Source organism: Pangasianodon hypophthalmus, chromosome 5 (assembly GCF_027358585.1).
Source record: "Pangasianodon hypophthalmus isolate fPanHyp1 chromosome 5, fPanHyp1.pri, whole genome shotgun sequence".
In the NCBI taxonomy this organism is placed as follows: domain Eukaryota; kingdom Metazoa; phylum Chordata; class Actinopteri; order Siluriformes; family Pangasiidae; genus Pangasianodon; species Pangasianodon hypophthalmus.
This window is the reverse complement of record NC_069714.1, coordinates 8,482,112-8,587,410: the sequence shown is the minus strand read 5'-3', so window position 1 is coordinate 8,587,410 and position 105,299 is coordinate 8,482,112. Positions and strand designations below refer to the sequence as shown.

Sequence of the window (105,299 nt, the reverse complement as noted above, 5' to 3'; positions counted from 1 at the left end):
CCTCACACACTACCTTATTCGACTCTTATACACTCAGCCATTCACCCAGTCTTTTGCATTAAAAACATGTTAACAGTGCTAATTTCAATGTTGAAAACAATAATGTATTGAAAAAAGTACCAAAATTTAATGTAAAATAATAACATTAATTGGATTAAAAACAAAATATATATTAGACCTCCATTATTACGCTTCCTGTTGGCTGTGTCCAGCATCCTAATGCTAGTTGGGCTGGCCCTTTATAAGAGTGCTATATATGAAAACGTGTCATCTGAACATCTAGTAAGAGGTATTGTAGTTTAGTTTAAATGTAAAGGTACACTTGAATCAGGGTCACATGTTTTTATTTTACAGTAAGTATGCACAACTGATCTAAATGTAATAGACCATTTAGTGCACTTCTGCTTATCCCAAACTGTAAAATCCATCCCAAAAATGGAACACAAAATTACATGTTCACCATAACATGGAGTAGGGGTGGCAAGGTGGTGCAAAGCTGCCTCACAGCTCTCTCTGGTTAGCTTCCACCTCCCAAAAAACATGCGAGTAGATGGATTGGCTAAGATAAATTGATCCTAGGTGAGAAAGTGTGTGAATGTGTGTGTGCATGGTGCCATGCGATGAACTGGCATCCCATCCAGGGTATTCCCGCCATATACCCAGTGTTCCTGAGATAGGCTCTGGATTCTCTGTAACCCTGACCAGTGGTTATGGTGAGTGATTAGGAATACTGTGTTATACTCACAATGTTTCCTTCAACATGAGCAAGCTTTTCTCAAACAGTTCAGTATGTCCTTGTGATTCTAAGCTCCAGGTCTATTCCAGGTAGTGGCCTCACATTCCCTGTTAAGCATTTCCTGCACATTGAGTTGCATGACAGTGGCTAACATGATAAACACAACAGTTTGCTCAGTATTGAAATAATGATTATTTTTCACAATTATTCAGTGAAATTAAGAACAAGATTTTATTGAATTTTAGCATTTATTCAACAATATCATAGACTTTTCTTTCACATTGTACATTGTAAGCCTTTACACCACAGTTCTGGTGAATTCTCGAATCTGATTGGTCAGAAGATTGATTAATATTCTCTGGCAGCAACTTACAGGTTCATATTAATGCGCTCATTCTAATATGTTATTTTTTACTTAGTAGCAACTTACATAGTAGTTACTATGACATAAGGATGTTATGGAGGTTCCACAATTAAACGTTACTATAAAAGGATAAACAGTGTGATTCCTTCATCACTACAACCACTAACACCTGCATTTGAATGTATTTGTCGTGGCACTGTCTCTTAATGTGCCTGTCGTCCTGTTTTAGTAGTTATTGTACTGTCTTGTGCTGTTTGCACACGCTTGCACGTGCACTTTATGTAGTAATGTGTAGTCTTTTGTAGTTCTGTGTTGTCTGATGTGTTGTTTGATATTCCACCATGATCCTGGAGGAACCTTGTTTCGTTTTCACTGTGTATTAACTAGCTGTATATGGTTGAAATGACAATAAAGCCACTTGACTTGAACATATTTAGTATCTTATGCCCAAAATAGCCATATCTCCAACCTGTAAATTAGATTATAAAGGTCAAGGTCCTGCTGTCAGCATTGATAGTCTACATCTATTTGGTCTTGATCTGTAGTCTCAGGTCATGGTTTCAGTTCAGTTCAGTTAGCAAATTCATAAATTTGCTTACCACAGTAAATGATATTAATGAGATAATATGTTTGAATTTATTGTGCACTGCACTATAATTTATACAGTAATGTATACATTGGGTGGATCTGTGTTGCTTGAAAACAAAGCATTCTAATAAGCCAAAAACTTTGATCCATAAACTTAATTTTATTTATACTGTAGGGTCTCTGGCCATGTAGACTATGTGGTATTCAAACATAGGTGGTTTCACAGCAGTTGATACCAGTATTTTTGATTATTTCATCAAAAGTCATCAAACAATTACAGTCATATGAAAATGTACACATTCTATGTGATACACTCACAATCCACGTTATTAGGAACACCTGTACACCTGCACATTCATACAGTTACATAATCAGCCAATAATGTGACAATGCAAAAAAAAAAATAAATCATGCAGATACAGGTCAAGAGCTTCAGTTAATTCAGTTAATTGATCATGGTATGGATATTGGTATCAGAAAGGCTAGATTGAGTATTTCATAAACTGCTGATCTCCTGGGAATTTCACGCACAACAGTCTCTAGAGTTTACACAGAATGGTGCGAAAAACAAAGAACGTCCTGTGAGTGACAGGTCTGTGGGTGGAAACGCCTTGTTGATCAACTTTTAGGTGGATGGGCTAAAGAACAGCAGAAGAGCAGATTGGTTTCCACTCCTATCAGCCAAGAACAGGAATCTGAGGCTTTCATGGGCACAGACTCACCCAAACTGGACAGTTGAAGATTAGAAGGAAAAAAAAATCACCTGGTCTCTTTCCAGTTTTGCCTTCTTCCCATAATGCATCGTGGTGCCATCTCTTCCCCAGGTAAGCGTTGCACGCACACCCAGCCATACACATGATTTAAAAGAAACTTTGATTCATCAGACCAGGCCTCCTTCTTCCATTGCTCCATGGCCCAGTTCTGATGCTCATGTGCCTACTGTAGGTGCTTTTGGTGGTGGACAGGAGTCAGCATGGGCACTCTGACCGGTCTATGGTTATGCAGCCCCATGCGCAGCAAGCTGCGATGCACTGTGTGTTCTGACACCTTTCTGTCATAGCCAGCATGAACATTTTCAGCAATTTGTGCTACAGTATACACCATTATTCAAGGTGGAAAAACAGACCCGATTGTAAAATGTAAATCCTTGTCTTTACATATTTACTTGAGTAAGAATGAAAAGCAATCATCATCAAAACTACTCTTATAAATACAATTTATTAAAGAAAAAAAGCCACTGCTGTTCGACGTGTTTTGCACTAAATGCAGAATGAGTTGGAGCTTGATTAAAAATGAAGTGCTGATAGAGATTGGATTCTACTTTTTAGTATTAAATCTTTTTCACATACATTCTCACTCACTGCAAATTTACGCAACCTTTGGCATAATAGCACTCATATCTTTCAGTACAATATCTAATGTTAAAAGTGTTTTAGACATTTAAATGTGAATGTTTTCACTCTGTGGTCCTGATGTCACCAGCACAGGCTCCCCTACACAAGTTTACAATGCGAGAGTGTGTCACCTATGTGTAGTTATACATTTTAGTAGGCAAGACATTATACAATACTTTTTAAGAGATTCTACACAATTATAACATGGCTATAGAAATGTGTTGGAGGATGGGTTTGGCCCAGAGAAAACTTGACACTTCGTCCTCCATTAGATAATCCCTGGTTTAAAGAAACTGGAATGCAGCTAAAAGAATAAACTGATTGACTTGCAGAATAAACTAGCATTCAAAATCATTATTTCTTATTAACGCTTATTTTCCAATGCAAAAAGGAATGAATTCTGTCACTGTGTGAAACCTGCGTGTATGGCTGTGTGTATCGCTGCAGAGAAACCTGTCAAAGATAGTCAGGAAATTACATTGTCAGAGTCTCTGGCTTCTCGACTCTTGTAGTGCAGACCATGATCCCCATATGCATCATAGCTGTCGAAGGTAGTATACTGGAGCCACTCAGGCTCGTAAGTGGTGGTAGTGTACACAAAGGCCTCAGTAGTACTGCCCACTTTAGGTGTTCCCTCTCCCTCTCCAACCCACTCCTCAATCTCAAGCAAGACCTGTGTTCGCTGATACATTTTTGGACAGCCTTCGAACCAATCAAGGAACTTCAGCATTGGGTCATCCACACTGTAGATTTCCCCCTGGACACGTTGTCCCTCTCCCGGCACGTTGAGGAGGAAAGGGATATTGTACTTGCCTGCTATCACCAGGGGGTATTTGTCAACAGTGCGAGCACAGCCAAGGAACTTGACATTGCCTTTGGCGGTGTCCAGCATCCTGTAGTGGTTGGGCTGGCCCTTTTTAAGAGTGCCATAGATGAAAATACGTGTCATCTGTGTAGCTGGTAGCAGAAAGCTAAGAATCCCCTTTTAGGAGAAACAAAACAATATTATGAATAACAACTTTAACTGGTCTAGTGTTGTCATACCAAAAACAACTAACAAAATGGTACTGATATATCATTTGACAAGGAGACTGTGCTTACCAGAGTTAAGCAGGAATGAACCTTCTCATCCAAGAGTAAAAGTCCTGTAACATAAAAGTCATAAACAGATGTGTGGGGGTGTTTTTGGTTTTTTTTGTGCTAAACATTTTATTTGCAAAATGAGTGTTAATAGACCAACAGAAAGTCTAGGTCAGAAAATCAAAAATTCATTAAAGGCACTCTTAAACCACCATCGATTTATTTTATTACCATATTCTACAACTACAACTAAGGGTTTATTTCCACTACTCAGGCATTAAGATCAGTTAGATCAGCTTTGCCTTTCAAGTCCGTGCAGATGAGTTGTTTATATTGAACCACTGTTATGGACTTAAATGAACTTGTAACTTGACTGCTAGCTACACTTTTAAACTACAGTAGGTTGCCCATTCAAGTTTATATTATAATGGGGACATGTTGGAGAAGAGCCATACAAGTGGTCAGCTTATGAAAAGTGATCAGTGTAATTAACCACTTTGAAAAGTTCAAAAGCCTCTGATTATGTTTTCAAATAAATATTTTGCATTAGATGGGATTCTGTGTAATCTTCATCAGGTGCAGCAAAAACAGCAATATCTACATCAACTGAAATTCAATGTCATTTTATTTAAATAGACAGTATAACATGCACTTTCTCAAATCATGCCTTGCTTTATACTACCCACCCCTTTTTTGATAGACAGTTAACTTCCTCCTGCTGTTCTGAAAGACTATGAAAGCTCACGGTTCGTTTCAACTGGCTCTCTGAAGCAGTTCAGTGTTGCCAAATTTACTGACTTTGTTGCTAGATGTGTTAACCATTAGCACGTCTCCTGCACTTTGTACAGCTCTCCAGCTCATATCACAACTGCTGGTTATATGATTTGAGAGAGCAGGTTCACATGACTCACTGCCAGTGTGTACAGCCTGACTGAGTTGTGCTTTCACAAGCTGATGTTCCCAATGACTAACCACCATGTCTGTCCTGCCTGTGCACTTCTTTCTTCTTTCTTTGAAACTCTCTTCATAATTATATTTACAAGCAATAAATGAGCTATTCCATCCAAAACCATTTTCCTTCATGTGTGTTTCCCAGCTACTCACTACTACTGTTTCTTTTTTGTCTGTGTTCCTGATAGAAATGATAGTAAATAGTTGATTGGACTTTACTTTGCAAATACATAAATAGTTATTGTGATGCCATGACCAAAGGCTTCTACATTCTATAAGAAATGATTCGAGTATTTTCTGGTAAAACTCTGATAAGACTCAGAGAATCTTCCTTCTTCATGTAACGCGTTTTGATGTGCAAATGATCATGATGGTTCACAGAATAGGCAAATTAGTATCATTTGTGACTTCTAGCCACTTTTTTGAGTGATTTATCTTAGTCATTTATCTCTGAATTTTTAGCAACATTAGTCAAATGTTGTGCTGTATTGCTGTAATTCATCAAAAGAGCTATTAATAAACTGGCACATTTTATAAACTACACTTTAACACTTTAGTGACAGAAGAGATTTGTGTAATCTTACACGTAAAAAAAAAACTCAGTGCAAATGTAATCAAATATGAGAATTTTGCCAAAAAGGCGAATATAAAATTTCGTTTTCAACATGTAAAATAGCACTGGAACAATTGTTTTAATCTTCTATTTATTACAGATAGTTACACACTGAACACAGTAACACTTCAGATCTCTTTAGATCTCACTGTTACACTGTGTTGCTTCAAGTTAAAACGGTGAAGCCCAGTTTCGATTATGCTCGTGTTGCTTTCCTCTAATGAAGGCTCGTCCCATTCACTGCCCTTCAAAGAAACACTGTCCAGCTAAAGCACACTATTTCTTTTGTAGTTTTTACAAAACCAGCCATGTCATTTTCCACACCCAGTGTTATCATGTAAAACATTATTTGACCACTAGGGGCCTCTAGTGGACAGAAATGAACACAACACTTCATGCAGCTTCATCTTTATTTTGTCATTTTAAACGTAATCTGTCTAAAGAAATTCAAGAAATTCCAAAGTCATATCCAACATTATGTTCCCAAGTTCAGTTCAACTTTTCTTAGTGCAATAAATGTGAAAAAAAAGAACATCCTGTGCAATACCTTATATACACTTACATTTACACCAGTGTACCTATAATAATTTATTTTGATATCTTTCCACAACCTCCTGTGAACTGTGAACACTTTTCTCTCTAGCGCATGCACTTTTGTACTTTGTTATTTCTACCTCATTGTACTTTATTGTCTTACTCTTTACTCTTCATGGCATCTACTGGCTTGCTCCAAACGAAATCTGATTGTACTTGTACAGTGACAATAAAAAAGTACTTTATCTTATCTATATAGTGCTCTTTGTGCTACACACGGAGATTTATCTCCAGCTGAGTTAAACACATTCTCAGCTCTCAGGTCTCTCTTCAATGTGTCCGAGTACAGCGTGTGCGCATGCGCGTTTAAGCTGAACGCGTCAACATTTCAGAGCGTACATTATTTTTCGTAACACCTGCTAAACTTCCTTGCTGCCATAGGGAAGCCTATCATCTTTTGATTTTTGTGAATCAGCTGCTATGATTGAATCCACAGTAATGCTGCCTGAGTAAACGGAGCTATCCGCTATATTACCTGTATGCGTCATGTGTATTGCATTTGTTCCTCTGAAGATAAAACCAAGAAGGCTTCAGGTTTACAGGTTTATAAATAGTAGCGGGGACAGAATGAAATCTTACCTGAATTTAAAGTTAAAGAAATCCTACGTTTCCGAAAGTACTTGGGAAGATTTGTCAGAAGGCCAAATGGCTCCGTAAATCCTACACTAGCGCATTAACGCAGGACTTCCCTAATGCTAGGAGTTTCAGTACTGCAACTGGAGTGGGCGTTTCTGGGGGTGTGGCGAACACGCCCCCTGTACAGGTCACCGCGCATGCGCAGAAGGCGCGTTTAGTCCCAGGATCAGCCATGTGTGAAGGACACAACAGTCATACCGGCAGCTGTTTTTTCTAAGCTTTATTATCTTACAGGTAAATGATTTTCTAAATCCTGAATCAACTGGTTCTTCAAACTGTTAACTTTTGCCCTTTTTGTGTAAATAAAGTTGAGTATGAAAGCGTGGATAATTATGAGGTTTTTTTTTTATTTTTATGAGGCAACAGCAGTGGAAATACTAAGGTTAAAAAGAGCTAAGTTTTCACTGCAGAGTTTTGGTCTTGCATGATAGAATTGATGTAAAGTGATTAAGACTTTGAGCTTATTTAAGTGAAACAAACATTTCATGACTGAATAGTAGACAGCGACCCGCAGCAGCAGATGGCTTTTCTTCCCAAACTGCGCATGCTCTCTGCAGAGTCTCAAATAACCTGCCTGATGACGTCACGCTGTCCTGAAACCTCTGGAAATACACCGATCAGCCATAACATTATGAGCACCTGCCTAATATTGTGTTGGTCCCCCTTTTGCTGCCAAAACAGCCCTGACCCGTCGAGGCATGGACTCCACTAGATCCCTGAAGGTGTGCTGTGGTGTCTGGCATGAAGATGTTAACAGCAGATCCTTTAAGTCCTGTAAGTTTCGAGGTGACAGGACCCAAAGTTTTCCAGCAGATCATTGCCCAGAGCATCACACTGCCTCCGCCAGCTTGCGTTCTTCCCATAGTGCATGCTGGTGCCATCTCTTCTCCAGGTAAATGATGCACACGCGCCTGGCCTTCCACATGATGTAAAAGAAAATGTGATTTATCGGACGAGGCCACCTTCTTCCATTGCTCCGTGGTCCAGTTCTGATGGTCACCTGTCCATTGTAGGCACTTTTGGCAGTGGACAGAGGTCAGCATGGGCACTCTGACAGGTCTGCGGCTATACAGCCCCATACACAGCAAGCTGCGATGCACTGTGTGTTCTGACACCTTTCTGTCATAGCCAGCTTTAACTTTTCAGCAATTTGTGCTACAATAGCTCTTCTGTGGGATCCAACCACACGGACGAGCCTTCACTCCCCATGCGCATCAGTGAGCCTTGGGCGCCCATGACCCCGTTGTCCTTCCTTGGACCACTTTGGGTAGGTACTAACCACGGCATACCGGGAACACCCCACAAGGCCTGCCGTTTTAAAGATGCTCTAGCCGTCACAATTCAGCCGTTGTCAAAGTCTCTCTAATCCTTAAGCTTGCCCATTTTTCCTGTTTCCAACACATCAACTTTGAGAACCAACTGTTCACTTGCTGCCTAATATATCTCAACCCTTGACAGGTGCTACTGTAATGAGATAATCAATATTATTCACTTCACCTGTCAGTGGTCATAATGTTATGGCTGATCGGTGTAAGTTAGAGGTAGATAGTGCCTTTCTTCTAATTCAAAAAATAAGAAAATCAGAACTTTGTTTCAAGAGAAGCTGGTTTCTGTGACATATGTAATCTCTTACTGGAATGGTTTTGTAAGTGATATTCCCTGGAGAAAAGTTTGGACTTTACCTCACAAATACTTAATAATGAACAAAGTGAAAGAAATGACTTTTAAATTGATTCATAGATTTTATCCAGATAAGTGCTCTCTCAAAAGAATTAAGAATGACATTAACACCAATTGTTCATTTTGTTTAGAAAAACCTGAAACCTCTATGCATTAATTTTGGAGTTGTTCTCACACAGTGAATTTTTGGTGTGACATTCTTGATTTTATCAAGTGTTTTGTAAATCCAAATTTTGAATTTACCTATAAAAATGTTATTTTTGGCTGTCATGACTGTGAAAGGAGAGATGATGCTTATTTTATAAACCTTATTTTTTTCTTTGGCCTGGTATTGATGTATGGTTATGACAGTGATGAATGTATTACTGTGTTTTTCTATGCATTTAATAAAAAAAATAAATAAATAAGTGCGTGCCGCATTACACGGGTTATCCACAAGTGCCTGAGTGCCCTCTGGGTATTCAGTATGGAGTAGTGATGCGGACTCCGATTCTTTTCCGCGAACCGGTTCTTTCTGAGAGTCCGATTCAATGAACCGGTTCAAAAAAATGATTCAGCAGTTCCTTTGCGTCATGACGTAATGACGTCATTCGTACATAATACTAACATCCCGGCGAATGAAAATACACTCAGGCACATTCAGATAAAGCCATGTGTAAGGGCATATAGCTGATTTACATTTATTCAATTAAATAATAATAATAATAATAATAATAATAACAATAATCTTTGTTAAGTTCCCTACATTAAAGTTTTGCAACTAAAGCATACAGGCAATGTGTAAACGCGGATATTTCACATGTCTAAAGCATATAAAGTAAATAAACTAGTCTTAATCCACTCACCTTTATACAGGAATCATGATCCAGCTCATAAAAACGTAAAATATAATCTGCATACACAGTACGCAATAGTAAAATTTATTTAGTACATGTCTTGACTGAACGGTATTTTTGCTTGTTTTAATAAAAATGCTGTTTAGTATAACTTGCTGTACTATGCATATCTCCAGTATGTTTTATTCGTTATTAAATAAACTTACATTTCGGCCCCTCGGTCGAGTCCTCGGTTCACGCATGCGCAGTGTATCAGCAGCGCACTCGGCACTGCGGCGGTGTCCGGGTGCGAGACTGTTCTCAGGTCAGTGTATTGGTGACTCCTGAACTACTGCCACCGCATCAGTGTTGCGTGATAAAGCGGTAATGAAGCCATTAATATATCTCCAGTACGTTTTATTTGTTCTACTTTCTGCTTTATCCTCACACAGTCATAAGACAGTAATTAAGTCATAAAAACATTTACAATGTGTTTTATTTGTTCTACTTTCTGCTGTTCAGCAAAATACTTTAGAAACATATATATATATAAACATATATATAACAAGATTCAGGATTTCAAGATTCAAGATTTTATTTGTCACATACACAATTATATACAGTATAGAACTGTATATATTAATGTCTCTGTTATGAATCTGTTATTAATGTCTCTAAATATTTCCATATTTCCAATATGTTTTGTTATACTTTCTGCTGTTCAGCAAAATACTTTAGAAACATTAATATTATTCAAGATTCAAGATTTTATTTCACATACACAATTATATGACTGTATATATTAATGTCTCTAAATTATAATGTCAATTATTATTGTATTTGTCTGTCATATTTGCAATATGTTAATCTGTTGTACTTTCTGCTGTTCAGCAAAATACTTTAGACACATTAATTTCGTCCCCCTGAATGAAGGCCTCGGTACACGCATGCGCAGTTTCAGCAGCTCGTCAGCTCTCAGCATGTGCGACAGAGACTGTTCTCAGTTCAGTTAGTGTACTGCTGGAGTAACTGGAGCGCTGATGAGAAGAGCTGGCAAAATCCGATATGATTATTAGGCATCACAGTATATTATCATATACTGCGGGATACTGGCTCATTTCAGGCACGTTACATGAGTAATATGTGGATCAGTGTGACGCGCGCTGCTTCAAACGATTCAGTCCCATTTGGTGAACCGGTTCAGTCAGTTCACTAAAAAAGAACCGGTTCAAAAGAATGATTCGTTCACGAACCGGACATCACAAGTATAGAGCTGGTTGAAAAGCAGGCAGTAGCACGTTAAACAGGCTTTTCATAAACATAAAGGTCCTGTCTTCTCGAGGGAGGACAGTGACCATAGTTGCTGCTCAAAAAGATGTGATTCTGCCCCAATAAAATCACTACTTAGTGCATAGGTAGCCTACTGCAACATTAATTATGACAGCCTTACATTTACAGAGAAAAGGTGAGACGCGAGGAGAGGTTAATATAGTTTATTGTTAACTGCCTAAGAGTATCTGAAGACACAAACAATGTCTGTAAGCAGATTCCTGAGCAATCTCCCTGCTCAGAGCTGATGCACACATACACACTGAACATGCTTCACACTCAGGCAACAAACACACACTGACTTAACATTTAACACGCACAGGTCATACCTTGCTACTCAGAAAGCCTTATAAACACCACACAGGCGAATATGACACCGGTTATACTTTTGAGGTGATGCCATGTCTTGTTTTTAAGGCTTACTGTTACAAACAGGAATGAAGGACTAACAATACAAATGGCAGCTTGTTTATCAGATCCTCTTCAACCTCACACAAATCTAGAGGGTCCATGTGTAAATTGTATACAATTGTTCAAATCCACGGGTCGGTGCTTCTATGTTGTATGCTTCAACATCATTCTTTAAATAAAAAAAGTCCCATGACTACCACTGTTCTCATCATCACTTTATCATCTTCTAAACTACACTCATGTCTTTCATGTTGATGTATCTATATACTCTATATCTAATTTTCTATAGAATTCACTTTAGAAACTCTAATCCAACAGAGCTGATCCAGTAAATCAAGATTTTCTAAAGACTGATTATCTAGAGCAGGGGTTTTGCAGCTGGAGACCTTTAAACTGGAAAATTAAAATTCACAGAAACCCTAGAAACATGATCTAACTTTTCAAAAAAACAGACTAATTTTAAATAATTTGTACCATAATATTTTGGCTATTTATGGGAACCACATAATGTTTTACTCCTAAACGTTTTACCAATCAAACACATTAGGTCTATTTTGAAATCACTTATTAATTGCTTGTTTTTGAGTTTTTAAGGTTTGGATTGAACCGGTTCAAGTGGCAGGTCAAATGGGATAATAACTATAAAGAACACAATAATAAATATAATGACTTTGATAATAATGGATTGTGATTTTCACCACTTTAACAAAGTTTTTAATAATAATAATAATAATAATAATAATAATAATAATAATAACAATAAGGACTCCCTTGGGGTCCTCAGACTGATCCCAGGTGTGTGGGATTAGAGCTCTAACTAAATTCTGTAGGAAAAGAGATCTTCAGGAGCAGGTAGATCCTGATACACCTGTGTATGCTGCTGTGTATGATGGTTTATCATATTATCACACACTTCTCACAACAACTATGCCATCTAGTTCACCCTGATGCTGTTCTTGCTGTTCTGTGACGTTAGTGTATACAGTGTCATTACCTGCACCATCCTGTGTATTTGTACTCTTGTACTGCACTTTTTTGCTGGAATTCCACATTTGTGCAATGATTTTGTCTTACACTTGTCGCATTATTTGTACATTATATAGTTGCGGGTTTGGAGACTGTAGAGTCTTGTATGTAGCATTTTGAATTTCAAGGCACAATATTTCATCCCATTATAGGTGTATATGAACAGGATGAAAATAATCTACCTCACTTGACCGAAGTACGTGTGTACTTTCTGCAAATGTCTCTAAAAGTCTTACACAGGAGTGTCCACATACACTCACTGTCCACTTTAATAGGAACACCTGTACATCTGCTCATTTATGTACTTATCCAATCAGCCAATCATGTGACAACAGCACAATGCACAAAATCATGCGTATACAGGTCAAAAGCTTCAGTTATTGTTCACATCAAACATCAGAATGGGGAAAATGTGTGGTCTCTGCGACTTTAACCATGGCATGGTTGCTGGTGCCAGATGGGCTGGTTTGAATATTTCAGAAACTGCTCATCTCCTGGGATTTTCACACACAACAATAGAGTTTAATCTATCTATCTAGAGTTTACTCAGAATAGTGCAAAAAAACAAAAAACGTTGAGTGAGCAGCAGTTCTGTGTGTGGAAACGCCTTGTTGATAAGAGAGGTCAGAGGAAAATGGCCAGATTGTTTAAAGCTGCCAGGAAGGATACAGTAACTCAAATAAGCCTGCTTTGACTGCACTGATTGGAGTGTTTTTGAGGCTGCAGCTACTGATCTGGATGAGCTCACTCACACCGTGACGTCCTACATCAGTTTCTGTGAGGACATGTGTGTTCCCACCAGGACTTATTTAACATTTAACAGTGACAAACCTTGGTTCAGTGCAAAACTCAAACAGCTTTGCCAGGCCAAAGAGGACGCCTACAGAAGTGGGGACAAAGCCTTGTACAAACAGGCCAAATACACTCTAAATAGGGAGATAAGAGTGGCAAAGCAAAACTACTCTGAAAAACTGGAAAAACAGCTTTCAATTAATGACTCTACATCAGTGTGGAAAGGCCTGAAAGCCATCACCAGCTACAAGACCCCATACCCCTGCACTGAGGCCAATCAACATCTGGCTAAAGACCTGAACGAGTTCTACTGTAGGTTTGAAAAGCCTGGTCTGACACCCCACACCCGCTCTGACCGTCTCACAACACAGCCATCAACACCCTCCCCATCGCTCCCCCCTACTGTTTCTCAGCCTGTACTTAAGATCTGTGAAGATGATGTATGCAAAGTCTTCAGGAAACAGAAGGTAAGGAAAGCCAAAGGCCCAGATGGTGTCTCTCCAGCCTGCCTCAAAGCTTGTGCTGTCCAGCTATCATCCATCTTCACGATGATCTTCAACAGATCACTGGAGCTGTGTGAAGTCCCGTCCTGCTTCAAATGCTCCACCATCATCCCTGTACCCAAGAAACCAAAAATCACTGGACGAAATGACTACAGACCTGTTGCTTTAACGTCTGTGGTCATGAAATCATTTGAGAGGCTGGTGTTGGCCTACTTGAAGGACATTACTGGACCCTTGCTGGACCCCCTGCAGTTTGCTTACCGAGCAAACAGGTCTGTGGATGATGCAGTCGATGTGGGATTGCACTACATCCTCCAACATCTGGACAAACCAGGGACTTATGCAAGGATCCTGTTTGTGGACTTCAGCTCCACTTTCAACACCATCATCCCAGATACCCTTCTGAATAAACTGACACAGCTCTCTGTACCCACCTCTATCTGTCAGTGGATCACCAGCTTCCTGACAGACAGGCAGCAGCTAGTGAGGCTGGGAAAATTCACATCCAACACCCGCACCATCAGCACTGGAGCTCCTCAGGGCTGCGTTCTCTCCCCACTGCTTTTCTCCCTATACACAAATGACTACACCTCTAAAGACCCCTCTGTCAAACTCCTGAAGTTTGCAGATGACACTACAGTCATCGGCCTCATTCAGGATGGCGACGAGTCTGCTTACAGACAAGAGGTTGAGCAGCTGGCTGTCTGGTGCAGTCACAACAACCTGGAGCTGAACACGCTCAAAACTGTGGAGATGATAGTGGACTTCAGGAGGAACCCCCCTGCTCTCCCCCTTCTCACCATCATGGACAGCACTGTGGCTGCAGTGGAGTCATTCAAGTTCCTGGGCACCACCATCTACAGGACCTGAAATGGGACATTCACCATTGTGAAAAAGGCCCAGCAGAGGTTGTTCTTCCTTCGTCAACTGAAAAAATTCAACCTGCCACAGGCGCAGATGACACGGTTTTACTCAGCTGTTATTGAGTCAGTTCTGTGCTCTTCTATAACTGTCTGGTTTGGGTCAGCCAGCAAATCAGATATAAGAAGACTGCAACAGACTGTTAGGCCAGCAGAAAGGATCATTGGTGTGCACCTGGCCAACCTTCAGGACTTGTACAACTTCAGAGTGAAGAAACGGGCAGCTAACATCATCACAGACCCCTCTCACCCCGGCCACAACCTGTTTGCACTCCTCCCTTCAGGCAGACCTTACAGATCTCTGTGCACTAGAACATCTAGGCATAAAACAGTTTTTTTCCCCCATGCCATCTCCAGCTTAAACAGCTAACACAGGAATCATTACCTGTGTTTTTTGTAATTCACTTCCGTAATTCCTCCTCCATCTCTAATTACTGCCTCTTTCTCAAGTATTATGTAAATACATATGCATATCTCTTTATTTATACAGCTGTATATAGAGTAAATAATGCATAAATCTGTAAATAAATCTTCTGTTCCAGATTAATACACATTATTATTTTTTATTTTTTATTGTTAAGTCTTACTATTTAAATGTTTTCTGTTCTCATGTAAGATATGTATGTATGTACCAAGAGCACCTTAAAAAACCACAACAAATTCCTTGTGTGTCTACGCACACACTTGGTGAATAAAGCTAATTCTGATTCTGATTCTGATAAGCACTCTTTACAACCAGGGTGAGGAGAAAACTATGTCAGAATGCACAACACATCGAACCTTGAGGTGGATGGGCAACAACAGCAGAAGACTACATTGGGTTCCACTCCTGTCAGCCAAGAACAGGAATCTGAGACTATCATGAGCACAGACTGGACCACCAAACTGGACAGTCGAAGACTGGAAAAAGACCAGGTGATTTTTTTTTTTTTCTAATCTTCAACTGTCGAGGTTTGATGAGTCTGTGCCCATCATAGCCTGTCTGGTCATTCTCCTCTGATCTCTCTCATCAACAAGGTGTTTCCGACTGCAGACTCTACTCACAGAATGTTTTTTTTGTTTTTCACACCATTCTGAGTAAACTCTAGAGACTGTTGTGTGTGAAAATCCCAGGAGATCAGCAGTTTCTGAAATATTCAAACCAGCATATCTGGTACCAGCAACCATGCCACGGTTAAAGTCACAGAAATCACACCTTTTATCCATTCTGATGTTTGATATGAACATTAACTGAAGCTCTTGAACTCTGTCTGCATGATTTTATGCATTTTGCTTCTGCCACATGATTGGCTGATTGGATAAGTGCATAAATGAGCAGGTGTACAGGTGTTCCTATTAAAGTGGACAGTGGGTGTACATCTTTCACTTACTCAGGTTTCAAACATTGAACAAATTAAACACTCAAGACATGATTAATTCTGGCTGGCTACCTCTGGACTAGGGCTGGGCAGTGTGACAACTTTATATACAGTGTTATTGGGATCAATTATGTCACAATACACTTTTCAGAGATATCACAGATATCATCTTTTTCTAACATTTACAACATTTTTAATAACAATTATAAAGTGATTGCAAACAGCTGATTTGATGTCACAATTTTGTACTGAATGTTTAACTTTTTTACAGAATTAAATAATTTCTCATTTTAATTTATTCATCTTCAGTAAATATTTTATCTCGGTCAGGGCCGTTGTGGATCCAGAGCCTATCCTGGGAACATGGCAAAAGGAAGGAATACAGTCTGAATGGAACCCCAGTCCATCACAAGGTACCATCCACACACACTCTCACACACTCATTCACACCTAAGTGCAATGTAGCCAATCCACCTACTGCCATATATTTGGGAAGTGGGAAACTGGAGAGCCTGGAGGGACACTGATTTAGACAAGGGGAGAACAAGCAAACAACACTTTGTCATGTGTAGACATTAAATAATAGTATCATTTAACATGTTGTTTTACTGTTTTGCTGGCAGTTTATTAGCAAATCTATATATTGATATGTGTTGTGCATTACAGAAATGTTTTTAAAGTGTTGTGTTATGATGTTTTAGTCATATCGCCCACTATTACTCTGGACACGAGGACAGCCTGAGGTAGAGCACTTCAGCTCTAATGCTCAATGAACACTGCTTCAGGCATGCACTACTGGAGAGACATGTACTGAATCATTGAGGTGTGCTTGATTTCTCATCGCTACAACCGCACTGGAAACAGACTCCTCACAACAGACTTGCACTAAAAGCAGAGTTGTCTTTTTTCTATCTATATGAGAGTGGCAGTGAATGTGCTTCGCTGTTTATAGTTTATCTAATTTGTGTGCACTTTGAAAAGAATGGTTTGTGCCATCATAAATGTGTCTTCATGTGTGTGAGCAATTTTTGTGTCTTTTAAGCCTTTGTGCTGTTTACAGCCATGACCTTGGATTAAGTTATTTGTGTTGTGATTTTGGCTATATTTGTGCACGTTTGATGCATGCTTGTGCAGTGGAGAGACACAGTGATGAAGGACGGGGTGCTCATATAGACAGGAAGACTGTATGGTCATGTTTGCAAATGTCTGGCTCTTAAAATGCAGTGATCAAGGCTAATCTCGAGGACAGTGTTTCTGTGTGTATACGTGTGTGTCTGTGTGTATCATAATGTAGCATCTATCTGTGTATGCAAAGTGCACTTTTCTATAAGGTGACAAAGAGCAGTAGCTTTTGATGAATATTGCAAGACACATATCTATCCCTCTGCACCTCTTTCTCTATGTCTTTCTCTTGGCCATGCTGGACCGCAACATCAGCGTGCACTCCTGTGGAACCTCTGGGTTGTCGATCATGCGTTGCCATAGTCGCTGCTCCTCGCCATAGGAATCATTCCAGTCCACCTCCTTCCCATAGCTCAGACCTACGGGGGAAAAAAAATCAGCACCAAGCAACTTCCTGCATGCTGAAATACTCATTTCCTCCACACTATAAACCCCTGTGCTTTAAACAGCTTGTTAATCTGAAGCAAATTAGGATCGAAAAAATTAATGAACGAAACTATTCAAGAGGGAGAGACTGGAAACCAAAGTAATCATCTTGAGTAATGAGTGTGTGTCTGGATGTAAATGAATGTGCTCTATAGATAAATACTCTATCCAGTTGTAGATGACAAATAAAAATTCTGACTTTTTATTTTATTGTCAATATTTTGAAATTTCTGAAATTTGATTACACATTTTTATACACATTCTAAAGAAATGTTTTAAAAATAACTACTCATAAGACTTAAACTGAATTAAGCTTGACTTAAAGAAAAAAAAATGATTATTTTATTTAAATAATAAACTGCAATGAAACAAATGTACAGAAAAGGCATGGTAAACAAACCATCTTGCTGCAGTGCAAAACCATCTATCTTCTTTATACCTTATTAAATGGTCCATATAAATAACTCAGAAACAATCATGGTGTAATTATGGTCTAAATCAAGGGTCTTCATTCTGCAGCTGCAGGCTTTCATTCCAACCAAACAGGTGTCACACCTGATTCTCCTTGTTTAAGCAGTTCATCTTGGTCTCCAATCCACTATCAAGTGCAGCTCCCCTTTGTGCATAAGACTGAAGACCCCTTTTATTAAAAAGTGCATTAAGGGTTATGCTATCTGACCATCACTCACTACATGTGCGCATGAACATTTTCCTCTACTTTTTGATACGCTAGCCTTAAAACAGTGTGAATGCTCACTCTCCATAACCCCATGGCCCATAAGTACAGTAGTACTTTATTTCTGCAAGAAATAACATTTTAACACAAAAACATAAGTTGCCTTTGTAGTTTTACTCACCCATGTTAGTAATAAAGATTTGCATTTTGCACATATTTCTTGGTACTACCACCATTAGCATTTATATTCTCATTAATAAGCTCCCAAGAAAAAATAACAGTGGCTTCTTGTACAGTGTCACTACAGTGCATACCTAGATGAGTGTAACAGCATAAAAGTGGCCTGCAAAATCACCTGTTCTCAATCCAAGAAAAGACTTGTGAAATTATTTGAACAACAGGTTCAAGACAGTAGTGGAATCCTTACCTGATAGGTATTATGTAAGACTCTGTTAGTAAGGTGAAGTGAGGAGTAACCAAGTATTGAGTGAAAAAATCCACATTACACTATTTTGGCTGGGATTCTGACTCTTCCACTGACTGGGTGCAATTCAGCTAGAGTTTGTGGTGTCTATTTTGTTGTTTCACCTGCTGTTTCATGTAATACCACGACCAAAACCAAGTTTTCTTTCGGATTGAGGTCTGGTGATTTTGTGGGCCAGTTCAAGTGTTCCAAATACAGAGGGGACAACTGGTTTAAAAAAAAAAAAAAGGACAACTCAAGATTCTGACTCTGAAACATGTTGAGTTCTTCCTATTTATCACCAGCTAATTGTTATGTAGTGTTTTGCTAAAATATTTATTAATTTTTGATGATTCAGATTTAGCAGTAAAAATTCCATCCAATACGATTAATGGAAGCTGTGTAATCTGTTAATGTGTTGGAATGACTAGCTCTAAATGGATAGCTAGATCTGGAATTTGGTCATTTAACTAGCAAGAGCTAACAGGCCAGTGCTATTCTGCAAATACAGCAGATCAGTTTTTTTTTTTTTTTTAATTTGTTTGTTTGGTTTTTTAAAATACACTGTTCATGTATAGATCTGTGACTAGGCTGATAGTAAATGGTCTGAATATTCTTTCTTTTAGGTGTGACAGTGATAAATGCATAGTTTCACATGATTCATTAGTTACCTAAAGTATAGGGTGAGAGAAAGAGAGAGAGAGAGACTGACCTGTCCCAGCTCCTAGTCTCACTCCCCCAAGGAAGACGTTGCTGGCGAGTGGCTCTTTGTCCCAGACAGTGAGCTCCAGACACACGCTGTCCAGGTCACTGTGCTGCAGGCCGCAGTAGGTGAAAGTGTGATTCCAGCGTGGGTTCACCGAACGCTTCACCACTGCAGTCTTGTGTTTCGTGCTCTTCTTGTCATCAGGCAGCAGGTACCTACACCACACATGAAGATTAAACTAAGATTTTAGCTATACAGTTTATGCGTATGCTTGGAAGCATGCATTTTGTGAGTTTCTGTTTTCACAAAAGAGAGAAGAGAGTCTGGTCTTACCCTTTGACAAATGGATCAGAGGAGCCTGATTTGACAGCTGTCAGGTTTTTGGCTTCTTTAACCAGCAGCTCTACCATGCCTCCTTTTGGCAGAGTGATACTCTTCTTCCCTTTCAGAAAACCCCTTTTCACTAAGAGAGAGACAGAGGGCTCATTAGCTTCATTCATTATGTCTGACAGGGTGTTAAAGTGCAAAGCACAGCAGGACATCAGTGCCAGGCTATACTGTCAAACAAAAAAAAAAGCAAGAACAGAAAATCCATGGCTTGATCCATCACTGCAGCACATTAGGAAAGTAGGTTTCCATCAGTAAGAAATTAAGTAATTGGATTTATTCAATGGCATTTCTCTGCAATACCTTGTATTTGGTCCAGTGGCAGTGAAAGGTTCCTCTCTGCAGGAATGTACTTAAGCACCACAGTCAGCTCACCTTTATACTGCATCAGAGAGTCTGTAGAGCACTCAGCCTGCAGGGAACCCACCATCAGAGAACATTATAGAACATTACACTGCACACAAGTGGTAGTTTCACTATCTTTGTGAGGTCATTTGTTTAACTTGTGTATTGCTAGGCATATAATAATACATAGCTCTATTCCTTGGCCCCAGTAACCAGAGAGATATTTTTGGCTTTTTTAATTTTTTTGGATTAAAGCTGCATTTTAAGATTCATCTTTCTTAAAAGAGTATGTACACCTATTATATAAGGAAATCTGGTTAGAAATTTGCATGTGTGTGTCTCACTCTGGGTTGCAAAGGGAACCAATCCTCTATCTGCTTGTCAAATTCCCAAGAGTCAAAGGTCAGCTCAGTCTCTCCTAAGAAGGTGTTGTGTCCGAAGCGGTCATGATGCCACACAGAAACCTGTAGAGTACGCGTCTCCAGCTGGGAATGACTCACCACATACTAGAGAGAGAGAGAGAGAGACACAGAGAGGGAGAGAGAGTATGTCATGTATGCTGTTAGAGAAACACATTCACAAGCAGACACATGTGAACACAGGCCTGTCTCACCCTCAGGTTCTCGTTGAATACTGGGTCGGTAGTGTTGCTTTTGATGCTGGTTTTTCGTTTGCTTTGACGTGATTTGTCTGGTAAAAGGTAGGTTTTGACATAACTGCAAAACACACAAATACACACAAGCATATGCAAAACTCTGCATTATAATCAAATCATTTAATTTCAATACTGATTGTAGTGAAACACACTCTTTTAAGCCATAATCAGGAATTTTATATAAAACAGCTGACACCTTGAAACACTAAAGCTGAAATATACAGTGCTATGGCTATCATGCTGATTGTCAGTATGATTGTCAGAACCAGTGCTAATGCAGCTGTAGTGCTCTTTTCATAACTCCTGTTTGGAGTTTGATGAGCTGCAGTGAATAATCTTAAAGTGGGAAAGTGTTAATTTTCTATGCTATTCTAATATGTGTGTGTAAGTTGTGCTTGCACGTGCGGGTTCTTACGGGTCTGTCCGCTGTCTCCGGTCATCTCCGGTTGCTAGGCAGCGGCACTCTCGCACTAGAACGTTGAGTGCTCCTGTTTTATAGCTGTAGGAAATGTTCAGCAGGATCTCTCCAGAAACACGTGCGTTGCCGTAGTCACCCATCTCACTGTACACGCTCATAATACTGTTCAGACTGCTCTGCATGAGTGGGGACACAACTGCTTTAAAACTCAGACTTTCTGTGTGTGATTATGTGCGTGTGTCTGTGTGCATGTTACAGACAGAGGCAGCTGTCAGGAATACACAACAAGCATACGTAGACACACGTAGAAAGAGCACTCACAGTCTCAGCATCTGAGTCGGGTACATTAAGGTAGCCCCACTTTCGCTGCGAGCCTGGAGTGGAAGACTAGGAGGAGGAACAGAGCAAAGTGAAAGAGAAGAAAGAGTGACAGGCTGAAAGCAGATAAAATAGGGAAAAAATAGAAAGAGCCAAAAAGAGTGAAAGAAAGACAGATGGCAAAAGAAATAACCTAATGCAAATGCTGTTTTATACCTAGATTCTGCTCTTTATTTCAGTTATTACAGACTCCTTTTACAAAAAAAGCTTTTACAGCAAGAGCTTACTTCTAAAACTCCTTTGTCTATTTTGTCTCCTTTAGCTCAGTACAGTTCATTGGTTGCAGCATGACTCACGTAGAATTTATGCATAAATAGTGTGCTGCAAGATGAGCCCTTCAAACAGCCCACCTGTACTTTATCAATTTTAATTATGTTCCTATGTGCATGGTGTAGGTCTATGTAAGGAAAAATTAAAAAAGCACTTGTCTGTGTGAGTGTGCACCTGTGTCCTTTTAAAAGAAGATGAAAAGTATACATGTATATGTATGTGCCTGCCAGGATAGAGCAAACAAAATGCTCTAAAACAAAACTGTCCAAAGCAGAAATGTTAACATATATAATTTACATACAAGCACATCCACATGATACAAACATAGACTCTACATATATAGTATATTTCCTGTATATCAGATGTACCTTGGGTATAAACACACAGTGATGTGTATATGTGTGTATGTGTTTGGGTATGGAGTTAATACCACAGATTGAGCACTGCTGACACTGCGGGTGGTTTTGTAGTGAGCAGACATCAGGGCATCAATGTCTTCATCTGAGTCCTATAACACAAGGACAAACATCAGCCGCACATTCTGTCACAGCCTTTCAGTTGCCATCACTCACTGACCTGATCTTCAGCCAATTATAGTGCACTGTCTGTACACACTCACCAAACATATATGTCAGTTACCAGATATCAACCGGCAAGGTAATGCTCCTTGACCAGCAGTATGCAATAATGGCTCGGGAAGCTGTCTTTTGTGGGAGTGTGAGAGTAAGAGTGCAGTTACAATGTGAACTTACGGCATCATTGAGCCCAGGAACTGAGCGGCAGCGGCCAGACAGGGACTCATTACTAAACCCGTCACCCAGATTACTGAGATCAACCTCGGAGCGACTGCGGTCTGAAAAGACAGACAAACCCAGAGAAAGTAAGACACCGAGATATACAGATCAAATTTGATCATGATTCATACCCCACATACTTGTAGCTAATTTGATGTGCATGTTTGTGTAAGTGTATTTGTGTGTATGTGAGGTGATACCTGATGAAAGGGAGGCTCTGGACACAGCGATAGAGGGTGTGCCTGAGTCTTTTCGCTTCCCTCCAGTGCTGATCTTTTCAGGAATGCTGTCACTGCTGTGTACACTGTACACACTCTCAGCCCCATCAGGCTATACACACAAAGACACAAACATCAATAAAAAGCCTGTGCTGTAAATGTTTTCACAATGTACAAAGTTTACTGTGTGTGGATATTCTGTATTACAAATATAAAAAAACTATCTGAAGCCAAAAATTTTACTTAAAGCAATGTGTCCATGTTACATACTCTAAAACTATAATGTCTAAGTAAAAGTTAGATATAAATGAATAGATATTAACACTGTCTATGAGTCTTTTCTCTACAGCCTTAAGTGGTCTAACCTCCAAATGCACTTGGCACTGATTTAGCATCCCATTAGGATCTGATACACATATATGGGGTTGTAACAGACATATGGTTACCCTTTTCCTTCCTTCAGCCTGTGACGGTGATCGGCCCGAGTGTAAGCGCATGTTATTCAGTGTCGTCGGTAACCCTGATGACTCTACAGCCACTGGTCTGGTCCTAAGCGACACAAACAGCTTCAGCTTTAGTAGATAAATGACTTTTATATATTTTTCTAATGCAGAAGAAATTGTGATTAACATAGGCCTATGTACGAAACATGGTGCTGCTCCAACACACCTAAGTGCAAAGGTTCTAATTACCAGGATCTTAATAGCTCTAAGTGAGTGTGAAAATTTATTTTGCATGTGTACTAAAGGACCAAGACTAGAAAACAGTGATATAGGTTATGCACACACAATTCACACTCCTCACCCTTTCTTCTTTCCTATGTACCGGCCAACACTCTTCTCAGATTGGGGTGAGGCTGAACGCTCAGACTGAGGCGTGGCTGGCCGGTCCAGTCCTGATGGGGAAAGCTTCTTCTGGCCAGAGCGTCCATCTCCAAACAAAAAAAAGGATATAAATTATGAAAGTTGACTAAAGCTTTTAGCGGATTTCTTCACAAATGATGTCTTCAAAATAAAGAAACACTGTAACTAAGTGTGTAACAGGCCTTTCTGTTTAGGTTATTTCAATAGCTTGCAAAATGAATGAACACGTACACAGTGTAATTAGTGTGTCATTTAAACAAGGTGTGTTGTTTACCAGGAACACTGTTGAGGATGGACTGTTTTATGACATCACTGCTAGGGACTGACATGTGTTCAAAGCGCTTGGCCCGTTCTTCCAAAAACCACTCGCCTGTGACCACCTTCAGCTCCCTAAAAAATACAAAATGATTTGAACTTGATGGGTATTTATATCTTAATCAGTTAGTTTATGTAGATAAGCTGAACTACGAGGTACTATAAAGCACTAAAAATTTGGCACTATGTTTAGAAGTTCTATTACTGAACAGCTAGATGTGTATCATAGTTTCTCTTTCACTGTTGATAGAAAACGATGATAGCAAGAACATCTGTTAGGTCTCACAAACAGGGGTGAGCAGTTAGCAAGCTTCTCCCAGCATGGTGTGTGTGTGTGTGTGTGCGCATGGCAGCTTGGAGACATGGTGATGGGATTCATGTGACATAACATTTATACAGTCCAAATTTAACAGCTATCGTGTGATGATGGAAACAATTATAGTGGCCAACGATGGGCTTTGACTACCTCTGGGAAACAAGTGGGCAAAATCAGCTGTGGCTTGTGACTCACGCAGATTTGGCACAGACAGTGCACTTGGTCGTGCTGCTGTTCGAGCTCATGGCTGTGCAATAGCTGCAGACACGTCGGTGACACTCAAAACACACACTGCCCCTCTGGAGGATCAGACCCAGAGCTCGCAGACACACGCCACACTCCCGCTGCTCTGGGTTACCACGCCGACCACGACGCTTCAGCTCCAAAAGCTCATTCTTCAGCTTTCTGCAGACAGCAAGGAACTTACATGAGAAACCACCAATCAGAAATTGGTGCTACCTGTTATTACCATTGAGAATTAATACTCTAAATCAGGGCTTCTCAACCTTTTTGCAGTCTGGGGTCACCTCAGCACAAATTCAAATATTCATCTTATTGTTTAAATGTGTACCATAAATCCATCTTTACCAGGGATGCCAATAATTCTGGACCTGGCTGTACATTAGAGAGAACTGAGATACTATTATAAAACTGCAGACCATTCTTTGCAGTCAGACAACAGCACGTGGCTCCCAAGTACCGAGCTACGCACCTGCCATTTTTAATTTGCATAAAGTTGAATCCAGCTCAACTTTTTACCATGCCACAAGTTAGGTTCTCACCGCTCAGCATCCCACAATCCCTTGTGTATTTTTTTGCCACTCCCCTAGTCAATTCACAGTAGACACTAAATAATATGCTTTAAAATGAACAGCTGAATAATAAGGGAGTTTATGGGCTTAATGACTAAAACAATAAATGATTTAACAAGGATAAGGTGAAAAAATAAATAGATCATACAATACTAAAGTGTACTTTAACATCCAATCAACTACCTGATTACTTTCAGTGCTACAAACGTAATGACAATACCCATGATATTTCAGAAGGTATTGTAATGTCCCTATATTGTCAATTCTTTTTTCCATTACTATATCTCAGAGTAAAAAGAATAAAAAGGGAGCAAATACCTGATGCGCTTCTCCTCTCGTTTGCGGAGTTTTTCGTCTTTTTGCAGAACGCTGAGGATCATCTCTCGCTCGTGTTCTTGGAGGAAGGACAGGTTCAGGATTTCTTTTGTCTTTGCCATGGCCCTTCAGTTGTCCAATCACGGTGCTTAATCACTGGGGCTCCAATAATCCAAATGGCTGGTGCACATATCCAACAGGAACAAATTTTTAATTCATGCCATGAGAGTCCTCAGTGTGAAAGGCCACTACACAGTGTGACAAGACTCTTCGGTCATGTGATTCATCATGGGTTCCAGAGTTTGAAGTCTGCTGAGAGGTGTTACTGGCTCTTTTTCACCCACGTAAGACTGCAGCCATACTGTTTGATCAAAAATAATCTGTTAGTACATAGTCATGATTCACATACACTATGTTTTGTATTAGAGATGAGTCATTACTTTCACATACTGTAATTACAGTCAGTAGTGTGAATGATACCATTTTGCATATTGCACTTACTGAAAGCGCAAACCTACACAGTATTAGTATAGTGTTCTCAATAAAGTGCTTGGTGAGTGTATATATCTAGCTTGTAACCACACAGTCAACATTTCTAGCCATACATCACTACTGTGTAATACAAACAAGCTACAAACACACATGTAGACACATATTACGTAATACAGTCTTAGTCTTGTTATTTAAATATCATTTTACATCCTGCTTGATACTTAAGGTTGAGTGGTAGTGAATAAGTGACTGATTGACCACATGGGAGCGTATATACAGAGGCAGTGAGTGATGTGGGAGTGTTTCTTCACTGACAGGAATATGGTCAGATAGATCTATTAAGGGGTTTCATTTCCTGTTTTACACTAAATTATTGCGAATCAATTTCCTAGAACTGTCTAATCTTGCTGTTCAATCTCAGAGCTGGGAAGGCAGCTCATGTAGAAGGTTGACTGCTTGTGTGTGTGTGTATGTGTGTGTGTGTTTGTGTGCTGTGTCAGGTTGTGTGTTTTGCTTGTTTTGTAAACCACGTCATTGTAATGGAGGTTGTTATTCTTGTCTCAAGAGCCACTCAACATAATGAGGATATTCTAATACTGCTGTTCCTCACCTCAAGATCACACATACACACACACACACTTCTTACCTCTAAGAGGTTTCCATTTTACTCAATCAAAAACATTGATGTGACAAACTGTGTTGGCTTTGTTGGGTGTGTGTGTTGGAGCTCCTGTCACATTTGGTTTCAAATTCGCTGGGAGGATGTGAAGCAAAATTAATAAAATTTTTCATGCTTCTGTTTTCAACACACACACACCCACACACACACACACACAGTGAGATACCACGATGTCTCTGCAGACAAACTGCGGACATAACTGGATTTGCCAGCACTAATGGCAGGACCTCTCTTCCTGCTACTGAACTATATGTGTGTGTTTGTGTGTGCGTGTGTGTATACGTGTGTGTGTGTGTTTGTTCAAGTTGCTTTGTTATCTATGACATAAAAAGGATAGAAGGAAATAACTAAATATTGATGTATGTAACTACACTTGGGCTGTCGCAATGAACATCTCCATGGTTTCACAAGGTGTGTTGTCTCACTGGCTTCCCACCTTGTGTACACACACACACACACGCACACACGCATACACACACACCTGTACGTATACACAGCGCCCTGGGCAAACACACTCACACCATCACCTTACCTCTGAGATGTTACCCACATAGGCCCACACACCAGATAGACATGTGCTAATTACAACAAAGCAATTAGCACTGTGTCTTAGCACCAGTTAACACCCTCGGTTAATTAGCACTTGTGCCTATAGTGAAGCAGAAAAAAGCAACGTGACACATGACAAACCTCCCAAGTCTTATGAGAAATGGAGTTTAGTGCAGAAAGGAGGAAAGTGAGTGACTAAAGCCTCATGAGCATAATTATATCTAACGCTGCTTCCACATTCACCGACACCAAGCTTCATGGAGATGAGCTTCATGAATTTTTAATATGTTTTGGAGCAGCTCTATTAACGTGATTAAACAACACAAGCATGAAACTGACCACTGAAATGCAGATTAGCATAACACTATTAGCTTCACCTTGCATCCTGAGCACAGTGTCCCTTTTTTATTTATATATCATACATATGGGAACAGGAGGAAATCAAAGAGAACAGGGCTGTTTGATGGAGATGAACACATAGCAAAACATGCACATAAAAGTACACAAAAAGGTGGCAGTATCAGTTCCTGCTAATGTAAACCAATCCATACTCATTCCAGCTGTGCTCCCTAACACGTGCACACACACACACACACACACACACCAAAATCAATACGAAATGTCAGGTAAGCACAGCGTACAGCCGCATGAGAATGGGCAGGAATGATAAAGAAGCTTATGGTGACCTTGCGAGCAGGCTGGCCACAGGAGCTCCAGGCAAATCATTATCAGTTAAATGCACCTCAGAGTATAGGAGAGTCCAGACCTGATAGCTCTTACAGGCTAGACACTCAGAAGACTGCATTTACAATTCTGTTTACTTAGTCCCATTGCATTACGGAAGAGAAAAATCAATAAGTCTTGAATAAAAGGCTAGGCTTTTTTTCATTGGACCACAGCTTTAATAACACTCATTTTCAAGACTGTTCAGTGTTTAAAAATACATATAAAACTTTTATGAATAAATATTTTACGGTAATTACAAATACAATGACACTTTTTGGCATTCCATAATCTACTATTTGAATTTAAACAACACAGCGCACATGTTTCCTACGAACAGAAAGACACAAAACTTCTCTTTCACAAAACTAGTGAAAAAACCCACTCATATCTACTGTTAGCTACACACACAAAGCCTGGTTATGATACACCATCGTCACCTATTCAGAGAATGACATGACTTCTCCCATTGGAATGTTAATGAGCTTTATCAGAAATGGGATAAAAGCTTCCACTCACTTACATTCATTTCTGGTATGTTTTTTCAGACCTGATCTTCTCTGGGTGTTAATATTAACATGTGGTCTCAATCTCAGTCTCGGCAGTTAGTTATTATCACACCCCTAAAAGTTACCACATAACACAGGTAGTGAGCAGTAGTGTATTTTCTCAATCCTCTAAAGGTTTATGTGGAAATGTTAAAATAATATCTTATTTAATTCCATTAAATACATCCAGAACTTACACTGATTTGAATTCAAATAACATTATATGACACACAATGTTGTCTAAGTACAAATGTCCTATTGTTACATCCACCTTCATCCTCCATGGAAATCTTTCAAAAGAAACTTTGGTCAAATAGAACAAAATGATATATTGGGGTGGATATAACTTTATTAAAGTCTTATTAGAGTCTTATTAAATTTCTGAGAAAATAGAAAATAAATGGATAATTTTCTTCTGTTTTTGAGAAATCTGTTTTTTAAAGATCAATCCAGGGCAACGTTCATGATACAAGCTTCTTTGCTAAAATCTGCTTTTTTTACTCAGATATATCTATCTTGATGGTTCACATCCGTAATTGCAAGTGACACATATCTGTCTTTAATCTGAATGTACTTGTCCCCTGCTTTCCCTGCTTGCATGTATTGATATCTTGGGTAACTGTTTCACTACACTACTCTGTATCTGTACTTTCCTTCCAATTTTTCTTGGATTGATTCCCCAAAAATCAAGTAAATCACCAATTTCCCCATCTTTCCACTGAATGTACACTATATGGCCAAACATTTGTGGACAGCAGACCATCACAAACTGTTGCCATAAAGTTGTAAGCACACAGTTGCACGTATGCTGTAGCATTAAAATTTCCCTTCACTGGAACTAAGAGGCCCAAACCTGTTCCAGCATGACAATGCCCCTGTGCACAAAGTGACCTCAATGAACACATGGTTTGTCGAGTTTGGAGTGGAAGAACTTGAGTGTCCTACGCAGGGGGGTTGAGGTGTCCCTTACCTCAACCCCACTGAACACCTTTAGGACGAACAGGAATGCCGACTGCACCTCAGGCCTCCTCACCCAACATCACTGTCTGATCTCACTAATGCTCTTGTGGCTGAATGAGCACAAATCCCCACAGCCACGCTCCAGAATCTAGTGGAAATCCTTCCCAGAATAGTGGAGGTTATTATAACAGCAAATGGGAACTAAATCTGGAATGGTGTGTTCAATAAGCTCATATGGGTTTGATGGTCAGGTATCCACAAACTTTTGGCCATATAATGTAGTTACTACATTTGCTGTCCTCTGTTGTTTTTTTGTCACACTGCCGACACTGGATGATGAGGATCACAGTGATATGCCCATGTGCACTGGGAAAAAAAGCAGCATGAATGGCCACATATTGGATATATATCCAGTCTAGAACCACATACAAGTGGCTCAAGGTCTGATTTGAAGACATGAGATTTTTGTGTCCACGGAGTCCTAAAAAAATCAGATCTGTATCCCATTAATGCTGAAAATTTGCAGATTTGTGTTACTTCAGCCTGATAAGGTGAAAATAGCTGTAATTAATTCAGTTTTCAGACAGTTGAACACTTTAGGACAGAGTGATCCACCTGACTCCCTATCATAAGTCAGAAAACACATCTGAAAAAAGTCTGATGATCTTCCTACTCTGAGAAGAAAGTCATCTTTTTGCCATATTTCTCCAGAGAACACAATTTGAGAGCACTTGAGGAAATGCCTGATCTAGAATCTAGACATGGAGCTGTGTAATAACTTAAGGCTGAGAGAAAGACCATGGTTGCCTAAATTAATTTATATAATCCCAATAGAGGTGAAGAAGTATTAAGAATGTACAGATTAATGACCAACAACAACACATATTATTAAAAAGACTTGTTGAGGTACCAGTAAAAGTGTCACTTTATACTATTAAAAAAACTACTTAATCAAATAATACATTTGTTTTGTTTTTATAATGTCCAAGAAAGTAAAAGTAAAATCTCTACATGTTATCCTGATAAAGTATTAAAGGATCTATGAATAAGCATGATCCTTATGCAATTTGTATATGAATATACAAATTGTCTTTCTGTCCTTTTACAAAAGACAAGAGGATACATGTGCACCTCAGCTTGATGGACTCCAGTGAGAAGACACTTATTCCTAAAGTCTGTGTCAATTCAGATAGCATTGTTTTTCTCATGGGGTACTCAGAAAAAGTTAATTCAAGGTAAACATAGTCGCTTGGCAAAATAAGGAACATATCTGGATAAATGTAAACATGAAGACAACATGGAAGGACATGGCAACTCATAATTGTACTAGTTTGTCAACATCACCATCTGGGCAAGTATAAATAGTGTGAATTTTTAAATTTATCTTGTTTAAAAATTTTGTCATTGGTTGTTGAGACCTCAAATTGTGACACAAAGTTATTGAAGTTTATTATTTTAAGCACAAACTGTGAATTTTAGCATCTGTGTCTATTAAATTGGGGTCTATTGGCCCCTCTCTCTCACTCACGTTTGGAAATGTTGCACTTTTTCCCATTTTGATGATAGATATATTTGACAGATATATTTTGATCATACAGATAGAAATCAAGTTTGTCTATATGTCTGTCAAATGTCATGTGGCTGGGAATAATTGTTATTAGCTGGACATTAACAGCTAGTAATTTAGCTTGCATTTCTTACTGGTAGACATGAGTGGGATTTCAGTCTGACTCTTGATTTGCATTGTCATATTCCCAGTGACTTATTTAGCAGTAGCCAAAACTGTCAATATATCATAGCAATCAAGACTTGCTTGTCACTAACATTAGCTAGCTAAGCACGCAGGTTCTGTAGTGCTGTTCCAGTAACCATTTTGTTAGTCTCAGATATGCTTCAACATAGCTGAATTATCGAATCTGCTTGGTCAGAAGGTGATTAAGTTTTTCTGATAGTGGTGCTGGCTACACAGAAATTTATATTAATAAACTTGTTCTGATCTGTTATCATTTCTATAGTAACAGCTAATTCACAAAAACATGTACAGTGGACATATGATCCACATAATCTAAGACTAATGATAAATGTTTTTTTGTTTGTTTGTTTTTGATATATTTTTTTAAATAAATCTTCCTGTAAGAAATGTATGGAAGGAGTCTCCAGTATCAGTGCTTTCTTACAGTCTGAGGTTTTCCACCATGGGAAAGTCTTCAGACAGAAAATGTTGCATTTTCTCATTAACAACCTGCATATTCTTAGTATTATTGACTTCAAGAAAACATGACAGAGTGACTGTTTCTAACTATTATAACTTTTGTGGATATCTCACCCCATTAAATGTAATGTTGTAAAACTGCATTGGTATAAGAGGAAAAAACACATTTTGAAACGTGCTGTAGAAAAATAATTAACTTTGGGGTGGTGACATCCCCGTTTAACCCTGTTGATTAATGTCCTATAACAGCATTTCCCATTGTGTTTTATTTCTCACATATCAAACTGACATGCTCACACCACTCAACTCTTTCATAAGATAAATTGTGTGCATACGTAATGCCCTCTGAATCAGTTTTGTTTTCCTATGTACTGAGAAGTCTCAGTGAATTTAGTACTGTATTAACTAATTTATCCCAAAACCAACCTAACTGCAAACAGATATCCAAGATCAGTTAACAACTTAAGTGTCATGTTTTTAGTATGGGGTACTAAACAGGATCTTAGTTTCAGTATCTTATCAGTGCAATGTGTTTGTGGTGTGTTTGTCATTTATAAGGTTGTCTAATCTGTTCTAAATATCTTGTAGCATATTGGCAAAAAACATTTCTGTATTCTGTCAATATCTCTAAAAGTATAATGTTAATGGAACCATAATGTTAATAGAACAACTTTTGGATTTCACCACACCACTTTTCTTTGTGCTCACTTCTGTTGACAAGGTTTTGAAACACCACCACATCCCTTACCCTAAGACATCCGCACCCATCTCTCAATCTTTCAAATGATAGACGCCCATCCTTCCAGAGCAAAGCAGAGCACACCCCTGACTCCAACGCAAGTTCACACAGCTTGTTTCTCTCCCATAACTCCACAATCAATCTACACAGCACACACAGCACAACCATGACCAGAAGGTGTGGTGCAAAGTGAGACCAAAAGCACACACACAAACACCTGCTAAGAACAGATACAAATTACCACTATAACACTAAAAATAACACCTTTTAAACACCAAACGGACTCACAGGTATCCTGCTGGATATGAAAGTACATCTTAAAAGCTATTTTCTAACCGTGCGTGTGTGTGAATGACTGAAATGTGACTTGCTGAGTGTTGGTCTGAGACTGGTTATGTCATCTCCCTGTAGTCCTGCTAGCTGCATGATTAAGTCAGGTCTGGGTCTTTAAATCGTTCAGATGACAAATGAATGAGCATGTAGGTCAATGTGTAAACCCACAGAGCACAGTGTAATTGTGTGTGCCTTGGATCACTAAAGAAAAGGCAATATAGACGGTTTATGCCACCTAAATGTTCATACTGTAACACTGTGATAAAATGTTTACAACACATTAAACACACGTAATGAAGTGCTCCCCAAAATCAGACACTAAATAAGGCTCGTGATATGTGTGTGTGCAGATCTTCTCCTTCATTTGATTCAAACTGATCTCTGGATGCTACTGGTACTGATTTCTAAGATGACTGGATCACTCATCTAACAGTGACATTCATTAATTTAATGTGACTCCAAAGCCTAATCCCAAACCCACTGTTGATTTACTTGTGTATTGAATGAACACAACTCACATTTACAGATGACTTGTTGTCAATCCTTAGAATATCATTAAAATCACAGGCTAAATAAGGAACATATAATATTAGCTAATATAAGCCATTTCATCTGAAACACAAAAAGGCAATTATAAACTTGTAAACCTTGTAAACAACAGGCTGTGTGCTGCATTGCACCTGTTCAAACAGCTGTTTCAGGGATGTACCTCCTCACTCCTGATGGAGAAAATCCTGCCTCATTTGCTCTACCTCAGCTTTCTGAGTCTCATTTATGGGCTTTAACAGGATTCTGAGGAAATGACAGTATTCCCATTCAAGCAGTAAAGCATTAAAGTAGCCTTTTTTAACATGTAACATTTCTGCGTTACATTTCAAACACAGCCTTTCACCTCCGGAAGAACCTTAAACGATAAAAGGATGGAGAGGGTTCGGGCTTGGTCGATTAAAAAGCCCATCTCCTTCCTCACACCTCCTCAGTCGCAGCGGCTCGCCTCACTGGGTTTCCCCCTCATTTATCACCGCTGAGGTGTATTTTACAAAATGGTAAATGAAGCAGAGCTTACCTGCCCGTGTCGCCTGTCGGTTTATGGCGTGAAGTAAGCGAGTTGAGTGTAATGAAGTCTAACGTGCATGTGTTTGTGTCTGTGTGTGCGTGTGTGCATCCAGTGCCAGCCGTTCCGGTTACTATTGGGCACGGAGAGGCAACACCGAGGCAACCCCCACCCGCCCCATCTGCCCCCGCGCGTGCCTCACACAGGGGGCGTGGCCTGGAGTCCCCACACTGCGGCCACGGCTGCACTCACACACGTCTGTTTGGTCTTTGGCGGCAAATATTCTTATAATAACATTCAGTAATATCATTCACTCCAAGAAGAGTAATAAAAAAAACTGCTGCAGTCGAATGATAAAGGCGCAAACGCTAGATGTGGTAAATTATATGATGATGATGATGATAATAATAATAATAATAATAATAATAATAATAACCATCATCATCATCATATCAAAATAGTTTTGCACTGTACATATAAGGCTTCTTGTCTTGTCTTGTAGCCTCAAAGCTGCAGCCATTTACATTCATTCATTAAGCAGACTCTTTTATCCAACTCAACTTTATCCAAGAGCAACTACACTATACTTTGCAAACACATAGATAAGCAGGTGGGGGGTGAAGTGCCTTGCTCAAGCACTCATCAGTGCCAATCTAGGGTCAACCCGAGGTTTAAACTATCAAGCTTCTGATCGCAAGCTCAGCACCCACTATTTGGCACTTCCAGACAACCCCAGCATGGTCGAAAAGCGCTGTCCAGGGTGCCAGTATGGCAGATAATATGCGATAGAAGTGCCCTCTAGGTTGCCCTTATAGTGGAGAAAACCTGATAAAGTGCCCTAATGGCTGACCTTAACATGAAAAAAAAAAGCAATGAAATGCCGTCTAGGGTGTCCCTATGTGGAGAAAACATGATAAAGTGCCCTCTAGGGTACCCTTCCAGTGATGAAAACGAGATACAGTGCCCTATAGGCTGCCCTCTGTGCAAGAGAATTAGATGAAGTGCCTTCTAGGTGTTCCTATGTGCAAGAACATGTGACCTCTAGGGTGCTTCTGGAGTAGAAAAAACATGTGTCCCCTTCACTACCATTCCCTTACTTCTGCACATCCTCTCCAAGAAAGCTCTGTCTCTAGACCGCATGTCTTTGGGGTTCTGTGTAGGTGTAGCTTTTATGACTCCACTAGAAATCTGCAGTTGAACTCTCTCTCCCTCTGACCACAGCCTTCTCATTTTGCATATCACTATGTCGCCATCTGCTGTTCACTTAAGATAATAATAATAATAATAATAATAATAATAATAATAATAATAATAGGCAATTGTTTTTCAAATTAAATTAACAAACCAGTATTAGTTGAATATAAAGAATTTATTTACAGCAAAATATTTCCAGATTCAGAAAGCTAGTTCCTAAAGATGTGTGCATGTGTAAATAATTGTGTAATCTGTGTAGTTGGTGCAGTAAACATGAAGTGTGTGTCTGTATGTTATTGATATAGAATATAATTGTGTAGAATGTGTGGTAATTGGAGAACTCTGGCTCTGTTCAGTCTTTTTTGGCCTAAGGAACGACGAATGCACAACCGGCTCATTTGTGAAAGAGACCGTGGACCTACAACATGAGACACAGGCAATAAATTAGACAATTCAGGCAATTATTAGTTTTAGTAATATAGATTTGCTGTTTAGTGCTACTGTAATAATGATTTTGTGTATGTTTTCTTGCCTGCTGTCTGCAGTAGATGCTGGATACCGTTATCTGTAGCCAGGTCCAGAGGTGTCTTGCCTTCTGAATTCCTACATTTCACATCAGCCCCATGTTCAAGCAACAGTGCCACCTCCTTGGATCCACCCACTCGAACTGCAGCATGCAGTGGTGTGTCAAGGCCACGCCCACACTGCACATCAGCACCTAAGTCAATATGATACAGTAGTCATAAATTACATATTGTAATAATAGAATACTATACTTAATTGCATAAGACAATAGCTTCCATTTTAAGACTGAGATAACTGTGTGTCTAGAACATCATTCGTACAGAAACAGTTTTATATAATCCCAGGATAAGTCTGTATTACAAATAAATTAATCAATCAAATTGCATCTGTGTTATCACGTGAAATACTTTAAAGCCATAATTTTACTCTCAAACATTTTGTGTCAGCTGTACTGTGTGTGAGGTGATACTAAGTTATGTGTTTATAAAGAAAGTGATTCTGGCTTCCAGATGGCTGCCTCTACTGGCTGCTTTTAGCTATGTTATATCCTTTTGTCCATTTTTACAGATAATATTTTCATAGAGTGTAAAAAAACTTGTAAACAAGTGTATTTAAGATTACATAACCCAAAGTTGTTCAAGGCAAATGTGTGATGATTAAGCAATGTAACAGGCTTATTATTATTTATAAGCAACATTTTCTCAAGTGCAGAACTACACCAACCAGTATTGGAAGATCAACTGTCTGATGTATCTAAATCTCAGAAAACCAAATAACGAACAATTAGGATCATAAATATAGTTAAAAGTCTGATTTTTAGTGGTTGTGTTTCCAGGGTCCGAAGAATCTATACCTGTGTGTGTGTGTGTGTGTGAGTAAATGTGTGTTTATACTGACCCAAGATCAGAAGCCTCTGTACACACTCTGTGCTCCTGGTTTCACATGCACAGTAAAGCGGTGTGCCTGCTTCATCCAGCTCCATATCAGCATCCATCCCATAAGACAGCAGCAACTCCACACAAGCTGTGTGACCTGAAATATAATCACACACTCGTTCACATGATGTACTTAAAGAAACGTTTTAGTGTAGTTAATTCCAGTCCCTGCTGTTCTATCTAGCAAGTTTGTCAGCACTGAGTTAGTCTGTCAGTCAATCATCATCCAGGATGAACTTAAAATGAATATGACATAGGCTGCCTTGACCAGTCATTATCCCCATTGTACTTACACTCTGACAGAAAAGAACAGACTTGAAACCTCACTATGGCAAGCCAGAGGAGAAACCTTTAGCTGTATATGTTTTACGTACATTACATGTGAGTAGTAGCACAATGTGCTTAATAAACTGAAGTTCTTATTGTAACCTGGGACTGAAGCTCAGCTAGTAGACTTGTAAGTTATGTTTATGTGGTTGTATATTAACATGTTAAGTATGTTCTAGTATTGTTAAATGTTTTACAATTAATTTGTATTTTAGGTCTTAGAGAATACAGTAAAAAAAATACTGAAAAGCATATCTCAAAATGTCTTTCTTTCCTATGTTTATTATCATTATTTGTTATATAATGAGATTAAGAGTTTGCTTCATAAAAAAATTACTTTCTAATTGTCTCAGAATTTCAGTAATATAAATTTGAAATAGCCTTCAAGTGTATGGCTTGTTGAATTGTAAATGTAGATTATAGCAGTTTAGAGTGTTGGTAGCTGGACTGTCGAAACTTTGATGTGCCATCTTAAAACAGACCTTCACCCACATAAGACTAACGTCACACTGTTATATGCCTGTAATTGTATTGTGGACAGTAATAGCAGTGATATGAACAATGGGAGCAGTAATAATATGTAGTTATGTGAATAAACACACCTTGCTTTGCAGCAACGTGGATGGGTGAATTACGCAGATGAGCTGGGTGATGGACAGAGCTATGCTTTAGAAGGACCTGGAGGAGGGCAGTGTTACCACTGAGGCATGAATTGAAGAGAGGCGTGGCTCCGTCGACAGACACAGCATTAGCCTGAGGGAAGATGCACGCACAGATAATAACCTACATGCACATCCTTTATTTATGACTAGGAAATATTCAGGTAGTTCAGGACATACATCAGCTCCATGTTCCAGCAGCAGTTTAGCACAGGCAAAATGGCCCCCTAGACAGGCCTCATGTAAGGGAGTGATGCCATCGAGCGTGGCCACACCAACATGCATCCCCTGTGCAAACACAAGCATTGGACCACTGTTAAATACATTACTTACAAGAGTTTTCTTGTAGAAAATTCACAGTTGACATCACTTATGTGATGTGAATTAACAGACAAATGCTTTCTGAGATTTAGAGGTTTGCTTTGTGTGCGTCATTTTCTACCTGAGATAGTAGTTTCTTAAGTGAGAGTAGCCGGCCCTGCAAAGCTGCATCATGGAGAGGAGTTCTGTCTGCACAAGAACCTTAAACACACAAACACACACTTTCGACTTACTATGTTTGTGAGAGGCTTCCATTATTAATGCAGCTAATTAATGCTATGCCTACACCTAGTCATAACCCTAACCAAAGGAAATCATTTGGCTCTTTCAGATGTTTTTTAATTAAGCTGTTGTTTTTGTGAAAGAAACCATTTTCATCATGAGAATCATCCAAAAGTCCCAAAAGACATTTGGTCTGAACCAAGATATTAACACACACCCATAAACACTATAACATTCAACTTGCTTATCCAAAGTCCCACTGTCCACAAACCAAGGGAGGAAATAAAAAACATTTAGATCTACAGATGTACAGTAAAAGATCAAACTCACCTTCCATGAGTGTGTTACACACCCATCCTCCATAGACCCGAAAAACTTGCTGCCACGGTTCATTCCAAACACACACCTCAGCATGGGCAGCAGCCATCCTTCAGACTTATTAAAAAGGCTCACAACAACTTGTGTCCTGCAGAAACAATGATCTAATATGTTCAGTTTAGTGAGACCGTGTTTGCCAGCATTATATGTCCTTGACTATATCACACACTCCCCCCTACAAAACTGTACCTCCCACCAGTTATCATGCAAATACACACATCAGCCTCCCCCAAAGGAGCACAGATCTTCTACATAATAATGTGACATAGATTCACACACACCCTCACACCTTCACACACACACACACACACACACACATATGTAAAAACATATTGAAGAATGTGATCTCTGCTTCCTGGTGAAAGAAAGGTTTTCAAACACACACACACACACAAACACACACACACACACACACATGTAAAAACACGTAGAATGTGCTCTCTGCTTCCTAGTGAAAGAAAGGTTTTCAAGCACACACACACACTCAAATCACCTACTGCACAAATGTAAATTAGATTTTTAGCAGAATAAAGCAACGGTTCACTCAAATATGAACTAGACACTTTAAGTTTTTCTTATAGACTTGGTCATTTATATGGCTTTAAATCTATTTACATAAACATTAAAACGATTCACTACCCAGACTATGGCCAAGTTTAAAGAAAATGTGTGAATTGTGTGTGTGTGTGTGTGTGTGGAAGCATTTACACAAGGTGAGAACGGTGTGTAAATGAGGCTCCTCTGTTCAGCCTTGAATGGAGAATGTCTGTATTATCAGACATGTTTGGGTTTTACTGAAGTCCTGAATGTCACACCCTGGCCATTATCTTTCAAACTAACTAACTAAACTTCTCTCTGCTAACTATATGAACATTATTTGTTTATTTTGCATGATCTTACTTGTAGTCTCCACTATCTATTATACAAATTGTTTTATGTAAATTCTGCACCACATTGCAAAATTATGACTGTGCAGTTAGAGAATTAGCATGTACCCAAAACAAAACATACACTTAAACGTCTTTGTTGGTGTCTAGATTACAAAGATAAAAGACACAATATCAAGTCACTGCATTATTTTAAATTATACTATACATAACCGCAGCCCAGTAATTTTTTTTACAGTAGTAAGTATGTGGTTCCTTTAAAACTCAAATCAAACATTTTCACAAATGTTATATTCATAAATGACCACTGTGAGCAAGTCCAGTAAAGGACAGCACCCGTTAGCTTTTACATTATGTTTAATGAATTTAAACAAAAAGAACAGGGACATTTTCAGTCATGTTTGGATCTAAACACATTGGTAGGCTAACAATCACTTAGAGGTGGTTTTGTGCACATAGCTGTACAGAAAAATACAAAAAGAACAGGATGATAAACTAAGTTTCAAATTTCATGTACCATTTAAAAAGTGGGGATAACATTAACTCCTTACTGAGTTAGCAGGTAACTGCATTCATAGAAAAAGCCTCTTAACACTTTATACATATTAAACAGGTTTGACTTATTTCAAGTTAATTAATCTTGCTTTATAAAATGCAAACTATATACATTTAATTTAAAAAAAAGAACATTTTTGCTATCATTTTATCAGTTAATGAAAATTACTACACAGTCTGGATTTAACAGTCAATACAAAGATCAAATTTTAAATTAAAACCCAATAAGTATGTCAGTGTTGCAGTTTCGTCCTATATAATCACTAAATTATAGTGGTGATTAAACTGGTGGAAATGTGAAAACAGTGTCAGTTCCTGTAGCCTGAGTGAACCACATTAATGCACTTTAATACCAAAGAATATTTACACTAATTCTGCTCTTGTGAAGAACTCTGGTGACCAGACAGTACAGTCCTGCTGTCTTCTGTGTGTGTGCATGTGTGTGTGTAAGGGTAAATGTGACTTTTCATTTTCCTAGATCAGACTGCTGCTGCTTTAACATTTCTTTTAACTAGTCACTGCCAGGGGATGTCAAAAGTCTGTGCCTCCTGCTCCTCCCACTTGTTGAAACGATGGAAACTTTGAGCAAATTTAGTAGTGATGGGGAGTCTGATTAAAATTTCCAGGCTGGTTCTTTCCAACTAAGTAATAAATATACAGTAAAATCAACAAAAGTGAGTGTGTAAGCTTGTACTGTAGGTTGTCCACAGCTTAACTGCATTCTCAGTTTTTTACCTACGATTACTAAGGGATTTGTTCAATAATTTTCCATTTTTTTGCGTTGTATCGTATTCAGTCAACTCATCCTTTACAACACACTTTCATCCTAGCCTAACACACTGTAGTGGTTTATGGGATCAGCTTGTGTTTGTTGTTTGTTGTTTTTTGAATTTTGAGAGGAACATGACAGAAACTGATTTGCAAATCAGTTCATCAAAAACTACCATTTTTGGATTAGCACATCCACCAGAAGGTTTTCAAGTTTTTGGTTCCTTTAGAAATAACCTGGATAATGTGGCTAGAAGTGACTCACTGTGGCATGGAGGAGAAACTAGTACTTATTAATGCAATACTTTTTGCTTTGCAAAAAAGTGAGAGTCAGTATTGCATTTCTTTGAAGGTGAAAGGCCTATGTCCCTTCCTGGTCCTCGGGTATTCCATTCTGTTATCTGTCTAAAATTCTGACTGATGTAATTATTGTATGATATCTGTTCATGTCTCCACATTTTCAGGATTGTCCCTAAAACTACCCATATCATTCTCTACTTTAGCTTTTCCCCTCCAGTCAGACAAATATCTCACACCTTCTTCCAAATATCCTAAAGATTACTCTGTAGTCCCATCTGACACTTCCTTCATTTATATTATTATTTTTGTATGATCGAATTAAGTAAAATCTTGTTCACTACATCACACTGCTCTCCAGTGGGCTGCATACTTAATGACATAATGAGCTTTAAAAAGAAAAAAAGAAAAGAAAAAAAGAGCATCAGTTCATCCGGCAATGGCTGGCTATGATCTTCACTGTCATTGTAGTATTGTCAGGAATCCAAGGATTTGGGTCCCTCACGCACCCAAACTTAGGAGGGCCTTGACCCCTGGGTAGGGCTATGCCCCAGCCGAGCAAGGAGTTGGGCAGACACCCTCAGCCGGGTAGGGAGGCAGGCCAACATCCAAAGTGGGGCAAGGAGGGTGGGAGACGGCTCCAGCTAGGTCTGGAGCCCCCCTCAGAAAATTCCCCGAGGAGGCACATGTTATAGTGCCAAGCCGTGAGTTGGTCCAGAAGGGCCCGCATGCACCGAAGCATATCTGCTGCATCCGTGTTTAGGCGAAGCATTCTGTCAGGAATCCAAAGAGTCAGATGCATTTACAGAATTCTTTAATAATACAACATAAGAATAAAGAAAGACTGAAAAAGAACCCGAAAAATGGAACAACTAAAACAAGGGACTAGACTATGGCAAGGCAAGGAATACAATACTGAGCATGAAAACAAAAACCACGCACAGTGCAAATACGTAATGTCATAACAGCCACATTACCAACTATACACACACAATGCTTTGCAACTAAGGAGGGAAACACAAGAAGACAACAAAAGAAGAATTTCAAAAATTGAGTATGGGTGCCCTCGGTGGTCTGGGGGCGAATTGTCCATTGTGGACATGACAGGTAGGGGTTGCTGACAGGACCTCATTGACCCCATTTATCGCAATCTCATCATCTTGCAATGGAGCCATGGAAAACTCCATTTTTATTCTCAGTGGCTCTCAGGAAGGAGCTGCAGCTTGCCTTTTTTTTGGTTTGACAAATTTCTACAACTGCTATCAATGGCTTTTAATTGGTGGTAGTTTGCAAATGAAATACTGATTCATTTTCTGCAGTAGCTTCTAAATTATTATGAGATTTAACTGCATCATTTCTTTTGTAGCACTAAGACACTAAGATAGGAGAAATTTCTTGAAGTTTTTATGGGAGTCAGGGAGTCTAGCTCACATTCTACAAAAGGTCTTTTTTATCTGCTGTGTTATTTGCTATCATTGAATGGTGTAACAAGACTACCACATTCATATCATCACACACAAATAACAGGCATCTGCATGAGACAGCTTTTGCTAGCTATTTTTCTTTTAAACTTGGTAAGGAACATCTTCATCATCACTGCTCTCACTTCTTCCATCATCTTTACTGTCAACAGTATTTTTGGGAATTTGGGCAGCTTTACCATAATAACCTTGGCTTGAGTTTGCCTTTTGGGGCCTAACAGTAGTTTTGAGCGATAGAGAGCTCTGTGCAACTGAAAAAACAACCCAATTTGGGAACCCAGTGCTGCAACCATTATAGACTAAGCCTAAGCCAGCATGGCTTGTTTTGACCGAGCTGATTTGCATTAGGGTTTTGACCCAGAAATATGAGTTGAATTTTTAACTCTACTTGTGGGTAAAATGACTACATTGCAAAGCTGGGTTGAAAAACTAAACTAGGTTTCTGGGGCATTTTATGGCCCCACATTGGGGGTCATTTTTTATTTGAGTGTAATCTTATGTAATATTTGGGGTTATTATACTTTAACTTGCCAGCCAAACAGAGGCTGCAAGAACTATTGAAAAAGTATTGAAATGTATTAGCTGTCAAGAATAACAAAAAAACACTCATGAATCTAACCAGTGTACAAGAAATAGAAAATCACCAAGACACAGTTAAAAGGAATACTCCAGCATTTTTTCTGACACATCTCTATCTAACACATTTTGACTCATTTTCCCATACCAAAAGCAGAATGAAAAGCCTGTTTAGTCCAAACTATATTGAAAGTGAAAAGGAATGTTGTAAAAATGTTATAAAAGTGATAAGTTATAAAAATGAACAGTGAACATGATTTATTTAAAGAGGAAATGCTCCTGGAACGTTCCTTTTGTTGATTGTAAAACTACATTCCTTTTAACTTTCATGGCCAATAATATCAATGTACAGTGGTGCTTGAAAGTTTGTGAACCCTTTGGAATTTTCTATATTTCTGCATAGATATGACCTAAAACATCATTAGATTTTCAGACAAGTCCTAAAAGTAGATAAAGAGAACTCAATTAAACAAATGAGACAAAATTATACTATATATATAATATTATACTTGATCATTTATTTATTGAAGAAAATGATCCAATAGTACATATCCGTGAGTGGAAAAAATTTTTGTGAACCTTTGCTTTCTGTATCTGGTGTGACCCCCTTGTGCAGCAATAACTGCACAAGGGTTATTGTCTTGCTGCATGACCCACTCTCTCTTGAGATTCAGTTCACAGACAGATGTCCTGACATTTTCCTTTAGAATTCACTGGCATAATTCAGAATTGATTGTTCCATCAGTGATGACAAGCTGTCCTGGCCCAAGATAGCCAAAACAGGCCCAAACCACGATACTACCACCACCATGTTTCATGGATGGTATAAGGTTTTTATGCTGGAATGCAGTGTTTTCCTTTCTCCAAACATAACGTTTCTCATTTAAACCAAAAAGTTATATTTTGGTATCGTCCATCCACAAAACATTTTTCCAATAGGCTTCTGGCTTGTCCACGTGATCTTTAGCAAACTGCAGATGGGAAGGAATGTTCTTTTTGGAGAGCAGTAGCTTTCTCCTTGCAACATTGCCATGCACACCAGCACATTAGTGTTCTCCTGATGGTGGACTCATGAACATTAATATTAGCCAATGTGAGAGAGGCCTTTATTTGCTTAGAAGTTACCCTGTGTTCCTTTGTGACCTCGCAGACTATTACACGTCTTGCTCTTGGAGTGATCTTTGTTGGTCAACCACTCCTGGGGAGGGGAACAATGGTCTTGAATTTCCTCTATTTGTACACAATTTGGGGATTGGTGGAGTCCAAACTCTTTAGAGATGGTCTTGTAACCTTTTCCAGTCTGATGAGCATCAACAACTCTTTTTCTGAGGACAACAGAAATCTCCTTTGTTCGTGCCATGATACACTTCCACAGACATGTGTTGTGAAGATTAGACTTTGGGAGATCCCTGTTCTTTAAATAAAACAGGGTGCTCACTCACATCTGTTTGCCATCCCATTGATTGAAAACGCCTGACTCTCATTTCACCTTCAAATGAACTGCTAATCCTAGAGCTGTACATACTTTTGCCACTCATAGATATGTAATATTGGATCATTTTCCTAAAAAATAAATGAGCAAGTATAATATTTTAGTCTCATTTATTTAATTGTGTTCTCTCTATTTATTTAATTGGGTTTCTCTTTTCTAATTTTAGGACTGAAAATCTGATGATGTTTTAGGTCATATTTATGCAGATATATGGGAAATTCTAAATATGGGAAATTCACAAACTTTCAAGCACTAGTGTATGCCTCCTAATCCTTCTATTTCCTAGCCAATAAAAAATCCCTTGAGATACATCAGCTAGTTTACAGAATTATATAGCAATGCATATGGGTTTTGATGTATTCTTTCTGCCTGCTGCTAACTCTCTGGATCTCCTGGAATATTTATTCTGTTGTTCCTTTCTGTTCAGTTTCACATTTACCTCTTGTTGTCACTTTGTTGTGGTAATATTTTTGGGTTTTTCTGGGGGCACGGTGGCTTAGTAGTTAGAATGTTTGCCTCACATCTCCAGGGTTCGAGATTCCCGACTCCGCCCTGTGTGCGTGGAGTATGCATGTTCTCTCTTCCTTGTTCTGGTTTCCTCCCCCAGTCCAAAGACATGTAGTAGGCTGATTGGCATCTCTAAATTGTTCGTAGTTAGTCAATGGGTATGTGCGTGATTGCACCCTGTGATGGATTGGCACCCCATCCAGGGTGTGCCCTGAGTCCCCTGGGATAGGCTCCATGCTCCCTGCAAACCTGTGTATGATAAGCTGGATGAAAGGGTTTGCCACCTTTGCTGGATAAGATCTGCAATTTCAGATTCACTGTGTCTTTCTTGGTTTGTAACTTTGTGAGATTTTACTTTGTGAGACTTCTCTGTGACAGTTATTGTTGATATATACACAGACCAGCTTTCCAAGTGTTACTGGACAGTGCTGCTATCCTGTCCATTCAAAGAACTAGCCAAGTGGCCACATCTGCAGTGCAGCCACTGAGCCAGAATGACAGAAATAATTAAAGAAAAAAAAAGACAAAACAAAAGAAAATTAATTTTAACATCAAAGAAAAAATATCATTCCCTGAGTGTGAAGAAAACATCTTCAAAATCACTAGATAAATTTAATAGTCATACTGTTTCTTATATAAAACCCCTCCTATTAAGGAAGTGCTGAGCCTGAGACAGCTGCTGTCCTTTGAAATATTAAGTCCTTGGACCTACGAAGCTGTGTGTTTGACATGAAACAAACCTATAACCAGGGTGACACACTCTACTAAAAATGAATGTGTAAGAATTTGGACTGCAGAGAAGCAAAAAAAAAAAAAAAAAAAAAAAAGAAAAAAAAAAAGAAAAAGAAAATGGCATCCAAGTTCTCAGAGGAGGAGTTGTCCTGTCCTGTGTGCTGTGAAATCTTTAAGGATCCTGTTTTTCTGCACTGCAGTCACAGTGTGTGTAAAGTGTGTTTGCAGCAGTTCTGGGAGACCAAAGGATCCAGAGAATGTCCTGTTTGTAGGAGGAAGTCGTCTATGGGATATCCTCCACTGAACTTGGCTTTAAAGAACTTGTGTGATAGGTTTTTACAGGAGGGAAATCAGACAACTTCATCAGCGTCTGAAACAGTCTGCAGTCTGCACAGTGAGAAACTCAAACTTTTCTGTCTGGACGATCAACAGCCGGTGTGTGTGGTGTGTCAGACTTCAAGAAAACACACCAACCACAAATTCTGCCCCATTGACGAGACCGTAACAGATTGTAAGGTAAAATGTTTAAAATGTTACATATATAATATATTGCATATGACTAGATTTTGTTTTAAATAGAAATTCAGTAGAAACCTACAAATGTGAAAATGCCTTTATTAGCCTAAGTTTATGGAAATATATGTTTCATAAACTTTAGAGCTAAATGACCATTGTACAAATTGTTGTGGTCCATACTATACAATAATTAGAAATGGAAACCCATTTAGCTAAATCTGACCATTAGAATCAGAACAAGAATTCTAATGGTCACTTATAAACTCCTCTTTTATCAGGAAAGCCTTTAAAAAATACATGGCATTTTTGAGCTGATGCTAGAAATGTTACCAAATTTTACCACTGAAAGAAAATGCCTATAATACTTCCAAACTATGAAAACAGAGACAGAGTGTAAAAGATTTCCATTTTATTAGTAATGTCGAATGCTTAGATACTTAATAAATTAAAAAAGTGGACTTGGCCCATTCAGATAGCTCCAGGTACTTTCTGGAATGAGGAAAACAACTTTTGGGCTCCTTGATAGAAAACTCTGGGGAAACCCCCTAGCCACTCACCATCACATGACAAGGAACTTGCTACTATAATTCACTCAAGATTGCAGTATATCTGTAGAATGTGATGCTAATGTTACCACTTGTATTGTTATGGGCTTTTTATCTGATTTGTGAGGCTGAGAAGATTCCTGGTGTAGATACTAATTGATGCCTTGCTTGTCCTGTCAGAGAACTGATCAAATTCCTTCATGGCAAGTTTTTTACATTTTTGTAATTCATTTTGTGACATGAATGCAAATAAATTACACAATTATAAAAGCTTTTGAATAATTTTCATTTCATTGTATTTATCAGGTATATAAAACTGTTACAAGTGCATTGTAATATAAAGTGTGGGTTTGACACCTTATATCTTTCAAATGACATAGTGAACATTGTACAGTTATATGCTCTCAGTGAGCAGAGATGTTGATCTGAGAAAACAGGGTGTAAAATAAGGGCTGAAACACAGAGTCTGCCTGCAGTATGTTGATTTGTTTCAGGAGGAGCTCAAAACTGTACTGAAGTCCCTACAGGAGAAACTGAAGATCTTTAAAGACTGTAAACTGAACTAGAGTCAGACTGCAGAACATATAAAGGTTAGAATCAGTAACATGGGTTTGATTTTCTAATCATATTTTGCATCATTGCATAATCAGTTATATTTCATTTATTTTCCTCATCACTGCAGATTCAGGCCCAACACACAGAGCGGCAGATTAAGGAGGAGTTTGAGAAGCTTCACCAGTTTCTACGAGATGAAGAGGCAGCCAGGATCACTGCACTGAGAGAGGAAGAGGAGCAGAAGAGTCAGATGATGGAGGAGAAGATTGAGAAGCTGAGCAGAGACATATCATCTCTTTCAGACACAATCAGAGCCATAGAAGAGGAGATGAGAGCTGAAGACGTCTCGTTCTTACAAGTGAGGATCATTTAGTCAGTACTTATATTGTGAGAAAGTAAAACTTCTTGCCATCAGAAACTTCACATTTCAGTCGTGTAAAAATGTAAATCATATCCACTGATATTTGATTTGTTGTTTTACAGAACTACAAGGCCACAGTGAAAAGGTGAGTGATGTGGTTCCTGTCTCTCTTTCTTATCTATTTCTCATCTCTGTTTAGGGGAAGATGCCAAGATGGTCCAAAGCTGAATCTCTGTATGGTCTCAAATTATCAGTAATATGAAAGTGATGAAAGTGAATATGAAGTTATTTTTTAATCAAAAAAAAAAAAAAAAAAGACGAATTAGATGACAGTTTTATATATATATATATATATATATATATATATATATATATATATATATATATATATATATATGTATATATATATATATATATTACTCATATTATCCTTTCCATTTATAGTTAGGAAATTGTATATAATTATAAATAAAAAAAAAAACATGATTTATATTACATAAAGCAGTCTTTCTGACTAATTAGAGTAAAACAGCAGTTGACCATCCATAGAGCCAACACCACACCCCACTGCACATGCCCGATCCAAACCCACAGCAACACTGACTCCTGAATGTTTTTGCAGAGCTCAGTGCACACTGCAGCATCCAGAGGAGCTTTCAGGAGCACTGATCCATGTGGCAAAACATCTGGCCAACCTGAAGTTCAGAGTCTGGGAGAAGATGCAGGACACTGTCCAATACAGTAAGAGTCTTCCCCTCTCTTTCTGTTTGTGTGTGTATGAGTGTATCAGTATCAGCTTGTCCATACCAACAGGTGTAAATTCTGTTGAAATACTAATTATCTATTTTGAGTGACCAAAGATTTTTAAAAAAATCTGACATATTCATGTCCAAATAGTCATTTGGTTTGCTCACGTTTCTAGATGTTGCAGGATCATCTAGAAAGCCAGCATGGTCCCTGGCCAATGTAGCATCCATAGAGTTATTATTGCAAAATGGGAACTGCAACAAGTGCTAAAAGAGGCCCACTGGGGGACAAATCACACTGTCCCATGCTCGCTGTCTGCACATTTTCAGTCAGAGAGGAGGAGCAGATGGCAGAACAGCTAATTACAGGGTTGTCAGGTCATGATTTTTACAAACTGAGCTAGTTTAAAAATATTCAGCAGCTGTCACAATCTTGTTTTATAGCAAATAATGAGAATTAAATTCTAATAAATGTCCACAAACAATCATACAGTAAGCGCATACAGTTTGTCTGTGATGGGAACCATTTCTATTGCAAGATATATTGCAAGGATTGGGAGAGGGGAAGGGGATTTATCCATACATCAGACATGTGTGTTCAACACAGGGACCTTGTTTCCCATGCAAAAGCATTTATACTAGTGGTCTCAAACTTTTGGACTCCACTGTACATATATATGCTGTATATAACTCTCTTGTGTCTTCTTTTACAGCACCCATAACTCCCCAACACTGCAGATCCTTTTCTCATTCTGTCTGATGATCTGACCAGTGTGAGACGCAGCGACAACATACAAAAGCTTCCTGATAATCCAGAGAGTTTTGATGATTGCTTGTGTATCCTGGGCTCTGAGGGCTTTAACTCAGGGAGACAGTTCTGGGATGATGAAGTTGGAGATTGCACAGTCTGGTTTGTGGGTGTGATGACAGAATCGGCTCAGAGGAAGGGAGATGTATTCTCCAGATATGGAGTCTGGTGTGTGTGGTATAAGAACAGTCAATATGCAGCATGTTCTACACCGCATCCAGACACTCGCCTCTCCGTAGCACAGAAACTCCAGAGGATCAGAGTGCAGCTGGACTGGGACAGAGGAAAGCTGTCATTCTCTGAATCTCTCACTAATACACACATACGCACTTTCACACACAGATTTACTGAGCAATTACTGCCATTTCTAGTTGTTGGTTGTAAAATACCTCCTATGAAAGTCCTCCCACTTCAGTGCTCTGTAAGAGTGAATTAATTCAGCTGAACCAGGTATTATTTTTAATTAAACCTTCTTGATTAAATGATTGATATTCATTGCAAAGGTCCTCCTTTATACTATATACAGTACAGTTCATAAACATTAGATTTAGGTCTTGCTCATTGTAGAACTGCACAGTAAGATGTATATTTGTTGATTAAAGCTTTTAATCAATTAAAGCCTTGGAGACTTGTGTAGGGTATTAGTGAGAAAACTGCAAAACTTGGATAAAGCTGGCTATGTGTTATGTGTGAAACTGTGCAGTGGAGAAGTTTCTCTGCACCAGCAGTTTCTGGTTCTGCATAGATCAAATGGACTTAAATGTCAATCCTGCATTAGATAACCATACACAGTTTAAAATACAATTTAGGGTGCAATCACTTTCTTTACACTGATAATTTAATAAAGATGTAAAATAATTATAATGGTCTCAAATTAGATTGTTTATCAAGAAGATCTCTGTTTATCAAGATGAGAGAAAAAGTTTTTTTCTCATAAAAAAAAAAAACCTGGATGGAAAAGAAAAACACTATGCTAATGCACTTCTACTGACCAGATATTTTGGTGATGTAAGTCAGTGGTGCACTCAGTGATGGGTGGAATGAACCACAGTCACATGCGTCATTATAAAAGGGTGTGCACACTTCTGCAACCAGGTTATTGTAAGTTTTTTATTTTTCTTTTTTCCCCATAAACCATTTCTATTTGTTTTTCATGTCAATTATGCTGGTTGCTATATCACATTAAAGGTGATCTTGGATTCATTTTTTTACATCACAAAAACTGGTTAACAGGTATGTGCTTTTTATATCCACTGTGTGTCATGTACACTATGTGATCTTTACCAACTATTTACATTTAAAGTGATCTGAACCAGCATATACCACTCGTGGACCAATGAGTTTCTTGAATAGGATACTTAAAATTATGATTATTACCTTCATACATAATGGTATCAGAAACTAAAATAAATTAGATTTTTTTTTTTTTTTTTTTTTGCAGCCCCAGGTCTCCACACATTGTCCAAGGTTAGTTGGGCTTCCCCAATTCATGCTTCGAATTATCATATGGGCAAAAGGCCTGCAGTGTTGGATGTAACTGAAAAAACCTGAGTAGACAGTCCAACACCAAGCAAAGAAAGTTCAACACATCCTGTACTTGCATGTAAAACTACACACCAGGGCACTTATTCTGGGAAAATTCACTCCAGGCCCACAAGAAACAGTACATACTTCCAACCAAGATAATTAGCACAGGGAGATAAGGTCCATGTATTAGTTCCCCTATTTGTATCAATATGTCAGGTGAAGCATGTAACAATCAAAAAAGGCTGAAGCTGTAATTGAAAGTTTCCATGTGGAGGCCTGTTGTACTACCAAATAATATGGTTATATGTAAGCAGTAGAAAAATCTGCAAAGTTTATCTGCCATCACAGAAAACCTGCATTTGGTAGATCAGCCTCAGTTCTACAGGAATGATTTCTGTAATTACCAGCTCAGTTACTGCAGAAGATAAGAAAGAATATTATCACTGGAATCATGGCTCACTCTCTGATTTTAGGGCAGACTAAGCACTTGCTTGCTTACTTCGGGTCCCTGGAGGACTAGTGGTTAGGCCACAGCGCTCTCACCACTACAGCCCAGGTTCGATCCCTGCCCAGGGAACCGACCCCAGCCAGTGGGGATGCAGGCAACAATACGCTCTCGGTGCCAGTCCCAAGCCCGGATAAAATTGGGGAGGGTTGCATCAGGAAGGGCATCCGGCGTAAAAACTGTGTCAAATCAAACACGCGGACCAATGATCTGCTGTGGAGACCCCTAATGGGGGCAGCTAAAAGAGGAACAACAACAACATGTTGCTTACTTCAAATTCATTAACAGTAGCCTGATACAATACTTAACAAATTCATTCATTTATATACATTCCCTGTAAACAACAGAATGAAAAATACATATATTGGCTTATGGGAGGTTAACAAATAATTATATACAAGATAAACAAAAATGTGGGCCATTGATCACTGACTGTATTTACAACAAAAGGACAACTGCATGTTACAGTGTTTCAATAAATCAGGATGGATGCAGTGAGTCTTTTTGACTAAAACCATAACTACTACAGACTTTTCGTGGAATAAAGTAGTTCATCACAGCTGCACTGATGCCCTTCACTGGAATGTAAACAGGTAAATTCAGTGCACCTGTTTAGAATCTCTGGAGGTTAAAACATGGTCCCAAATATCAGAATCCTGACTACATGTTAACACTTTAACCGTCTTGTATCCGTAACAGCATGCTATGCTGCATTCGGGTCTTTACTCTCTTCCTTCCCAAAGCCCCGTCCCCAACGACCACCTGGCCCAGACGCGTCTACAGCAATATCAATGAGGTCATTCGGGCAGAGCCACTGCAGGAATAGAAGGAAGAGGAAGTCGATGACAGCTACAAAGGAGAATATAGAGCCAGCGACAGCACCACAGTGAGAGCGCAGCCTCTGCAGTCGAGAAGGTAAGGGCAGGACTGGCTGCCTGCACGCACGGTCGTACACCTACCAACACACAGAAACATTAAAGTTTATATAGTACGACTGCCATAATGCACGATCAAAAATTCTATTCCAATAATTGTCAAGATATTCTCACAACATAGGATGCTTTACAAAATGTTTAGTTTACAGAAAGTTTACACACACCTTTTCTGTGCGCTCAGCGACGTTTCTCCAGGTGTAGAGAGTTTGGACCTGGCGGTGGATGGCTGCAGGAGAGGGCACTTTGCCTGCACGTTGCCTGGCGATGACCTTTTCCAAGCCAACACAAAGGGAGCTGACTGTCGGCTCACACAGGGTCACCAACTCATCGGGGAGAACCTCTGGTATACCTCCAACACGAGTGCTTACCACCTACACCCACACAGAAACGGTGAAGAAGAAAGCAAACTACATCGCTTTCTTCTCTCCAGGTTGACAGTCCATGCACCAAACAAGTAGTGCGTGCTGTACTTGCACTCAAAGTCTCACAAGAGTTCATCAAATAGTCATGGCAGTGGTATTTATTTTCCAATAAGTATTCCAAACTACAAGCACACACATTTAGAAGTAAACACACTGACCTGCAGGCCACAGCTGGCTCCCTCTACTATGGCCATGCAGAAAGCTTCAGTTAGTGATGTGTTCAGGAAGATATGACCTTGCACCAGCACGTCCCGTACGTCCTTGTGATCCAGAGCCCCCAGAAGACGTACCCTAGACACACAATCACATTATGCATACACGCAGAGTGTGTTTAATATTCTACTCTAATCAACTTACTAGTATGTAATATATACTATGTACAAGAACCATTACAACCATTAAATGACCAGTTATGGACTTTTTGTAATGCATAGGATACCAGTGCATACTAATTCACCGGTTGTCCTTCCTTGGACCACTTTTGGTAGGTACTAACCACTGCATACCGGGAACACCCCACAAGGCCTGCTGTTTTAAATATGCTCTCACCCAGTCATCTAGCCATCACAATTTGGCTGTTGTCAAAGTCTCTCTAATCCTTACACTTGCCCATTTCTCCTGTTTCCAACACATGAACTTCGAGAACCAACTGCTCACTTGCTGCCTAATATATCTTAACCCTTGACAGGTGCTATTGTAATGAGATAATCAATATTATTCACTTCACCTGTCAGTGGTCATAATGTTATGGCTGATCGGTGTAGTTTGCACTACACTTTTTGTGCTGCCTATGGCAAATGGATCAGAGATTTTCAAATCCAGTCCTCAGGCCCCACTGCCCTGAACCATTTCAAGTTTTCTCTTCCCTGCTAAGTAAACTTATGTTAGTTAGATAATGATCTGGGTCTATTACCTGCATGGGCGTTAGTGTGCACAGGTCTGTGTTTTTCTGCTTGCTTGCGCTCTCTCTCTCTCTCTCTCTCTCTCCCTCTCCGCCTCTCCCTCCCTCTCCCTTTCTCCGCAGATCTCTGCCCAATTGGCAGATTGAGTGTCAGTCATCATTACCACTGGGCCAATGGATTACAGGTATGCGCCTGAAATGGGAGGAGCCCCATCTTTAAAGCGCGCACGGCAGCAACGGTGAGCCAGCCCTTTGGCTCTCACACACACGCGCACGCACACGCACACACACACACACACACACACACACACACACACACACACACACACGCTGTTTATCCACTTATGCTCTGTATGCATTTCTCAGTGACAACATTTGTGTGCTTTGCTATGCTTCTGTGGTAAGTGTCTGTGCTTTGCTTTGCGCTAACTGTTTCTGTTATTTGTTCTGTCTGAGGTAAGTAGGCAGGTACCATCCCGGGTACCATAGGTAAGTAGGTGGGTAGCATCCCTTGTATTTTTGCAGAAGCTTAAGATAGAGTAGTAGCTAGTGTTATCTTGACAGTTAGGTAAGAGGGTGAATCCAGAGTAGGGTGTAGAAGCATATCTTATGTTCCTTCCTTTGGTGCTGTCTAGTTCTCTCCCTAGGGTACCATTCTACATTGGTTGTCCTTCAACTTGCCACTTGTTAAAGCTGCTTTACAAATTGTCTTCTGCTTGAATTGTGTATATTGTAATAAACACTGTAAGTGTATCTTAGTTCCAAAGTCTCTTCATTCCCCAGCAACCCAGCTGTTCATCATCTATCTCCAGCTCATGTTCCTAACTCTGTACTATTCCCCTAGGCCAGAGCCCAAACGTAGCAGGGCCATAACAGGGTTAAGTGTACCAGAGCAAGAAAAACTTGGAAATGTGAAGGGTCGTGGGGCCTGGAAATGGGAGCTAAAACACCTGATATTGGTGATTTGCACTCTCCAGTCAAGAGGAATAGTAAATACAGAGGAGAAACATAGGGCAAGACTTTCTTACCTGTCATGAAGCTGATATTTCTCTCTAACTTCTTCTAGAACAAGGCGCTTAGGACCTTCTCCACCAATCAGAAAGCAGAGATCTGGATTCTTGGCACACAGCTCTGGAATGATTCCACCCAGGAGGTCAATTCCTGAAAACAGTGATAGACCAATCAATCACTGCACACACTTCCACACCATAAAAGTCCACTATTACATCACACTCTGCCTACCTTTCCTGTAGACCAACCGGCTTACTACGACAATGGTTATCTTGCTATTGTCACGGCGACTGGGGTCAGGTGTGAAATCGGTGGGGTCGACCGCATTGGGGATGACAGAAACGATGTCGGGGTCGAGGGCGGCCCTCAGTACAGTGTTCTCTTTGCTGGTGTAGGACACACATACGATGTGGTTGGTGTCGCACAAAGACACAGTAAGCAGTTTATTGGTCAGCACAGAGCTGAGGTCAGCAAATCCAAAGAGCGAGTGGTCAGTGAACACAGTGTTGAGACCCATGGTCTTGGCATGGAACAGAGCATCATGGGCCATGGCTGAGAAGGAGCTGTGAGCATGCACCACAGTGATACGCTCACGCACAAACACACATCTGAGCAGTGGCAGGCTGTGGAAGCAGGTGGTGGCTGTGGATTGGTTATACATCACCTACGGGAAGAAGTCATCATTCTCAATTTCTGGTAGTAAATTAAAGTGAATGAAGCTGTGTAATAAATTTAAAAATGTTTTGCTCTTCAGGTGAGGGGACTTCCTTTTTTATTTTAAGGAACTTTGGTCTTTATTTCTGACATAATACTGACACACATTACACTCAGCCAAAGCTTCTTCATGCTTACTGCTACCAAGACACAGGTAACACCAGTACTTGTGTTCCAGAAGTAGGATGGTATCCTTTCATATCATGATTATGCTCCTAATTATTCTCCATGATTATTCAATATGATACTTTGATGAAGGGGCAGAAAGTGGAAAAATGCAGCTGCATATCAGCAAATTACCAGATAAGTTAGGATTGTGATAAAAATGCATGGTTATGGTGATGAAAGCAATATATCATCATAAATAGAGTACATAGGATGATCAAAACCTAAACTAGTTACTTTAATTTTCAACCTAGTGAGGTCGTTTTTAACTCACAGACCTGAAGTGGGAGGTAGTACACCTTCAGTCCATTGGTGAGGTAGCGCACTCCACGCCGTTCGCCATAGGCATGTGTTACTATCACCACCTTATGGCCCTTCTCTATGAGGCACTGTGACAGCTGGTAGATGTGGCTCTCCACGCCACCCATGTTGGGGTAAAAGAAGTCGGACACCATGCAAATGCTGTGCTTTCCGCTCTGCAGATATCCATGACATCTGGAAGTGCTGGAGGAGTGTGTGTCAGGAGGGATCTCTGCGGATGAGTGTGTGTGAGGACTGAAGGGCTGTGCGTCAGATGGAGAGGGCACAGGAGACCGGACATCACCTCTCCTTCTTTGTCTCATTTTGAGGTCTGGTCATGGACTAGAAAGCTGAGAACCTGTAACACAAATCCAAAAAAAGTTTATTATTCCTAAGGTCCACTTTCCAGTGTCAGGCAAATTGCAGAATTCAAAATGAGTAAACTCCAGTCATTTTTTTGGAAAATTGAGCAGAGTGAGGAAAGAAGACACACAGCCAAAAAGTCAGAATGCTAATAAGCTACTACCTTAGAGTAAACCCCACCCCTGGGGGTGGGACACATACCTTCTACAAAGCGTTTAACTGGACCAAAAAATGAGTCATCAAAGTCGCTGGAAGTGAAGGAGATGAAAATGGCAACAACTTTGATTTCAGGGGGAGTTTAAACTCCAAATTAGGATTCAGTAAGTAAAGTAAAAAAAAAAAATTAATATAATTTTTTCAAATTCATGTCTCTAAAATAAAAAATTAACTAAGTAATATTAAACTGAATGTTAAGACAGCTAGTTCTTCTGCCTGCCATCTAATAACAGCTCATTTTCATGTCAGTGGTTCTGCAGAAAAAACAAAAAACAAAACCTGAAGTCAGATTCCGGCTGTTGATTAGATTAGGTGATTAGAAACATCTGAGCACACATCTGATACGTCGACCATACAACTGCTCTACAAATATCCTATATAAAATCCAATACAACGCTTGTTCACCTGATACTGCCTCAAATACGACTCTGTCTTTCACAACAAGCCAGTAAAACCTTCAGACACTTCCGCCATCGGTGCTTTTCTTCTTCACCACTAACTTGTAAAGTACAATTCAGTTCAATGTGTCACACCGCCCTCTAGTGGACAGCACAGAGTGGACAACACAGAGCTCATGATACAGCCAAGAGCTCTTCTGGTACAAAGAAATGTAGAGTAATTCTGTCATTTAATTAAACCACAATGTCTTTAGTGAACTGCTTCTCCTGTGTACTCATGAATATATATTCAATTGCTTTTTTGAACAAAAGGCTTAACATTACTGATTATACACACTGATCAGCCATAACATTAAAACCACTAGCAGGTGAAGTGAACCCACCTACCAAATGTGACAGAATCTGCTCAGAGGAAGGGAGATGTATTCTCCAGATATGGAGTCTGGTGTGTGTGGTATAAGAACAATATGCAGCATGTTCTACACCACATCCAGACGCTCGCCTCTCCGTAGCACAGAAACTCCAGAGGATCAGAGTGCAGGTGTGCTGGGATGAAGGAAAGCTGTCATTCTCTGAATCTCTCACTAACACACACACACACACACACACACACACACACACACACACACAGATTTACTGAGAAATTACTGCCATTTCTAGTTGTTGGTTGTAAAGAATCTCCTCTAAAGATCCTACCACTTCAGTGCTCTCTAAGAGTGAATCAGTTTAGTTAGAGATGAGTTAGTAATAAAATATTTTTTATATTAATGATCTGTATTCTTTCTGTAGGCAAAATTGTCTTTGTTCAGACAATTGTCTTTACATTGTTACAGTCCAGTTTGTTTAACAGTTGTTTTAACAGTTATGTCAACAGTTGCACAGACCTTGCACAGCCCTGCAGTGTTACTTAGTTAATGTAACAAAAAATATTCTCATAAGAAGCATTCTTTTATATAAAAATACTTTATCATAAAAACATATGTGACAATCATTTTGAAATCATTATTCTGCAGAAAACATGCACTACGTAAGAAAAGCTTTCATTAAGTAACCTTAACCTTTCATTAACATTAAGTAAATAAACCCATACACTGTTCTCATATGTTCAAGCTCAAAACATCATTTATTATTTGTGTGGTTGTACGTTTTTCCAGTTTCCCCCAAAACGTGAGTGTGTATGTGTGTGTTAACCACAACCATATCCAAGATTTAAAAAAATAAGTGGTTTCTGAATTCATTTTTAGATTATTATAGTTAGTCTTATTACATGTAAATTTACACACACTCATGCTACAAAATAAATCCATTTGTATCCAGCTTGATAAATGAGGCCCAGTGTTTGTAAAATACTGATTTAGTTTTGTAATTGAAATATGTACTGTGTTTTAGTCATAAATTTAAAAATAATAATAATTAATTATTTGGAATAGCTAGCAGAAATGGGCTAGCTGAGCATAAAAAGCATTTTAATCCAAACACAGTAACTGAAACGAGTCTGAACTGTAGTTAGAGAGCAAACATGGTCACATACAGATATGATGCTGCTAGGCCAATTTGGAGATTGGAGTGGCTTAAAGCATTAAAAAGTCTACGAAATGTTCATCACAGTTTATTCATTAATTCATGTGATGTGTTTAATTCAGTGTGTGTGAGGAGGGAGAGCTTTGGAGGAGTGTGTGTGAGGAAGGAGAGCTGTGGAGGAGTGTGTGTCAGGATGAAATGCTGAGGAGTGTGTGTCAGGAGAGATCTCTGTGGGTGAGAGTGTATGAGGACTGAATGGCTGTGCGTCAGACGGACAGGGCACAGGACCAGAAAGTGGAGAACCTGTAAAGCAAATCCATACAAAGTTATAATTCCATAAGTCTGCTGTCCAAAATCAGTCAAACTGCACAGGATTTAATCCTAAACTCCAAGACTAAAACTCCAAATTAAACTAAATTTACTTCAAGCTTGTCTTTTTTTTCTCTCAAATTCCTTACCATTGTCTCAAAATGTAAAATTAGCTATGTATAATATTATAGTATAGTATTATATTGAATGTTAGGACAACTAGTTCTTCAGCATCCTAAATAGTGATATCTGAGTTTCTTGTGAGAACGGCTCTGTAAAAACCGTCTGCTTGCCGATGGTGAAAGCTGACTGTAAGCATGTGAACAAATCTTATGTTGTGACCACACAGCTGTTCTACAAATAGTCTATGAAGGACCAAATATATACTCCTATAAAACCCTATACAAGACTAATGCATCTGACATCAACTATGCCTCCATCTTTCACAACTCAAGCCAATTCAGTTCCATTCCATTTCCACCGTCAGTGCTTTATCCAATCACCCTATATACCAATGAATGTGACTGAATATTTATGAATGATTTCCACGGAAATTAAATATTAAAATAGAAAGCCTTGACTGCTGTTTATGATGTGAATGATGTTTATAATGGGCGTGTTCTCTAAAACTCCACCTATTAAGGAAGTGCAGAGTGAGTCTGAGATGACTGCAGTCCTTCACAAACAGCTGCAGTGTTTGGTGAGTTTAGTTTTCCACATTTTCAGCTTTTACATTTTAATGCATTTATACAAATTCAGTATCACATTTTCATTGTTTGGAAAGAAAATAATTACTAAATGGTCCCTGAAGTAAGAGTCATGGTCATGTGTTTAACATATACCTGAAATAGGGTGTGGTTTCTTTCTCAGAAATGAAAGTGAACCTCTGACCATTTGACTGGAGCGAATAACAACAGCAAAGGAAAATGGCATCTAATTTTACAGAAGAGGATTTCTCTTGTCCTGTGTGCTGTGAAATCTTCAAGGATCCTGTTCTTCTACATTGTAGTCACAGTGTCTGTAAAGTGTGTTTGCTGCAGTACTGGGTGACCAAAGGATCCAGAGAATGTCCCGTTTGTAGGAAAAGGTCATCCATGAGTCATCTTCCCTTAAACTTGGCCTTAAAGAACCTGTGTGAGACTTTCTTACAGGAGAGAAGTCAGAGAGCTTCATCAGCGTCTGAAACAGTCTGCAGTTTGCACAGTGAGAAACTCAGACTCTTCTGTCTGGATGATCAACAGCCGGTGTGTTTGGTGTGTCAGACTTCAAGAAAACACACCAACCACAAATTCTGCCCCATTGACGAGATAGTAACAGACTGTAAGGTAAACTTGCACCAAAAACTATACATATACAGACATATCTATGGATTGTACTCTCTCATGAAAAGTATAACACACCACACACAAATTAAGCTTTCCTAAAAAGACAGTAATGCTGCAGGTTAAGATCAATTATCATTCAAAGCTTTCAAACTACAGTAAATTAAATAATGAATATGAATTCAGTGTGCAGACTTTCCGCATTAATCTGAGTATTTACGGTCAAATTTGAGTGAATGGTGTGGGAATAACAGCACTTTTATATAAATACAAGGGAACAAGTTCCATTGGCATCCATACATGCCCATGTGACAAGATGAAGTGGTATGATTTGGATCATGAGCAGTTCTTTCCCTTCTTCATACTCTACACTTCCCATCATTCTGGTACAAGTTGACCTTTGTCTCCTCCATCCATAGGATGTTGTTCAACTGTAGGGGCTTTCTTTTTTTATGTTTTTGTCAAACTCTAATCTTGCGTTTCTATTTTTGAGGCTTACCAATGGTTTACATCTTTGGTAAACCTTCTGTATTAACTCTGGTGGTCTTCTCTTGATTGTTGACTTTGACACAGATATGGCTACTTCCTAGTGGTTCAACTAGTAGCCAACTGTTGTGAAGTTTTCCTTCACTAGGGAAAGAATTCTTTTGTCATCCACCACAGTTGTTTTCTGTGGTCTTTTGGTGTTCCTGAGTTAACCAGTGCTTTCTTTCTTTTTAAAAATGCACCAAATACTTTGGTATTACTTGGTATTATTTGGTATCACCAAATAATTTGGCCACAAATAATTTTGTTTTTGCTATCTCTCTGATGGCTTTGTTTTGTTCAGCCTAATGACGGCCTACTTCACTGGCAGTGACAGCTCTTTGGATTTCATATTGAGAGTTAACAGCAACAGAAGCAAATGCCACACTTGAAATCAACTCTTGATCTTTTATATGCTCATTTGTAAGTGAAATAATGAGGAAATAACAAATACCTGGTCATAGAACAGCTGAGAAGCCAATTGTCCCATTACTTTTGGTCCCTTAAAAAGGGGGACCACATATAAAAAGTGCTGTAATACCTACACTATTCACTCAGTGTGTAGGTAAATACCCTTAAGTTAAATCTGAAAGTCTGCACATATCAATTATTTAATTTCAAATTCAATATACTGTGGTAGGCAGCTAAAATAACAATAACTTTGTCAGTGTCCAAATATTTATGGACCAGACTTTAATCTCATCCTCATAATGTTTTTAGCTAAATTACATAAATTAAAAGCTAGATTATATAAATTAAAGTGTTTCACATGTACTACTGGTGATTAAATGCAAATGTGTCCTCACTGCGGTATAATTGACAGGGAAATGTAACAATTTTCCCTATCCAGGTCTACCTTTTTCATGTTTAGAGCTCTGGGGCCTGTGGGCCCTAAGTAATTTAGACTGCTTATTAGGTGGAGATGTCTCTGCTAGCTATAAAGCCATGATCAATATCAATGAACCAAATATTATACTGTGAGGCATTCTGTGAAAGTGAGTGGCTTTCCCTAAATCTATTAAAAGTTATATTTGATGTGGGTTAGGGTTAGTTTCTTCAGAATGACTTTATTACTATTGCTGTCACAAATTTCAATTTAGCAACTACAATAACAATAATTTGAACAAAAAGTTGTTCAAATTTATTCATAGTGAATTTTTACACTTACGTAAGTACAAATTAAACACAGTTCAGTCACATACTTGTACATGCATTTCATTATTTTTTGCTACTACGGCCATCATTACACTGTAATTATGTAACTGATAATGTTAGTATAACAAATGTGTTATATGTGTTATATCCTTGTGTTACAGTAAACAACAGCCACTTATTTTTTAAATACATAAAGTTCTCTTTGTTAAGTTCATTCTCTCATTGAGCAGTAGTTTGAAATTAATATCTGAAACACAGAGTCTGCATGCAGTGTGTTGATTTGTTTCAGGAGGAGCTCAAAACTGCACTGAAGCCCCTACAGGAGAAACTGAAGATCTTTAAAGACTGTAAACTGAACTGGAGTCAGACTGCAGAACATATAAAGGTTAGAATCAATAATGTGGTTTTGATATAATAAATGTGTTTTGCATCATTGCACTGCTTTATTTACAACTTGATTTCCTCTTCACTACAGATTCAGGCCCAACACACAGAGCGGCAGATTAAGGAAGCATTTGAGAAGCTTCACCAGTTTCTACGAGATGAAGAGGCAGCCAGGATCACTGCACTGAGAGGGGAAGTGGAGCAGAAGAGTCAGATGATGAAGCAGAAGATTGAGAAGCTGAGCAGAGACATATCATCTCTTTCAGACACAATCAGAGCCATAGAAGAGGAGATGAGAGCTGAAGACGTTTCGTTCTTACAAGTGAGGATCATTTAGTCAGTGTTTATACTGTGAGAAAGTAAAACTTCTTTAGAAATGTTATGTTTTCAGAAACGTCATGTTTCAGTCGTGTAAAAATGTAAATCATATCCTCTGATATTTGATTTGTTGTTTTACAGAACTACAAGGCCACAGTGAAAAGGTGAGTGATGTGGTTCCTGTCTCTCTCGTTCTCTGTGTTTCTGAATCCAAACCCACAGCAACACTGACTCCTGAATGTTTTTGCAGAGCTCAGTGCACACTGCAGCATCCAGAGGAGCTTTCAGGAGCACTGATCCATGTGGCAAAACATCTGTCCAACCTGAGGTTCAGAGTCTGGGGGAAGATGCAGAATGCTGTCCAATACAGTAATATACTTTATCTCTTCTCCCTGTTGGTGTTTGTGTGATCTTTAGAGATGAACAAACAACACAAATATTCTCAACATACAAAAATCTTGAAAAAAATGCATGTGTGTGTGTCTGTTTTCTCAGCACCTGTAACTCTGAACCCCAACACTGCTCATCCTAAACTCATTGTATCTGATGATCTGACCAGTGTGAGACGCAGTGATGAAGGACAGAAACTTCCTGATAATCCAGAGAGATTTGATGGATTACAGTGTATCCTGGGCTCTGGGGGCTTTAACTCAGGGACGCACTGCTGGGATGTTGAAGTTGGAAACTGTACACTGTGGTTTGTTGGTGTAATGACAGAATCTGCTCAGAGAAAGGGAGACATAATCTCCAGAAATGGAATCTGGTATGTGGTGTATAAGATCGGTCAATATGTAGCACATTCTACACCACAACCTTCCACACCCCTCTCCGTAGCACAGAAACTCCAGAGGATCAGAGTGCGGCTGGACTGGGACAGGGGAATGCTGTCATTCTTTGACCCTCTCACTAACACACACATACACACTTTCACACACAGATTTACTGAGAAATTGCTGCCACTTCTAGCTGTTGCTTGTAAAGACAGTCCTCTGAAAATCCTCCCACTTCAGTGCTCTGTAAGAGTGAAGTGTTAGAGCTGGTTCAGAAAAACAATTATATTCAAAAATTTGTATGTATTCTTTTTGTAAGTGAAATTGCCTTTTGTTTGAACAATTGTCTTTAGATTCTTACAGTCCAGTTTGTTCTACTGTCATGTCAAAAAATATATTTTGGTCTTGCACAGACCTGCAATGGAGCTTACCCTTCATCTAACAAAATTTCAGTGAAATTATTATTTTGCAGGGGGTGAAATGCACTACATAAGAAAACTTTTAATTAAAAAGTCTTTAACTAAAAATAAAAATATACACTGTTCCAAATGTTCTAAAAGCTCTAAGTGGTATTTATTGCTTGTGTTTTTCTGATTTTTTCCCCCACATGCAAAACAAAACATGCCCATAGGTGTGTGTGTGTGTGTGTGCATGCTTAAGAACCATTTCCAAGATGAGGTGGTTCCTGAAAATGAATAATATTCATTAATATTCAGTAAGATTCATAATCCTTTATATACAAATTTATAAGTATTAATTAGTCAGTCTTATGGTTGCATGAATGTATTTATGATGCTGCATCTTTCATGCATACATTCTTCTACATACATTCTTCTACACTTTTAAGTAATTATAACAATAATATAAATGTAACTATAACTGTTACTATAATGAAGTATAGGTCTTGATGTGTATTTATAAATGTAATTATAGAACAGTAATATTTGCTTATAAATAATTATAAGTGGGCTATAATTCATTATGAGCATGGGCTTCATAGAAAATGTTACTGGAATTTCTTATGGTGCCTATGGTGCTTCAACATAAATACCAATATTACCAAAAGTATTAAACAATGTATGGTAATGCAAAAAATAAATAAATAAATAACTGTGAGTGTTATTTATAAATAATTATAAATACCAGTGATACTGTATATTGTCATGTGACATAGTCAGAGATGGATGCAAATGCAGAGTATAGAAAAATAGAGTTTGTATTGAAAACAATGGCAAACAGATCCAGAACGTGAAGCAAAAACCATAAACAGAGACAGGCAAAAAGTCAGGTGATCAGTAAACAACACGATGAAGGCAAGTCCAACAATCCAAAAAATGTCTAGCCACAAAATTCATTTGTCAGTAAAGAAAGCAGCAGATTACATAAGAGACCACTTTTCAGACAGAAGACATAATGAAGGCTGCTGGGTTTTGCTGCAAAAATAAGAAGCAAGTGTGACAGTCAAATTCTCCACACATTGTACCTGAGACTACTATTTTTTTTTTAAAGCGAAGGATCGTCCCACCTCAAATTAGAACTACTATAGGAAACAAAGTTTAAATTTCATGTTTTGGAAATTGAAACAGGTTTCATGTACTCATGTCAAAGATTAAATATGCTATAATATAGCATAAACTGAAATACACTTAGCCTTGTACAGAGGGAATGAATGTTGGGAATTGGCTCTGGATGAAAAACAGCAGTTTGGATGTGAATCCAAACACCTCAGGTTCCTCTCACCCATGCCATGTTAGAGCAAATGTCCAAATCACCCTAGTCATATAGAATGATTCTCATGTTCACATTCACACAAAAGGAGGATAATCTATCTTTAGTGCTCTCACTCTCTCTATTGATGTCCACTGAGAAGAGAGACGCAGGCCCCTTGCCTCTGCTTCGTCCTAGACTATTACTCTATACTAGTTGAAATGAGCATAAACAAGCTGAATAATATACAATGTTTGTAAATATTGATTAATTTTTGTTAAAAGCATTAAAAGGTCTATGAAATGTTCAGCAAGTTCATTCATTCATTCATCTTCAGTACAAGGCAAGAATACATACACATAGAAGATTTAAAAATATAGAAATTGTTAACTAGCATAACACAACTATAACACACTCCTTATCACTGTACTATCAGATTGGCTTTAAGCTCAACTACTGCTCCAGATGCTAAAGGTTGGGCAATGCTGTAGGAGTGTGTATGTGTTACCTCCTCTAAATCGATCTCCCTCAATTCAGTGAGTGTGTGAGAGGCGGCGTGAAACTGCTACGCCTGTCTGCAGGGTTTTATGCCATCCTACATGAGGACATGAGAGAATTATTTGTGATTTCAGAACTTGTGTATCATGCGATCATATCAGACTTATAATAGCTAGTAACTTACCATCCACTTTATTAGGAACACCTGTACATCTGCATATTCATGCAGTTATCTAATCAGCCAATCATGTGGCAGCAGTGCAATGCATAAAATCATGCAGATACAGGTCAAGAGCTTCAGTTAATGTTTGCATCAAACATCAGAATGGGGAAAAGGTGTAACATTCTGATGTTTGATGCAAACATTAACTGAAGCTCTGAAGCTGCCACATGATTGGCTGATTAGATAACTGCATGAATGTGCAGATGTACAGGTGTTCCTAATAAAGTGGATGGTTTACACAGAATGGTACGAAAAACATTGAGTGAGCAACAGTTCTGTGGATGGAAACCCCTTGTTGATAAGAGAGATCAATAGAGGTCAAGAGAGGAAAATGGCCAGATTGGGATTCACAGGGATTCATCACCACTCTGAGCAGGATAAAGCAGTTACTGAAGGTGAATGAATGATATCCACTGAAATTAAATTAAAAAGTTAAAAAAGAAAAGGAGAGATTATTGACATTACTAATGCTTAAAAGATGATGTACAAAATTGAATATCCTAATTAACCTGTAATTTATAATAAAAGATATATAAGCCTTGCCTGGGGTCTATGCTCTAAATGGTGATTATAAAAGGTGACTACTCTAAACTCCGCCTATTAAGGAAGTGCAGAGTCTGAGACGACTACAGTCTTTCATAAACAGCTGCAGTGTTCTGCTCTGGTGAGTTTAGTTTTCAGATTTTAAATTATTGTGCATTTTATACAAGAAATCTGAATTACATTTTCAGTGTTGTGAAAGAAAGTAATTATTAACTGGACCCACAAAGGCATTTGTTTAACATAAACCTGAACTCAGGTGTGAATTCTTTCCCAGAAGCAAAACTGAATCTCATTCAGGCTGGAACAAATAACAACAGCAAAAGAAAATGGAGGAGGATTTCTGAAAGTGCAGCTCAGACTGGAGAGAACAAGAGCAGTAAAATAAAATGGCTTCCAAGTTTTCAGAGGAGGATTTCTCCTGTCCTGTGTGCTGTGAAATCTTCAACAATCCTGTTGTTCTGCACTGCAGTCACAGTGTGTGTAAAGTGTGTTTGCAGCAGTTCTGGGAGACCAAAGGATCCAGAGAATGTCCTGTTTGTAGGAGGAAGTCGTCTCTAGAAACCCCTCCCACAAACTTGGCCTTAAAGAACCTGTGTGAGACTTTCTTACAGGAGAGAAGTCAGAGATCTTCATCAGTGTCTGAAACAGTCTGCAGTTTGCACAGTGAGAAACTCAAACTCTTCTGTCTGGATGATCAACAGCCGGTGTGTTTGGTGTGTCAGACTTCAAGAAAACACACCAACCACAAATTCTGCCCCACTGATGAGATAGTAACAGACTGTAAGGTAAACGAGCATAAAAAAAAACTTTACATATACAAATATATCTATAGATTTTACTCTCTTGCGAAAAGTATAACACAGCACACACAAATTAAGCTATAAATTCAAGTCTCTAAGTCTAAAATGCGAAGTATAAGAAAACATACAAAGTACAATCCCTCCCAAGAAGTCTGTAACAGTCTGTAAGTTACTATTTTGATCATATTTCCCATTGTATCCTTTACATTTTAATTTTGTTAAATAGTTGTTAATTTCTCTATATTGACTGTATTTCTTACGCTGAAAATCAACTACTTATTTTTGATATACAGAATAAGCATTGCAAAATTCAGTGCTGAGCAGAGGTGTTAATTAAAATATCTGAAACACAGAGTCTGCATGCAGTGTGTTGATTTGTTTCAGGAGGAGCTCAAAACCATACTACAGCCCCTACAGGAGAAACTGAAGATCTTTAAAGACTGTAAACTGAACTGGAGTCAGACTGCAGAACACATAAAGGTTAGAATCAATAACATGGGTTTGATATTAAAATTCAAGCTGGCATTTCTGCAAAAATTATATTTCATTTGATTTCTTTTTCACTGCAGATTCAGGCCCAACACACAGAGGGGCAGATTAAGGAGGAGTTTGAGAAGCTTCATCAGTTTCTACGAGATGAAGAGGCAGCCAGGATCACTGCACTGAGAGAGGAAGAGGAGCAGAAGAGTCAGATGATGAAGGAGAAGATTGAGAAGCTGAGCAGAGACATATCATCTCTTTCAGACACAATCAGAGCCATAGAAGAGGAGATGAGAGCTGATGATGTCTCGTTCTTACAAGTGAGGATCATTTAGTCAGTGTTTATACTGTGAGAAAGTAAAACTTCTTGCCATCATCAGAAACGTCATGTTTCAATCGTGTAAAAATGTAAATCATATCCACTGATATTTGCTTTGTTGTTTTACAGAACTACAAGGCCACAGTGAAAAGGTGAGTGATGTGGTTCCTGTCTCTCTCGTTCTCTAAGTTTCTGAATCCAAACCCACAGCAACACTGAATCCTGAATGTTTTTGCAGAGCTCAGTGCACACTGCAGCATCCAGAGGAGCTTTCAGGAGCACTGATCCATGTGGCAAAACATCTGTCCAACCTGAGGTTCAGAGTCTGGGGGAAGATGCAGGATGCTGTCCAATACAGTAAGACTCTTCCTCTCTGTATTTATATGTGATCTTTAAAGCAAATTTGAAAACTAACACATGAAGTTACAAATCTAAAAGAAGTGCATTGTGATTTGCAGCTAATATTCTATTTGCTGTTAAGTATGTTAAAGTCATTGCTCTCTCTATATATATATATATATCTGTGTGCGTGTGTTTTCAGCACCTGTAACTCTGGACCCAAACACTGCTCATCCTAAACTCATTGTATCTGATGATCTGACCAGTGTGAGACTCAGTGCTGAGAAACAGGAGCTTCCTGATAATCCAGAGAGATTTGATGAATATGAATGTATCCTGGGCTCTGGGGGCTTTAACTCGGGGACACACTGCTGGGATGTTGAAGTTGGAGACTGTACACAGTGGTCACTGGGTGTGATGACAGAATCTGCTCAGAGAAAGCGAGATATATTCACCAGAAGTGGAATCTGGTGTGTGTGGTATAAGAGCAGTAAATATGCAGCATGCTCTACACCACATCCATCCACTCGCCTCTCAGTAGCACCGAAACTCCAGAGGATCAGAGTGCAGCTGGACTGGGACAGAGGAAAGCTTTCATTCTCCGACCCTCTTGCTAAAACACACATACACACGTTCAAACACACATTTACAGAGAAATTACTGCCGTTTTTAACTGATAGACATAAACTGACTTCTCTGAAGATCCTCCCAATTGACTGTTCTGTAAGTGTGAATCAGTTAGAACCAGTTCATAAATAAAATATTATATGTTTAAGGTTAATAATATTTATTATTTATGAAAGCTTGTCTTTGTTTAGATATATTCTTACAGTCCAGTTTGTTCTGTCGTGTCAACAAATATATTTCAGTCTTGCACAGACCTATAATGTACACTGTAAAACATTTTGTGTATCTTCAACTTAAAAAGATTACATAACTGATTTCATCATATTTTTAAGTTAACTCAACTTCATGGCTGATTTGTTTGCTACAATTGCATTTTTTTTTTGACATAACAGGATCTAAATCCTGACCAAACTTAAAGTGCTTTGTTCTAGCCATTTAAAGTTCTCAGGCATAACTTATAATTTTAGGTTGACAGAACTTGATGAGTTAAGTCCTGGTAACTCAAAATTTCATGTTAGCTTTTTTAGCTAAAAAAAAAAACATATTGTAATTAGTTAGTTAGAATCAAAAACACACAACTGTATTTTTAATGAGGCAACTGCACATCCTGCATGCACTGAACTACAATCATTAAAACTACTCAAAGGCATGTTGAAAAAATAATACTTTATTAACAGTAACAAGTAAAATAGGAGCAGTGTGTGCAATGTAAGGCACTTACCTGTCTTCTTCAGTAATCCCATGTAACAACACACGTGTCATGATTTGAGTCAATTCATGATTCTGGCTTCACGATTTCAATTCGATTCTCAGAATATTTTGTTTGAAGAAAAATTATGACTGAAACCCTCTTTTTTATTTCTGAATCATAAACAATGCAAAACAATGTGCATTTTTGTCTGTATAAAACTCAATAAATCAAAAATTGCTACGAACAGAGGTTTAACATTGTAAACAAAATACACTAGAGGTTCACCATGCAGTATCTTAAACATAAATAAATAACTTCATAAAGTCTCCTGAAAATTTGATTGAATAAACAAAGTCTCCAAAAATGTCCATAGCAGCACCTGAGGAAAGCTGAGGAACTGGAAATAGAGCTCCATAGGTGGCTAAAATGCCTGAGTTCCACAGCCTTGGGCACCGTAGATCACAGCGGCACTGGGCTGGTATTGTTTGAAAGCTATTTTATAAAATTTTGTTATTGAACAAGACAGGTAAGACATATAACCTATAATGTGTGTTGATCATTGTGATACAGAGCTATGGGGCCAAGCGTGCTGTGTAATAATGTATATATTAACTCTGTTGGTTGCGCAGACTAGGGCCTCTGGTGTTCAAACAGTGCAATTGCATTAGATGCGTAATTAACAGAATGCTTATTCCCAGGAGGAGAATTGTACATTCCCGTGATACACATCATCAAATTTTTTGCATCGCAATGCATGGTGTCAGGATGCATCATTACACCCCTAATAATCATATTTTTAAAACTTAGTTGTCTTTTTCAATAACAAATTTTTTTAACCTAAATAATTGTAAATTATGTCACTTGTTCAAAACTGGGAAATAATCACTGCTAATGCCAAAACAGACCTTTTTAAGCAGCAGTATTCAACATGGTCAATAGCCTAAGCAATCCATCAGGATGCACTATGGGAAGAAGGCAAGCTGGCAGAGGCAGTGTGATGCTCTGGGCAATGTTCTGCTGGGAACACTTGGGTCTTGGCATTCATGTGGCTGTTACTTTGACACATACCACCTACCTAGACATTGTTGCAGACCAAGTACACCCCTTCATGGCAACGGTATTCCCTAATGGCAGTGGCCTCTTTCGGCAGGATAATGCGCCCTGCCACACTGCAAAATTGTTCAGGAATGGTTTCAGGAACACAACAAATAGACAAAGTTTTTGACTTGGCCTCCAAATTCAAATTTTGGTGGCACAAGATGGAACTACACAATATTTGGCAGGCAGATTTAATGTTCTGGACAGGTTTAGTAAAGTGTTATTTAGCAAAGAATAATATAATAACAATTGATATGGTGTGGTTTTCGGTAAGGAGAGGTTTATTTAACTTTTATGGAAGGAGTTTTCAGGATCAGTGCTTTGAATAGGACAGTAAGTCTTCCTCCAAGGGAATGTTTTCTGGCAATAGGGCATTAAAAATAAAACACTTCAGGGCCTGCTGTTATGAGAAATAATTATTAAGGAGGTTCTGGATTGGCCAATAATATGAAAGAGTATTTTTTTTCATACTTTTATACACTATTTTGATGTAGAATATCTCAGAGTGGTACATGGAATGGGTTCTTGTTTATGATAATGATTGACCAGAGACAGAAGCTCTGCAGGTCACAGTGCAGGTGAATCTCTCTCTCTCTTGATGTCCACTGAGAGAAAATGCTAGTAGAGAGAGTGACGGGCCAGCTATGATTTTCCTCTTACCTCCACTTCATCCCAGAGTATTATTCTATACTATGCAAGTAGTATAAGTAGATAATAATAATAGTCTAATCTATAAGTTAATAATAAGTAGATAATAATAATAATCTACAAGTTTGTAAAATACTGATTTAGTTTTGTAAATGAAATCTGTGTTGGGTTATAGTCATAAACAAGTAATGAATTATGTGGAATGATTAGTAGAGACAGACTGAATGAGTGTGAAGAGCATTTTAATCCAAACACAGTAGTAAGTGAAAACAGAGTCAGAACTGTAGTTGGAGAACAAACATGGTCACATACAGATATGATGCATATTTTGCCATTTTGGAGATAGGAGTGACTTAAAGCATTAAAAAGTATATGAAATGTTCAGGAAAATTCATTCATTCATCTTCAGTAATCAGTTTATTCTTAGTGTCCCATTTCTTTTGGCTTTTTACTGCTTTTTTTTTTTTTAAAGTTGCCACTAAAATACACTCAACGTCACACTTTCTGTTTTTCTATAATACACATTAATTGTACAATTGTAAGCATTTGCACACAATTTCTTCTCATTCTAGCTTTATAACTTCCCATCACTGTCTTTCTCCCTCTCATCCACTCTTGCTTTTCCATGTTCTCTCCATCCTTTTCACTTTGTCTGGGTGGAGATCTGCAGCAGTGGTGTACTGAACTCACTGGACTGCTGGCTGCTGGTGGCTCTTAGCAGGCAGCTGAGAAGCATATCTTTGACCTGCCCTGTCTCCAGCTTGTGCTCTCGGCTCAGCTGTAGCGTGATCTGCTCTAGCTCAGATGCCATGATAGGACCCTCAGTCAGGTACTCTGTGTACAGCTCCAGCAGCTTCTGCTCCAGGTAGCCGTTCAGCTCTGAGTTAGAAAGCGGACGACCATCCTGCAGCAGAGAGATACGTTCACGGACACTGCCCTCTCTCCAGCGTCTGGAACTCCTGTATTCAGGGAGCAGAGGAGGAAGAAGGGAGGGGGGAGGAACATCTTTGGAAAGCAGGAAGGGCCCAGGGTGTGGGTCCTTCGAGGAACTGCCTTCTGGATTGTCTACACCAGGACTGAGAGGAAGCACCTGGCCTCCAGCAATGTACAGATCATTGTAGTGCTGGCAGATACTGTGGCAACTGGAAGGCACTAGGAAAGCCTCTGTTCCTGGAGATGGCGCTCGACCAGGGATGCCCATGCCTGGAGACAGATTTCGGCAATCTATTGGTGCTACAGAAAGAGGCTGAGAGTCGCCATGCTGGGACTGGAGCTCTCGAGAAGAGTTGCTGGGAGAGCAGTGGACTGGAACTTGAATTTGTGCTGACAGGTTGGAGGTCAGTGGAGGAGTTTTAGGAGCAGTGACTGAGTGGCAAGTGGGAGGATCCACACACTCACAGTCAGAGCAAAAAGTCACATGCCACAACCTACTTTCACACAGCATCCCTACTCAAAAGGTACACACACACACACACACACATAAAAAGAATATCCATAAAGAAATTATTAGCTAACATTACAAAACTGTAACACATCCGTTATTGCTGTAGTATCAGATTGGCTTAAAGCTCACCTGCTTTTGCAATGATAAAGGTTGGGTGCTGCAATGTGTGTCTCCCTTGATTCTGTGATAGCGTGAGAGGTGGAGTGAAACTATTACCCCTCTCTGCAGGTTTTATACAGTGCTACATGTGGAAGTGAAAGAATCATTTGTGATTTCAGACGATTTCAGAATAGCTTGTACATCTATATATGCATGTATGTTTTATGTTTAACATCTTGACATAAGCAAGAAATGTAGTAACTTCTAGCCATGGCAAAAACTCAAAACATGGAATCTGTGGAGATGAACTGCGGTGAGCTAGCATTAAACAAATCCAGAAGTCTTTAGGTATTACAGACATGTTCAGATATAAATTAATTGAATAAAATTTGGATCAAGACTTTCTCGTGAGGAGTCTATTAGTTTAGAATTCTTGTACCTGTTGTAGTCTCAGACACAAAGACTCATGCGCACCATATAGCACAGCTGTCTATGCGAGAAGAGGAAGAGATTAATTTCAGTTTCCTAGAAAAAAAAACCAGGTTACTCAGTATTTCAGTCAGAAAATATCCCCCAGTCTTGCACCTGAAGATGTATCGTCACATGTGGTTACCTTCCCTCTGTAACAAGCATGTGAATTTAAGGGCATAGCTTTAGTCCTAACATTGATAATGACCAATGACCAATTAGAACACTTTACAGATAAAAATATAATAACAGTCTCCAGAAGAACTGTGGCAGGTTCCTTAAGATACAGAAAAACTAATTAGTCAATTTCCTTATAAAAATGTACAAAACTAAACCAAAGAGGAATGGAGCAATTTTAAAGAGAAATTGTGGTCATGACAAACATGGTTATATGCAATTGCACAAACACTAATAAAAAAAAAACTTAAAAAAAAACACACATGAACTTCCAGTATGTGTTTGGGTGTGTTTTTTTTTTCTTCTTTTTTTTCAGTGCATTCAATTGATATAGTACCTTTCATAAACTTTTTGCACTCATTTGATAAAATGATGTATTAAACTAATTAGTAGCTGTTGTTGTTCCTCTTTGAGCTGCTCCCATTAGGGGTCTCCACAGTGGATCAGTGGCCCATGTATTTGATTTGGCACAGTTTTTACACCAGATGCCCTTCCTGATGCAACCCTCCCCAGTTTTATCCAGGCTTGGGACCAGCACTGAGAGCGCATAGTTGCCTGCAACCCCACTGGCTGGGGTTGGTTCCCTGGCCTGGTATCGAACCCAGGCCACAGCAGTGAGAGCGCTGTGGCCTAGCCACTAGTCCTCCAGGGACCCCAAATTAATTAGTAGTTACTAATTGATTACTAATTAATTAGTAATTAGCCTATTACATGGACTTACCCTATTTGGCCAAAAGTTTGTGGACACCTGACCATCACACTCATATGTGCTTTTTGAACATCCCATTTAGTTCCCCTTTGGTGTTATAAAAACCTCCACTCTTCTGGGAAGGATTTCCACTAGATTTTGGAGCATGACTGTGGGGATTTTTGTTCATTCAGCCACAAGAGCATTAGTGAGGTCAGGTACTGATGCTGGGTGAGGAGGTCTGGGGTGCAATCGCTATTCCTTTTTGTCCTGAAGGTGTTCAATGGGATTGAGGTCATGGCTCTGTGCAAGACACTGAGTTCTTCCACTCCAACCTTAACACACCATGTCTTCATGGAGCTCAGTTTGTGCACATGTGCATTGTCATGCTGGAACAGGTTTGGGCCTCTTAGTTCCTGTGAAAGGAAATTATAATGCTACAGCATACAAAGACATTCTAGACGATTGTGTGCTTCCAACTTTGTGGCAACAGTTTGGGGAAGAATCACATATGGGTGTGACGGTAAGGTGTCCACAAACATTTGGCCATATAGTGTTCTAACATGCAGTTTGGGCCTTTATGTCCTCTATATCTTCTATAGTCACATTGAGGTTACACTGCCTAAATCATTATTCATCATTATATCAAGATAGTAACCTGACGCTCATAACCATCAATATCACACTGCTATTGGCCGCCACATACTAGCTAAGTTTGGGGTTTAAATATCTTAGACCAAATATCTAAGACAAAATGTAGGCCTACACACTCACCATCTATTTTATTAGTAACACTTGTACAACTGCACATTCATGCACTTATCTAATCAGTCAATCATGTGGAGCAGTGTAATGCATAAAATCATGCAGATACAGGTGAAGTTTCAGTTATTGTTCACATCAAACATCAGAATGGGTAAAAGGGTGATCTCTGAGACTTTAACTGTGGCATGGATGTTGGTGCCAGATGGGTTGGTTTGAGTATTTCAGAAACTGCTGATCTCCTGGGATTTTCACACACAACAGTCTCTAGAGTTTACACAGAATTTTGCAGAGTACTAAATTACTAAAGTACTAACTGTACAATGGCTCAAACATCAGTAAAGGATAAGGATAAGAGATTTAAGGATACATCACATTCTTTTCATAGATTTCTCTTCATTTTTTCTTGGGATAGCTGGATCAGGCCGGATACATTATCCATTGTTTGCATGGGTTCTCTCTCTCTCTCTCTCTCTCTCTCTCTCGCTCACCTGCTGGTTGTGAGCATGCGAAGAGTCTCTCACCTGCCCTCAGAGAATGAGAATGAGGCAAAACTTACAAGAGAGACAAAAACAGTCCTGGCCTGTTTTCATTGAAGGTTTACGCATCAACCCCCCAAAGCTGTGTTTTATATGCTCGCATTTATACAATCTAGACCAAGTCAATCTGGGCCCAAATGGCCACTCTTAGTGCCTTTTCACCATTGAGGTAATGAACGCTCTCTGTGTAATGAACGTCTGTTGACATATAAAGCACCTGATTATCTGTGTGTAGCCTAATACGCGTGTCGCTGATTCATTATTAAAGTTTGGTTTAGAGTTACGGAGCCGGTTGCCATGGCTACGTTACACAGCAACGCCACAGGCAAAATGGGAGTTGTTTTGCCTTTTTAATCCGCATGTGCATTTACTACCATTCAAGGACAGGTATGTCAATTACATCCCAATTTCTCACTGACTCCATGTAAACTCTTACAAACTTGTGAGTACTTCCATGCAGGCTCTGAAGTTAATCCAGAGAGGGGATGGACGCGGATTGGGAGCATGTATTGGAGTATTATTATTATTATTATAATTTGATAACCTGGTCAGTGTGATTGCTGTGATGTTCAAGAAAATCAACGCGGTTTTCCGGCCGAACCGCGGCCCCAGCGCGCGGGAGGACTACCACAGCGCGTGCACGGTGAAGCTCGTGCGCAGCGCCTCCATGCTCGCGGTGGGAGAGAGGAGTCGCGCGCAGAGGGACTCGACGCTGAAGCGAAGCGCGAGCGCGGTCAGTGTTCAGTCCAGCAGCGCGCTCTACTACTACCACAGCCGAGAGGAGCGCGTGTGGCTCTACTCCCAAAACCAGGAGTGTCTGGAGTATCTGCAGGAGCTGGTCGCGCTCAGGCGACGCTACACCAAGAGCGTCAGCGACCTGAAGCAAGGCGAACGGCGAGAGCAAACCTCGAGCAAGAAGAAACCTGCACCCCAGCCTCCACAGGTGAGAAAATACATCAACGACTGGTTTTTTGGCTCTGAGAAGCAAAGCCAGGGGACCCGTGATTTTTATTTTGTAACAGTGAAGGAAATCACAGTTCATTAATGTCAGTTATTAAAGGCTTGTTTATTATTGCTTTCACATAGCACTGGGCACGTTAAGGGAAGTGGTAGCTCAGCGGTTAAGACATTGCCCTTCTGCCTGGAAGGTTGGGAGTTCAAATCCTTGCACCCCCAAGGTGCTACTGCTGGGCCCTTGAGCAAGGCCCTCAACTGCTTGGTTGTGTTCTTTAAAAGCAAAACAAAAAAAAAGAGTGACTTTATTTATAGCCCAACTTGTTTTTGAGTTAATTAACCCATTCAGTTACAGTTTACATTCTGGCAGACACCCTCATCCAGAGCAACTTACAATTATCTCACTCTTTTTTTTGTGAAGCTCGAAAGTTTAGGAACAAAAAGATTTGTGGCTCCAGTAAATAGCCAGAATATTATTTAAAAATGACCCTAGTGTAGTAAGATGATATTCATACAACTGTACTGAGGGGGTACATGGAGTCTCCTGGCTGCAGGATGCTGGAAGAAAACCCGTGGTTTTGGGAACAGCCCACTGCTTGAAGAACAGCTTCCTTCCCCCCTTTCCACCCCTCTGGATTAATGTCGCTATAGAGGCTATCACTGGAGAGACACAGGATCCTAACCCTGCTCCTGGAGTAACCCCTGTTCTACACATTTTAGTGTTTCCTTGTTCCCAACACACTTGATCCAACTAATCCGCTAATTACAATACTTTCTGAGTTAAAGTGGGTGTGTTAGAGCAGGGAAAACACTAAACTGTGCAGGACAGAAGGAACACACAAGGACCAGAGTTGGCAACATATGACTAACAAGATGTCCATTCTCAAAGTCCATTGAAGAGATTTAAACACCAAGCCACATTGGACATATGATTTTATCATAAACCAATGAGTAACCAGGTGCATAGGCTGAAGAGGTGCTTAAATGTAGGAATGCACATGAAATTTGAATGCATGTTTAACAGTATAGCACACAGCAATTTTAATCTTCAGAAGTGAGAAAATGGTCAGTAGCCTGGGTGTAACTTTCCCTGAACCCACCTTTCCTGTAAAATATTTTTAAACAATGTAACCACTGGTGTTATTTACACTTAAACTGTGTTACATGGTATATTTCTCCTGATGCCTAGGAAATGTTACAGTTCCTAGATTTTACATTGGGGTTCTCAACTCCAGTCAAGGAAACCCATAGTTTTGAGTTTCCCCTACTCTCAACATAGCTTAGCCAATGCAGAAAGGGCTTGATAATTAGTTTATTGATAATTATGTTGATAATAAGCCTACTGAAATGAACCTGTGAGCCCACGATCATGCAGTACCAATGCATTGTGTCTTTTTCCAAATATTTCAAAGCATGTAAGTCCACAACCATCAGCCCCACCAATCCCCAGCGAAGAGGACACACTGCAGTTTTTTGATGCTGTTATCGCCAGCTGTGACTCAGAGCGCACCAGAAAACCACATGTGGATGATGGCCATGCAGACGTAGACTTTATTGGTATGTGGAGAGAACATTTGACCAACCATTGACCAATTATTTTTATTATAAGCATTTTCCTAACTTTTGGCATATTATAAGAACTAAAAACTTCCTATAACTTAAATTGTCACATATTCTATCAACCAGTGAAAAATTCATCCCATTTGAACTGTACAAATGTCACGTCATATGACAAGTCATTACATAAATTAGAAAATATTAGAAACATATTTAAGGTGGCTAATTTATTTTATGAATTTTATATTCTATGGAATTCACTTTGTTCAGTTAATTCATCATCATTTATCATGTCTTCATTGTGCCTCTCCACAGTGGCGACCAGTACGAGTCAGCATGACCTCCATTCTAACTGGGTGCTGCGAGACCCTCGGCGGATATCCACAGATGAGTCTCGGCTGAAGCGAGCAGAGCTGGGGTCAGATGAAGGTGCCTGGAAGAAGGCAGCAGGTGGGACCACGAGCAGTATGAGACGGCTGCAGAGAAACCCCATCCACCTCCCCAAAGTGGTGGAGAGTGCCTTGCAGACCATGCGCTTCAAACCCAAGCTTAAGAAGAAAGATTAGCACATGGCATTAACTGCACATGACTGATAAGGATCCCATCTGATTCATGATGACGTACCTTTGTAATGGATAAGCCATTCACAGATTTCAGTTCTGTTTCAGACAAGTCGAAATAGTTCTGTAGTGAACAGAACACAGGTATGCTAACTCTGCAACGGCTTGTCAAGTGATTCATCTTAAGTCACTAACAGTTGGTCAATATATGAATCACATGTAGTGACATCCATGACCTTCACCAGGAAGCAGACTAAAAATGAATGAATGAATAAAATCAGTGGCACTATCCAAACACAGGAAAAAAAAAAGAATGTCCTGGCAAGGGAGGCTAGAATAATTAAGCATGCAGGCATCCCATTTGAGGAACAGCCTTGGATGGCGCCCAGAGCTGTTGAAAGTGAGCAGAGTTGGGTGTTGTGAAACATGGATGTGAGCGTGGTGATGTAATATTGGGGTAGTGAAGCTCCCTCACTGACCAGCTTCATCAATAATCCACAGCAGATCAGAGTCTCTGTTTCAGGAGTTTTGAGCAGCAGCAGGGCATGTCCAAGTGACTATAGATGGAAAAAAAAAAAAAAAAAAACTCTGTTCAAAGAGTCACCCAGCCCGAGTAATAAGACTCTCTCCTACTGAGCAAACCTCAATTAGAGATTTGTCTATGGAAGATCAGATTAAATCACTCAGCTGCTAAGGCACTGTGGTGTGCTGTGCATAACACAATCCTTCAGGCCATTTCTAAATTGCTTTGTGGCTGGATATGAAACCTGAATATCTAGCCTACTCATAACCTCCTTTGATTGTACAAACCTGCGTTAGCCTGGACCCTTAACAGGTTAAAAGAGGCATTTGGAAAACAAATTTATTAAATTACAAAATACAGTGTAAATGATCAGGTGACTAACAGCAGCCTATTAAAATGAAATATGCTTCAGGTTTTAAAAATGCCTTTGTTATGGCATTAGGGCTGTTTTTGTAATTACAGAATAAGCCTCATCTGCTAAAAACATGTTTAAATGTATAGCTCTTCTTTACCCTACTTAATTTGCATCCAAAAATTTTTCCATTTTATTTAGAAATATAATTTTCTAAAATTGGTTTCCTGGTGAGAGATAAACTCATGTTTTTTGTTCTTAAATAAACGTCACTATGAGGAACATGCACTTTCATTTTCTCAGGAAAGAGGAAACAAAACAAACAGGTTTTCTATTTTGCAAAGCCAGACCATGAAACCTTCATAATAAGATGCATGTGGCAGGCCATTTAACACACAAGTAATGAATTAATAATTCAGTTAGTAGTACTGCAGTGTTAAATGAAGGCTTTGGTGTCCGTTATTGATGGGGTCTATATAAATTGCTATCCATAAGCACTAAAACAGTAAAGACCAAGTTTTTTATTTTATTTTTTTGTTGTTTTTTCATATAATATACCACACACAGCAACCATTAGTAGTTTATTTAAAAAAATTTTTTTATCATCTTTACGCATCATAAATGTCATCTTATACCTTCACACCTTTTCTGTGAGGTTTGTTTATGTACCTGGAACCATTTCACTAAACCATAGTTGGACCAGTTTTCCCCAATTTTCACATTCCTATCATCTGTAACCATGTCCTGAACAAATTCAATAAAGAAATTTGAGTACACAATACTAAAATGACTTTGTAGAAATAATACTCATGGAAAACATAATGGTGACATGCTATAGTGCTGAAGTATTAATTACTTACACTGAAAACAGCAAGTGGAGCTCAGAAATTAAAAAAAAGGGAATAAATGGGTTTGTTAAAAAACTGAGAAAAGAAAATTAATGACAAAGGCCTTGTCATGAGATAATGGATACTTGAAATATACACTAATAGGGATATAATGAATGAAAAACTGCATGTTTTTTTTTTTTTTTTTTTTAAACTTTATTTAACAAAAATATACACATATGCCAGCACATACAGACACAAACACACTCTCACTTCTTCTCCTGTTTGACTTTAGGGCTAAAGAATGAAGACATGCTCTTCATGCCAGTTTTGTCCACTTTAGCAAGCGTCTTCTGAGCAGCTGTCATCTTCTTAGGGGGCTATCAGGAAAACATTAAAATTTAATTTACAGTCTTTGTGCGCATACACACACAAATTGTGTTCAAACAGTAAAGCTGGAACAAAAAGACTGCAGCCACACCACACTAAAGGACAGATAGGCAGACAGTTGCTACAGGCAGAATTATGAAGGGCAAAAAGGCAAAAGCATATTATGCTTGGGTCCATGTTCTCACTCACTTTTCGGGCGAAGTCAGCACTGTTGAACTTGGTGTAGTCCTCCCCTGCCTCCACTGGTTTATCTGACAATTTCCTTTTCTGTTCAGTAGAAGACAGCAACCACACAATCACCACATCTTTTCTATCTGCTGCTTATGCAACAAGACTGAATAGCTGAAAGACAGTGCTAACTACAAATCTGTTTATGATCCAGGAAAAGGAGCACCCTTGATTTGCTACCACTTCTTAAAATGACAAAGAAAAAAGTGATCCTTCTCACACACAACTACCACCTGCTCTTGAGGACTCGAATATCAATGACTTCCAGACTATTTTGCCACTAACTGAAGTCAAATCTGTTTTGTTAGAAGAATACTATATGTCAAGTCACATAATAATCCACAACTAAACTATGGCCAAAAGTTTGTGGACACCTGACCATCACACCCATATGTGTTCCTCCCCCAAACATTTGCCACAAGGTTGGAAGCACACAATTGTCTAGAATGTCTTTGTATTTGTCTTTGAATTACAATTTCCCTTCACTGGAACTTAGAGGCCCAAACCTGTTTCAGCATGACAATGCACCTGTGCACAAAGCGAGCTCCATGAAGACATGGTTTACCAAGGGTGGAGTGGAAGAACTCGAGTGTCCTGCACAGAGTCCTGACCTCAACGCCACTGAACACCTTTATGATGAACTGGAACTCCCACTGCATGCCTGACCTCACTAATGCTCTTGTGACTGAATGATCACAAATCCCCACAGCCATGCTCCGAAATCTAGTTGAAAGTCTTCCCAGAAGAGTGGAGGTTATTATAACAGCAAAAGGGACTAAATATGGAATGGGATGTTCAAGAAGTCTGACACCACTATTGAAAATGCTTCTATTTTGCATTTTTTCCCCCAATTTAATACAAACCTTTTAAATACAAATTATATCATTAGAATTTGTTAGAAGACTTCATATAATTATAAATTCTTAGAAATATTTTCATGGATTTCAAAAATTCTCAGTAATTGGTATGTCTCCCTTTAATGACAGTATTCACTCAAGCTAGCACAGACTTCACAAATTTGTCTAAAACCTAACTATCCATGTTAGATCAAATCCATCACAGTGTCATCTCTACATGTGCTTCAAAAGAAGGGTAAAGACTTGTGGAAAATTTGTACATTTTGTACTAATGAGTTAACATGGTCAGTATCAAAAGTATGTTTAAATTTAAACAGTGACCTAGAAATAGTGCAGAATCTTGAGTATTCCAAGATACTGAATACTTTTCTTTCTTTGATTAAAAGTCTTTTAAATTCTAAAACTCTAATTATTTCCAGTTTTAAATTAAAAGAAAAAAAAAATCCCAGATTCTCCAAGTGGTCTCAGACTTTTGGGCCCCAATGTTTCTGCGATTGTCAGGTTTCCACAAACCTTTGGCCGTGACCATACCACACACTGAATCTAATTAACTGAACACTATGGAGAATGAACAAACAAAGCATTAGGAATAAAGAAAACAGCTATAGGTGAAGCATTAGGTGATCTGCTCGACAATAAATCAGCAACTTATATTTTACAGGAAGCAACAGTAGAAATAAACAGCACCCTGTCCCATTATGAGACAACATAATTAAAATTGGCTGGGGTGTGTTAGAGCATGCCACCATTTTAGCTGAACAAATACTAAAGCAATCATTGTCTGCATAGGAGCAATAAGAAAGGGATAGAAGAATGAAACACTGGCTTCTGCAGAAGTCCATCTGGTTTACCTTAGAAGGAGGCTCCACCTCTTTAGGGCTGGATATTTCAGGCAACCTTTTGACCGTGAAAAGCAAAGTTAAAAAATACTAAACAAAAACCAGATAAAATTGCTGGTAAGAATAAAAGATTGACAAGCACAGTATGTAGTTACACAAGCAGCCACTGAAAATGTACTATACACTTCTGTGCAGAGAAATGCTTGTTTGGCCATAGGGAATGTGCCTTCTGTTCATTACCATCACAAAGTATCATGATTCCTTAGATTAAATTCAATTCAGTACCTATATATAATACATTTATTGTGCTAAATGAATTCTATCCATGCCAAATTAATATTAGATAGCTAGCATACTAATGTTAATAATTTACTGTCAGGTTATCATGGACTGTGTGTGTGTGTGTGTGTGTGTGTATGTGAGAGAGAGAGAGAGAGAGAGAGAGAGAGAGAGAGAGAGAGAGAGAGAGAGTGAGTGAGTGTACTTACTGCAGATGCTTGTGTAGATCTTTGCTCAGCTCTTCACTGATATATTCTGAGATGAGTCCGTGAGCGTAACGCAAATAATCTTCTGCAAATATAATTTACAGTATATCATCAGCATATACCACGCTCACAGATAATTCAGTACAGACACACTTTTCTCTCCATCTGACTTACCTTCAGTCACACACGTCTCCTGTTTAACTCGCACATAAGTGGTGGACTTCACGCCTCCACCTACAGAAATGTCACTCTTTTTAAGTGCGCTCACTGTATTCAAAACCTAAAAGGACAAAATATGACAAAATTTATCTTTTTTTTTTTTTTCTATAGCAGTGTTTTTGCTCCACAAGAAATTTACCCATGGGCACCACAGTGAAATTATGGACCACCAAAATTCATTGCCCTGTTTGTGTAACACTACTAGTGTAGTGTGTCACTCGCTATCCACCAGTGATACATGGAATGGCACATTTTGGCGTTACTGTTAGTAGCAATAAAAACAGTAGAAGCTGTGTGGCTAATCATAAAACCTCTCTGCTTCCCTTTCGTCTCTCTTTTTTTCCTCAAATTGTTACATTTTTCTTCTTGTAAACTGTTTTATAGTTGAATAAATATTAATGTTAATAAATATTAACATTGCAAGCCTTTTCTATGTCTTTGTACATCATTTTGGGTTTGTTGCTTGAAGGTAAGGAGGTTAATATTCATTACATCAAGTGTATGGTTGTAGATACCACTGCAGACAAAGTCAGTTCCAGGAACATCCCTGTATAGCAAATATACTCTTGCGCTACAGTATTAGAATAGTGCACTATTTAATACTCATGTAGTCATTACACACATTATACTGGTCTCATGTCTTTTCAGTCGTTTCACAATTATTGGGAAAACCTATATACACACCTTTTTCTTTAGCCAGTCCATGGTTTTCTCTTGGCTATATCTGTAGAATTTCTGACTGCCCACCACTACAACAGCAACACAAAGGTTAGTATAACAATACTGGAGCAAGTGCTGTGTGTGTGTGTGTGTGTGTGTGTGTGCATCCACACATCCACACCTCTCTCATCCGCCACATGATGAAGTGTGTCCAGAGCCTGCGTGCATTTCAGCAGTCTCGTGCACCCTGGGTAATCCTCATCCATGACCATCTGCTGCAGTGGCTGAAACTTCCCCTGTGGACAACATGAACATTACAACTCCAGATCTCACTGCTTCATAAACAATCATTCATTATGTCTGCATAAAGTTTTATGTACATGTTTTCACACTGCAGCACATTTCAACCCAACAAAAAAGTAACAGATGAGCATATAAATGCAGATCCATGATAATGTTTTTAAAGTTTTCTTTTTTTTTTTAATCAATTAATTAATTAATTAATTAATTTCTTGTATTATAGACCATTTAAACATTCAGGTTGGGGATGCATCCTGGATAACTCTCATCCAGTAAACAACACATATCACATTTTATGTAGCAATAAATAAAAGCTTTAATTTACTTATACTGTATATTACAATATATAATACTATATAGTATTATATATTATATATAATATACTAAATAATACTGCCAGTATAGAACATGTCATACACCCACACATCTCCACATCTCACAGACACTTGTATGGTGGATGCTCACATAATTTAAAAGCTGTTTAACAAGTAAAGTATGATTGCTGCTCTGGTGTAGCTTTCTGTAAAAAAAGAATGTTTATTTAACATTTAGGGAAAGGAAACTCCACATCAGTGCCTCCTAAAACTCAGAGGTAATGTGAAAGCTGTTGTTTTAACATTTCCATCTGCAGTCTTGTAGTTTATCTGTAATATGACTAGGTGAATTTTTGTTTAATTACCTTTTATGGATATTTCACATCATCAACTGTAACTAAAAACAGATAAAATGTATAACATGTATTCCTTTAACAAATACCAGTGTGTAATCGTTAGTAAACTCCTGTTGTATAAATGGAATAAAACAGCATCACACACTGTAGTTACAGCATCACACACTGTCACGGAATAATTTCCTATAACAGCCCTCCCTGTGATGTTTTACTCCTTAAATGTTTGGCTGTTATAAAAATCAAACATTATCACATTTTGTTGAGCGGTACTATTTTTATAAAGACACTCTGAACTGGTTTACCTCCACTGCACCGCTCTGCAGGTAAGGCAACAACAAGAACAGTGGATCCATAGGAGTCACATACAGCAGTCTGCCATCTATAAAACCATAAATACATTCAAACACAAGAGACATACAAGTCAAATGTCAGTTGAATCAAATCCAGCCGTCAACATGTCAATGTTTTAATTACACATACACATTAAATTACAGTTTAATTATCTGTTTATACTGTAAAAAAGCTACAGTTTGTTAGTTAGTTAGTTAGTTAGTTACAGTTGTTTAAATGTAACATCATAAAGTTATTCAGGCTTTTCCATGGAATATCAAAACTCCTAATATAAAAAGATCAGTATACTTTATTTAATAGAGCAGTGTTTGTTACAGTTTTTCTTGATTGCTTAAACACATTTCTTGAAACTATGCCTCGTATTCTCAAAACAGTAAACACAAATCCACAACGTCTCACCCAATTCCCCAAACATCCTATTTTCAGGTCAAAATGAAGCTCTACACCCAAAACCATTCACTCTTGCTGAAAAACCAAACTTTGCCCACACACACATCACACACAAGCCCTCAAAAACACACACACACTACAACATAGTCTTACACACTGGTGCAATAAATTCAAAACAACATTTCCAAAACTGGTACGTTATGTTGCTTGTGGTTCCCCCTCTCAAAAACCTTTTCACATGATGAACACAACCAGTGTATACACTGGCACATTTTTATTCATTCATGTACTACACAGTACAACACACAAAAAATAAATAAATAAATAAAAATATTCCGCCTCAGCATCCCGTCTTTGGTCTGGGTGAGGCCAGAGAATCTCGTCCACATCACTGGCTATATTGGCCCTAGCCAGGCAGCGGGGGTAAAGTCCTCTTGCATGCCTGATCCACCCCTGGCACGCATCTACTGATATGTCTAGGCAGGCTTCTTCCACGGCCTGGAGGAGGTGAACACGGATATAAGGTTCTTGGTCATACACTTTCCAACGCCATGCCGAAAAAAAACTCCTCTACTGGGTTTAGAAAGGGAGAGTATGCAGGCAGAAAGATGTTTGAAAACCTCAGGTTATTGGTAAACCAGTCACGAACCAGAGCAGCGCGATGGAAGCTGACGTTATCCCAAACAACAACGCAGTGAGGCTGCTCTGGCTGTGCTGGTTCCCTGTGGTCCAGCTGGAACATATGCTCTCTTAGACCGTCAAGGAAAGCGAGGAGGAGCATCGTAGGGTCCTAGAATGGCATGGCGGTGGAGAACCCCTCGTTGGCTGATGGCTGCGCACATAGTGACATTCCCTCCGCACTGACCAGGGACATTCACAATAGCCCGATGGCCAATTATGTTCCTCCTCCTCCTCCTCCTCTCCCTCCTCAACCATTCCTTCATTTCTCTGTGGATCCATTGTTCCAAAACTCAGTGAACTGATTCGATCTACTTTCGATTCGAACTGATTCGATTCGACCTTTTGTCTATCTATACAAGGATCTGATTGATGTGTGTTCAATTTTGACTCTTAGTGTTTTCACCTGGGGAATTGTGTGCTAATTGAGCTCAAGATGTGCTGACTTGAGTGAACAGTATTGAATGCTAGTGCTTTCAAAATGACCACATGGTGTACGCAATAAGAAATTAAGGGATTTGTGTGTAGAGTTCTGCCGTGACAGCTCAACAAATCTGACTCATGTGTAAAAACAGGGGAGTAGTGTTTAGAGTTTAGGGAATTGGGTGTGCTTTTTGATAAATAGCGTTATGGTTTTGAAATTTTAGTTCAAAAGCCTGGTTATAGAGTTTTAGCAATCGAGAAAAACTGTAATAGAGCATGTGTTCTGATCATGCATACGCTGTAAAACAGAGTTTACTGGGTGTTCAGGTAGCCCAGGCCCGGGATGAGGAAACGGTCCTGACTAAGAACAGGCTGTGTGACACTAACAATGATGTGCACACAAATCCTGCATCCCGGTGCTTGACTGAATTTACTGTACATGATCCTGGCAACACGTGCATTACATTTTTGCTAGACATTTTAGCCTCCTCACACGACATAACAGTTCTAGTTATAAAAAATCTTTTCCAAATCCAATTCCAATCTTTTCCATTCCACTGAATTCATTTTTTTTTCTCATCAAGATCTAATCCACCATTTTTTTTGCTGGTACCGGCCCAATTCTGATGCTGGGTATCAGATCGGATTTACATAAAAACACAGTAAGCAGCGACACAGCAAGCTCTATCGATCAGTATCATGGAATCATCAAACTGTGTGTTCTCACCTCTTTGGACTGTTTGGTCGATAAACCAAGAGTGGAAGTCTTCGACAAACGCCTTCACCTCATACAGCCGCACGTCTCCACTACTGAACAGGTATTGCGAACCAGCACCTAATGCATAGATTAGAGAGCGATTAGTTATATAATTCAGCGGTTATCACACCAGGCCTGAGGACCCACTGCCCTTATTTTACTTCCCCACTACCAACACTCCTGATTTTGCTTATCAATTAGTCTTAAAGACCTTCATTAGGACTTCATTAGGTGATCAGATCATTTGGAGTAGGAAACTTGAAACAGCAGCTCCACAGGACGGAAGCTGTGAACCCCTGATCTAGCCAGATGGTCACCGTGAGTAATACAGTAATAAGACTTTGTTAAGACCTGTAGCTGGGTTCCTGAGTCTGATGAAAGTTGGGTCACCATCATGTAGCTTTGTCTTGTCCAGGGAAGAATCTGTTCAGAACAATATAACGTGATGACATACATTGGGTAAGCTATACAAAAAAAAGAAGGACAACAACAATAATTAGATCAAACAGGAACTGCTGCCAAACACGTAGCAAGCAAATTAGTAGAAACAGAATTTAAGGTTAGTAAGACATATCTTATACTACCATCACCTGGAAAACAATATTTACTGTCTTAAAGGAAAAATATGCCATGAACAACGAGAACATTACTCTTTATAACAAAAATGGTTTTCAGTGGTGTCAAAGATTGATGTTGTAATGAAACTGATTGACTTTTTAAACCTTTAATCAACATCTTGGTCCATTTCCAAACCATGTGTTCATGGACCTCGCATTGTGCACAGGGGCACCGTCATGCTGGATCAGGTTTGGGCCTTTTAGTTCCAGTGAAGGTAAATCATAATGAATAAAGACACAATAGACAACTGTGTGCTTCCAACTTTGTGGCAAGAGTGTGGAGAACAACCATACATGGGTGTGATGGTCAGGTGTCCACATACTTTTGGCCATAACAGTGTTATTTCAATATAAACCTAATGTGCTTCAGAGTGGTTTTCCTTTAAGTTTCAAAAGCTTTCACTGTATATTTAATACATTTTCCGTGATCTAACTCACTTGGTAAAGTAGTTTACCTACTGTTCAGCCTAAGCCCATGAAGGAGTGCTGTATGTTTATTGTTATAAATGTTGTTTTGTTTCCCATGTTCACCAGAAAAAACATCAGCCTTAGCTAAATCAGCTCTACCTGAGTGCTCAGTGTAACTCTTTACAGTAAATAACGTACACAGCATCGCTGTATGACTCAGGATTTACTGCTACTGCTAACTAAATAACATAAACACAGCATGAACACAGAGAAGATGTATATTTTAGCACACAGAGAGACGACAGTGCGAATAGTCCGTTGCTAGGAAACGCATCAAGAGAAATTAGCACCAGTGAAAATGGCCGTTTCAGTTCACATACTGAACATCCTGGTTTGAGCTGTCCTACGACATAAAGTGACATATATATACATATCTTTTTCGGTTAACTTGGTCATACCTGCAGCGATGACAACCCAGCTAGTATTACTGGTGTGTGCCGAGCGCTTCTTTTTGGTTGTCATTTTCAAGAGTTCGCGCTTTGTTTTCAGCCTAAGGACGTTGAACTGCGGTGCAGAAATGGCGCCACACTTTCATTTCTTCACAGCGTGCTAAGGGGTAACCACATTTTGTGGAAAAGCCTTTTTCCGCGCATAGTTACTACATGTATCAAGAAACATTGTTCTTCCCTAATGTCTGGTACGTACAAATAAATTTTAGAGTCTAAATATCTGATTAATCTATTCACGTTATATTTTATACTGAAACCTTCTTTTTGAGACTCCCCCACAAAAATGGTACGTTCCACCAGGATCAGGCTGGGGCGCGTGCTGCTTCTGCTACAGGCGTGTTTACTCCATGTCATGGACAGGAAGAGCAGCGCTTATCATTTATAGGTTATTTGACTCAGATAGGGAGGAAAACTCACAATGAAATTATGATCCATTGTTACTGTATACAATTTCATACGGTTTCTCAGAACGAACGTGTATGTTCAGTGTTTCAGCTCTATTGTTAGCATTTGTATACATAATAGATTAGATATATTAAAAGAATTATTGTTTATGTATTGCTATTTATATATTGACTTATCACAGTTAATGAAAAAAAAGTAATCTAATAATGAAGTAGTAGTTATTGATTTATTTACAAACTCTTATGTGTGAGTTTAGAGTTACACGTTTCTGTCATTTCCACTAGATGGCGCCAAAGACTTAAGGAATGCCTACAGAGCCTGGACTAACTAAAGGGGCTGTGCAAGTATTACATTCGCAGGACATTTACTAGACTACTACAAGTTCATTAGAGTAAATTACATATACTAAAAAGTAACTTATAGCATAGAAAGTAATAGTTAATGTTTATTAAAATGTTCAGCCCCATATCTGAGCATCATACAAAATCTTTCTAATTCTCATTCTCTTTCTTTCAGGGTTACGAGAAAGAAGACATCTGTGTCTACAGAGAAAGGTTTCGTCACACTCAAACAGTCACCCTAGCCAAAAGACATTCATATGCTCTTCCAGGCTTGTGTGCCTTTAAATTCATTGTGAACCCCCTGATCTAGGACAATGGTAGTGGTATTCAGGTCAGATTGTGGTCTGATGATCAGGGCATGAGGAGGCTCAGACCCTCCAGATGGGCAGGAAACCATCATAATCTAACAAAGCAGGAAAAAAAATTCATGCATGCTAAAACATACCATGTTTTATTTTATGTGACCAAAGGAAAAGTTAGTCAAAGAGAAAGAAAGATGTTGCAGTATATGCAGGTAATATGCATAGGTACAGTATTCATTCATTCATTCATTCATTCATTCATTCATCTTCAGTAACAACCTAGGTTTAAATGTAAGGTAAGCGTGAAATTATGTTTCCATTTACTTTCTGATCCAAATAAGAGTGCTGACTGGAAACCAAAGGATGCATCAACTGCATGGCAGAGTTTAAGTGTGATGTCATCATATATATAGACTCTGACTGCTCGGGATTTTACAGAAACCTCCTTGGCACACCACAGGAATGGTAAGACTTCTCAGATCATCAGGGAGGAATTCCCACAGCTGGGATATGACAATCCCAGACATACACATACTCACACACACATACACCACACACAGAACTCTGTATGTAACTGTGGTTCTATGAACTGGCAGGGATGGTAAAATCACCTGGGTGCTTTCTTGTGTGCATGTGCATACATGCTGTGACCTTCAACAAAGTAACAAAGTGACTGCATGTGTTCAATTTCACCCATCTTAACCACCAGTGGTGAGAATCACATGGATAACCTATACCACAATGTCATAGAGTTGCATGTCACAAAAGGGTCCCGGTGTTCCAGCCCGCCTGAGGACCAAGGCGATGACTCACCACCCAGTGGGCCAGTCTGTTTAGACAGAGGAACTCCTTGTGTCTTCCTTCCATGGCACAAGAACAGTTGATCTGACGATTGAATCTCTACTGTCCAGTCCGAATAGTGCCATTGGACATGTCCTGTGCAAAACATGGAATGTTCAGCAGGTTCCCCTTAATGGAATTCTGTAAGGTCAATAAATCAGATCACTGGGTAACAAAAGTAGGTGATATGACTTGGCAGAAACCTGAGGTTCAATCATAAGGGCACTCCACTAAGGGAGTCGTCATCTTTTGACCTAGGAGGTACATTTAGTAGAACCCCTTGTTCTGGACCACAGGGTCTAGTTTTTTGATTGCATCTCTGTTCAGAAGGGAACTTTTTGTAACAGAGCATAAAATTTGACAAGGTCCTGAGCTTTGAAAAGTTTGGGGGCTGAGAGTAGAACTGAAGCTTGTACCTCTGCGACAGGAAGCTTCCGGGAGACTCTGGGGGCTGCGTGACTGAGCTGAAGTGCCCAGGGAGGCCCCACATCGGCCCCCTGTTTGCTTGTGGGAAAAGTACAGCTAACTTAGTGAGCTCAGTTTTGGAGACTGTAGTATGGCGAGGGAGAACTATCAGCACGAGCTGCACATTCACAGGTGCGCAAGCTGATGTGAAAACTCAGAATGATGTGAAAACCAATGTCAAGAGAAGGTGCACCTATCAAGGGACTGAGAAGTGAGTGCCGTACTGAACAACAGAACAGTCTGTAATGAACTTGCAAACAGTGCAGGAGTAATAGATAATATAGCTAGCAAGCTAATGAAGCCAAAATCAAGCTAGTAGTCAGGGAGTTCAGATTGGTTCCAAAAAGTAAGAAATATACTCACTGCTGTAAAGAGGGAAAAGGAGATGATAGAAGTCTGTTGGCAGTTTTGGACGATAGGGAACCTGTAGCTCCAACTGTAGTCACAAGCTGTTATGCAGATAACTCCAAGGTGCAGATGAAGTCTGATATGTATGAGGAGAGAAGAAGAAAAGGACTGACAGCAGTATGACAACAATATTTATATCAAACACTACACTCCCTATGCTCATTTTGTGACCTTTGTTGAAAGTCTTAGCAGGTGATAATCACCATCTCCTTTACAAAATATCCAAAGTCACCTTGACAGTGACTGTTAAAGTAATTCTACTATCACGTGAATGCACACTTACAGCTTTTCCTCTGTTAATGCTGTGATACTGATAATATCCATCATCATGCAGCAGTGTGATATCCATTTGCCTGGTATGACATTTTTAAAGAAATGTAACAACAATCATGACAGGATGAGGTTGGCAAAATGTGACACTGTTTCTGCTAAACAGAGGCGGCTATGTAAGAAATTTGAATCTGTAATTTTATGTTCACTGTGTATTGGTGATTAAAATATACTTCTTCTCATTGCATGTGTTTCATAGAGTCTCCCCCTTTTCCTTTTTCTCATTTCATTCCCTGGCTGGATGCATGTGCACAAAAAGGGGCATAGTGACCAGGGACAAATCATTCTTCAAGATGATCTATGTAGTGATAAAGTATAAAGGGGAGACTGTGGTTGGGGTGTGTGTGTGTGGAGGGAGGGGGACATTTTCTGATGATGTCATTCCTGATGATATCATGATCTGGACCATGGCCAGGGGACCCTAATAAGATGACTTTTCTTCAGTGTTACCATGTCTGTTTTCATTTTCTATCAGATATTCAGATCAGTTACAGATCAGTGGTTAGACTAAAACCATACACACTATTTCAGACACATGCACTCCATCCCTATGTCTATCGTGATCAGCATCAGCAGTAACACCACCATTCTCCGCAGGTGGAGTTAGCACCATGCAAGCTTTGTTCACTTCCACCCACACACATGCAAAATTAGGCAAATCCACGCACACTGACCAACATGCACCTAACCCTGAGACAAAACAATAGCAGTAGACTACACACTGAATACTCACGTGAGAGTAACGAACCTATAATTACACACAGCAGTGATTTTTTTTTTTTTTTTTTTTTGCAACAATATTTTATGTTACAATGTCTATAATAATAGGCTTGCAATCACGACCATTTGGAAGGATATCGTTGAAAACTTTTTTTGCATACTCTTTGCAGTGTCATGAATAAATTTGCGATCATTTCAGCGAGGTTGTAGAGTAGTGTGTTTTCTCTCTCAGAGGACAGAAAGAGAAAAACGGAGCTTCCAAAAAAGAGCTGATCCAAGAGCACTGATGGAGCTTTAGGATGCACGGCCAACTTTTCTTCCTACTTCATCTGTCGGCGAAAATATAGCTGGAAGGCGACTGTACAGCTAAGTGTGGTTTCTGCTGGATGAGTTACATTGTGTGAATTTAAACAGATAGACAGGTAATCCGAAAATACTGCTGCTTCTCAGTGTGGTCTGTACTCTGAAAGGTTGACCAGTCAGGCATAAAATGTACGATTTTGAGCAAATTTATGAGATGGATGAACTCCTGCTCATTCAGTTAAAGTGCAGTTTTCCAAAAGTTTCTTTAATTCAGCCAATAATATCCTGATCATCTACTATAGGTTAGACTGAAAGTGTAAATGTTTTTGGAGCTTTGTCAAATCTAATGTTGAGAAAAGGTGAAATATTACTCATAAACTTAATGTGTTTAATCATCAGACTATAAACTATAAACTGGATCATCAGACTGCCCAATGAATTATAAAAACTCTAGAATTTCGTTAAAATAGACTTTTTAAAAAACACTAAAATCTACTTTTCTCCTATTTTCAAATCCTGAAAGTTTTAAAGTTAGAAGAAACTTATAACCAGTTAATGTGAATGGATGATCAAATTACATTAGTCATATTTACAACTTTTTATGGATTGGTATATTTCTTTCTTTCTTTCTGAAACACTGTCAGTTAAGTCCATCTTTAATGCAGGTCATTTACAACTGAAAAATCATTAAAAAAGAAAACAAAACAAAACCATAAGCCATGCCTATAGATTGCGCAGGTAATCGGCTTTTGTGCATTTAAAGGCAAACATGGGAAGCGTCTGTGGAAAATGCAGAGACCATCACCTCAGCTGTGTCAACAGTCTGGTGCCCCGGCTTTGTGTTTCTCTTGCATAAATATCCAAATGAACTCAAGCTCACTAGCACACGCCAAAGTAAAGCACCATTTAATGCTCCAGTGCAGTTTTTTTAGATTCCAATCAGCCTATAGGGTTATAAACAATTAGACTATTTACAGCGTTCCCTCAGCCAATATAGCCCAGGTATAGTCAGGATATATATCTCATTTGATCATTATCTTAAAATAGATCATAAAATTTTACAATTCATAATAGGAGAGTAGTTACCTATGGTTTAGTCCAAAACAGCCACCAAAATCGTCAGCTACTGTAGTTATCATTACCACTATAGCCTAATCCTATCTCTAACTCTTCAGTATAGTTACCATTATACTCTTAACTAGTTATTACTAACTCCAGTATAGTCATCACTAACTCTTCACTAGTTATTATTAATTCTTCAGTAGTTATCACTAACTCTTCAGTATAGTCATCACTAACTCCAGTACAGTCATCACTAACTCTTTAGTAGTTATCACTAACTCTTCACTAGTTATTACTAACTCCAGTATAGTCATCACTAACTCTTTAGTAGTTATCACTAACTCTTCACTAGTTATTACTAACTCCAGTACAGTCATCACTAACTCTTCACTAGTTATTACTAACTCCAGTATAGTCATCACTAACTCTTTAGTAGTTATCACTAACTCTTCACTAGTTATTACTAATTCTTGATTAGTTATCACTAACTCTTCAGTATAGTCATCACTAACTCTTCACTAGTTATTACTAATTCTTGATTAGTTATCACTAACTCTTCAGTATAGTAATCACTAACTTTTCACTAGTTATTACTAATTCTTCAGTAGTGATTACTAACTCTTTAGTATATTTATCACAAATTCTTCAGTAGTTATCACTAGCTCTTCAGTCACTGTACTCTTCATTAGTCATCATTATACTCTTCACTAGTTATCACTTTACCCTTCAGTAGTTATCACTATATTCTTCACTAGTAATCACGATACTCTTCAGTCTGAGACGCAGTTTATGCACTCTGTAAGAATCTGAACAGGTGAACGGGGCACAAAAGGACTCTGCTTAGTTATTTAGATATCGCCATTACAGTCATATAGGCCTATTTCAGATTATTTCATGGCAATGCGAAACAATTCCGGTACAAAACAATACTTGGAAAAGATTAACTATGGCTACATTTGAAAGAAAACTCTGTATTAGGCTGAAACAAATTAGTCTGTTAATAAAATACTATATAAAAGACTTCTGTAGTTAGTTGCTAATAATGTAGTCATTGCATCAAAAAGGTCCACATGGCACCCAGAACATGCACATATTATAATAAGACAGTACATTTTAAGCAATAAAAAATGATTTAATAAAGGATAAATATCAAGTCACAAAATTTCAAGACATGCAGTGATGCAACTCTATAGCAACAGTATTACTTGAGGTGATCGAAAGAAAGCAGCAGTCTACGGACAGAAGAACGGGGATCACAATAACCACGGTGCTGCATATGAACTTATCCGGGTCTCTCACGGGTATTTTAAATGGACATGCTGGTTCCTCAGTGAGTCGGAGCACTTGACGTTTCCATAACCTGGGATAGGCCCATGCAGCGTATCAAGTAATGCATGATGTATGGATTATGTAATACTCAGATGTCCTATTTTGACATATTATTTAGTACAGTAGCAGCTTATGTTTGGGATGCAGTCCTGTTTTGCTATAGATAAACGTAAAGCTCGGCTCGAGCGCAGCTGCTCTGCTATAGACACAATAAAAAATAAATAAATAAATAAATAAAAAACCGCCTCAAGCATGAAGCCTGAGACGCTGCTTTGGGTGATAGGACCTGCTTTGGGTCTAAAAGGTGCAAGGGGTTTATGTGTGTCTATAGTCGGGTGCGCTTGGTCTCTTTTTCCGTCCTTCCTTTCGCTCAGCGCCGCTCCGCCTCCTGAGCGTGCAACTTTGACGCTGTGTATAAATACTGGAACAAAAGAACTTCCTCAATGCCCGGTGAAACGGCAATAAATAAACTCACAGTCAGACGTCGCGATCCGAAATGATTATTATTATTATTATTATTTTAGATCTGCGAGGTAATGGTGGGGACTACATTTGATACTTTTTTTTTTTTTTTCAAACCAAGGAATACTTCAGTACATTCGCGTTTCTCTTCAAAGGGTAAGATGCCTATCCTAAGCATATCAACTTTTTTTTAAAAGCTGTGCCTATGGATTTATTTAGAAATATGACCATGAATGACTTAAGGTCATACACCCGACGTTAATAGAGTTGTGGGGGTCTCTGGAGCGAGATATGTTGGAAGTGTAGCAGGTTGAGAGTTAAGGCGGAAAAACTCCATCTGGACTTCCTGAGATGGAAGCACTTTTGATAAAGCATTCGTTCCTGCACACAGTGTTCAGTAACAAGCCTATCAATCAATGTTTACAGCATAGAGCATATCTAAAACTTCTGATGATTAAGAAAAATGCTTAATCTAGGCTAGATGAAGATTCTTATTGAAGGTATTTTGGTGATCAAGAAGGCAATTAACGTTTAGGTTCAAAATAGAAAATGATGATATGAAATGTAAAATTAATTAATATTAAAACTAAACTGATTAAAGCTAATATGTGCTTCAAGCCCGAAGACTGAAGACATTTAAGACAGGAGATTGCCGGTTGCCTTTCAAAAGCGTGCTTTTATGAACATCTGCGTTTTTTTGTTTTTTTTTTAAAGATATCAATCGATTCAGAATTTCCACTTATTCAAATTGATAATTTTGCAGTGAAATACCGATATTCAAACTATAATATGTTGTATTGTTTTGTTGATCCTTGCGGCGCCTAAACAAAGATCCATGATAGGTTAGACTGTGTGCTGGAGCGCCTGAAAGTAGGCACCCTGTTTACAATAACAGCGACCTCGTCTTATCACGTGATTGACAATGGAGGCGCACCAATAAAGGCGTGGGCTCTGGACGGTGGGCGGGGCCTGTGGCGCCAGCAACGCGCTATATTTGGAAAGGGTGACGTCATCGCCAGTCTGCCTGTCAGAGGCGGGACATCCGTGAGGATGCGCGCTTGTCTGGGCATGTCTGTAGCGCGCTTTGTCAGCCACTGTTTACTTATTTCACCGGCGACCTACAACGAAATTGACTTTAATATAAAATACCAGACATCTTCTTTATTCTGGGTTGGTGACTTTTAAACTATGACCCTCATTTCTCAGCATTCACTGAAAAACGTGCGTGTGTGTGTGTATTTTTGTGTGTGGGAATGTTTTTATATCTTGGTGGGGACCAAATGTCTCTACAAGGCTAGGAATATCTGATAGTTTTGGTGACACCTGACTTTTTTTGTATAAAAACTGCAGCTTTTATTAACAACAAACAAACAAAAAATATAAACTAAAAAGAAACACCTGTACAGCTACACATTCATGGAATTCTCTAATCAGCCAATCGTGTGGCAGCATTGCAATGCATAAAATCGTGCAGATACAGGCACATTTTGGGTAATGTTCACATAAACCATCAGAATGGGGAAAAATGTGATCTCAGTCATTCTGACCATCGCATGATTGTTGGTGCCAGACAGGCTGCTTTGAGTATTTCTATAACTGCTGATCTCCTGGGATTTTCACACACAACACATTACTCAGAATGGTGCAATAAAGAAAAAAAAACATCCAGTGAGCGGCAGTTCTGCAACAGAAACACTTTGTTGATGAGAGAGATCAACCACGAATGGCCAGACTGGTTCAAGCTGACAGAAAGGCTATAGTAGCTCAGATAACCACTCTGTACAATTGTGGTGAGCAGAAAAGCATCTCAGAATGCACAACACGTCAAAACTTGAGGCGGATGGACGGCAACAGCAGAAGATCATGTCAGGTTTCACTTCTGTCAGCCAAGAACAGAAAGCTGAGGCTGCAGTGGGCACAGGCTCACCAAAACTGGATAGTTGAAGACTGGAAAAAACATAGCTTGGTCTGATGAAACTCAATTTCCCCTGAGGCTCACAGATGGTAAGGTAAGAATTTGGCACGAAAAGAATGAATCCATGAACCAAACCTGCCTTGTGTCTACAGTCCAGGCTGGTGGAGGTGGTGTAATGGTGTGGAGAATGTTTTATTTGCATTCTTTGGGCCCATTAAAACCAATCATCGCTTGAATGCCACAGCCTATTTGAGTATTGCTGCTGACCGTGTGCATCTCTTCATGGCCACAATTTACCATCTTCTGATGGCTACTTCCAGCATGATAATGCACCATGTCACAAAGCAAAAGTCGACTCAAACTGGTTTCATGAACATGACAATGAGTACAGTGTTCTTCAGTGGCCTTCCCAGTCACCGGATCTGAATCCAGTAGAACACCTTTGGGATGTGGAAGAACGGGAGATTCACAGCATGAAAATGCACCTGAAAAATCTGCGGGATTTGTGTGATGCAGTCGTGTCAACATGGAACAGAATCTCAAAGGAATTTTTCCAACATCTTGTGGAATCGGTGCCACGAAGAATTGATAGTTCCTTTCCTAATAAAGTGTTTGGTGTGTATATGGAGAAGAATCTATGCCAGATTGAAAAGCAATCATACTGGGAGCATTGCTTTTGATTTGTGACATGAGGCTAATGTGCCACAGCGAAAAGCAAAACCTTCACAGTGCTGTTCTTACATCACTTTGTGAAAAAAATCAATATGGGGGTTGCCTTTTAAGAACTAAATGCCGGTTGCCTGTCAAAAGTGAATATTGTCCATCATTAAATGCAATCTATGTCACTGTATTATATATAACTGTGCATTCTTTTTATGTGAAATACAATACAGAAACTGTATTGCTTTTTGTCAGTGGCATGCAGAAAGTGTTATACCTAGTTAATCAGTACATGTGAGAGCTTTCATTATATTTTTCATTAAAGCATCTACACTAAGGACATTAACAAATGCCTCCTTTTTGATGTCTGAAGATACAGCATTGATGAAAGTAAGAACTTTGTCTAAGAATGTATTTTTAGTCATATAAACAGTTTTAACATATTTTAGTAATAATTCTACAAAGCTTGATGAATAAGGGTTCAAGGCAATAGGAACAAAGAAACAATGAGCCTGTAAGAAACTTTAAAGTATGGTCCTTTATCTGGACTGCAGCGTCTCCTGAAATATGATGCTTCCAGGACCTTCATCCCTCCTCTGACTACAGCCATGCCCCAGTGTGATTGAACAGCCAATGCATTACAGTGTGACACTAGTACTTCACACACAACAAAGTAAAATGCAATGCACAGGGCAATTACATTCACTTCTGACCAAAGTCAGTGTTTAATTCTTAAGATGCAAGATGCTTTTCAGTGTGGAACATTTTCTGTATGTCACTAATGGAAAAGCAATACAGCTTGTGTATTGTATTTCAGCCCCCCCCCCCCCCCCCCCCCCCCCCCCCCCCCAAACACACACACACACACACACACACATAAGTACACAAGTATGATTGCTTTTCTACATTATATGGCCAAAAGTATGTGATCATCAAACTAATATGTGGGTTTTCCCCAAACTGTTGCCACAAAGTTAGAAGCACACAATTATATAGAATGTCTTTGTATGCTGTAGCATTACAGCATTTCTTATCACTGGAATTAAGGGGCCCAAACATGTTCCAGCATGACAATGCCTCTGTGTACAAAGCGAGCTCCATGAAGTCATGGTTTGCCAAGGTTGGTGTGGAAGAGCTTGAGCATCCTACACAGAGCCCTGACCTCAACCCCACTGAACACCTTTGGGATGAAATGGAACATTGACTGCACCCCAGACCTCCTCATCCAACATCAGTGTCTGATCTCACTAATGCTTTTGTGGCTGAATGAACACAAATCCCCACAGCCATGCTCCAAAATCTAGTGGAAAGCCTTCCCAGAAGAGTGGAGCTTATTATAACAGCAAAGGGGAAATAAATCTGCAATAGGATGTACAAAAATCACATATGGGTGTGATGATCAGGTGTCCACAAACTTTTGGCCATACAGTGTAACTGCCACAGATTCTTCCCACAGGTATACAATTAATTAGCTGAATTAATAATTATGCCAATGGCAGGTCTTCACAAGGATAGTAAGACTGTGTGTGTGTGTGTGTGTGTGTGTGAATATTGCTGGCTTGGTTTATATATTGCTTTGCACTGTGTCATGAGATGGCACTAACTCCGCCATATATGTTGGTTATCTTGCACTTCAGAAAAGACCTTCAGAAACATTTTATTTAGGTTAGATAAGATTTTTGTTTGTTCATCCAAATGTTTGAGTGCAGGTTAAAAAAAAGAGTGCTGAGGACATGCTAGAATTCAATTTTCAATTTTTCAAAAAATTGACTTTTATTTATTATTAAATTGACTTTCAATTTATTAAATTGACTTTTTTTTGCCATCAATCTACACGCATCAGCCTAACCAAAAATGACAAGTGAAAATAAGTTTAAAAAAAATAAAAAAATTTTTGCAAAATTATTTAAAAATAAAAACCTGAAATCTCTCATTAGGTAAATATTCTGACCCTTTATTTAGTATGTTGTAGAAGCACCTTCTGCAGCAATTACAGCTATGAGTCTTCTTGGGTAAGTATACAAGGCGACATCCCTTGTACATCTGTATTTGGGCAGTTTTTCCCATGCTTCCTGGCAGATCTTTTCAAGCTATTCCAGTGTTGTCTTGGCTGTATGCTTCAGGTCATGGTGAAAGATGAACCTTTACCCAAGTCTGAGCTGGTGTGAAATCTGAAGCAAGTTTTCTTCGAAGATCTCTCTGTATTTGGGTGCATTCCCCCTTCCATAAATTCTGACCATTATCCCCATCCCTGTTGCTGAGAAGCACCCCATAGCATGATGCTACCACCATAATGCTTAAACATAGGGATAGTATTAGCCAGTTAATGAGCAGTATCTGGTTTTCTCCAGACATAGTGCTTGGAGTTCAGCCCAAAGAGTTCAATTTTTGTCTCATCAGACCAGAGAAACATTTTCCTCATGCTCTCACAGTTATTTAAGTGCCTGCCATATGCCATTTACTTAGGAGCAGCTTCCATCCAGCTACTGTAGCATAAAGGACATGGTTGTCCTTCTGGCAAGTTTTCCCATCTCTATGGAGGACTTCTTCCATTTCACAGTGATGGAGCCCACTGTGTTCTAGGGAATGTGCAAAGCCTTAGGAATGTTTTATACCCTTGCCCAGATCTATGTCTTGACACAGTTTGATTGTGGAGATCTGTGGACAGTGCCTTGGACTTGATGGCTTTGTTTTTGGTCTGACATGCACTGTTAATTGTGGAAACTTATACACACAGGTGTGTGCCTTTCAGAATCATGTCCCATCAGTTGAATTTAGCACAGATCACATCTCCAGATAAACAAAGCAAACAGGATGCACCTGAGCTCAATTTGGAGTGCCTTAGTCGAGAGTCTGGATAGTTATCTAAATGAGAGGTTTCAGTTTTTTAAAATGTGTTTTCGCTTTGTCATTATGGTCTATTGTGTGTAAATTGATGGCACAAAAGTAAATTTAATCCATTTTAAATGAAATCTATCACACAATAAAGAGGGCAAAAACTGAAGGTGTCTGAATACTTTCTGAACCCACTGTCTATGTCTATGTGCTCTCTTTTCTTGCTATTAACCCTATTAGGCTTTTTGGCAGGTCACATATTTAATGTTTGGTTCATGGTGGATAGCTTTAATTAACTGATGCGATGTTGAAGCTAAGGAAAAAGAGACTTTTAGTGATAAACAGTTATGAGGCTGTTGCAGGCCATGGATTTAAATGCTTGGGTTACATTTTATGTGACCGCTAAAATAATTGGCTATTGTGTTTAGGCTAAATGTGTTATTAAATGTGTTATTAAATGTGTAAGCAATTCAGGATCATAACACCAGACAATAAAGGGACTGGTTTGATTAAACTGTATGACACAGTGGACAAGTTTTGTATACTATGTCGATTAACTATTATCCTAAATATTATTTCCCAGAGCAACAACAGGCTTTACATTCTAAATTGGAATTTGATTCTATACAACTTAAAATATTTTTAATGTTTGAAATAGTCTCTTTTTTCCTGTTGTCCCTAAAAGGAAAGGAGCATTTGTAACTGTCTCGTGATCCAGGAAATAAGCCATAATTGTGTGGAAATGGAGCCAATGCTTGCATGCATGTGCATGCACGCACACACACTCTCTCTCATATACACAAAGGCACACATACACTTGCACAAACACAAACAAAGCAAAAATGGCCTGAAGTCACTTATTACATTTAGTGTTTCTATCTGGAAAGCTGAGGTGTGGTTCAGCTCCGATTTCAAAACACAGGCCTACGCTGAGTTTTGTGGAATAGAGGAGAAGACGGCAAGAAATAGTGAAACGTGTGAGAAGTGGCTCTGTGCATCATAAGGCTAATGCAAAAGAGTTCAGTTTTATCTATAATATGACATGCTTGTGCATGTACAGCATAAAACGAGTCAGTTTGTAACACTAATGCTGCTTTCTAGACTACACTTCCTGATCTAGTTTATCTGTAAACACACAGGCATTTTCCCCTACCCACTGTTGTTGTCCATTGCCACAAATAACAAACCATGACACCGCGTGACCTGTAAATTAAATGTCAGCTTAAACAACTAAACATAGATTTACACCTTGATGCATTAACAGTCATTGAGTATGGGATTTCTGAGTTCAATACCCCTAGGCCAGAGTGGGCAGTGCACACTTGTAGCAACCAGTGTTGCCAAGGTAGCAAATTTATCCTTAGATTTGGAGACTTCTTAGACCCTTTTAGGAAATTTATTTTAAAACAGAATCTAAAAAAAATCTAGCAACTTTTTGAGCAGATGTTAGCAACTGTCCTACACTTGATTTGGCTCTCCAGCTCACATCACAGCTGCGGCATATACTGGTTGAGAGAGCAGATTCGGTCGACTCACCGCCAGCGTGTGAAGCCTGACTGAGTTGTGTTTGCTCAAGCTGATGTTCCCAAAGACCAATCACTGATTACCATTGTTTGTCCCACCTACACACTTCTTTGTTCTTCTTTTTAAATTCTATTCTTGGCTATAGTTACAAGTAATAAAAGTGAATTATTCCATTTGTAACTGTTTCCTTCATGTCTGTTTCCCAACTACTCACTGCCAATTTTTGTCTGCCTTGTTGATAGAAATTATACTATTTTGTAAAAACGTAAATACTTCATTTGTGGTGCCATGACCAAAGACTTATTTCTATAATAAGATAAATTATGATTTACTTTACTACAGTTAGTTCTGGTCCACTAATTCGATTCGACAAGCGGCATTCCAAGAGATATGTAGTTTTAATGTAACAGCACAACAGTACATTTCACTGTTTGTCTCAGTCTGCTTGTCTCTGTTTGCTTCATAAAATTTAAATTCTAGCAATAGTTCATTAGCCATTAATACAGTTACTATGAGCTGTCAGTCAGTCTGTGTGGCACAGCAACATGCAACACTCTACCCAGCTGTGGCTTCTTTGGGAACTATTCTCATTGACGGAGCAAAAATAAACAAAAATATTTGGCCATATTTTGTCTGAAATATCAGTTACTAGATATTAATTTATTGTTAATAGAACTGTTGTATAAAAGCAATATCACACTCGTGCAATAGTGCATTCTGCTGCACTCGACCTGCATCAGGACCCATCATCCTCGTGTCTACAGCTGAATCACAGCCATGCTGATATTCAGTATTACAGCATTATTCTATTCTATTCTTTTCTATTCTATTTTATTCTATTCTATTCTATTCTATTCTTTCTATTCTGTTCTGCTCTGTTCTGTTCTGCTCTGTTCTGTTCTGTTCTGTTCTGTTCTGTTCTGTTCTGTTCGTCCTCAGTACATCTTCCTTTTTCATGTAACACATTCTGATATGCAAATAATAATGACGATCCAGTAAATATGCAGGTTAGTCGGTGACGTCACCAGGCGACTTCTAGCGACCTTTGAAGCATCTATTATCTACTTTCCCCCGAAAAGAGTTGACAACAACCATGCTTCTTACACAATATTCACTTTTCTAAAACGCTGCACTAGTGCTGTGTATGTTGGCAAGATGCGTGTGTTGAATTACACATATAGTCAGTTGGTAGAGCCTCTTTCACAGAGAGAATAACATCTCACACACACACACACACACACAGTGTCCCTTATAACAGAATACCGTTAAAAGTGGGATCAGTCACTTTTAATGATCTGTAAGCAATATTTAGATGAATCTAACGCTGGCGAATGTCGGCTCTGCTGGAGCGCTACACAGTGGGCAGTAAACAGAAAGGGGGCGGGGACTGTCTCCGGGCTCCTCCAATCAGGTCGCGCGCTGTTGATGGGGTGAGCGCGTCACCGGCGGTGCAGCTCGCGCTCGCTGCTGTTGTCACGGCGCCGCAGACTCCACTTCAACATCCTCGGGAAAGCGGTGCTACATCACCGTCCCCACTTTTCCCTTTTCAACATGCTAAGACTTACTGTGCCCATGAACATCTCTTCTAAAGTCTGTCTTTCATCTGTAATCGGAAATCAGCCCTGATTTTACTGGGGTTTTGATTTTCCCTAACCGCGCGCTGTATATATATATATATATATATATATATATATATATATATATATATATATATATTTTTAAACTAATAATCTTCAGGGGTAAATAATTTGCGGCCAACTGTGTGGAGGTTCTTGTGTCTTTCATGAGACAGGAGACCCTTCGCGTTTTCACTAAGCAGCCTGAAAACGTCTCTGTGTCACATTACATGCAATATGCGCCTCCCAAATAAGCAAGACACAAAAGAGCGTGCACGTGATTGACGTATTAATTAATCTCAGTATGGCTCTTGTGCTGGCATGCCATAGCCCTCGCTTTGTAAGTGAAACTTCAGCACTGTGATGTTTGCTCTCTGTTGGCTCTCGGTGCTGTCTGCGTGGGTTGCTATAGCTGGGATGCATTTCTTGAGGATGCATTTCTATCGACCAATCATATGCCGCGCTGTCTGCGACGTCATACTACAACGTGAGAGGGGGCGTGGCTCCGGCAAATTTGAATGAAGAGTGGAGCTTTCGGCGCCATTTTCGAGTGAGCAGCGGTAGGAATAACAGCTGCTGCGATGCGGCTTTCAGGGCTTTTTTTTTTTTTTTTTTTTTTTTTTTTTTTTTTTCTTTCCCCCTCCACCCCCCGCCTCCCCTCCCTCAGTATTCGGAATAAATGTCAGTTAGGTTATTTTTAAGCATTTGAAATTTTTGAAAAAAAAAAACAAAAAACAATAATTTGGAAATGGGACCCGGCCGAGGAGGAGTGATGGAGACAAGAAGAAAGCAAGTTGGAGGGCAAGTAACGTTAGCTGAAGTGGAGACAAGAGGATACAGTAGGCTAGCTAGCGAAGCTAATCCTGCTAGCATCGCGAGTGAGAATCGGCGTCCGCTTGGACCGCGGTGAAATAGCCTTCATTTCTGACTGAAAATTATTTTAAAATTAGAGGACCTCTTTTAAAAAATCTGGAAAAATTCTGAAAATTAGGACGCGTGCTGAAGAAGCGGATGTGACCGTTTGTCGGTGTCGGTTTGTTGTTTTTTCGGCATTTTTTGAACGCGCCGTTTGAGCGGGATTGGAGAAGTGGAGGAGCCGCCGCAGCCTATCAGCACGGAGCAGCACCACCGGGATCTCTCTCTCCTGCACTCTTCCAACCGTTCATCACGCGAAATAACATGCTCCTATTACAGATTTAAACAACAACAACAACAACAAAAAAACTTTTTCACCTAAGCTGATGATGGAGGATGTGTATCCTTTCTGACTATAGACGCCATTTGTATTGGATTATCACTGTTTGGGGTTTTT

At 39.1% G+C, this 105,299-nt stretch overlaps 9 protein-coding genes and 1 pseudogene across 14 annotated transcripts; 4 read left to right on the top strand and 6 right to left on the bottom strand.

Annotated features, from left to right (window-relative positions):
• Positions 1–940: 940 nt before the first annotated feature.
• On the bottom strand, positions 941–7,038 carry LOC113547066 (gamma-glutamylaminecyclotransferase B). 2 transcript variants are annotated; one of them, XM_026947267.3, is made up of 3 exons: positions 6,900–7,038; positions 4,184–4,227; positions 941–4,064 (listed from the first exon to the last, which is right to left on the bottom strand). In XM_026947267.3, the coding sequence occupies exon 3, from the start codon at positions 4,029–4,031 to the stop codon at positions 3,549–3,551; it is 483 nt and encodes a 160-aa protein (XP_026803068.1). In that variant the 5' UTR covers positions 4,032–4,064; positions 4,184–4,227; positions 6,900–7,038; the 3' UTR covers positions 941–3,548. The 2 variants fall into 2 exon arrangements, with proteins under 2 accessions (XP_026803068.1, XP_053090268.1); XM_053234293.1 differs by lacking the exon at positions 6,900–7,038 and adding an exon at positions 4,849–5,697.
• Positions 7,039–10,928: 3,890 nt separating this feature from the next.
• On the bottom strand, positions 10,929–33,767 carry sytl5 (synaptotagmin-like 5). Of its 2 annotated transcripts, XM_026947136.3 has the most exons (17): positions 33,631–33,767; positions 25,333–25,690; positions 24,398–24,607; positions 23,846–23,961; positions 23,513–23,639; positions 23,155–23,257; positions 22,691–22,820; positions 22,449–22,549; positions 22,127–22,204; positions 21,370–21,435; positions 21,046–21,224; positions 20,589–20,691; positions 20,320–20,481; positions 19,934–20,042; positions 19,577–19,706; positions 19,250–19,458; positions 10,929–17,331 (listed from the first exon to the last, which is right to left on the bottom strand). In XM_026947136.3, exons 2-17 carry the CDS (start codon positions 25,449–25,451, stop codon positions 17,189–17,191), a joined length of 2,085 nt encoding a protein of 694 aa, XP_026802937.3. In that variant the 5' UTR covers positions 25,452–25,690; positions 33,631–33,767; the 3' UTR covers positions 10,929–17,188. The 2 variants fall into 2 exon arrangements, with proteins under 2 accessions (XP_026802937.3, XP_026802938.3); XM_026947137.3 differs by lacking the exon at positions 21,370–21,435.
• Positions 33,768–34,968: 1,201 nt separating this feature from the next.
• Positions 34,969–38,409, bottom strand: asb11 (ankyrin repeat and SOCS box containing 11). The gene is made up of 7 exons (XM_026947238.3): positions 38,132–38,409; positions 37,701–37,780; positions 37,439–37,546; positions 37,202–37,352; positions 36,235–36,369; positions 35,345–35,530; positions 34,969–35,230 (listed from the first exon to the last, which is right to left on the bottom strand). The coding sequence occupies exons 1-7, from the start codon at positions 38,226–38,228 to the stop codon at positions 35,106–35,108; spliced, it is 882 nt and encodes a 293-aa protein (XP_026803039.3). The 5' UTR covers positions 38,229–38,409; the 3' UTR covers positions 34,969–35,105.
• Positions 38,410–45,591: 7,182 nt separating this feature from the next.
• LOC113547015 (E3 ubiquitin-protein ligase TRIM35-like) lies at positions 45,592–50,136 on the top strand (annotated as a pseudogene).
• A 1,205-nt stretch (positions 50,137–51,341) lies between these two features.
• On the bottom strand, positions 51,342–56,607 carry piga (phosphatidylinositol glycan anchor biosynthesis, class A). Of its 4 annotated transcripts, none has more exons than XM_026947234.3 (8): positions 56,470–56,571; positions 56,050–56,318; positions 55,464–55,843; positions 54,538–54,970; positions 54,324–54,456; positions 52,553–52,685; positions 52,137–52,343; positions 51,342–51,992 (listed from the first exon to the last, which is right to left on the bottom strand). In XM_026947234.3, the coding sequence occupies exons 3-8, from the start codon at positions 55,806–55,808 to the stop codon at positions 51,741–51,743; spliced, it is 1,503 nt and encodes a 500-aa protein (XP_026803035.3). In that variant the 5' UTR covers positions 55,809–55,843; positions 56,050–56,318; positions 56,470–56,571; the 3' UTR covers positions 51,342–51,740. The 4 variants fall into 4 exon arrangements, with proteins under 4 accessions (XP_026803035.3, XP_026803036.3, XP_026803038.3 ...); XM_026947235.3 differs by having other exon boundaries at positions 56,050–56,096; positions 56,470–56,564; XM_026947237.3 differs by lacking the exon at positions 56,050–56,318 and having other exon boundaries at positions 56,470–56,607.
• A 2,333-nt stretch (positions 56,608–58,940) lies between these two features.
• LOC113547048 (E3 ubiquitin-protein ligase TRIM35-like) lies at positions 58,941–63,292 on the top strand. Its single transcript, XM_034304718.2, has 7 exons — positions 58,941–58,992; positions 59,163–59,617; positions 61,584–61,679; positions 61,770–62,000; positions 62,138–62,160; positions 62,247–62,365; positions 62,492–63,292. Exons 2-7 carry the CDS (start codon positions 59,219–59,221, stop codon positions 63,028–63,030), a joined length of 1,407 nt encoding a protein of 468 aa, XP_034160609.1. The 5' UTR covers positions 58,941–58,992; positions 59,163–59,218; the 3' UTR covers positions 63,031–63,292.
• Positions 63,293–65,817: 2,525 nt separating this feature from the next.
• LOC113547047 (E3 ubiquitin-protein ligase TRIM35-like) lies at positions 65,818–69,271 on the top strand. The gene is made up of 7 exons (XM_026947230.3): positions 65,818–65,858; positions 66,012–66,522; positions 66,922–67,017; positions 67,107–67,337; positions 67,466–67,488; positions 67,575–67,693; positions 67,878–69,271. The coding sequence occupies exons 2-7, from the start codon at positions 66,124–66,126 to the stop codon at positions 68,432–68,434; spliced, it is 1,425 nt and encodes a 474-aa protein (XP_026803031.3). The 5' UTR covers positions 65,818–65,858; positions 66,012–66,123; the 3' UTR covers positions 68,435–69,271.
• Positions 69,272–70,964: 1,693 nt separating this feature from the next.
• LOC113547049 (TLR adapter interacting with SLC15A4 on the lysosome) lies at positions 70,965–72,415 on the bottom strand. The gene is made up of 2 exons (XM_026947232.3): positions 72,313–72,415; positions 70,965–72,185 (listed from the first exon to the last, which is right to left on the bottom strand). The coding sequence occupies exon 2, from the start codon at positions 72,181–72,183 to the stop codon at positions 71,383–71,385; it is 801 nt and encodes a 266-aa protein (XP_026803033.1). The 5' UTR covers positions 72,184–72,185; positions 72,313–72,415; the 3' UTR covers positions 70,965–71,382.
• Positions 72,416–75,093: 2,678 nt separating this feature from the next.
• LOC113547016 (uncharacterized protein C13orf42) lies at positions 75,094–79,888 on the top strand. The gene is made up of 3 exons (XM_026947169.3): positions 75,094–75,859; positions 77,283–77,427; positions 77,743–79,888. Exons 1-3 carry the CDS (start codon positions 75,482–75,484, stop codon positions 77,991–77,993), a joined length of 774 nt encoding a protein of 257 aa, XP_026802970.2. The 5' UTR covers positions 75,094–75,481; the 3' UTR covers positions 77,994–79,888.
• A 14-nt stretch (positions 79,889–79,902) lies between these two features.
• On the bottom strand, positions 79,903–88,672 carry rnaseh2b (ribonuclease H2, subunit B). The gene is made up of 11 exons (XM_026947127.3): positions 88,420–88,672; positions 87,288–87,359; positions 86,907–87,014; positions 84,640–84,716; positions 83,549–83,663; positions 83,392–83,456; positions 82,663–82,768; positions 82,492–82,573; positions 82,016–82,061; positions 80,269–80,346; positions 79,903–80,069 (listed from the first exon to the last, which is right to left on the bottom strand). Exons 1-11 carry the CDS (start codon positions 88,481–88,483, stop codon positions 79,959–79,961), a joined length of 924 nt encoding a protein of 307 aa, XP_026802928.3. The 5' UTR covers positions 88,484–88,672; the 3' UTR covers positions 79,903–79,958.
• Positions 88,673–105,299: the final 16,627 nt, after the last annotated feature.

Excerpts from the sequence above, each read along its gene's own strand:
- LOC113547066 (XM_026947267.3), bottom strand. The coding sequence starts at position 4,031 with ATGACACGTATTTTCATCTATGGCACTCTTAAAAAGGGCCAGCCCAAC.
- sytl5 (XM_026947136.3), bottom strand. The coding sequence starts at position 25,451 with ATGGCAAAGACAAAAGAAATCCTGAACCTGTCCTTCCTCCAAGAACAC. Across the intron at positions 20,043-20,319 it reads GGTTCCCTTTGCAACCCAGA|GCTGAGTGCTCTACAGACTC; the intron begins GTGAGACACACA and ends GGTTCCCTGCAG. Across the intron at positions 19,459-19,576 it reads TCTGATCCATTTGTCAAAGG|GTACCTGCTGCCTGATGACA; the intron begins GTAAGACCAGAC and ends TGTGTGGTGTAG.
- asb11 (XM_026947238.3), bottom strand. The coding sequence starts at position 38,228 with ATGGCTGCTGCCCATGCTGAGGTGTGTGTTTGGAATGAACCGTGGCAG. Across the intron at positions 37,547-37,700 it reads TTAAGAAACTACTATCTCAG|GGGATGCATGTTGGTGTGGC; the intron begins GTAGAAAATGAC and ends GTGTTTGCACAG. Across the intron at positions 35,231-35,344 it reads GCATCTACTGCAGACAGCAG|GTCCACGGTCTCTTTCACAA; the intron begins GCAAGAAAACAT and ends CTCATGTTGTAG.
- piga (XM_026947237.3), bottom strand. The coding sequence starts at position 55,808 with ATGAGACAAAGAAGGAGAGGTGATGTCCGGTCTCCTGTGCCCTCTCCA. Across the intron at positions 54,971-55,463 it reads TGTACTACCTCCCACTTCAG|GTGATGTATAACCAATCCAC; the intron begins GTCTGTGAGTTA and ends TTCTTCCCGTAG. Across the intron at positions 52,686-54,323 it reads AAATATCAGCTTCATGACAG|GGTACGTCTTCTGGGGGCTC; the intron begins GTAAGAAAGTCT and ends TTGTGTGTCTAG.
- LOC113547048 (XM_034304718.2), top strand. The coding sequence starts at position 59,219 with ATGGCATCTAATTTTACAGAAGAGGATTTCTCTTGTCCTGTGTGCTGT. Across the intron at positions 59,618-61,583 it reads AGATAGTAACAGACTGTAAG|GAGGAGCTCAAAACTGCACT; the intron begins GTAAACTTGCAC and ends GATTTGTTTCAG. Across the intron at positions 62,366-62,491 it reads GCAGAATGCTGTCCAATACA|CACCTGTAACTCTGAACCCC; the intron begins GTAATATACTTT and ends CTGTTTTCTCAG.
- LOC113547047 (XM_026947230.3), top strand. The coding sequence starts at position 66,124 with ATGGCTTCCAAGTTTTCAGAGGAGGATTTCTCCTGTCCTGTGTGCTGT. Across the intron at positions 66,523-66,921 it reads AGATAGTAACAGACTGTAAG|GAGGAGCTCAAAACCATACT; the intron begins GTAAACGAGCAT and ends GATTTGTTTCAG. Across the intron at positions 67,694-67,877 it reads GCAGGATGCTGTCCAATACA|CACCTGTAACTCTGGACCCA; the intron begins GTAAGACTCTTC and ends GTGTGTTTTCAG.
- LOC113547049 (XM_026947232.3), bottom strand. The coding sequence starts at position 72,183 with ATGCTGTGTGAAAGTAGGTTGTGGCATGTGACTTTTTGCTCTGACTGT.
- LOC113547016 (XM_026947169.3), top strand. The coding sequence starts at position 75,482 with ATGTTCAAGAAAATCAACGCGGTTTTCCGGCCGAACCGCGGCCCCAGC. Across the intron at positions 75,860-77,282 it reads CTGCACCCCAGCCTCCACAG|CATGTAAGTCCACAACCATC; the intron begins GTGAGAAAATAC and ends AATATTTCAAAG. Across the intron at positions 77,428-77,742 it reads TGCAGACGTAGACTTTATTG|TGGCGACCAGTACGAGTCAG; the intron begins GTATGTGGAGAG and ends GCCTCTCCACAG.
- rnaseh2b (XM_026947127.3), bottom strand. The coding sequence starts at position 88,483 with ATGACAACCAAAAAGAAGCGCTCGGCACACACCAGTAATACTAGCTGG. Across the intron at positions 87,015-87,287 it reads ACTCAGGAACCCAGCTACAG|GTGCTGGTTCGCAATACCTG; the intron begins GTCTTAACAAAG and ends TCTATGCATTAG. Across the intron at positions 80,070-80,268 it reads GTGCTGACTTCGCCCGAAAA|CCCCCTAAGAAGATGACAGC; the intron begins GTGAGTGAGAAC and ends TTTTCCTGATAG.